We start from the raw sequence: 127559 nt of genomic DNA on the forward strand, positions 1-127559 counted from the left end.
TTGCACGAAGCCGACCCGTGTTCAATTTCCAGCATCCAATATAGTCCCCCGAGCATCGCCAGGGGGTAATTCCTAAGTGCATGAGCCAGGAGTAATCTTTGTGCACCACTGCGTGTAACCCAAAAAGAAAAAAAAAAGGAGAAAAACTTAAGAATGAAATATTAGTAACCATTTTCAAAACATTTCAAGAACTGAAAGTCAGGCACTTGCTGACTGTCCGGGTGTATCACGGCTCCTTACACACTCAAGGAGAAACTGAGAACAGGGGTAATTTTCCATCCAACGATCCTCTGGCTGCATGAGTCCCCCCATCAAATATTCCGCAGGGGCTGAAGAGTGTAGCGGGTGGTGTGCTTGTCCTGCATGCAGCTGACCCGGGTTCGATCCCGGCACTACATATTGGGTGCCCGCCCCCGCCCCCCCACCAGGAGTGAACCCTGAGCACAGCGGGGTGTGGCTCTCCTCGCGCACACCCTCCGGAAGACACACATGCGGGGGGGGCACCCCCAATCTCACCAGTGCTGGCTGGCAGCGCCACTCCCGCCGACGACACTCGGGAAGCGCAGGCAGAGCCGGGCGTCGGGTGGGGGGGCAGGAAGGGCGCCCCAAGTCCTGACCCGGAGCCACCCGGGCTTCTGGCGGAGGTGCGGGCGCCGCTCACCTCAGGGCTCCTCTCAGTCAGGAAGACGGTGACCCCGGTGACCCCGGCGGCCCCTAACCCCTGCCCGCTCCCGTGAACTGAGCTGCTCCTTCCCGCCGTCGCCTGAGGTGCCGCGCACGGCGGCCACTTGTTCCGGAAGGGCAGTGAAAGGCCCGAGCCGCGCCACAGAGCAGGAAGCCATGGAGGCCAGGTGCTGGGGAGAAGCCGGCTCGGTGCCCCTGACGGAGGGGAGCACCGCGGCAGACGCGAGCTGGAGGCTGCGGCGAGAAAACCCGCCTTCTGGGCCGCCCAGCATGGCGGAGCGGAAGTGCCCGACCACGGACCGGATGTCTCGGTGGCAAGGCCGGAAGTACAAGCTGGTGGCCCGCAGGGCCCTTGGGGGCGACCAGAGGTGTGGACGCTGTCAGGAACTTGCACGCAGGGTTTTACCCGTATCGGGTGGGCGAGGCTGGCAGGGTCCCCGCACAGTCTGTGCAGAGGGCCGAGGGGGCCGCGGTGGCCTGTCGGAGGCGTCGGGGGTCAGTGACGCGGGGCGCAGGAATGAGTCAGCCGTGCGGTGGCGCGGGTCGTTTCTCTCCGTGTCCGGGTAATCACGGGGTGTGCAGGGCCAGAGAGGACGAGCGGGGAGACGCTCCGCGCACAGGGCCGCGGCACCCCGCTCCTCGCAGTTCCCCGCCGAGCCGGCGCCCTCTGGTGCCCAGGGTGCCTCGCACGGTGGCCCACGGCGACTGAGAGCAAACAGGACTCTGCATTTTTGTAATGTGGACCGGTTTTTGCTTTTTGTTTTTTTATTTTCCTTTTTAGAAGAAGTGGTGCGGGGGACTGGAGTGATAGCAAAAAGCAAAAGAAAAAAAGAAGTGGTGCGAGGAGTGGGAGACGGTCTCACTCCTGCAAGGCATACGCCTGATCCTGGAGCTATAAGCCCAGCCCTGATTTTTTTTTTTTTGCTTTTTGGGTCACATCTGTCAATGCACAGGGGTCACTCCTGGCTCTGCACTCAGGAATCACCCCTGGCGGTGCTCAGGGGACCATACGGGATGCTGGGAATCGAACCCGGGTGGGCCGCGTGCAAGGCAAACGCCTTACCCGCTGTGCTACCACTCCAGCCCCTGATTTTTTTTTAAGTTTTAAAAAATTCATGCAGTGATTTACGAAGCTATTTTATAATAGGGTTTTAGGCATAAAATGTTCCCACCTTTACTCACACCGTCCTGTGACCTTATGCCTCCACCAGTGACCCTAATTCCCTCCCTCTTTAACCCCCTGGCTCCCTGTCCAATGCATTTTAATTATTGTAGTTCGGGTCCTGTGCTTTCAGTGATTTTGTTCTGGTTCTTTCTTTAGATATATACAGACACACATCCCACAGCACGGTGCGTGAGACCCCTGATCTTGGTGCCTGTGCTCCTTCCAGAACTCCTTTATCGTTTCTATCTCTAGTCATTTTTGCTTTTTTATCTAGAGGCAACGTATTTTCCATCTTTGATACCTCCCCTTCCCTAGCCATGTTCTATACGCCCAATAGTTAAAGGAAGCCCCGTTTCTAATTCCCTGCTCGGAGTATCTCTCTGATGGGCTCCTGCAGCAGGTTCTGGCCCTAGCCAGGGACACATGCTTCACTGGGACCAAAACATGATTCTCCTTTTGATTCAGATACTTAAGTTTGGAAAGTGACTGTCACTGTATCACTGTCATCCCGCTGTTCATCGATTTACTCAAGCAGGCACCAGTAACGTCTCCATTCGTCCTAGCCCTGAGATTTTAGCAGCCTCTGCTTACCTGTTTTTCCCAATGATTGGAGGCTCTTTTCGGGGTCAGGGGAATGAGACCTGTTATTGTTATTGCATTTGGCATATCGAATACGCCATGGGGAGCTTGCCAGGCTCTTCTGTGGAAGTTCAGTATAGCCATAAAAATCACCAACTCTCCTTTTCCCCTTCAAACTAACTGCAACTTAGATCCAAAGCCTTCTGGTGAGGAGAAAGAATAAAAAAGTTCAGAAAAGTGTCCTTAATCCTCTTCACTGTCCAAAGACAATGGATAGCCGCTTCACAAACTTTTATGGTTCTTCAATTTTTTTTTTTATTACACTTTTAAAAAAAACCTTAATTTCCTCCCCATTGAAATGGAAAAGAACCTCTTATGCTTCTTCATTTTTGAATTAAAAAAGAATTTCCCTTTATATACCTTGACATGTCAGCCAAAATCCCACTTCTGAATGTCTCCAGTCAAGAAGGTAACTCTAGGAAGAAACCAGCCAGGCGGAGAGACAAACACTTCCTCCCACTGCACAGGATTCCTTTGCATCCTACAGAAATGCTTACCTCATTGAGGGGAGGTCTGCTTGTAAGCATTGTACCAGTTTGATTAGTTATCTCCCTTCATTTCTACCATAGAAAACACTGGTATTTCATCATTTGAGAAGGATTTCCAAACTAACTGGTTGAAAGGAAAAGGAAAAGTAAAACAATGCAAGAAAGAATGAGACGTAGCTCAGTGGTAGAGCACCTGCCTTGAGCTCCCCAGCACAACCGAAAACAACTGCCAAACAACAGATAACATGAAGGGGACTGTTCATTTGTTCACTATCTTGGAAAATTTACCGATGTTGTATGCCACCATATATAATCTAAAATGGGAAGTGTTTGCTACCACCTGGCTCAGTCTGTACCAATAGCACAGAGAAATTATCACACATTTCTTTGTTTTGGGGCCATGCCTGGTCATTGCCAGGGTATTTCCCCAAAAGTCACTTCATTGCCAAGAACCAGAAGCACTGCTACCATTCTCAAAAATTATGAAATTCTTAGGCTTTGTACAGTACAGTGAGTCGGGACCTAGGTGAAGAGTTGGGAACTAAGTGAAGAACATACAATCTATGTCTTATAAATCACAATGTGACATAAAGGGAATAAGTAATTCTCATTCCATATAAAACTTAGTATCCACACAAAAGAAATAAAGCCCATTGTTATGATAAAGCTGGTTTATTGAACTTTTATGAAAGAAAGGGGTGAAACTATTTCACAAAAAAAAGACTTTAGCTTTTAGGAGGAAATGAATTCGTAATACCTGATCCATGAAGCATTGACATTAATAACTAACCACATTAGATATTACATACTGGATTAAGTTCCTTTGGTGTTCTCAAATAAGACTTTTCCAAAATCCGATATTTTCCATTAAAGATCACAGTTAAATCCACAGAGGTTACAAAATATGTGGTTTGTGCTTTAAAAATAAACAACTGTTTGAAAGTCACCATTTTGGAAATTATTTCTCCAGTGATGAAGTGCTTTATAAACATTTTTGAAAATATCTAAAAGTTCAATCCCCATACAACTGATAGATACGTTCTTTATAAAAATAACTTACAAAAAATCAAAACAATAAATCATTATAAATGAGATACAAATATTTTAAGATTAATAAATATTAATGTGAAAAATAAAGTCCTTTTAAAGAACTATAAAGGATACTTGCTACTAACTTCTTACAAGAGAAAATAAAGTTGTAGTACTTTTTTTTAAAAAGCCATTAATAACAGCACTAAAAGACCATAAATGTGCTAAGGTCTGTAAACTTTCTTCCCTTCCTTTAGAAAATGTTTTGAAAAGCAGTACACAGATTCCCTTCTTTAAAATATGGCTACGCCCATCACGATTATTATAGCTATCATTTTTCAATAGAAAAATATATACAAATCAAAACTGATTTGCATAGTCAGGCAATCTTTAATTCCAGCATAAGAAAGATGAATTACTCTCCCTACACATGAACATTTTCCTTACGCGGAGTACTTAAAACTAAGAAATTATTTCCTGTGATTATGACTTTCAACTAGTCCATTTGATAAAATTATCTGATTCTTAAAACTCACTCATCCAGCTGATCACCATGATGGTTCAAGAAATGGCTGTGCAGGACAGATCTAGTCAACAGCCTAGCATGATCACCTCCTGGCCTCATTTCTCCTAAAGCTCAAGCCTGTGGGGAAAGATCATGTGCGGCTGACGCCGAGTTCAAGGCGCTTCCTCCACAAGCTGGCCATCTCTGCACAAGGCACAGGTGAGCGAGGGTAAGCTACTTTTGGAAAGGTCCTTCCCCTCTCTGCTGGCTGAATGAGCTATTTTTCAATACCCACTTGGTTTCTTCCCTTGCTTCTTGTGAGTGGATTTAAGTGTGGTGCCATCACACCTAGAGCACCCGTGACTGTGGGCTGTGACCCTGTGGAAGGCGGCACCACCGCATGGGGATGCGGGAATTCGAACAGTCTGCAACACGGAAAGGCTTCTCAATGCATACCGATCACAGGTTAATCCAACAGCAGCCACACAGTGACGCCAAGGTGCTGCAGGTGTGTTCAGAACAAGCTGAAAAACCCGGCTGAGTGCAGCCAGGCCTGACTACAGGGATAGAGAGGGCCACCCTCGAAGACCTAATCCAAACGCAGGATGATTAATCCCATCCTCACTCACTAAACTGATTGATAGGGGGTCCGGGAGAACAAGGGCCTCATGAGGCCAGATAACAGCCTGAGCTTGTGGGTCAGTTACCGAGGCATTTAGGAGATACAGCCTGATCACCCCTAGTTACGACTCAACTGTTCACCACTGATTTCACACTGGGCAAAGATACCAAAATCAAATATAAAGCACCTTGTGATGTCACTTCATTTGCATTAAAATCTGACTTATTTTTGCTAGCTACAGTACAATTTAGTTTAAAAAAAAAACATGATTTAAACCATTTTAAAAACATTTTAGTAGAACTGGTATTACTTAGAAATATCAGATACCTAGAACTCTTAGAAAAGTCATTCGTCATTTTTCGAGTCTCTGAAATCATTCTACACCTTCCCTTTGCCACCAAAAGTAAAGTCCTGGCTCTAAATGTACCAGTCATAAAGCAACTGATCACATCAATACAATGAAAAAAACTCCAGCAAGGCAAATTATCGGGTTGTGTCTGGCTAAGGCCATTTCCCACTCAAAGACATGCCCAAAATATGTACTAAACACTCCCTATTTATTCCGATCCCAGGGACACAGGACTGAGTGGCCAGTGACTTCAAACTCCGTCACAGCAGCCATCTAAAACCTCCATGGCAGCCTCGGACCTTCACTTCTTTCCCAACCTCACCTGAAAACCAGATTTCTCTCTGGTGCTGTGGTAAGGACAAACCTAAGTAGCAAAAAGAGACGAAAGTGAGCGTGCCCATGTCCGCGTCAGGGTGACTTGTCACACGGCGCTCACACCCTCCATCTTATCAGATGGCAGGAGGGCTTCTGGCAAGTCGCACCATCCCCATTCACTAGCAATAGCAAGTCACCGCAGGTTTGGGTCCCGGGTTCAGGATCACGCCGTTTTCAGGGGGCTGGCTAAGCATTAACGGTTTGTGACTCTTCAGCTTATGAGCCAACGTCATAAATATGGCTTCTACATGGTCGTTGTCATTGGGGTTTTTAGCAGAGGTTTCAAACAAAGGCATACTGTGCGTGTCAGCGAATTTCTGGGCCAAGTCTGTAGGTACCTGGATGGCACTTCGCAAGTCACACTTGTTGCCCACGAGGATCCTCGGGATGTCGCTGGCCAGCAGATGCTGCTTGCACTCTTCGATCCACGACGGCAGGCTGTGGAAACTCACCATGTTGGTCATGTCGTACACGAAGACAACGGCGTGGACGTTGCGGTAGTAGTGCTGGACCATGCTCTTTCGGAAGCGCTCCTGTCCCGCCGTGTCCCACAGCTGGATCTGGAAGAGAAAAGCAAAGCTGAGCATTCCGTTCCGAGGACAGCTTCTGCGCGCCTGGTGGTCCTGCCGCGCCCTTTGCTGTTCCTTCCCTTCAATACCGGCTCCTTCAGCCTCAGCCTAGTGACTGCTTAGTCTCACGAGCTTGTGATTAATGCGAGTGCCCACAAAACATTTTTTTTTGCTTTCACATCCACATTTCAGGAAGCTGGGGCGGGGCCGGGGACTGGACCCTGTGGCAGGCACGCATCGGGTCCTGAATGAGAAAATGGACCAGAACAAAGGCGCCGGCTCCAGGAGCAGGGTGCAGGCTTTGCCTGTGTAGGAGTTTGGTGCCAGCATCACAAGGCCTGCAAGGCCGCTATGCTCCACCCATGTGGCCCCAACACCACCTGCATGAAGCTCTCAGGTCCTCAACGAACCATCATGCCAGTTCTCCAAGCACCCAGGCTCCCTGACGATACCTGGGAGGTCCCCCAATTATGGAGTAAGCCAGCACAGACATTACAAGCCACACAAGTCTCACCCCCAACCAACACCCACCCATATTCACTCTACAAAACACATTCTTCTAGAGGCTAGGAAACCACCGACTTACCACAAACATTTCCACTGAGAAAACTGTTCCACTATCTCCTGGTGGAAATTGGGGGGAAAGAAATATCTGCCGTGAGACCCAGCAGTGAATCCCGGAAGACAGCAGCGCAAGGAGATCTCTCCAGACCCCGTGCAGAGCCAATTTCACCCGGGCACCTCAGATGGAGCAGGTGTCCCCTCTCCGCCCACTCCAGATGAACCTCGGGTGGCCACAAACTTCCAGAAGAAAAACCCAGGTACGTGCAACCAGGGACTGAAGACTCAGGCCACATGGCAGCAGCGGGGTAGGGCGGTTCCCTCCCCTCTCCCTGCCCCTTCAGGGGTCCTGGCTGTCACACCCACGAACTGCCTCTGGGCGATATTTAAGTGGGTCAAGGGCCTTGATCCAGAGAATCACAAACGAATCTCAAAATGGACTAGCTCCCTACAGAGATGTGTCTGGATCCCAGTCATTTACAATTTTAGAATTCGCTAAATTTGCAACCACGTGGCTGCAAAAGTGACTGCCCAATCTCTCATGATACTCATAATAAGCATTAGAAAATAAATTATCTAGCATCTGTCTGTGGCAGGCAGGCTTGAATGGGGGTGGGACAATTCTAAATAATGGTGGTAGAGAAGGTGTAATGGTGGTGGGTTAGTGTTGAAATTCTTAGTGTAACCAATTAATGTCAACAACCTTATGAAAACAAAATTTAAAAATTAAAAAAAAAAAAAAGAAGAAATATGTTCTGTGTGAGGGGCCAGGGACAGAGCAGGAAAGGCCGCAGTGCAGGACCTGCTCGTGTGGAAGGTCTGGGCTGATCCTCACTATCACGAGCTCCCTGAGCAGACACCGTACAGTCCCCTGAGCAGAGAGCCAGGAGAAAGACCCAGCACCACTAGGTGTGGCCCCCAAATAAACCTGAGTCATTCTTTTGATTATTTCATACAAAGGCATTCATTCATATGATGGTGGGGCTGGTCACAAAACACTAGAAAGATGTTTGCTTAGGGGCTGGAGAGCGCAGGGAATGAGGTGCTTGCCTGGCACATGAACAGCCTGGATTCCATCCCTTGTCCTACACGGAGTCCCTGAGCCCTACCACGAATGACCCCAGAGTACTGGGCCAGGAGTAAGCCCTGAGCATCACTGCATATGGCCTTCCAAATTTATTTTACTTTGAATTTACTTCTGTTTTATATTATTTGATTACTTTTTAAATTTCATTTAATTGCTTTTTTTTTTTCATGTTGAGTCCCTCAAGCAGTGTTCTAGGCCCATGACATGAGGTGCGGAGCCAATGACAGGGTCTTTCAGTGTTCAGGCTCAAGACTGCTAGGGTCCTGGGGTCAGGGGCTCCAGGATGACACCCACAGTGACAGGGAGGCACCCATGCAGTGTTGGGGTTCAAACCGGAAGCAGGCATCAGCTCCAGCACTCTATACTATCTCCCTGCAGGCCAACGCAGAGATTCCTGACCCACACAGAGAGCCGGGGAGATTCCTGATCCACAGAGAGCCAGGGAGATTCCTGATTCGCACAGAGACCTGGGGAGATTCCTGATCCACAGAGAGCCAGGGAGATTCCTGACCCAGGAAAGACAAATCAGCAAATCACAGAAGAACCAGGGGGAAGGGACTGTTCCTGCAGAGCGAAGAGTGCAGGAGGTAACAGGCAGCGACATGACCTGGAAGGAATATGGAGGACCAGAGCGGTTTGAGGGACACGCGCAGAGGCGCCTGAGAAAGGCAGGCCATGGCAAGCTGATGCGAATCTCAAGCAGCCGCTCACAGCTCAAACTGCACGCGGCTGGGTCGGGGAACAGCCTTCCAGATGTGTCAGTCACTAGCAGCAGGGCACCAGACAGACTGCCACGACTTGGGGAGAGGAAACAGCAGCTGCAGCAACAGTTTAAAAGCAGGCTGCGGGGTGGAGAGACAGCACAGCCGGTTACGGTACTGCCGTGCACCCAGTGGACCTGGTCACCTGAGCACAGAGCCGGAACCAAGGCCTGAGGGCTGCTGGGTGTGGCCCCAAGTGAAAAAAACACTGGAAAACAAAAAACAAAACAAACAACAAAAAACCCTGAGTAAGGAATCTGCTGCTTTAATTTCTTTCAGGCTCGCCCCTCACGAAGCTGGGGGTGACGCTGGGGACCCACTCTGTGCTGCAGCCGGACCCGGGGGCTGCGGCGTGCATAGCCCGTGCGGGACTGCTGCTCTGTGGAGGGAGGAGAGAAACGGGGTGGGTGGGAGAGCAGAGATTAGCGGGGCACGGGGAAGGGAACCAGGATCAAGGGGTGCCCAGGGGAGCAGCGCTGGGTGAGATAAATCCTTGGTCAGGGCCAGTTCCAGAAGGAGATCATGTACCCCTGTCTTTCAGGGCTCCGTGGAGTGACAGCCAAGCCAGGTCTGGTGGATTTCAGGAGGGGCAGCTGTAGGCCAACCAGTTAACAGGAAACAGCCCCTCCATGGGGACTCGCCCTCCCAGCTGCCCGCACCTCCGTCTGACACTCAGCATTTAACCCTGCTCACAACAGGGCCCTAGGCCCTAGCTTAGCCCTCCAACCTCGTCCCAAGGTCGCCAGCACCTTCCCATCCTTCCCCACTCGGGTCCAGCTGAGTAAGGACCTAGAGGGCCGTGGGTGAGCGCCACGGTCCGGGGAGAAGGCTGGCAGCGAGGAAGGGGGCCTCGCTCCTCACTCCTGACACCCCCTCTTAAGTTTCCCATCGCAGCCGCAGCTGGTGCGCCTAACCCCCAAATCCCGGCTCCCCCCAAACTCAACCGCATAACCCAATCCCCTGCTTTTCTTCCACCTCTCCAGGCCCAATCTACCAGGATGAAACCGGAAGAGACACAGGCACCGCCATCACTTCCTCTACAAAGCGGACTCAGGTTGGAGAACACTCAGATGGCCCAATTCAGCGATTCCCCAGCCACCACGGGACACCCGGAGGTGACGCCCATCGGGCTGAAGGAGACCACGGGCAATCAGAGTGAGGCGAGAAGAAGCGGATTCCTTTTCAGCACCGGCTCCCATCTGGCCATACTCAGCAGGAGCACCCCCGGTGGTGGCGAGGATGCTGGGAATGAAGTCTTCTTGCCTCAAAAATGTGAGGGGAGCAATGATGCTCCGAGCCCCGACACCCTACTCCTGCGTGCATCGCCCACAGAGGCTCTGACGCTGGTCGCCAAGACCCTCACTGAAAGTGTGCAGGATGAGGGCGGAAGAGATTAATACAGTGAGCCATCTCCAGCAGCCCTGGGCCCACCAGGAGGGATTCCTGAGACCAGCGGCAGAAGCAAGCCCTGGCCACCACCCGGGACCGAGACACAAAGAGATGAAAAGAAAAACAAAACAAAACAAAACAAAAAGAAAAAGAAAGCAGGAAGAGGTAGGATGAGGAAATGGGGCCAACGGAGGCAGGGGGTGGGGAGCAATAGCATGAAGCCCCGTTACTGTGAGTCCTGCGGATTCTCTTTCCAACCCCTCCGAAGCCGGGGAGGCCTTGGGCCTGGCCCCCTCCCCAAGACTCCGGGTGCTCCAAAGGAGCCACCAAAGGAAGCCTGGAGAAGAATGGGAAATGGAAGCACCTCCGGCTGTGCCTGCAGCAGGAAGTCGGGAGTGGGGTGTCTGCTAGACTGGTCTACACCCCCTCGGCTCCATGCAGAAGCCGCCGAGCAGCTCCCGACGCGGGGGCCGAGCACTTCCTCAAAGGGGAGATCTGGTGTCCAGCGGCCCCAGCAGCTCGCCAAGTCCTGTTTGCCCCGTGCGTTTTCCAGGCTTGGCAAGTGCCACCATCTCTGCACGCACTCGCCCCGGCACCCTTCCCTGGGCCTCGATACAGTGGTCCTCGTCGTGCCCGCGTCCGCCTCACGCGGGACCTTTCCGAAACTCGGGCCCCGGAACAGCGCGCGCACTGAAACTCCGGGAAGCGCTGCGGGCTAAGTCTGCGCTGCGCACCCCGGGGCGCGAGCGGGGCCGGGGCCAGGGCGCGCCCGCTCCCCACCGCTCACCTTGATGCGCTCCCCATCAATCTCCACCGCTCGCTCCCGGAAATCCACGCCGATCGTCGCCTCCGTGCGGTCCGGGAAGCGGCCGGCGCAGAAGCGGTAGGTGAGGCACGTCTTGCCCACGTTGGAGTCGCCGATCACGATGATCTTGAAGATGCGGGAGCGAGCGGGCGGCAGGGTCACGGAGGCCCCGGCCACGGCGCCGCTGGCCGAGAAACTAGCCTCCAGCGACGACTCCGTCTCCGAAGCCATGCTCCCAAATCCCTCCCGAGCTGAGGCGGGGAGAGGAGTCGCAGAAGCGCTGAGTGGGGGAAGTCCACCACCCAGAGACCCCGCGCCCAGGCCCGCCAGCTGCGCCGCGCTACGTCGCGGGGCCACCGCCCCGCCGGCCCCGCAGTGCGCCTGCGCAGCACGGCTCCCGCCCCGCCCGCTGCTCAGCCGCCGCGTCCTCCAGCCCGGCCCACTGCAAACCCACGCGTCCTTCCGCCCCGCCCACTGCGCAACTGCGCGCACTCCGGCCACGCCCACTGCGAAGCCGTGCGTCCTCCAGCTCCGCCCACTGAACACCCGCGCGCCCCTCAGCCCCACCCACTGCGAAGCCGCGCGTCCTTCAGCTCCGCCCTCTGCGAGCCGCGCGTCCTTCAGCCCCGCCCACCACTCCGCCGCACGCCCTACAGCCCCGCCCACTCCGAAGCCGCGCATCCTTGTGCCCCGCCCACTGCGCACTACGCAGCCGCGCGACCTCCACCCCCGCCCGCTGCGCCGCCGACGCATCCTCCCGCCCTGCCCCTGCGCCGCTCAGTCCGCGCGCGGGTACCTGGGAAGGCGCCTGGCTAGTCTGGGCCGAGTTGGCGGCGGCAGCGGAGGGGGCTGCGGGTCGCTGTGTTCGAGCCGAGGAGCCCCGGCCTCTTTACCCCGGCCCGGTCACGCGCCGGGCTCCTGCGGCCCGGAGGAAGGGGCGCGGTCACTCCTGGTGCGGGAAGAGCCGAAATGCTGCCGAAGGGAAGCGAGTACCACAGGCGTTCCGGCGAGGCGCGCGCGGCGGCGCCGGGGTGCGGGCTGGGCGCCGGGCGCGGGCTCCGGGGAAGGCCGGAGGGCGGGCGCGTCGGGCGGAGCCCGGGGCCGGCCACGGCCCGGAGGTGCGTGCCCCGGGTGGACAGCCGCGGGGCGCCCTGTTGGCCGGCACGCCGGGCCCAAGGCCTGGGCCGCCCGCAGCGGCTCGGGGCCCTGCGGCCCGCGGGCTTGGCGGCCCCGTGCCTGGCCGGGAGCTGGCAGAGGTGGGCCGACACCCAGTGCTCCTGGGGCCGGAAGAAGTCCATAGGGAGCAGCCGCGGGCTCTCGAAGACACTCGTGATCCCCGGGCTGGCCCAGCCGGCGGCCCTGGCCCGAGAGGTTAAGGAGATCACATGGTGGCCCCGGGGGAGCATTCAGCCCAGCCCAGTTGTCACTCGGGCCACCTTTCGGGCGTGAATAAAACCCATTGTGCCCTGGCTGTACCCGGTGATGTCGCAGATGAGGTGTCTCGTACGTGAGCTTGGGAGAAGTTGGGGGCACGAAACCATGTGGCTTTTAGGAATCTCATTTGGGTGATCGGGAGCTTCACCTCAGAAACCTGTCATTCCATGAAGTTCCACAAGAAAGGCCAAAGTAGGGAGAGTTAGGGAGACTTTTCCGTAAGAAGTCGTCTTGTATCACAGTGACAGGACAAGCCCTGTTTCTTGGTCGCACCGATGGCTCAGCAGTTCAGAAAGCCAAGACCATAGAGAAGTGGACTTGGCCAGTCTTCAAGAGGAAGGGGAACAACCGTGCCCTGAACATTCTAGAAAAGGAGATCGAGGAGGCGAAGAGGTAGCTCAAGGGGCTGACCGCGCAGGCTGTTATGAGGAGCAGGGTTCAACCCCTGTCCCTGAACCACATGGCCTGCAGAGCACAGAGCTGCGAGTACTTGCCAGGACAAGACTGGAAAGAAGGAAAAGAAGATTAAACACTTCACTTGGTCGAAGAGGGAAACGGTAGTCCAGAATCTGTGAGGCTTTCCTAAAGCCTAGCGTACAATTTCTACTGTAGGAAAACTACAGTCGATACTATCAAATTATGTTAGCTTGGAAACAAAGCTTATTCTCCTGCTTGAAAGTGCATCAAGTTACTCAGTTTTCGTGGACTGGAAAACCCAATTTTTTGTCTCTGGTCTATGATCCCTCTACAGGAGAGGGGCTCAGTGGTTAGAGCACTTGTGAGAGAATTTAATCCTCATCGGCACACAAAAACACCCTAAAAAACTATTGCAGGAGACCTCGGAATGTAATCTTTAAATCAACCCATCAATTTGAATAAGAATCTGAAAGTGAGACACAACACAGTTGAAGAATCCAGTTTTGGCGTGGGTAATCAGGTCTTTTCAAAGACTGATTTAAGGGGAAAACGGTGAGACCTTGCACCCTAAGACCTTGTTCTTTCTGAATTCTGGTTTGTAGTCTTGGAGCCACACTCTGGTGCTCAGTCATTAGGCAGTGATAGAAGGGGACCTTGTGCCTTTGGAGGGCCAAGGAGGTGGAAGAGTAGCTAAAGCATTTGCCTTGCACTGCTGCCACCTGGTGGCTATAAAAGGAGTATTTTGTAATTGTTTCCTGTATCAGGAGGGTAGGTAGCCAGAGACGAGATGGGCCAGCGTGGTCAGATGTGAGCAGTGCATGCTTGAGACCTGGGTTCTAGCACCGAAGTGGCACAAGACAAAATATGCAAGTATGGTAATTTATAAAGTTGCTAAGAAATCTGTAGTATGACTTAGTTCTAGCCATCATTTTATTGTAGAGGAAGTGAAAAGGTAAAAAGTGTAGGGGTCAGGGCCAGGCTGAGTTGGCAAAACAGTGTTTGCCTTATGTGCAGTGAACCCATGTTCAATCCCTGGCATCCTATGTGGTCTACCAGGAGTAACCCCTGTGCACAGAGCCAAGAGTAAGTCCTGAGTACTGTTGGCTCCTAAACAAAAAAGCTTAGGGGGCAGAGAGAGTATTGGTGTGAAGTTCCTTGTCTCACACGTGGCCAACTTTTCTAGACTCATGCTAGTGGAGATTATGTCAGTCCTTTTGCGAAGTGCTTACTGTGGGTAGCCTGTACAGACAACTAGCTGCAATAGAAGCAGTTCCAATAGGTGTGGGCCCAGGGAGGCTGCAAACAGGGGCTTGAGTACCAGTTAGTGCAACCCCAGGCCAGCACCTGTACAAGCACCAGCACTTGTAGGATTCCTGCAGGCAGCACACCCTAGTGATCACTACCAATTCATGACAATTCTGACAAGGAAGGTGAGGGGAGAGCTTGCCTTTTTAATAAAGAACTTTTAGGCAACAGATAGCTAACACTGTAGCACTGTCCTCCCGTTCATTGATTTGCTCGAGCGGGCACCAATAACATCTCCATTGTGAGATTTGTTGTTTCTGTTTTTGGCATATCAAATACGCCACAGGTAGTTTGCAAGACTCTTCTGTGTGGTTGGGATACTCTGTAGCTTGCCAGACTCTGAGAGGGACGGAGGAATTGAACCCGGGACGGCCACATGCAAGGCAAATGCCCTACCCGCTGTGCTGTCGCTTCAGTCCACAGGCAACAGATAAGTGGCTCAAAGGGCTAGTGTACCAGATGTGTGCAGACTTCATCCCCAGCACCAAAACTAAAATGGTCAAACCTTATCAAAGGTCTGATGATCAAGTTTAACAACTAAACAAACATACCTTGGAGAACAAGGAACCCCTAGGTGTGCTGCTGAAATGGCTCATCAATGCACACTGGTCTTCCCCTAGGCCGGTGACAGCTCACAGCCCGCTACTTGAACAATCAGTGGATTTGTGAACATGACTGTGGAGCAGGGATGCATTTGGAAACATTGCACTAAGTACTAACAATCAATGTGACTTTGTGTGTAATGCTGTAAAGCATTAGGACTTTGCTTAATTTCCTAGCTCAGAAGAAAAGACTACAGCTATTCAGGTCCAAATGTTCCTATTGGACCAAATAAATTGCATTGAGCATCTTTCCCAGCCCTTTGCACTTCCTCATTCTGCCTCCCAGAATCTGATAAATGGTCTGGTCTGATACATGGTCTGACCCATATATCAGAATCTGATAGATTCTGACCTGATTCTATCAGAATCTGATAGATTATGATCAAGCCTCTGACCTGTCACTTGTATTTTCTTCAACAAGTTTTTACTTGAAAAAATTTAAAACCTGGCTCTGCACTCAGGAATCACTCCTGGTGGGCTTGGGGGATAATAGGGGATGCCATGGGTTTGAACCAGGTTGATAGTATGCAAGGCAAATGCCCACCATCTGTACTATGGCTCCATCTGACTCGTTAGAGCAGGGTGGTCAGCAAGCTGGGTCTTTGTCTTGCAAACTCTTTATCTGTCTGAAACTGATGATCTAATTTCATCATCTCTTTGTGGCACTGAGGTCCCAGAGCTTCCTCCCCAGAAGATAAGTTTGAAACTTGACTCTGGACTTAAAACTGCACACAAGATCCAACCTGTGTCCACAGCAAAATACTACACTTCAACCTGCTTGTTAGTCCCATGTACTGTCACTGTGACTGTCATCCTGTTGCTCACCGATTTGCTTAAGCGGTCACCAGTAACGTCTCCATTGTGAGACTTGTTACTGTTTTTGGCATATTGAATACGCCACGGGTAACTTGCCAGCAACATCAGATAAATGGATAAAGTCTAGGATCAAAAGCACTGACAAGGCCCTCCGCTGACATGTAACTCCAGCGGCTGCACATATGCGGCCTCTCCGCTGCTGCAGACCATGGCCCCGGAGGCCAGCTAAACTACTTTGGGCACCAGCAGCTTCTTGCAGAAATGTCTCTAGACTGTGAACTGAGCCATGGCTGCCATCTTATGATGACCACAAAAGGGAGGTACAAGCTTGCAGTGATGCAATTTCTGGCAGAAATTTCCCTGGACTTAGTTACTAAAATACAGAAATCCAAATTATCAAATGCTTCCTTTTCAACAGGTCTGACTTTGGGGGGGAAACTCCAAACAATAATAGTGAGTTTTTTGTTGAAATAGTGAATGTAATCAAGGTAAAGCGAAAAGTAAAGTGAAATGTATTACTACATAGGTGGGGGGCGGGGTGGGGGGAGGTATACTGGAGTTCCTGGTGGTGGGATATGTGCACTGGTGAAGGGATGGGTGTTTGAGCATTGTATAACTGAGACTCAAGCCCAAAAGCTTTGTAACTTTCCACATGGTGATTCAATAAAAAATTTTTAAAAAGAAGCGCTAACAATACTCAACCACAACAAAACCAATCACCCCATCAAAGCATGAGGAGAGATGAACACACATCCTGAAGACATGTATGGATGGCCAAGAGCCATGAGAAAGTGTTCACATATTATCAGGAGAATGCAATTCAAAGGACAAATAAAGCAACAGCTCACACCAGCAGGACTAGCACATGTCAAACATGAGAAAGCACCAAGTTGGTAGGGATATGGTGGATGGTGGAAAAGATCTGTCACTCATGACTGGTGGAGTTACTGAGTGAAGAGAATCCTGGAAGCACCGTGATGGAGGAGACAAGGAGCAAGATCAAGGCTCCAGGACCAATTGAGAGATTTGGGTATTAGACAACGCTTCCATTGGAGGAGACTAAATCATTTGCACCTTTGAACTGAAAAGTACAAAGGTTAGGGCACATGGTCAAGCTTGGTTTGATGCCTGGCAATGCATATGGTCTCTCCAGCCCCGCCAGGAAGAGGTCCTGAGCACAGAGCCAGGAAAAGGCCCTGGACACTGCCAGATATGGTCCAACCTCAATCCACCTACCCCCAAAAATAAGTTAAACATCCTCATTTGCAGAAATGAGAGAAAGGCATCCTGTGCATTAAAACGAAGAGCAGAACAGCATCAACACAAATAGATTTGTCTGACCTGTCAAGGGCAAATAAAGTGAAGGGTGGTCTATGAAGCTAACCCTCTTTCAGTCAAAAGAGGAGACTGGGTGTTCAGAGACCTATCCAGAATGTTACTGCAGCAGCTTGAATAGAGCAGCTTCAGTTTGGTTCAGGTTTGGCACTTCAGTCTCCTTTCCAGGCTCTACATGCACAGACCAGCCTTGAGCTCTAAGCTCCATGTGGCCTAGAATCGTGATTCCGCAGCTGAGCTCACACCAGTTCAACTTGTTTTTAGGCACACCCGGCACTGTGCAGGGGTTACTCCTGGCTCTGCACTGAGGAGTTAATGCTGGTGATGCTCCGGGGACCATAAGAGATGCTGGGGATCAAACTCGGGTAGGCCACTTCCAAGTCAAACACCCTACCTGCTTTGCTATGGCTCCAGCCCCCTACCAATGTTTTAAAAAACTGGAACGCTTTATTAACTTCTGCACCATCTTTGCCCAGGGGCCACGGTAATCTCTACATCATCCCAATTTTAGTATTTGTGCTGCCCAAGTGAACACCAACAGTTTTTGTTTTGTTTGGGGCCACACCTAGCTAGGATCAGCACTTTCTCTTGCTTCTGCACATCGGGGTCACTCCTGGCACTGCTCAGGGGGCCCTCTGTGGTGCCGGAGATGGGACCTGACTCAGCTACCTGCAGTAAAGGTGCTTTACCTGCTGTACTCTCTCCAGCCCCTCCTTCACCTTTTGTTTTTTGGGCCACCCTGGTAGTGCTCAGGGATTACCCCTAGTTGTTCTCAGCAATCATTCCTCTTGGTGCTCAGGTGACCATATGTGGTGTAAGGGGTCCAAAGATGGCACGTTCTACTTCTCTAGTCTTAATTCACTTTTTGCAGAAACCCTGGCCTCTGGGGAAAGTCGTGTGTGATAGGTTTGAGCTTTAAGGGGTAACGTTGACAGAAGACCAGTCAACTCTGGACTATCCCGATACTCATCCATTCAAAACCTTGGTGACATGGCTTCTTTTAGGACCAGGCAGTGCTTGGGGACTACTCCTAGGTCTGTGCTCCAGGTTGCTCCTGGTGGTACTCAAAGGACCATATAGGACCAGAGATGCAGCCCCAGCTGCCTGCATACAGAGCCCACTCTGCAAGCATTCAGCCTTTTGAGCTCCCTCTTGCCAGGTCACTTATTTCTACACACAGCAGTGCTCAGGGCTTCCTTCCTCCAGGCTCTGCTGAGTTCCCTCCTGGTGCTATGGGAATCATATGGGATGCTGAGGGGTGCTGAACCTGGGTCACCTAGGCATAAGGCAAGCACCTTACATGCTACACTATCTCTCTGTTCCCGGGTGATTTTTTGGTTTTGGGGGGCTTCCTCCTGGCTCTGCACTCATGGATCACACTCCTGGCACAGCTCAGGGGCCCATGTGGTGCCAGGGATCATGGACTTTGTACAAGGCAAGTGCCTTAACTGCTGTATTTTTCTGACCCCCCAAATTCACACTTTAAACCAGAAATATTTTTTTTTATGCCACTCTTGGCTGTGCTCAGGGATCATTCCTGAAGGTAATCTAAGGCCAGTAACAAGTGTAACAAGCACCTTACATCCCTTTACTATTTCTATAGTCCCCGATTTTTTTTTTTTTGGTGGGGGGGTGGACACCTAATTATGCTGAGGGACCATTCCCGGAGCTGCTTGGGGGAGCAGATATGGTGCTAGGTATTCAAATTGGAGTCATCTGTGTGCAAAAGAGTCTTAACTCCTACATCTCCTTTCTGGAATCCTTGTTTTTGGATCTCGGAAAAAAGGGGAAGAAATAACACCCTCAAGCTATATTTTCAATGTTTTCCTCAACAGAACATAGCATTGAACTGAAGGCCAGTGGCAAGAATTACTGACACTGAGTCCTGGGTTTCCCAAGTACCACTAAAAAGCACCCCCTGCCCCTCCTGCAAAAAGGGAAAATAACCCCTCCCATCATATATGTGACATCATTGGGAAGAATTGTAGATTTTGTGTGACAAAATATTATGGAAAAGCACAAGTCTGCGATGAAAACACAAGCAACATGAGCCCTGACAGATGGCTAAACAGAGCCTTGACATTTGACACAATCTATTTCTTTGGACACGGAACACTCCTGAGAGCTCTGGGGTTTCATCGGTCCAGTTTGCCAAGCTCCTAAGAAAGTCCTTTTTATTCCCAGTATTTCCTTTTTCCAGACTAATCCTGAGACGAAGCCGCTGGATCAGGTCTGGCAGTGGACTGGCAAAGCCTAGGTGGCAGCAGAGCGGCCCAGGGGCGCCTGGCCGAGATGAGCAGCAAGACACGTCCCGCCATGCCCGTCCCGTCCTCGGGGCCGGCCTGCCTCCCACCATGAGCATTTCCCACCGGAAGGCTAAGGAAAATAAACAGGTGTCTTGAGAACCCCAACACCTCCCTTTTCTTTCTTCGAAAAGCAAAGGTGGGACTGTGGCTCATCTAAGCCCTGCCAAGTCCTGTGGTCTTGCCCTGGTACACGGCTGGGCTCACAGGATTCCGTGGGTTGCCTGTCCAAGACAGTCCGTACAAACACGCAAAAAGAAATGGCCGAAACGGACGTTCCCTACCTTGCTCTAAAATGATGCCCACCTGTAGCAACAGAACCTAGAAATCTCCAGAAATAATGCAGGAGATGTAGTCACAACGGCCATTTTCACCTTACAGGGTCCACTTTCAAGCAGCAGCTGCAGTGGCCGGACAGCATGAGGGACACACAGTGGCGGGGATGTGGGCTTGCTCGGCGCTGCTCAGAGGAAGCTGCGCCCGAGAAATGGACCAGCTGTCCGACCAAAGCCGAGAAAACTAACCTAGTCAGATTTGAATCCTTGAACGAGAAATGACAAGAGTAGTAAATATAAAGAAAAACAAAACAAACTTTACTTTCCTATGTTAATACAGGCCAAAGGACCCTTTCTTCTCAAAAGGGTTGGTAACATCAGTTCTTAGCAATCGACATAAGGCACTTGTTTAGATTACAACATCACTGCATTGCCCCCACTCCTTCTCCTCACCCTGCTGCCCCCCACAGCATCATCTGGGATTAATAGGGTGAGTGAGGCAAATGGGAGATGATCCAAGCGATACTAAGAGCAAAACAGTACAATGTTTTAGGAGTGACGCCTGGCCAGAAAGTGAATTTGTCAAGGCCCTCGGACACCAGACAATGTATCCACTAGTGATTAAACCTGGAAGAAAATAAAGTATTTATTCAATAGTTCCAGTAAAGTCGGGATGGGATACAATATACATGTCAGGAAATGAGCTCCTCACGGCTGGCATCCGCGCTGAGTTCTGAGACTTAAGGAAATTCGTTCTAAGACAATCTACATCATGTGAACATTGTCAAGACAGATAGATGAGTTCCATTTCCATATACAGTAGAGTTTAAACAATTCACACACACACACACCCCATCTTATGGCGGGTGCCCCCTGCGCCCCCTCGGCGGCAAGAGGTAGCACTAGTGTTCTTTCCCGGCAATGAGCACGGCAGTCGCCACTCATAGGAGAAGTTGGAAAAAGTTTGTGTTTGCCATCCGTGAGATGTTCCTGAGACAGGGCCAGTTACTACCACAGAACAAAGCTCTGAGGTTCGACTTTTCCTTCTCTGTTCGTCACTAGGTGGCCTGGGCTGAGACTGCAGGTCGTATGCTCGGACAGGCTGCCCTGAGCCCACCGGGTCAATCAGTAAAGGATCGGGGCTGCTGAAACTGCCCTTTAGAATCTACTTCCTATAAATGAAAAAGTACCACAAAAAGGTCAATTATATACACAACTGATTCATTTTACTTAAATCTGATTTGCTGAGAGCTTGCAAATACGAGAAAACTGAGCCTGAGGCTAGTTCTCGGTATACACAATTAGCATTTGGAAGTTCATTTTCTTGATCAAAAGAGCAGACTGCGGTTTTCTATTCTCATCAGGAATTACATTCATGGTACCTGCTGCCTTCCTGTCTCCTTGCATGGCGTCCCGAAGCAGGCGCGGCCCTACACTGGCATCCTGGCATCCCCGGCCCAGCACTACCTGCCAGCCTCTGGCTTCACCTCTGTTTCCACCTGTGTATTTTCACACAGAAGCCCAACACAGAGTAGTTGAAAATTCACACCACTGTTTTTCAAAACAATTTATTGCATCATATTTGGTACCTTATGTTTGACAACAAAAAGGAAATTACATCTGTAACTGCAGGAAAAAGAAGCTGGTCTGTTATTGAAAAAAAAAAAATCTTGGGCCCTTTAAAAATTACAAAGTCTTGGGCTTGCCTGAAATAACTGAGCAAGAAATATATTCTTAGAAATGTAGGGCTTCAAGTATTACAAACCTGTGACACTGTGGAAAAATTCCAGAGGTATCTAAACTGCAGCACTTTTTTTCTGCATATCGTGAACAAGGCCTGCCGAGGTTTGAAACTATGAGTCTCTTGATCAGTCAGAGAATGGTAGGAGTTCTGCTCTTGAACTTCAAGCCATGGTTGAGTTTCTTTTTCACGCTTGGGTGAAAAAAATTCATGCTTGCTAATTAAGTTGGTGCCACATCACAGTGCATTTGGTTCTTGCATTACAGTTTTAACAAGTTTGGCCAAACAACGCTGAAGGTTTGCATTGTTATTTTAGTTCTTCAAGTTTGAGTTAAAATTGAGATTGTTCCAACTGGTTCCTTCAGTTAAAAACTGTGGTACAAGAACACCAAACTGATCATGTACAGTGAATTTGGGAAATACAACAAGCGTTACTGAACACCCTCTAGGTTTCTTCTAATTCTGTTGACATCGCTATGTCCCAGCCTCTACAACAGCAAGATCTGCTGTAGGCATCTCTGTAATAGTGATTCACATTGCATCCTTACGGTCAGAATCAATCCCGTAACAAAATCAGTCAGATGCTAAAGCCCCAACAACTGTTTGTGCTCAGTGAAAGAATCCAGTGCTAAAACAGCGCTCACGCTGTCTGAGATATAGTCAAATCTCACAAGACAAATTTAAAGAAATATTTCTGCCACACACCTGCTTTGTTAGCTGTAACAGCCTCCAGATTTTATATAAATTAGTTTAAAAACATGGGTGGGTAGGTAGGAATAGGACAAGGTATCTTTTTGTAATCCCTCAATTTTAGCAGCTTTTAATTGTTTAAGAAACTGAACCTAGATCCTGTAATATGTTAGATATTTTATATATACTTTTCAGCAGGATAAAAAACGTAAAACACTATTTGAAGGCATGAACATTTACTCTTCTCATTCTGTGTAAGTTAGAGCAATGCAGCAGGTGCGTGACAAAAATATTATACACTAGATATGGTCCAAAGTCATTCCGTTTGCTTGTTTCGTGATGTTCAGATTTCATTGGCCAGTTCTTCGGGTTCGGCAGAACTATCTCCATTGACTGTGATCTTCATATCCTCTTCATAGCCAGGAGGCAGGAAAGCCAAAGCGTAAGGGAAAAGCTTATGACAATTTGCTCGGTAAGCGTCAGCAGCTTCTTTACAGTCTCCTAGGCTCCCGTCACACAATGCTTCTAAAACCTCCATACATGTCTGGAGAAAAAGACAGGCCCAAAAGGTCAGGTTATAACTTGAAAGAAAGACAAAAGAACACAAAGCAACCCACGTAAACCTTTAGGGTGAGTATATATTAGACATGTCATTACCAGTAGCAAGGCAACCATACAAACTTATGATGAACTGGCACAAATATATTCCATTAGACTGAGTCTGGGGCCAGGGATGTGGCTCAGTAGCACTGCAAGCTCCTCGCATGCAGGAAATCTCAGTTTAATCCCCAAGACCACAAAAATGACCAAGTGCAAAGTAAGTTCTTAGAAACATGGTGTTTGTGCAAAAGGCAGCCAGCGGGAGCACCTGCGGCTGCCAGGACCCACTCCAGCCCTCAGCCCGAGGAAGCCAGCCTGGCTGGAGCACCGATGCCAGATGCTCCGAGTAAGCACTGAACTTCTTTGGAGCCTTGATGGAGTTGGCACAAGTACACGTGGTTTTCAATCTTGTATTCAATAAAAGGAAACCTTAAGGACTGGTCAGTAAGAGGGTCTCAGACACAAAGTACAAATATGCCCTCAAAATCTGGTTCACAAAAACAGTGACTCTCTCAACCAAATGCACAGGACTGGCTTCTATGTTTAATATAGTCTGATATGAGTTGCTCAGGGTTTTCTTCAGATTGCCCTAGGAAAAAGCCAAGTACCACATGAATTAGAAAAAACTTTCAAATGCCGAGTCTAGGAAAATTCTAATCTAAACAAGGCTTTAATGAGTAAGCAATCAAATGTTTCTCTAAAAGGTATTTCCTAGGCTGAAGATATTGTTGAGCAGGCAAGGTGCTACTTGCTCTGCACATAAGACAACCCAGATTCAATCCCCAGCACCTCATGGACACCACCGAAGTGATTACTGACCGGAAAGCCAGGAGTAAGGCTTCAGCACAGCCAGGTGTAGGATGGAGAGACAGAAAGTAACGGAGCGGTAGGGGACGGGACAAGAGTAACAGGTGGAAGAAGGTGAGATATTTCCTTTCTTTGCTATTACAGGATACACACAGAGCTGATTCCATCTTTATAGTGTGGTCAGGAGGCACGTGACACAGCTGTCCTTGGATTTTGGCCTGACCTACACTCAATACTGCAAAAGAATCGTATAAAATCTTTGTTGTATTGGGCCACACCAGCAGTGCTCTAGGCTTACTCCTGGCTCTAGAAACAGGGATCATTAATGGTATGGCTTTAGGGACCATCTGGGGTGCCAGGGATCAAAGCTGGGTTGGCTACATATAATGCCAATGCTCTATCCACTGTACTATCAATCCAGCCCCTTATAAAATCTTCTTCTCCCACTGCAAGCTATAAAGTGGGTCTTCTCACATAACCCTGGTATAAAATGTGCCAGGATATCTTCACTGAGAATCCGTTCTGAAATGTAGCTATGAATCAAAGTCCAAGTGTACTGTAATTATAGAATGTATAGACGATTTGATTAAAATGAGTTCCTAAAAAAGCTATTCCAAGTCACAGGCAGGAAAATAGTTACTGAATGCCAAGCAGCTATGCAGTTGAACACAAAGAGCCCTACAGAGATTTACTTTTCAGACAGACTTCAGTGGTCTAGAGAATGTGTGCATGAATAACCCCAAAAGTTGTCTGTGAAAGAGAAACAAAAGTCAGATGCTCTTAGAAATTCTAGAAGGCTCTTTACCTGAAGGTTTCTGTTAGTGAGGGATTCATCAAGCGTTGTTGCCAATTCTATAGCTCGCTTCTGACTAGAAGAATCTAAATAAAATACCATTTTGGCAGCTACATGAAAAGAAAAAATAAATGTTTTACATGAAAGGAAAATCAGCATCTTCTATTCATTTCAACGTAAAGCTTGACATATATGTGAACTGTTTTAAACTTTAGTAGAAAAATCATGACCATTAAAAAATAATTTTATGGGATGTAAACTTATCCATCTGGCCAGCTCTCAGATTCATGACTAAATCTTGGAAGAAATACAAGCCAAGCTGCAATAATTCATGGTACACTGGTCTCTGGGCTGAAAATGAAACTCTAGAGTACCCTCAGACAGGGGGACAGAGTTCCCGTCCTGCCAAGTCCCAGCAGACATACACACCCCACAGCTGCCACCACGCTAACAGCCCCACTCCACTTCTTCACAATTAATCTGCAGAGAAACCAAAATGACAAAATTCCAGGGGTACACGAGATGTCAGCCAGAGAACTCGGGGGTCTTCTCGGAGTGGGCTGCGCAGACAGCACTCCTCTAACCCGCACACTTCTGGGAGCCCCAGCAAATACATCCAATCCCACAGACGCCACCGTGAAAATTCATGGGTCCAGCTCTACATATCCTGGGGCTCGGAACACCTCTGAATTCCACAATACTGACAGCCCAGGAAGAGTACACCACATTAGATGGGAAAGTAACACAGAAGCCATTTAAGCTCAATAACCACAGTAACGAGAAAAGCTCAACGAGCAAACAGCTTAGTAAACCCTCGGACGAGGACTTAATGAGCCCATGCAGAGATAAAGCAATTTTTAAATTTATTCATGTTTTTTTTTATGATTCCGTTAGCTGTTTAGTTGTGATTAACAATATAAATTATTTTGTGCCTACTAAGGGGTCAGGCATGGGGGAAGAGTAGTTGGGAAAATGGGGACGACAGTAGAAAGAAGGTCACTCTGGTTTGTTGGAACATCTGAACAGTCGTAACAACTATGTTATGAAAAATTTTTGAACCACGGTGTTTAAATAAAGTCAAATAATAATAATCTTGTCAGCCTGAGACCTAATCCAGCAGAGATGGCGCTTGTTGCAAGCGGCTGACCTCAGTTTGATCCTCCAGACCACGTATAGTCCCCTAAGACCCTCCAGGAGCGAAACAGTAGAGCCATGAAAGACCTTTGAGCACAGTCAATGGACCCCAAAAACTCAGTATTAAAAACAATCCTGAGGGGCTGGAGTGATATAGCACAGCGGGTAGGGTGTTTGCCTTGCACGCGGCCGACCCAGGTTCGATTCCCAGCATCCCATATGGTCCCCTGAGCACCTCCAGGAGTAATTCCTGTGCATTGCCAGGTGTGACCCAAGAAGCAAAAAAAAAAATCCTGAAAATGACAACCAGAAATAAATCTAGTCTAAACTAAAAAAATGATTAAGTCACTATGAATACTGAGAACTTTTGTCTAATATTCCTTGCCTTTGCTGCTTAATACATAAATAGCTGTTTTCTTTCTAAAACAAGCCTAATGTATGAAGGATAATATACCATATTACTCTTCATATTACTGACAGAGGGGAGACGAGACAGGAGGCAGAGGGTGGTCATCTGCCCAACAGCTAGCTTCACGGAAGCGTGCACAGCTATAGGGCTTCTCAGCAGGTGTTTCCAAGAATAATGGCAAAGTCTGACACAGGACCAGCAAGTGCCAACTTGCACTCACTGTCATGGACACTTAGAAAGTTAGCCTTGGGGCTGGAGCGATAGCACAGCGGGTAGGGCGTTTGCCTTGCACGCGGCCGACCCGGGTTCAATTCCCAGCATCCCATATGGTTTCCTGAGCACTGCCAGGGGTAATTCCTGAGTGCAGAGCCAGAAGTGACTCCCATGCATTGCCGGGTATGATCCAAAAAGGTTAAAAAAAAAAAAAAAAGTAAGTTAGCCCTTCTGGGCCAGAGCAGTAGTACAGCAGGAAGGGCCCTGGCTTTGCATATGGCTCACCTGGGTTCAACCCCTGGCATCCCATAATGTCCAAAGCACCGTCAGGAGTAATTCCTGAGTGCAGAGCCAGGAATAACCCCTGAGCATCACCAGGTATGGTCCAAAAACCACCCCCCCCCCCAAAAAAAAAGAAAGAGAGATCACTTTCAACTCTGGTATGTTATGTAAACATGAGAAATAGAAGCTGGTGGAGACATCTAAGTAGAATTCAAGAATACACTGAAAGTGGCACTGAAAGTACCTCAAGAGGCTCATGCTGGGTAAGTGGAAGACCTGAGTTCAATCTCTGGCACTAGTCTCCAAACAGCACGAGGATACGCACCTTCCCCACCCAGAGAGCTATTACAGTGATGGGGACAAGTGAACCTGACGGGAATCCCGCCATTCACCAAATAACACAGAGCCAAACTCGGTTATGCTTGTAAAGCCTATGGGGCTCAGGTAAACCAACTTAATTCCCAACGATCCTATCTAAGAAAAGCGAATGATTACAAATGTTTCTTTACACTGACTCTTTTCACTGAACTAAAATGTGACACAGGCCAAGGGAGATGGCTCCGAGGGACAAAGCACTGCTCTCTGCCTGCTGGAGTCTGGGATTTGAGCCAACGCACCCTGTGCTCTCCCCAGCACTACAGGAGCAACCCAGAAGCAGCGCTCTCTGTGGCCAAGGGACTTCAGATGCCAGAGCTACGGCTCCAGTCTATGCTTGACGCACCGTGAGTCCTGCATGCAAGCTGGCACCAGGCAGCCCAGGCCTGTGCACAGCTGGGTACCCTGCAACCACAAGCCAACAAAGTGCATATGCACAAGGGACCCTGTTCTGCTCGAAATCAATAAAGTTTTTCAGAAGACTACAAAATAAAACGGTTACCTGATAATCTGTGTGGCAATGAATCAGAATTTCTTTTCAGAAACGTTTCATTAAAATTCTTTGGATTTGTTGCTCCAAAAAGACGATTCATTTCTTGTTTTAATACTGTTCTAACTGCATCAGGTAAATCTTTACTTTCACACACTGTTGAACAAATGAAAAACTTATTAGCAGTTACTCTGATAAAAATTTTACCTACTTGTAACACTAGTGAAATAAAGCAATTATACACAATGAGATAAAAACCCACTAAAAAACAAGTGATTTTTCCAAAGGCACACCACTGATAGACAATATCCAGAAAGAAGAAAAAGCAGATGACCAAAGATGAGGCGCCACTTCTAAGCCCTGGGCAGTGCCCCTTCACACTGAAGGCAGCCTGGCAGGCAAGAGACTTACCTGGTAAATAACTTCACTATATACTTGAACAGCTGGGCCAAGAGAAATTCCTTCACCTAAACCATCTTTAAGTATGCATTACAAACTAAAATATTTTCCAAGAAAACCTGCTGGCCCTGATAATCTTCACTCCCGGGAACTTGAAGGGGCACCTCTCCCAATGAACATGCAGTCAGGCCTTTGGCATTCGGAAATGCCAGTCACCCAGACCCTCCCTGGATAGACCTCTAGAAGTGCTTCCTTCTAGTAAATAGAACCATCTGGAACTTTGGCAAATAAACCTGCATAAAAACCTATACTTAGACAAATCATAACATGTCTAAAACCTCTTGACCTTTTTTATCTCTAAAATTAAGCGATATCTAACCAAGAAGAATCACAATAAGGCAAGGCTGTATGTAAAAGACATGCCAAGAATAAGTTAACACCAATGAAAATTTGAAAAGTGCCAAATGGTTCTTGTAAATTAAAAACAAAATAAGGAAGAGATGCCATATAGTATATGATTCTATACAGCTGATACTAAATTACTTCAACATTAAATCTTTTATGGTTTTTGAATTTTTGGACCATACTCGTTAGTGCTTACTCCTGGCTCTGAGCTCAGGGATCACTTCCTAGTGATGCCTGGAATCATATGTGGTGCCAGGGATGAAACCCAGGTTGGTCATGTGCAAGGCAGAACCCTACCAGCTGTGCTATCATTCTGGGCCCCAGAGTGAGCCCTTGAGTTCAGAGTCAGGAATATTCCTTAAGCACAGAATGTACTCCCACACTACACCGAAAAAACCTTAAAATAATCCTGCTTTACACTCATCCAATGTGATACCTGAGAGCTTTAAAATGATTGAATTTATAATAAACTTCTACCAATTGCTTATACAGTCTCTATCAACAACTGTAATAAAAACTTTAAAGTAATGGGTACTAAACGCATACCAGTACTAAAGAGTCGAATCATACACTCATGAAGCCAGGGATGACTAGAATCAATCGCAAATGCCCTCTTTACTGATTGTAGCATCAAAAGAAATTTCTCTGTAAAAGAAAAAAACAAACTCTGATCACTGACTGAAAAAAAGATACCCGCTACTTTCCTCTGGAGGGCTAAGACCTTCCCAACAGAAAGCCTAATTTTGAGTCAATCACACCTGAGCTGCAGTACCTGAGAAGCAATTACTTTTTAACTAGGAAGTAAGAAATATTGGGAAATGTTTTCCATACAACACTTAAGAAAAAATTAAAACCAGGCTACATTGTATCCTACTTATTAATAAAGTATATAGAAACCTTTCCCCAATACTTTAAGTATTATATTATCTTTAAATCTTTTCGTTAGGTGGCTCATCCATCTGTGTTTAGTGCTTACTCCTGGCTCTGTGATAAGGGACCACTCTTAACAGTGCTGGGGGGGAAGGGACCACATGTAATGCTGGGAACCAAATCCAAGCTGGCTATGTGCAAGGCAAGTGTCTTACCTGCTGTACTAGTTCCTTCAATAACTTTCCATCAACAAAATTTCCCAGTGGATACTCTATAGAGGTGTCTCTTTTAGTAGAAGAGCTACACTGTCATCTCTTTAATTCCATTATTAATTCCATTTTATTTCAAAAGAAATGTCATTTTATTTAATGGAAGAGCCATCAGTCAGATCTTAGTGACCAATTTCCTTTCCACATGTGTCACCTTCATTAATTTCCCCTGCTTGATCAATTCTGTATGGAAATATCTCCTAGAGACCGTTTATTGTTCACCCGGTGCAGGCAATATAGACTACCTCCTAACACTCAGAACCACATGTGATTTCTGTTCAGAAGATCTTTGAGCTCTGCATCTTTTCAGAATACAATCCATTTGCGGCTGGAGAGAGAGCACACAGCAGGTAGGGTGCTTGCTTGCCTTGTACAGCTTTACCCAATCTGGTCCCCTGACCACCGCTAGGAGTGATCCTTGAGCACAGAGACAGGAGTAAGCCATGAGCAATGCTAGATGTAGGGCCCCACCCATCATAAAAAAATAATAAAGTAAAATATGCTCCATCAAGAAGCGTACCCCCACCATCGCCACCATCATCTCACGTTCAACTCTCAGAGCTAAAACGGAGTGTTTGTTCTCTCAGCAGTGTTTCCCAAACGGGCGGGGAGCGCTGCAGGGACTTGTCCTGCCTCACCCACTCAGGGAGGGTACTGAGACAAGGCGGGTGGAGGAAGCCTCGGTGCACTGGGGATCACTCTGTATTTGCTCACGTAAAGAAGGCAGATTTCCAGGGAGACCCCGAACATACATTTCTGTTCTCAAAGAGACTCAAGCCCAAGGCAGCTCTGGAAGCGTCTGGTCTCAGGGAACTGCTCTCAGCGGAGGGCTGTCGACTTCCCCCCACATGTAGTAGTAGCATGGCAACTACCACATCTGAACTTGGTCCTGATTCTAACATCAGCCGAGAGACCACTGCACCTCTACATGGGCAACTAATTAACTAGAAACTACACAAAGCTAACTCTAGTATGATTTTCATTTTTATTAAAAAATTTAGACAATGTAGACAACTGTGTCAATTTAGAAAGAGGTAGGAAGACAGGGGTCTACAGGGAAGGGAGCTGATCTCTGGTTAGGTGCCTGTGAGGACGCTGCACTGCCATGGCCGAGACAGCAGGCAACTCTGGCTAAGAAGCGGTGGCTGAGTGCAGCCAGGGCGTCAGCCCAGAGAGCCTACCTTTCCGAAAGTAAATCTCAAAGGCAAAAAGATGAGTTTCTATTTTGTTCTTCACCAAGTTCTTCAACGGTGTTAAAAATTTAATGGCTTCTTCCAACGGAGTTTCAACCTAACCGAAAAAAGAAGAAATTATTATTGGTGAGGGAAAGGGAGAAGGGATGTAATTTTACTATTTCAATGGGAAAAACGCATTTTTTGTTAAAAAAAAATCACTCAGCAGGCAACTCAAAGTATGATTTTTTTTTTTTGCTTTTGCTTTTTTGGGTCACACCTGACAATGCATAGGGGTTTATTTCTAGCTTTGCACTCAGGAATTACTCCTAGCGGTGCTCAGGGGACCATATGGGATGCTGGGAATCGAACCCGGGTCAGCTGCATGCAAAGCAAATGCCCTACCTGCTGTGCTATCGCTCCAGCCCCTCAAAGTATGTACTCATATTTTAACCTCCCAATTACTATCTAAAAAGGCGATCTGTGACCCTTCAACTCTTCTTGCTTTCACCCACAGAGATTTCATTTTCTTTTTTCTTGTTTTGGTTTTTTGGCCACACCTGGCGATGCTCAAGGGTTTACTCCTAGCTCATGCTTAGGGGACCATATGGGATGCTGGGAATCAAACCCGGGTCAGCTGCGTGCAAGGCAAACGCCCTCCCCGCTGTGCTATCGCTCCAGCCCCAGAGATTTCATTTTCAATGGATAGAAATGACCCCACAAGTAAGGAAGAAGAGAAAAATACAATTACAAGACAGTAAGAGAACTAGGCAAGAGAGGCAAGAAGGAACAGGAGACAGTGCATGAGACATATATAGAATACAGAGGGGGAGAAAGAAGCCCCAGTTATCACAGAAAAGAATACTTTTCAACCCAAAAGAGAAATATAGCAAGCAACTTTAGACAGTTGCCATGTCCACTCTGTACTGCTCAGCTCATCACTGAGAAGGCCTGGAATGCCTTCAGGGAAAGGGGTGGGGAACAGGAGCGAGTCAGGCCCAGGGCAGCTGAGGAGTCCACAAAGCACTGCCCCGCGGCCAGCGGCAGACAGTAAGGCAGCCTCTTCCATCAGGACACCAGACACACACGCTGCACAATTCCTGTCGTTCCAATCTAAGCTGTTATTGCAGCTGCTGAAAAACATCTTTATTTTACGCTGAGATCCTGAACTGGTGAAACAAACCTAAACAACACGATCTTTTTCTCTTTCATTCAGGAAAGAGAAGGATTTTGAAATGCAGGATCCCAAGAGACAAATACAGACACAGGCCAAGACTTGGTGGGCAGCTTTAGAAATAGCCTCCGGCACCACTCGCGACTGTAAGAGCTCGGTGTGACCGACACTGCTTTATGCTGAAGTCAGAGGTAAGCGTGGGGACCTCGGACACGTAGCGTCTGGAGGGCCGCGAGCCAAGAAGTAGGGTTCTGTGTCTAACAGGTAAGAATACTGCGTACTAAAGAACTGCTGATTAAACTGAGGCCTCCACTGGCGTCCTTCTAAATAAAGAAGTCATCAGAAGCACTTCCCTTTTTTTCTTTTGGTTTTTGGGTCACACCCAACAATGCACAGGGGTTACTCCTGGCTCTTCACTCAGGAATTACCCCTGGCGGTGCTCAGGGGACCATATGGGATGCTGGGATTAGAACCCGGGTCAGCCGCGTGCAAGGCAAACGCCCTACCCGCTGTGCTATCGCTCCAGCCCCTCACTTCCCTTTTTTTATTTTGGCTCTAGGGTCACAAGCAGTGATGCCCCACGGCTCCTGCTTCTGGCTCACACGTCAGGGTCGCTCCCACTGGTGCTGGGAACCAAGTCTCAGCTACCAGAATGCAAGGCATGTGCTCTGGTTTGCTGAGCCATCATCTCCCTGGCCCCGGGCCCCAGAAAGACTTTCCTTATCCATTTGTAGTGATTAAACTGCACATAACGACAATTCAGTGTCTGACCATGCGGGCCGGGCCGGACACAGGAATACCTGAAAGTCTCTACAAAGTCCCGGGAATGAGAATTCTGCTCGGAATACCTGGTAGTCAGCAGTGGCTGAGCAATTCACACAGACGCTTTTAAGATCACAAAGCAACGAGATCAATAGTAACAAGGAAAACAGTTGTGCAACTAAAAGAGGAAGAATAAGGGCAGCAGGCCATCACTAGCAGGTAGCTGTGGTAGAGACACGAGACTGCCACTCTTCAAGAAGCCGCAAGGTTAACTTCCTTCACTTCCTCAATTCCCTGTACTTCCAACAAACTACCGACCACAAGCAGGCAGGCTCTTTCTACCTAGAAGGTGTGTTACTAGAGAAACGACAGCACTACGTTCTTGTTACATCCAAGCCAGGTTCCTCTTACAATGCGTAACTGCAGAGATACTGATGTTCATTAGCTCTGTTTAATAAAACATTTTTTCAATTCTACTTATCATATGTAAATTTACCTTATTAATAAAGTCATTTAAAGTTTTCAGGTATTTATGAGTCCATTAGAATTGAACAGCGAAGTCCAATAAATACTGTAAACTGACAATATGGTGAAAGAGATCGATACAGTACTCGCTTTTCAACAAGTTCAATTCAGCCTAGATATAAAAACTTGCCTGCTACCACGTGTAACAGAAACTGTATTCTTGCTTTTCTCTTGGGGCCACAAACAGAAATGCTTAGGGGTTACTTCTAGCTATAGACTCAGGAATTCCTCCTGGAGAACTTGGGTAGCCGTATGGGATGCTGGGGATCAAATCACAGTCAGTCATGTGCAAGGCAAGTGCCCCCTTGCTGTACTAATTGCTCAAACCCTCAACACTGCATTCTTAAACACGTATTTTCTCCAATTCCAACGTCTCTGTTGTAGTCACTACAGAGCTAGGAAAAAGAGGAGAGGCTAGATAGAGTCCAGCAAATAAGATGAAGTATGAGAAATGACACGGATCCAGATACGAATGACCCCAAAGGCACCGCTCCCAACTACCCAAGACAAGATGACTCTGGGTCAAGATCATTACTTCGGAGTGTTGTTGGGCAACCATCTGTGGTTGGCACAATGCATGACAAGCACTTTAACTCCTGCACTTTCTCTCTGGCTCCTCAAAAATATTGAAGGGACCCTCTGCTCCTAAAGACTTTGATTCCAGAGGTCTTCAAACCCATTTTGGCACCCAGAGCGGCTTCTTACAGCAATGCACTGGGACTGTGAGTTGGGCTACAATTCCGCGCTGCCCGGGGATGGATCTTTCCTCTCCACCCTGTTTTTCTGTATGGAAAATGGCGGCGGCAATATCCACGTGGCGAGAGCCACCTTCTAAGACTCCTAACCCAGAGGTATGGTTGTTGCAGGTTTGTGGCTCATAGGCAATCATGGGAAGCGGGCGTTACCGGCACGCCCTCGGCCCAGATAAATCCAGAGCTGCTGAGTGCAAAACTGACCCTCTGCTCCTAAAGACTTTGATTCCAGAGGTCTTCTAACCCATTTTGGCACCCAGAGCGGCTTCTTACAGCAATGGACTGGGACTGTGAGCTGGGCTATGCAATTTCTGGCAGAATTTTCCCTGGATTTTACACAGAAATCCAAAACCGACTTAACATCTCTTAATTGTCAGCAATGTGAAACGGTTCCCTTTTAACAGGTCTGATTTTGGGGGGAAACTCCAAACAATAACAGTGAGTTTTTTGTTGAAATACTGAAGGTAATCAAAGTAGCAGCCATTTCTCTAGACTGTGAACTAAGCCATAGCCCCACGCCGGCCGAGAAGAGGAAATATCCCTCTTTCCCGGTTGTTTCCTATTTTCAGGGAGAAACGCGGCGTGGCATCCACCATATTATGAGGCGCGGGAAGGGGGGAAAGAGGAAAAATAAAAAAGGAAAAGGAAAAAAAAAAGAGTTATGTACTTGGAACAGTGGGACTACATATCTCTTCATTCTAAGCAATGGAAAACTAATTGTCAAATGCTTCCTTGGTAGTAGGGCTGTCTTTCTTGGGGGAAACTCCAACAATAATAGTGAGTTTTGTGCTGAAATATGGAATGTAATCAAGGCAAAGAGAAAATGAAGTGAAATTCATCAGTTACACAGTTGGTGGTCGGGGGCAGGGGCCAGAGGTATACTGGGGTTTTTGGTGGTGGAATATGGGCACTGGTGAAGGGATGGATGTTTGAATATTGTATAACTGAGACATAAGACCCAGAACTTTGTAACTTTCCACATGGTGATTCAATAAAATAAAAAATAATAATAATAATAATAATAATAATAATAAATAAATAAATATTGAAGGGCTGGAGTGATAGCACAGCAGGTAGGGCATTTGCCTTGCACACGGTTGACCCGGGTTTGTTTCCCAGAGTCCCATATGGTTCCCTGAGCACCACCAGGGGTAATTCCTGAGTGCAGAGACAGGAATGATCCCTGTGCATCGCCGGGTATGACCAAAAGGCAAAATAAATAAATAAACAAATATTGAAGGATTTTTCTATCACAAAAAAAAAAAAAAGATCATTACTTCAAGTTTTAAATGAGAAATACGTATTATCAGAGGGAAATAGTCCCATTAACAGAAATGAATCTTCTGCCCTAGAAACTGTCAATTTGTTGAATAAAACAATAGAAAATGTTGGTGACTAGCTCTGGAATGTTGCCCCATTGCTCTGAACACTGATTAAGTACCTTGGCCAGTTTCTCGGGGATGAGTTCTTCTTTAGGGCCTCCAATTTCCTCATCATCATCATCTTTCTTCTTTTTCTGATTTCTCTGCTGCTTTTCTTTTTCAGCATTTTTTTTCTCCTCTTCTATCTGGGCTTTCTTTTGAGCTCTTCTTTGTTTATTACGTAGCTTCTTTAGCTCTTTGTCAGACATGTTTGCTGTTGGCATTATTAACAAACAAAATTATTATCATAAGAATGGCAAAGAAGAACTACTTTGGTATTTTCATACACATGCCCAGGAAGATACTGCACAGTAGTCAGAGTAGATTCTGGGCCAGACTCACTTAAGTGCTTCTGGATTTCTGACCTATAGAAACAATTTACTTGCAAGTTTGTGGCAAATTTTATGTAATAAATACCTGCTTTTTTTTTTTCCTTTTCAAATACAAGACAAAAACTTCCAGAAGATAAATCAATTCTAGGGCTAATCCTCCCACAAAGGATTTAATCAAAAGTACAGGAAAAATTTAATGAGAAGTTTGTAAAAATGAAAATTTATTATACAAAGACACACACTCTCTCACATGATCGCAAACAATACCAGTCTGTGGGTACTAGCCTGTGTCAGCTTCATGCTCTTTGTTCTCATCTGTAAGGGGGTTGTCGTGAAGCTTTAAATAGATCTCGATAGCAATTCTTGCTGCCTTGAAGTAAAACGGATGCTGTCGAAGTACATCTTCTAGTTTTAATAAGTCCACATATGATCTAAGGGTAATCTTCCTCATACAGTATGTATGAAAGTCAAACTGGTCATCAGTAATTTCTATAAAATGCTGACAAAATTATCTTTATTATTATACTGAAGTATATAGCAATTTCAAAAAGTACAAAAATGAAAACCTTTGAATTACTTTTTCCTTGGCATGAAAAAAGACTTAAAAAACTACAGACGTACTAAATGATAAGCAATGTAAGTACTATTTGCACAGCAACAAATACAACTAATCATCATCTAGCATAGTACATAACTATATTCACATAGTCAATAAATTGTTTAAATAAAAAGTAATCAAGATGGCCTTTAAAATACATGAATATATTCCTCCTGTAATCACAGCTAAATAAAGCTATGACAAATATATATAATTTGTTATACAATAGTTCAGTACAATGAATCGCATATTAAACAGTTTTTATAGTAAAATGATTTGCAAAGAATTATAATTTGTAGTATTTGGTAATTTTTACGAAGATATAAATTTGAGTTGTATATATTGAAATAACTAAAGTGATGGTTTCTAGAAAGATATCAATTAGCAAGGACAACAAGCAATAAGAAATTAACATTTATGATGTAAGCTCTGGGTTCTCTATTTGATAAAATGACAACGATGAAATTTATAAATATTTTATCTATGACACAAAAAAGAAAAGTCCACTACTAGTGATACAAATGAATTAAAGTGAAGACCATGAGGAGCCTGAAAGATAGTACAGCAGGCAAGCCAACCTGGGTTTGATCCCTAACATCTCATATGATCCCCCAAGCACTACCAGGAGTGACTTCTGAGTATGAAGCCAGGAGTAACCGCTGGGCATTGCCAGGTGTGGCCCCAAACCAAAAATAATTTAATAATGAAATGAAGACTATAAGAAGAAATGCACCCCAAAAAAAGTGAATACACAGGGTTTAGCAATATTTAAGAGCCGCCTTTAAATATAAATATGTGGACCCTAAAATAAATAATCAGCTGTGTAACTAAGATAGCAGCAGCATGAATTTGAAACAGTTTAATCAATGCAAACAGAAAACAAGGTGAAAAGTTTGTACTGGGGCCAGAGTGACAGAATGGCAGGGAGGCAATCTGCTTTGCATGCAGCCAACCGGGATTCAATCCCTGGAATCCCATATGATTCCCTGATCACTTCCAGGAGTAAATCCTGAGCACTGCCAAGTATGGCCCATAAACAAAACAAAAATTTATACTAACAAAGTTTAGTATTTCCATTATAAAATAAAAAATCATATATGTTGATTTGGAAAATCATATGCAATGAATTCTAAAAATGAAGACGGGCTGGAGCAATAGTACAGTGTGTAGGGCGTTTGCCTTGCACGTGGCCAACCTGGGTTCAATTCCCAGCATCCCATATGGTCCCCTGAGCACTGCCAGGAGTAATTCCCGAGTGTATGAGCCAGGAGTGACTTCTGTGCATCGCCGGGTGTCACCCAAAAATCAAAAAAAATAAAAAAACTTAAAAAAAAAAAAAAAGAATAACAAAAGACAGAATACTCTGTATTTGGCCTTTGAACTCTAACAGAATGAAAGGAGGACGGCTGCTTAGGGTACTTACTCTCTCAATTTCATGGCATTTCTTAAGTGCTTCACCAAATTTATTCATCGTCTTATACGCCTGGGCACACTCTGTCTGGAACCACATGCACTGCATTTCATTCAAGTTCTCCACCGCAGATGTTCCTTCCTATTTGAAAAATCACATACATTCAAGATATTTCTTAGCTAACACATTATATCCATATAGATTTAAGACGAATCAAATGATTAAATGATTTTAAACCATTCCCAGAGTAACAATTAATGTAAAGCAAATCAAACTGATTTTATTGATTATGAAGGCCCCCTACCTGGTCATGTTCAGGGGCTACTCCTGACTCTGCTCAGGAATGACCCACTCGTGATGTTTGGGGGACCATATGCAGTGTCAGGTGAAAGGTAAAGCCTTACCTCCCATACTACCTCTCTGATCCCAGAATGAGAGTTTTAGCCACGACTTTTTTTTATTTCAAATCATGTTTTTGGGTGACCAGAAAGATAGGATGCAGGTAAGGTGGCTGCCCTGCACATGGCCAACCCACCTTCAATACTGGGAACCTCATATGTCGCCTGGAGCTGACAGGAGTGATCCCTGATCACAAAGTCAGGAGTAAGCCCTGAGCACTGCCAGGTGTGGTCCAAACTCCCCAAAATCAATTCTGAGAAATGATTTTTAAATAACTTTGCAGGGGCCGGAGCGACAGTACAGCAGGAAGAGCATTTGCCTTGCACACGGCTGACCCGGGATCGATTCCCAGCATCCCATATGGCCCCCTGAGCACCGCCAGGAGTATTTCCTGAGTGCAGAGCCAGGAGTAACCCTTGTGCACCACCGGGTGTGACCCAAAAAGAAAAAAAAAAAAAAAAAAGAATTCTATTCTGAAGAGCCAGATAGTACAGCAGGTAAGGACACTGCCTTATAAGCAGCCAACCCCCGGGTTCAATCCTGGCACTACATATGGTCCCCTGAGTACCACCAGGAGTTATCTCTGAGCACAGACTCAGGAGTAAGTTCTTTTGGGTCACACAGTTGGGTGTGGCACCAAAACTAAACAAAACAAGCAAAAAAATCTATTTTGAGGTTAAAACTATTAAAAGCAAACCTTGAGAAAATAAAGGTCTGTCCCTGTTAATTTGTAAGAACACTCTCGGTACAAACCCTTGTAAACTTGGAGCACATTTCTTCAGCTTCCTTGATCAGACTGGCTTTCAGCATGTACTTTGCACACTTGGAGTTGATGAATCTGTCTGCTGTGTCCAAGGCCTGGGCCTCATCCATCCACCTTGCAGCTTCCTTAATATTTCCAGCATGCTTAGAGGGCACAAAAACAGAATAAATCAGTAAACATGCTAACTTTACTAGTTACCTGATGCTTAAAAACTAAAAGACCTAAATAAAGGTCTTCTAGTTCTTGAGACTCCAAACAACTGTAGGTGCCTATACTCTGCCAAAATTTAAGTTCTGACTCCTTTCTAGATGTGTGAAAAGTAGGCGTCTGAAAATAAAGACCTACAGAATACATACTGTTGTAGTAGGCTTCAACAATCCTGCCTACTATTCTAACCTCATCACCAACATAATGAAAACTCAAAGCAGTAGAAGGGTTTGGAGAGTGTACAGTGGGAAGGATAAGTAGCACGAAAGAACAATCTGGGTTTAATTCCTGGAACCCCATTTGGTCCCTGGAGTCTAACCGGAACTGTTCCCTATGCAGAGGCCAAAGTAAATCTGAGCACCATTGGGTGTGGTCCAAAGTAATAAAGAAAATGAGAAGTAAAATAAAATTAAGCTGTTCTATTAAAAAAAGAACCACAGAAACACTGCTAATCAGGAGATTAGTAGAGGATCCACAATGACTGTCATTCAGCTAACTACTGCATGATCTAAAGCCAGAGGCTAATGAGTCAAACAAGTTTGGAAAAATAAATGTAAAATGGTCTGGAAAATAAGTATCAGTTAGTTCAGTATCTCTGCATTAAGAACGTTTTATCGGGGGCCGGAGCGATAGCACAGCGGGTAGGGCGTTTACCTTGCACGCGGCCGACCCGGGTTCGATCCCCGGCATCCCATATGGTCCCCCAAGCACCGCCAGGAGTAATTCCTGAGTGCAAAGCCAGGAGTAACCCCTGAGCATTGCTGGGTGTGACCCAAAAAGGGAAAAAAAAAAAAAAAAAAGGAACGTTTTATCATTAAAGTTTCTGTGTGTTTAGAGAAAAGCAAACTTCTTTTCTATTTTTTTTCCCCGTTTTGGACCACACCCAGCTATGTACAAGGGGTTACTCCTGGCTCTGCACTAAGGAATTACCCCTAGCGGTACTCAGGGGAACCATATGGTATGATGGGAATCGAACCCGGTTCGGCTGCACGCAGGGCAAACGCCCTTGTCACTATGCTATTGCTCCAGCCCCTCTTTCTATGCACATGGAGGGAAATGTGGTTCAACAGGGACTGACGATACTCAGGCCCGTGGTTTCTGGGGGCAAGAGAGCAAGGATCGAACTCTGTGCTTCACACCTACTAGGCAGCAGTGCTACCACTGGGGCCAACTCTCCGGCTGAGATAACTGGACTTGAAATCGGTATTAGAATCTAAGGCTGGAATTCTCCAGTAGGACCCAGGAGTTGAGAAGGTAGAAGACATTAAAGCCAGAGATATAGTAGAGTGGGTAAGGTGCTTCCCTTGCACGTAGGCGACCCAGGTTCACTCCCTGGCACCCAATATAGTCCCCAGAATCCCTCCAGGATTATTCCTAGTTCTGCATTCAGGAATTACTCCTGGCAGTGCTTGAAGGACCATGTGGAATGCCAGAGATGGAACCCAGGTCAGCCATTGCAAAAGAAGCCCCCAACCTGCTGTACGACCACTCTAGCACCCTCCACGCCCTCCCCCACCCACATTAAATGTAGAATACAGTCTTCAATTTGTTAAGGGTCTCAGAAACTAATTATGATCATATTCAAATATCTAGATGAACAATAATTTCACAGCAAATACAGTAATTTATTCTTAAAACTGAAACCCAACACATCAGATATATGCATGTATGAATATATTGGTTATGAATAAATAACCTGCAAACCATATGTTCACAGTTTAGAGAAATGAAACCATCAAATCAGCACGATTGTAACAAGTTTAAAGGAATCAAACTGGAACTTCTCTACTCATTTTTCCATGTTTTATGAGTCATCAAGTGTTACCTTTTCATACTGCTCTAGAAGATATAAAATACTGAAAAATGTAGATATGTCTCTTGCCTTATAAGAAAAGAGCATGGAGGACCCCTGGGTTCAACGCCCAGACTACCTGCTCCCCCCACCCTGCAAAGGGAAAGACTTTCTTTACCTTATAGATTTTCGCTTTCACAAGGAAGAGTTCGATGAGAGTCGGTGTGCTTTCAATGGCGGTATTGATGTAGTCCAGAGCAATCGATGGCTGACCAATCTTATCGTAATGTTGTGCCAGGTAGTACTGGACCCAAAGCAGTGTGGTGGGCGGTTCCTCTTTTCCGTCATCTTCACAGGGGGGTTGGAGAAGAAGAGGAAAAAGACCATGATCAGTGATTATATTCAGAGAGAATCTTTATCAAAATGACTGTAGGTTCATTATTAAGCAAAGTATTTTGAAGAATGCTGTTTTTGTCTAGTTTAAAATTACCTCCAGGTGCCAAAGATATGAGGAAAAGACCATGTTTTCTGTTCTGTACTGATCTAACCTTTATTGCTTTGTATTAAGTAAGACACATATATGAGTAAGATACATACAAAAGGGAAAAGGGAAACTGCAGGGCCTGGGGAGGAACACTGATATAAGAACTGCGAGGATATTGTTTATAAGAGGAAGAGAGAAAAACCCTAAAATATTTTTCCATAATGTTAAATTAAAAACGGAAAAACCGGAGCCGGAGCGATAGCACAGCGGGCAGGGCGTTTGCCTTGCACGCGGCCGACCCGGGTTCGATCCCCGGCATCCCATATGGTCCCCCAAGCACCGCCAGGAGTAATTCCTGAGTGCAAAGCCAGGAGTAACCCCTGAACATCGCTGAGTGTGACCCAAAAAGCAAAAAAAAAGAACGGAAAAACCTGCAAATGCTTGAGATTATAGCTAGTATACTACACTATGCATAAATTTATTTGTGGTATGGTTTATATGAACTTCAATGATTACAATACTCTATATATTTAATATTATGCTGACCAGAAAAGGTAAGTAACTTAGGTTGAATAAAAACTGTAATAAAAAAGTTTTAAAAGAATGATATAGACCGCTGCCCAGATGTGACCCCGGGGGCCGCACGCGTGTGCGGCTCCTCCACAGCTGCACCCGCGTGAATCCAGACCCAGCTGAACCAACTACAACATGGACTGCTCCTAGCAGATTGTTTCCTACCAGAGAACTAAGCCGCGACCCCATGCCCGCCCGGGAGGGGAAAGGTATTTCTCTCTCTCTCACCTGTCCCTTCCCGGGGGTGAAGGGCGTGGGGACCGCCATATTACGACGACCACAGATGGGGTTTACAAGCTTGCAATGATCGAATATCCGGAAGAAATCTCCCTGGACTTAGTTGTTAAAGTACAGAAATCCAAAACCTCATTTCCCTTCACAACAGGTCTGACTCTAGTGGGGTGTTCCTAATAATAATGGTGAGGTTTGTGTTGAAATACTGAATGTAACCAAAGTAAATAGAAAGTAAAGTGAAATTTATCAGTTACAAGGTGGGGGGGGGCGCGGGGGTGGGTGGGATGGGAGGTGTACTTTTTTTTTTTTTTGTCTTCGGTGGTGGGATATGGGCACTAGTGAAGGGATGGTTTTTTCAGCATTGTATGACTAAGACTTAAGCCTGAAAGCACTGTGATTTTCCACATGGTGATTCAGTAAAATAAAATTAAAAAAAAAAAAAAGAATGATATATGCAGGTCTGAGAGATGGCATAGCGGGTAAGGCATTGCCTTGCACAGAGCCAACCTGGGTTGGATCCTGGCATCCCATATGTTGTGCTGAGCCTGCCAGGAGTGATTCCTGAGTGCAGAACCAGAAGTAATCCCTAAGCACCACCAAGTGTGGCCCAAAAAAGCAAAACCAAAAAAGAGTAACATACAACTAATACATTAAAAACTTTTTAATGTGAATTTCTAAAATGTAAAAACTACTTGCTTTCAAAGAGAACAGCATATCACGTAGTTCAGGGTACCAAAAGTTGACAGGCTGGCAGACAAACAACAGTGTGGAAGTGACCGACACCAGCCTGGCAGAGCTGACGGATCTGCAACAGCGCTGCACTGCACAGGCTGCAGGGAGGACACCTGCTTTGCATTTGGTCCCCTGTGCCCCACCAAGCGCAATCCCTGACACAGAGCCAGGAATAAGCCTTGAACACAACAGGGAGTGGCCTCAAAACAAAAACTACAACAGACAGACATCAAGCAAACCCAAGTAGGTACTTCGTCTGCCCTTCAAAGAAACTTTAAGGCAAGGGGAAGAAATAATCTAAGGTGCCATTTAAGCATATTACCAGCTATGATCCAGAGACTCACAAATGAATCTTGGAAGCGAGCAGCTCTCTGCAGAGATGTCTCCAGACCTAGCACCAGGCTGATTTCAGACAGGAGCCGGCGCCCTTTCTCTCCTGCCCCAAATGAAGCCCGCAGCGCAAACCTTCAGAACCCAGTCGCCACCACCCTCACGGCCGATCTTCACAGGCCTGTCCTGGCACCCCCACGCAAGAGAATAAAGCCACTGAAAAACCTCAGAGTTTTGGGACCAGTGACTGAAAATGCCAGGCCCCACGGGGTAAGGATTCCGTAGCCCCTTTCCATCTCCCCGCCCTCCTGTGGTCAGGGCTGTCATGCCCACGAGCTGACTCCCAGTGCCATTTAAGTACATGAATGGCTATGATCCAGAGACTCACAATGAATCTCAGAACCGAGCAGCTTGCTGCAGAGATGTCTCCAGACACCAATTATTTAAAATTTTAAAATTCCAGGGGCAACATCTCATACATTTTTTTCTTTCATTACTTTTTTGTTGAATCACTGTGAGATAGACCCTTACAGATATCTCACACTATTCATAACAAGCAATGCAAAATAAATTATCTAGCATCTGCCTGTGGGGCAGGCTTGAGTGGTGGTGGGAAACTTCGAAATAATGGTGGTGGAAGGTGTAATGGTGGTAAACGGTGGATTGGTGCTAAAATATTGAATGTAATCAATTATTGCGAACAACTTTATGAAAATAAAATTTATTTTTTAAATAAAAAAATAATCTGGGGGCCGGAGCGATAGCACAGCGGGTAGGGCGTTTGCCTTGCATGCGGCCGACCCGGGTTCGATCCCCGGCATCCCATATGGTCCCCCAAGCACCGCCAGGAGTAATTCCTGAGTGCAGAGCCAGGAGTAACCCCTGAGCATCGCTGGGTGTGACCCAAAAAGCAAAAAATAAAAAATAAAAAAAAAAAAAGTTTCAAAAAAAAAAAAAATCTGGGGCTGGAGTGATAGCACAGCGGGTAGGGTGTTTGCCTTACACACGGCCAACCGGGGTTCGATTCCCAGCATCCCATATAGGTCCCCTGAGCACAGCCAGGGGTAATTCTTGAGTGCAGAGCCAGGAGTGACCCCTGAGCATCGCTGGGTGTGACCCAAAAAAAGCAAAAAAGCAAAATAATAATAATAATAATAATAATCTAAGGTAAATGAAAATGTAAAACAGAAATAATTGATATTTGGAGGTGGTGCTAAATAATGTGATTCTATGATGTCTAAAACATTGATACTTAGTCTGAAATAATGTGGTCTGACATCTGCTTCAGAAAAATATGGGAGTGCAGGGAGAGAAGAAAGTATTAATCGGTGTGCCTGACGACACGGTGAAATTACTGAAGCTGGGCCAGAGAGATGGTACTGGGACTTACCCTGCAGACTCCAGCAGTCTGAATCCCTGGCATCAAACATGGAACCTAAGCACCACCAGAGGGAACCCCTGAGTACAGAGCCAATAATCACCCTTAGCATTGCTAAGTGTGGGCCAAAGCTTCTACAAGCAAAAAAAAAAAAAAGAAAGCTAGGCAGTGAGATTTTAAATAGGGGATCTTTGATTTTTAGTTTTATAGATGCATTGAGTTTTATAGATGCCTTTGACTTTAAGTTAAAGTTTTTTGTAATTTTTTGCTTTTTTTTTGAGCAATGCTCAGGGATTTCTTGTGGCTCTGCACTCAGGACTTAGTCCTGGCACTGATGGGGATTGAACCGGGGTCAGCAAACGCCTTATCAGCTATAATATCACTCTGGCCCATAAATGTGATTCTTTCATCAAAAATTTTCATACAAGGTACAAATGAGTGTATCTCCACCTTAAAGAGGAAACGGTTTGTTAGCAAATTAACGAGGTAAGGTAACTCAGCTGGAGAGAGATGCGGCAGCCCGGGGTGCTTTCTTGTACGCAGTCACTCGGGTTCAATCCCTAGCACTCTATATTTTCCCCAGTCTCCTGCCAGGGGTCTCTAAACTAAACACACAGAGGCCCTGCTAGGCCCAGGCCTGAGAGCTGCCAGGTGTGCCCTGGTGCCCAACCCAGCGTGGAGCAACCCCGCCAATATCTTCTAATTGAGAACTTGAAAATTACAAGACGTTTGAAATACAAAAATTAAGCACTTACCATTGGGGTTAAATAACCGGCAACTTTTTAGAGAAGTTTCATAACCTACTACTAATTCTTCTATGATCACCACCTGCAGTTCAAAGATAGAAGCAGGCATTAATTACAAAAATGTTTAAGTATATACAGATAGGGATTTATTCAGTAACAATTCTTGATAAAATTGATCATTTACTACTCAAGGGCTAAATAAACATTTCCATACATATAGTCCTTATGGACCTTTTAACTTATGGCTAAAACCTTCCAAGAGCCTTGCTCTTCCAGCCCGAGTCCCAGCCCCCTCCTCACCCCCCCCAACACTGTATCTCATTTGCATTTTTCTTTGCTCACCTATTGCCTATTTCCACTCCGAGGAAGCCTGTGTTCTCTCTCTCTCTCTTTTTTTTTTTTTTTTTGCTTTCTGGGTCACACCCGGCAATGCTCTGGGGTTACTCCTGGCTCTGCACTCAGGATTAACGAGTAAGGTAACTCCTGGCAGTGCTCATGGGACCATATGGGATGCTGGGAATTGAACCCGGGTCGACCATATGCAAGGCAAACACCCTATCTGCTATTGCTCCAGCCCCGCCTGTGTTCTCTCTTGAATACACACTTAATCCTCTCTCCCTTCACACCTTTCTAAATAAGTCTCAATAAAAACCATCTTGCTTCACACACACACAAAATAAATGAATAAATAAATAAAAAGAAACCAAACCATACAGTTTTGTAGGTGTGTATTAAAGCAACTAAAATATAATGGCAACTTCTATTCCTGCTAGAAAATAGACAGTACCAGGCTAAACTAGCAATCAGGAAAAGAATGTTAGGGGTGGTTCTTATCTTGTTTCTCTTGATCTCAATTCACAAAAATAACATCCACAGATAACATTCATCAGGAATGCTAGGTAGAAAGAAGCCTGAGAACATGAGTGAATCTAAAATGTGGGTCGGCAGGAGCTGCCGAGGCCCAGGAGAATGGCACTTGGGGTCTGGAACCACTGAGCCATTATTACAGAGACTCCCGGCTTCCCAAAACATCTAGGACTACTTTAATGTTATTCCCTTTGTGGCTTAATCCATCATAAATAACATAAATTGGTTACTGCAGAAACTCTCCTATGAGTTTCTTAACTAACTCAGGGGAACCACACCAGTTCTCTCCTTTACGTCAGAGAGCTGTGAGGACCGAGTGGTCACATCTAGTCCACTCTGGTGTGCTCAGGTCCCCTGCTCCCACAAGCCAAGCTACATGCTTACTAAGAATTCTGTTTTTCCCAAACCTGTTTGAATCAGTTGTATTTATTACCATCACTGCAGAATTTAGTGACTTTGTAAACTTAACACATGAGTGAATAAAACTGTTTCTGTTAAACTGAATATTGTGAACAGACTAAAGGACAAATTTAAGGTTGTGTAAGACCAAAATGGGAGGAAGTCATAAATATGTAAGAATTCTGTATCTAAGACTGGTTCACAAGAATCAATCAAGCTGTCATACTACCAAAACTGGAAAAAATGGGCCACATTTTATTAATGGGAACTAGGGAAGAAGTGAACAACTGCCAGTAGGTGGGCCCCATCAATGGGGCCAGAGATGATGCAAGGGAGGGTGCGCATCCCTCGTACTCGGCCCAGTGTACACGCATCCCTTGTATGGGGCCCAATCCCCGGCAGCCCTTCAGGGCCCTAAGCCTGCCAGGAGTCATTCCTGAGTGCAAAGTGAAAAGGAACCTCTGAGCATTGCCAGAAATCTCAAAAACCCAACCATGGCTTCATGCTACTGTACTTGTAGGCAAAATAATCCAAGTTGAAGATTCAAATACCTCCTTCACAAGTATTTGGAATATTGTAATACATAGCTGAAAGAGTAAGCTAACATACTAGGACAGCAAACAAACTCTTCTGACAGAATTTTTTTTCTACCAATAAAAAAGGAGAAGTGGGGCCGGAACGATAGTATTGCGGGTAGGGCGTTTGCCTTGCATGTGGCTGACCCAGGTTCAATCCCTGGCATCCCATATGGTCTCCCAAGCACCGCCAGGAGTAATTCCTGAGTGCAGAGCCAGGAGTAACCCCTGAGCATCGCTGGGTGTGACCCAAAAAAAATAAATAAACGAAGAAGAATTACTAAGCTAAAACTTCGTTGAAAATTTTTTTTTAAAAAAATCACTTCTGACTTTCACCATTAAAGATGGTGAAAATTACTTTTCAGATCGACACTAACTTGTTAAAGTCAACAGCAGAAATACACGACAGAGAACAAGCAAGCATTAAGTCATGTAGCTAAAAAGAAAAGAGGATGAGAAAGTAGCGCGCACATTAGCACCACAGACTGCAAGAGAGGCAGTCTGACAGCGGGGACGCTGTGTGCTGTCGGCAGAAATTACATATCCCAAAATACTGAGCAAGGAAAGAGTGGTCAAACCAACACCAAAAATCATGCTTTACTTTACCTTTTCTTTATCTTTGTATAATGACCTCAAAGTATTGAAGACGGGTGGACAACCTTTGCTGAAGTTCATCCTGAGGAACTTATCCAAACACTCTTTAAACTTCTCACCTTGAAATAACAAAAATCGTGTTGGCTTACGGTCAACTCTGACACTGCCCAGCCAGCACCAATGCGCACTCAGCTTTCAAACCAAGCCAGAGAAGGCACAGGCGAGCACACCACTCCTCTGCGGCGCCTAGCGCTTACCCGACAGGAAGTTCAAGGGCAGTCTTCTTGGCACCAGGCCCCTGGGATACTTCATCCAGGCCTCTTCATAAATTTTTAGTCTTTCTAACATATTGGCTGCAGATAAAGAAAAATTTTCACCCTAATTATAAGTCCATATTTTTTAAGGAAATTACAATTTTCTCGAAGTATTTGTATCAAGTGGGAGATGAATAGGCAGAATTAAGTTGTAATCTAAACACCTAAATGAGTTTTGAGAATATTTCTTCCAATGTTCTCATATCCAAATACCTGTCCTCATCTGAAATCATTTCTGATGGAATTAAACTGGGAGGCAGAGCGCTGGCGCTGAGTGCTCAGCCCTGACACAGAGACGAGTGTGAACTCAGAGCAAAGAAACAAAGCCCAGAGCGGAGAGGGAATCTAAAGAACAAGTGCTTTTAAACAGAAAGGAGTACTACCTGGCTTCAGTGCTTTTTCCAAGCCTTTATAATAGGCCCAGTTTTCAGGATTTCTCTCTTGCAATCCTCGATAAACATCAGCTGCGTCTTCTAAACGACTTAATTGCAACAGAAGTTCCCCTGAGAAAAAACAAATGAAAGTATCTCCTTAATTTCATTGGTACTAGAATGTTTTATGAAACTCTACAAATAACAGTATAAAACCCTACCAGTCACAGTTTCATAAGCCATAGTGCCTATAATGGAAAAACAAAATTTTTTTTCTTAATTATTTTTGGGCCAAAGTATTAGTACAGTGGGCAGGGCACTTGCCTTACACATGGCAGTCGGAGTTCGATCCCATATGATCCTCTGAGTCTACCAGCAGTGAAACCCGAGCAGAGCCAGGAGTTACTCCTGAGCACCACTGGGTATGATACCAAAACGAAACGAAACAAAAAACAAAAAGTATCACCTAATTATAATCTCTAATTTTTATTTTTTTCTTGTCCTTTTTGTGCCAAACTCAGTGGTGCTCAGGCTTACTCTGGCTCTGTGTTCAGGGATCACTCCTGGGGATATGGGCTCAGGGGACCATATGGGATGCTGGGGATCAAACCAAGGCCTGCCACGTACAGTGCAAACGACCTACCTGTTGCACTATCACTCCAGTCTCTTTTCTTCCTCTTTTGTTAAAGTGTCTGGGCGAGCAAAATTAGCCACAACTCAGATAAAGGTGGTGGCATATATAGAACCAGGACTTCTGCCATTTGAACCACATCACCAGCCCCCATAACTTTAGATAAAGGATTTGGTACTTAACAAGGCTCCAGTCTCCCTCAACGAGACTATCCTGTATCTTACTGTCCTCCTTCCTTTTCTGAAGTTGAAGTGACTCAGGACAGCTTCACAACCTCAGTGTAGTCAGGTAGGTTCTGAACTCCGGACCACTTTGCATGATCTGCTCAACATTACTATCACCAAGACACCAGCCATGACTCACTTATTCCTGACACATGAACAATGTCCACATGGAAATGAATGGCTACATCTAATATACTAGCCTATGAGTGCTTGTTCAACTAGAAATCGATCTTGCTGTCCATTCTCAAGATCACACTACTACCAAACAGGAACCATGCTTTAAAGCTTAACTGCCTTGGCTTTCTCGTCTCACTAACCTACCCTTCAACCATACAGAAGAAAACTCTTTCCCAGTTGGTGTGGAAAGTGAGAGGTTCGCTGTCCATCTCTCTGAGCTGTGTGACCAATTCAACCCTGAAAGACTGCAGCAGCCCCAAACAGCGAAACCCAGGGCCCAAGCTCTGTGCTTATCGCTACTAATATTAAGTCCCAGATCACCCCACCCATTTGCTTCATTTTTTTTTTTCACCAAAGAAAGCAAGTCACCAGTGAGAAGAATGGTTTCCCAGGGACTGTGTGTGCCCCAAAACATGAAGCCAGCACTGCCTGGGAATCCTTTTCCCTACCCTAGCCAGCTCTCATGACGCCACGGGATTATTTTCAAAGTGCAGCTCCACTTTGTGCTCTTCCAGTCAATGGCTCAGTCTTCTCTGTGTGAGGGGACTGCCACTCAGCTGGCAGGGCTCAGGGGCTATTCTTCACCCTCTGCTCAGGGGTCACTCCCAACAACGGTCAGGTGATCACACCTGGCACCAAGGGTCAAAACAGGGTCCACCACATGCAAGTCAAGAAATTTAACCCCTGTATTAGCCCCTGTAATGTTTCATTCAAAGTGAATCATCCAGTTTATCCACTAGGTCACGACCCCTGGAATCTAACAAATATTCCATCTGTATGGGTTCATTCTGAGCCTTAGAAGAAAGTGCAGGAAAATACCGTTACTTGATTTTCTATACCTCTTCGACTGCCCTCACCTGATTCCCTTCCAGGAAAATACTATGTGCAGTTGTTTATGCACACGATCTTCAATTCCTCTACTTCTAAGTTCATTTAAATCTACATCATTTGTTTGGGTTTTCTATCACCCTCTTTCCAAATGTTCACAGTGTTTTTGATCAAAGTAACCTGAGAGTACAAACTACTAAAATACCCTGGTCAGGTGAGTCCTCATCCGACATGACCCACCACAGTCTGATATCTTCACTGATAAAGTTATCAGAGGAATAACACGAAATTATGTACTAGGAGCACTTTGAAAGCTTCTGCATATTTCCATAAAGTAAAACAAGGCCGAGCCCTTTTCCTGACCATACAGCTAGTCAGTAGAAAATGCAGTCAGCTACTTTTTCCCAATTTTGTGAACCCCTCCACCTTATTTAGTCAGAAATCACTTGACAGGAGCTGGAGCGATAGCACAACGGGTAGGGTGTTCACCTTGCATGTGGCCGACCCGGGTTCAATTCCCAGTATCCCATATGGTCCCCTGAGCGCAGAGCCAGGAGTAACACCTGTGCATTGCCGGGTGTGACCCAAAAAAGCAAAAAAGAAAAAAAAAAAAAAAAAGAAAGAAACCACTTGACAACTGACTACTTAGGGATAATCAAAGCTAAATCATATAAATCATAGAGGGCCAGCCTAGATTTACTATTTATGATTGAGCTCCAGGAACTATAAAATTCCAGTTTATCATGCCAGCAGCACTAACTTCTGTTGAAAATTCATCTGGCAAATAATGGGTTTCTCTATACACATCAGCACATCTTTCTAGTACTGAACTTCAGGGGAACCAAAAAAATCCAAAACCAGCCTTCTTCAGTTCCATATACCAGCAAGGGCAAAAAAGCATTTTGAATGAAAGTTCTTAGGAAGAACTTGTATTTTCAATGATCTTTCTTCTTTCATTTTCTAATATCACTTCCCTATTTGTAAAAAAAAAATCAGATTCTTGGGGCTGAAGAGTGTGTCCAGCAGGTCAGGCACTCGTCTCGCACACACCCACCCAGAGTTCAGTTCCTGGCTTCCCATGTGGCTCCCCGAGCACTACCGGGAGATATCCTGAGTGCAGAGCCAGGAGTGACCCCTGAGCATCACCAAGTATGACCCAAAAACTTAAAAAACAATAAAAATATAAAAAGTAAATAAAACAAAATATTAAGACTCCTTTTGCTCGGACTTCTAATAAATAGCTGCATTAGTAACCTTTATTAGGGAAATAAGTCTAACATAATTCACATATATAAAGCTAAATATCTGCTTATAAAATCACGGAATAAAATTCACGCAAAAGAAAGTCAGATAAACACAAAGACTAACAATGTAATGAAACAGTCCCATGCTTAGTTTAGTATGTGCTGATTCATCATATGCATTAATACTAAGCAATCTGAAGTACATATTCAATTTCAGTAAAAAGTTATTTCTAAACTTTAATACTGTCATAAAATCAAACAACTCGTGTTCTAATCAAATTTCACATTTTTAAAGACACTTTAAGTATAAAGTATTTTATCAAGTCACTTCATTCAATGCTTTTTTTATTGTTCATAATTATTTTTATGTTGGCAATATCCATTAAAGTTTCCATATCTGAAATTGTTCAAAGTACATAAATTAGAAATAAAATACCTTTGGTTTCTTCTACAGCAAGTTTATCACAAATCTGTTTTTCATAGGTACAAAGATGTTCCAGGGCTTCTCTATAGAGACCTGCTTCCCGAAGAACTTGATTCTGATATAAAAGTAGTTCACTATATTCATAATCCACTTTATCAGGGGATGTCTAAATATGAATATAAGAAATTAACAGGAATTGTTTTCATATTAGAAAAATTTTACAAATGCAAACATACAAGAAGTGCATTGTATCCGATTGACAAACTTGCTTTTTAATCCTTCACATATCTTTTATAGAAAACAGGAGACCAGTGAGATGGCACAGCGATTAAGGCTCTTGCCGAGCAGTCTCAGATTCAATCTCGGCATCTTATATGAGCACCGCCAGGAGAGATTTCTGAGCACAGAGCCAGGAGTAACCCCTCAGCATTGCTGGGTGTGGCCCAGAAACCAAAATTTAAAAAAAAAATTTCAAAATATAGTAACACTAACTTATAGTCCACTAAATAGAAGAATCCCTAAGATTCCCTAAATAAGGAAAGAGAGAAAGGCTCCCAGAAACAGTTCAAGTGAAATAAAGCAGGAGGAAGAGAATTAGATAATCAGCATTTTGCAACTATCACAAGAATAGTAGATTTGGGCAAGAATCCTAATGAACTCAAGTGGCTCCAATTTGATGAAGAGCAGGCAACTCATAAAGTTTCAATTCTTGTCCTCGCTTTGGCAGCACATATACTAAACTGGAAGAAAGTTCGAAACTCTTAAATAAATACAATGAGAATATTTTGGGAATTCCTGCCAAACACACATCACATATAATAAAGTGGAAATTACCAAACAATTTCAAATAACTGGCCATCCCCCAAGAATGCTACCTAAGCACCCCAAACGATCAATGTAATAACCAAAAGAATCTATGATACTGGTCTAAATTCAAAGAGACTGAAGGGAAATGATAACCATTTATTTAGGCGAGATACAGTTCTAAAGCGGATCTTAATAGTGGTGGTGGTGGTGACAGGGATCACTGAAAAAATATAAAGAGAATGATGAGCAAATCTGGGTGTCAGAGAGACGAAAGGGGTCCACACCTACTGTAAGCACTGTCGTCCCTTGAAGTCGTCTCCTTGGCCCAGAATAAGGAACTTACTCAAATGAGTGGTACTGCTATACTTGATATATTCCTCAAATAGCTTGGCTTCTTAAATCTTCCATTCATAAGCCCTTTTCACCCAAAAAATCTTTACGATCCAAGTGTATATATATATTTTAAAAAACAAGTATACTAGTCAAACATCTATTAAAGATAAATTATAAACTTAAGACAAAATTTTTTTAAAGTTGCCTCTACCGGGTTCCTGAGCCACAGCTGAAGAAGCTAAGGCTTTGATAACAGCCGATGAACATCAAAGAGTCTAATGTCTGATAACTGACAGAGGACTATCCAGAGATGAAAACGATACGTAATTTTTAGCAATTAATGGGAAACATTCTAGGAGTTCAAGAGTATGAAATCTCTAATTACTCTCAAACACTTCAGGGAGAAAGGATAAGTAGTAAGTAGATATAAACTGACCTGTTAATGTACACCTTCTCCTTGTGTAAACTAGTTCAGAGTTCCTAGAGAACTCTGCACTTTCCTTGCAACTATATTAAAGAAAAAAAATTTCCGCCACCGAGATGTGATCCTGGGGACCGCACGTGTGCGACCTCTCCGCAGCTGCACAGGCATGACTCCAGAGGCCAGCTAAACTACTTTTGGTACCGGCAGCTCCTTGCAGAATGTCTCCAGACTGAGAACTAAGCCGCGGCCCCATGCCCGCCCAGGAGGGGAAAGGTATTTCTCTCTCGCGCCTCTTCCTTGGCGGGGATGAAGGGTGTGGTGACCAGCATATTATGACGACCACAGATGAGAGTTACAAGCTTGCAATGATCCAATATCTGGAAGAAATCTCCCTGGACTTAGTTGCTAAAGTACAGAAATCCAAAACCATATCTCTTTATATGATTTGAGCGACCTCATATCTCTTCACAACAGGTCTGACTCTAGTGGGGAACTCCTAACAATAATAGTGAGGTTTTTGTTGAAATATTGAATGTAACCAAAGTAAAGAGAAAGTAAAGTGAAATTTATCAGTTGGGGGGGGGCGGGGCGGGATGGGAGGTGTACTGGGTTTTGTTTTTGTTTTTTTTTTTTGGTGGTGGAATATGGGCACTGATGAAGGGATGGTTGTTTCAGCATTGTATAACTGAGACTTAAGCCTGAAAGCATTGTAATTTTCCACATGGTGATTCAATAAAATAAAATTTTTATTTAAAAAAAAATTTCCTTTAAAATTATTTTTGTTGTTGTTCTTTTGCTTTGGGGCCATACCCAGCAGTGCTAGGGACTTCATTCTGGCTCTGCACTCAGGGATAATTCCTGGTGGGGCTCACAGGACTATATGGGATGCCAGGGATCAAAACCAGGTCGGCACGCGCAAGGCAAGCACACTACTCACAGTTTATTTCTCCAGCCCCCAAACTATTCCTATTTAATGGGCTTCTATTGGGTCACACCCAGCAATGCTCAGGAGCTATTCCTGGCTCTGGACTCAGGAATAACTACTGGCAATGCTCAGGGGACCTTATGGGATGCCGGGGATGGAACCCAGGTAGGCCATGTACAAGGCAAACAAACTACACAGATAGTACTATCATTATAGCCCCCAAAATAATTTCCTTTTAAAGTAGCCAAGTCCACTCACTTTTTTAAATATACTTAAAGCAGGATGTACTGTATTACTGTGAGGCTTCTGATTATTACCTGTTGTGTTTTCCTAAATTCTTCTAAAATCTTTGCTGCCATTTCATAATCTTCTAATAAATGATAAGCAATAGCATAACCAATCCACGATGCTCGCTGTGCAGGTCGAAGCTGAAGTAACTGATATCTCGTTTCCTTTAAAGGAAAAAAAAAAACTTTCACTTAGGTTTACAGTTAAAGCCAATAGTCCTTTAAAGAGCAACACAGTGAGCCAACACTGAGTGATCTGGAACAAAGGCTGGAAATAATAACAGAAACATGCACACTGTGGACAATTCAGAAGAAGTGCAATGAAGGTGGCAGAGAAATAGGCCAGGGGAAGGATAGGGGACAAGCAGCTGACCTGGGGTCAATCCCCAGCATCACACATGGTCCCCCACTATCGGGAGTGATCCTTGCGCACAAAGCCAGGAGTAAGCCCTGAGCACCATGATGTGTGGTGCAAGCTGCCCCCCACCCCAGCCAAGAGGCATAATGAAATAACAAAAGCTTCACGGTCATGCTGCCTTTTCTTTTCAGTTTTGAGAACTTAGGATCACTAACATTTGCATGGGGGGTGGGGGCGGTCTGGGGGAGATGGAACTGGTTCACGCCTAGCTGTGCTCAGGAGCCCCACTGGGAGGTGCTCAGACAAGCACATAAAGTGCTAAGATTTAACTGATCAGAGGTCAGCTGCCTGGTCACATGCAGACAAAGGCAAATGCCTTAAACTCTGTACTCACTCTGGTTCCAGAACCCTTTTTGCTTTATGTCTACATCTACTTACTAAGAAGATGGAAAAGGAAAGCAAAGGAAAACAACATTCAGTCCTTTTTTGGTTGGTTTGTTTTGGGACATATGATGGGGGATACTGGTGATGGGAAATGTACGCTGGTGGAAGGATGGGTGTTGGAACAACATTGTACAAACTGAAGCTCAATTATGAAAGCTGTAGGGCCGCAGTGACAGTACAACTGGTAGGGCGTCCGCCTGTTATCGCATGGTGATTAAGAGTGAAAATTAAAACTGAAGGGGCTGGAGCGATAGCACAGCGGGTAGGGCGTTTGCCTTGCACACGGCCAACCCGGGTTCGATTTCCAGCATCCCATATGGTCCCCTGAGCACCACCAGGAGTAATTCCTGAGTGCAGAGCCAGGAGTGACCCCTGTGTGATTTCCCCACACACACACAAAAAAATTAAAACTGAAAAAACAAACAACATGTCCAATGTCCAATATATGCAAGGCAAGAGCCCTACTTGTTCTATGACTCTGGTCCCAATAGAAAACTGTAGTGCCCCAGTAGTAAGACTCATAGAAATACCTCCGCAGGTACCATTTAAAAAAAAAAAAGAAAGAGAGGATATACAACTAAACAGAAAGATTAAAGACTGATTAAAGAGCTAAAAATGTACCTAAAGAGAGGTTATTCTCAATGGAAGCAGAAAGAAACAAAAACTGATTTCCTAATGAATGTTGAAAGAAACTGTACTTACATGGCAGTACTACACAAAGTCACAGCCTACTTGATGAGCATTAATGTTGTTTCCCTGAAATGAGTAAATCTATATATAAAGTGTTCAATTCTGCCTCACAGAATCTCCTGGTTTTGTTTTCTTTGTTTTGCGGGGGGGAGGCACTCAGCAGTGATCAGGGGACTGTATGTGGCACTACAGGTCTACCAGATAAAAGGCAAGCACCGTGCCCACAGTTCTATTGCTAAAGCCCACAATAACCATTTTACATAATTAATTCAGTCATAAATATAATTACCGCTGGTAGAAATAAAAGTTATTTACGTAGTGCTTTAAAATATAGTTTGGGATCAGAGATAGTACAGCAGGTAGAGTGCTTGCCTTGCACAAGGATGACCCGTGTTTGAGTCCCGTATGTTCCCCCGAGGCTGCCAGGAGTGATTTCTGAGCGCAGACCTAAGAGTAATCCCAAAACACTGCTGGGTGTAGATCAAAAACCAAAATAATAATAATATTTTGTTATAAAGTTGTAGTCAATGAAGTTTCAGGTAACTTAACATTTTTTTCTGCTTAAAAGTTAAAAAGAAAAAAAAATTCTTTACTTACCCTGTATCCCTCTAGATCCCGCATCTGAATCTGTAGTAAAGAAAGGTCCCTTAAGATTTGAAGATTGTCTTTATCCCATTTTAGCGCATTTCTGTAACACTTAATGGCTTCATCATATTTCTTGTCTGACCTCTGGAGAAGGCCATAAACATGCCAACCTAAAGGATTTAGTTAAGGATACACCTACAAGTCAAAAAATAAATATCCCAATATCCACCGCCCTCCCCCCAGGAGTAACCCCTGAGCATCGCCAGGTGTGACCAAAAATTTTTTTAAAAAGGTATTAAAGGAAAGGCAAGAATTAGCTTTATCTCTATTACTAAAAGAGAAAAATAATTAAGGCATGTACATTTTCTTTTCTTTAGCTAGACAGAAGCCTTAATGCAGTATAAAGCTCCCAAAAGTCAACTACATATAAAGAACATTCATTTGCTTCACAAATACTGACTTAACTCTCTTAATAATCAGTGTGTATATGTGAAAAATTGCATTCAAATTCAAACATGCATTCTCCTCAATTCAAACACAGCCTGAAGTCTAGCAAGGGAAAATAAGCAAAAGTACAGGTTCTATAGAATCCTGAACTGTGCAATGAAGGAGGAAAAACTATTGAATTCAGAGCCCAAAGAAAGAAAGGGTCCCTGCCCCTGAGCCGTGCGCTCACCTCCCAGCGATCAGCTCTGTTTACATTCCCACCTGCAACATACATGATCTAAGCAACAAACTCGACTTCTTCAACATACATGATCTAAGCAACAAACTCGACTTCCACATCAAAAACTTGGTTGTAAGAAGACATTTTTAAAAAAGCAACCCCCAATTTTTTTTCCTAATTTCCCTTAGACTTTGTGCTTACTGGTAACCTTTTATTTCACTCCCCCAGTTTTAGGGCCACACCCAGCATGCTCAGGGCTTAAGCCTAGCTGATTCTACACTCAGGGATCACTCCTGGCAGGGCTGGAATAGGGTACTGGGGGTCAAATTCGAGTCAGCCACGTGCAAGGCAAGCGCCTTACCCACTGTACTATCACCCTGGCTCCTCACAATGTTCTTAATAAATGTGTCTGAACCAGAGAGAAAGAACAGGAGGTAGAGCACCTGCACCGCATGTGGCTGACCCAGGTCCGGCCCCTGGTATTACATATGGTGCTCTGAGCACAGCCAGGTGTCCCTTCCCACAACATACTGTGTGTGAGTGTGTTTAGTGCAGCAGTACTTAGCATTACAGGGCATGCATAAAAACAGCTTATATTAAATATTATGGCATCACACCAACGTGGAAATGATTGTTCTTGTTTTACAAATTAAACGACTCCCTGAGATTTCTTATTGCACAGCCCTCTCTAAGGATGAAATATGTGTAACAAACAGTCAGAGCTTTCACAGATAGTATCTATGCCGAGATGTTTTGACTGTGAAAAATATGTATCAGAATATGGTTTTTTACATTGCAATGTCCCCTGAATAAAGACAGGTACCATTATTTAAATTAAGAAAGAATTGCTCCAGAGCTACTGGTAAGAGGTAATTACAACTTCTGACACCCAAACTACACCCTTACGACATACCAATCCCCAAATATATCTCAAAAAGGATACATACATGACTCTTCAAGTCATTTCTCAAACCTCTACGAACCAATTCATAAGCTTCTTCCTTTTTCCCCAAACAGTTCAACGTTAATCCTTTCATAGCCAGGGTCTCTAAAAAATTATTTTTAAGATGAATTAAATATTAGCAACAATTAGTAACAGAGAGTCTCTTGCCCACACACCTGGCTGTCTTCCCCGGGGCCCCTCGGAGGGGATGGGCTCCAGCTTCCCTCCCCACCCCCAGCAGAGCTCCCGGCGGCCGAAGATCACCAGAACCTAGCTACAGCCATGCTTGAGGCCCCTCTCCACACGTTCGGATGGGCAACCCAGTTGTGTATAATCCCATCAACGGCCAACATCCAGAGACTTAAAAGCAAGCTCCCAGAAGTGCAGCGATATCTTGTAGCCTACTTCTCCCTCTGGAAGAAACTGGCAAGCTTCTCAGCGTTTCCTACCCACAAGGGACAGCCTTGCAAGCTTCCCATGGTGTATTCATATGCTAAATCCAGTAACAAGCTGGATCCCATTCCCCTAACCCTGAAAGAGCCTCCAGTGCAACATCATTGGGAGGGCCGAGTCGAGAGAGACTTCTAAGATCTCAGGGAAAGGACGAATGGAGAGGTTACTGAGCCCGCTCGAGAAATTGATGATTAACGGGATTTCGTGATCGTGATCGTGAACAATTTACAGTAGCTAGAAAGACAATAAAGCGAGTAGAGCCTCAAAGTGCCACCAGAGTCTGCATCATTACATCCTTGGGTCCTCACGCTGACCTGCCAACCAGGCTGGCTGAGAATTAGCAGGAGTGTCTCAAGTCCCCAGAAACTGCCTGAAAGGCCCAATCAACCAACCAGCCAACTGTAAAATATGTTGTGCTGGTTGAAGCATCACCAGTGGCTCACACCTGAATGAGGGTTTAATTAACACAAACTGCCGTATCCCTGTCATCATATTAACTTCAAAATACAGTATTAAACATCTTCCCACAGGAGTCAAGAATAAGATGACCTGTTCTCTCTGGAAAACCAGTTGACAATAATACAACCCACACAACCAGAAGGAAAAATGTAAAGAACGTCTTATCCACTTACATTTACAAGTACACAGGTACATACTTACCTCCATGCTCTGCAAATTTGGGGTTAGAGAGGATTTGTTTGCAGAATTTCAGCCCATTTCTATACTGTTTATGTTCATAACATCTCTGCCAAAGCAAAAAGAAAACTTTGAGTTAGGAAAAAATGCAATTTAAAATACAAAACCTGGGGCTGGAGTGATAGCACAGCGGGGAGGGCGTTTGCCTTGCATGCGGCTGACCCGAGTTCAAATCCCAGCATCCCATATGGTCCCCTGAGCACCGCCAGGGTAATTCCTGAGTGCATGAGCCAGGAATGACCCCTGTGCATTGCCGGGTGTGACCCAAAAAAGCAAAAATAAATAGATAGATAGATAGATAGATAGATAGATAGATAGATAGATAGATAGATAGATAGAGTACAAAACCTTTTATTGGGTGTTTTCTTTTTTGGGGGAGGTCACACCCAGCGATGACCAGGGGTTACTACTTGCTCGGCAATCAGAAATTACGCCTGGCAGTGCTCAAGGAACAAATGGGATGCCGGGTATCAAACCAAGGCCAGCTGCATGCAGGGCAAACATCCTACCCGCTGTCCTATCACTTCAGTCCCCTAAAAATACTAAATACTAAAAATACTAAACCTTTATTGGTTAAATACATCCATTCAATTTAAATCCCAGTTTTCTTTTAAAAAGCACAGAAAGCCAAAGAGGAAAATATATAAATGAGGAAAAATAAGATCATTAAATTTAAAAAGGTCAAACAAATGGTTTAAAAGTAAAAACTGGGGGCTGGAGTGATAGCACAGCAGGTAGGGCGTTTGCCTTGCATGCGGCCGACCCGGGTTCGATTCCCAGCATCTCATATGGTCCCCTGAGCACAGCCAGGGGTAATTCCTGAGTGTAGAGCCAGGAGTGACCCCTGAGAATCGCTGGGTGTGACCCAAAAAGCCAAAAAAAAAAAAAAAAAGTAAAAACTGACATAAAGCCTAGAAATTAATTTGGTTTGGGGACACCTTGGAGGTGCTGGTCGTGGCTTGCTGCCCACTATTGCCCAGGGATTACCCTGGGTGGGGACCATATGCAATTCCAGGGCCAAACTAGGTTGGCTCTGCATAAGGCAAGTGCCTGACCTGCCATACTGTATCTCTCCAAGACCCAGAAATTAATTTTTTAGGTAACATTTTCTTTTGCTGAAGGAAATTCTCTCTAACCAAAAGGCTCAACCAAGGAGCATGCAGAAGAAGGAAGGAGGGTGTGTTTTCTTCACCAAGCACCTTACAGTGAATTTTCAAATCCTGAAAATAAGGGCTTTCTAATTTTCCAGAGAGGAGAACATATTGTTTCAAAATAATTGAATACGGGTATTTTGACGGGTATTTAACAAAATACCCGTCAAAATAATGAGGGGTACTAATTTTTCTTTCAGGGTAGCAATGGAGGGGCTGGGGGAGAAGTCAGAAGTCAGTGTGCATGCAGCGCCCATCAACCAGCCTGAGCACTGAATGGTGAGCCAGGTGCTGGGAGAGACCAGGGGGAGCACCCCTGCCCCCAGAGCACCACTTGGGAAGCCCCTCTCCGGAAAGAAAGAGCAGGTAGTAGTGGGATAGTGCTGAAAGCTAGAAAGCATAGTTTTCAGAAGTCCAAGTGAAGGTCAGGGATGTCACTCAGCAGTACAGGACACGCTGGCACAAGTGAGGCCACTGCGGGGAGGGGAGGCAAACTTACGCTGAAGCTGAGATTCAATACCCAACCAAAGCACAGATCAAGCATATGATGAAAGTGACATTTAAAGTCTTCTCACAAAGCTAAAATTGTATCTTTATACATGCTTCCCTGGGAAGCTACTTGAAAAGAGAGAATAGGGCTAGGGAGACCAGATCTATGACCGAGAGCTTCATACATGTGAGGCCCCAAGTTCAAAACCACCCCCCACACACTGGTGTTTCTAGTGGGCCCGGAACACCTCTCCGCTCAGCCCGCTCCCACAAGGCAGCACCACCCAGTTGGCCGTCTAAAAGGTCCCAAGAAATCCACTGCTTCAGCTCAATGGGGGAGCCGAACACAAGGGCGCCCCAGCAATGTAAGGCACCCAGGTCATCCTGTTTCTGCATCTCGAACCTAACATCCTATCCACTTCCCCCAGAGAACCCACTGCTCGCCTCTTCCTCATCTCCGTAGACACTATCCCCTCCAACTGCTCAGGTGATGAAGCAAAGGCTCTACTACCCTTGACATTTCCTGTCATACTACCAGCCTTAGGAGGCCCCATCACCCCTGTTTGTTTCTCTGCTCCCCATACAATCAACTCATCAGGCAGTGATGGGGGATGGGGGCATGGAGGGGAGGATGAAGAAAGCAGAAAGGATCACTTGGAAGTTATCCTTAACCCTGTGTAGTCCAAGAAACACAAAATCAAGCAACTTAATTTACTACCCGAGGGGCCGGAGCGATAGCACAGCGGGTAGGGCGTTTGCCTTACACGCGGCCGATCCGGGTTCGATCCCCGGCATCCCATATGGTCCCCCAAGCACCGCCAGGAGTAATTCCTGAGTGCAAAGCCAGGAGTAACCCCTGAGCATCGCTGGGTGTGACCCAAAAAGAAAAAAAAAAATTAGCTACCCGAGTTACTTAGCAGAAAACTTTAAAATAATCTCTCTCGTATTATAAGTTCTTACACTTTACAACTATTTAATATGGCTATACTTTGTAAGACTCTCCACGGCCTGATATTACATGATCCTACAGAATATAAAATGATATGCATCAAGATGATATAGCTGATCTCTATTATTTTGTCTGGGGGGCCAACTCTGCAGTCGGGGGCCCCTCCCCAGCAGGTACACCTGCATGCTGGGCTACCTTTCCATCCCAAGAACTGACCTTTGCCCAACTGATAGGTTAGAAATGCAGACTTGCACAGTCAAAATTTCACATGCAGCTTGGCACAGAGCTCTTGCATTCCACGTGTGAGCCATGAGTTCAAGACCCTGGACTACAAACATCCCGAACATTTTCATGTGTTAACTTTTGATTCCCTACAGACTTAACCACTAACAGTCTGCTGTTTAAACGGAAACCCTCCTCAAAATGTCAACACTAAAATAATACAGGGCCAGAGTGACAGTATAGCAGATACATTTGCTTTGCACATGGGCCATCCCAGGTTCGATCCCCAGCATCCCACATTGGCTCCCCATGCACGGCCAGAAGTGATTCCTGTGTAGAGTCAGAATTAAGCCCTGAACATCACCAGGTGTGGCCCAAAACAAAAACAAAAAGAATACATATTTTATATTTCCTAGTTATTACGTGGAAGCAGGTCAGTATCTCTGACTCTCTTTAGGGTCAGAGAGATAGTACAGCGGGTAGGGTGTCTGCCTTGCACGTGGGCAGCCTAGGTAAAATACCCAGGAGTACCTGGGTGCAGAGTCAGGAGTAAAGCCTGAGCACACACAGACACAGACACACACACACAACTAAATCTTTATTCTCATAATCTGAGATGAAAATGAAAGAGAAAGGTACACTCTAAAACTTAACAGAAATACACGAATCTCTGCTTTTTTGAAGGGTGGAGGTTGGAGGCCACACCAGGCAGTGCTCAGGGACTATTTCTGGCTCTGTGCTCAGAAGCGACCCCTGGTGCCCAGGGAACCATGTAAGTATCAGGGATTTGAATCTCCATCACGACCACAGGCAAGGCAAGCATCTCACCTCTTATACACTCCAGCCCCACTGTAAATTCTGACTTCTCCTTTTTCTTGTTTCTCTAAAACTGCTCCTGTATAGTCCCCAGCCCCCTCCCCAGCATGTGCTGCTGTTCAGAGTAAATCATAAGAGTGTCCACGTTGGAACGAAATCCAAAGCAGTCTTAGGACTGCTTCAGCCAACGGCTTAAATCAAAATTAAAAACAACAAGGGCCGAGAAATAGTACCGCAGGTGGGGTGCCTGCTTACACATGGGGCCAACATGGGCTGGAACCCCGGCATCCCAGATGGCCCCGAGCCTGCGAGGAATAATCCCTGAGCAGGGCCGGAATAAGCTCTGGGCAATGGCAGGTGTAGTCCCCCCGCCCCTCAAAAATAACGAAATAATCATAACAAAAATAACAACCAATGTCAACTGTACCATGAGAGCATGTGCTGGTGCACAGCTGCCTCACCCCCAGCACTGTCCCTGAAGCACTCTTCTCCACTGAGTCTGCTCTTAGGCCAGCAGGAACTGAGTCTCTCCGGCACACAGCGAAAACCCTTTCACATACCCACTGTTTTGCCCCATAGTTTAAATCTCTCACAGTTTTCCTTGATTGGGTTCTGTGCAGTCTTTCTCTAGTACGAACGTACTGTTTGAAGTGTGAGGGTTTTGTTACTCTTTAGAGAACAATGGCATCTTCAGTGGTATCCTCCCAAACGCTCGAGTCCTCTCAGCACTGTTCTCTTGGCAGGTGTTGACAACTCTTCCCCAAACGCCCAGTGTCACGAAGCTTAAAGGACGGGCTTAAGTGGTGAGGCACCAGGCACACATGTGCAAAGCCCTGGTTTGGAGCCTGAAACCACATGCCCTTCCTCCGCCCCGGCACCACCAAACACCACTTACTCTTGCCCCCACAACAACTAAATTAAGAAAGAATCTTCAGAGGCCCTGATCCAGAGGCTGACTTCAGAGATGGGGTGCCTTGAGGCTAAACTCCTGGGGTTCTGGGTGGCCCACGTCCAGTACTGAAAGAACACTCAAACATCACTCCTTGTTGGCAAGGTTACTTCCTGACTTCAATAACAAAGCATGAGTGGAAACCTGCCAGAGAAACCGCTCTCTCAGTCCAGACCTTCAGCTGTACGACCAAAAGACTGGCAGCTGATGTTGATTTTTCTCTTCAAGGCTCAGGAGTTAGCGTTCAAGATAAGGGTAATCCTGATCATCAGCACAACTGCATTTGCTTCAACTAGAGGTGAACCTTTCCCTTCCTCCCTTAACTCCTGGTGCTTGCAAAAATATTCTTTACAGCATACTGCTTTCCCCAGAACATTAAAAGCCTGTTTAGGGGACCAGAGAGAGAATACATTGCGTAAGTGCTTTCCTTGCACACAGCCCCCCAGGTTCGATCCCCAGCCCTACCAGGAGTAACCTGAGCAGGTGGATGTGGCCCCCAAATAAAATACCGCCCCCAAATTCCCACCGAGAGGAACCAAGAGAGCCCATGGGTTTGGCAGAGTCTGATCCCTGGCAGCACAGAGGAGCATCACCGGGGTCAGGTCCAGAGCAGAGGGGGCTGTGACCTAAAAATACAAACAACAAAGCAAACAAAAACTGTTTGGGCAGATAGCCTTTCTTCCTCAATGAATTTCTTCTTTATTCGTGGTTGTCTCTTAGACCACACCCAGCTGTGCTCAGGATGGAACGAGTGTTGGCCACGTGCAAACCAAGCATCTTAACCCACTGTATTATTTCTTCCAGCCTATACTTTTTAAAAAAATGGTCCTGAGGCTGGAGAGATATAGTACATACAGTGGGCAGGGCACTTGCTTTGCAGATTCAGATTCAATCCTCAGCATCCCATATGCTCTCCCAAGCACTGCCAGGAGTAACCCTAACACTGTCAAGAGTACCAAAAAAAAAAAAAAAAAAAAAGTATCTATCCCCTTAAGTAGGAACAGGGTCTGGAGCGATAGTACAGCGGATAGGGCCTTTGCCTTGGACATGGATGACCGGGTTCGATTCCCAACATCCCACCAGGTTTTGATGCAAAACCTGATGCATTCCTGATGCAAAACCAGGAGTAACCCCTGTTCATCACGGGTGTGACCCAAAAAGCAAAAGAAAAAAAAAATTTTGAAGGTACCAGCAGAGGAACCCAGGTGTGTGGGACCCGGGCCTGAGAGCTCCAAGCCTGCTCGATTGGAACTGGACCTCTTCCGCCCAGATTTCCCATTTTCCAGTAGTGAGGCAGTCACACCCAGGGACTGTCCCCGGCGCCGTGTAATCCCACCAACGGCCAAAATCCAGAGACAAAACCAAGCTCCTGGAAGCACGCTTTGCAGCCCCGAGACATCTTATAGCCTACTTCTCCCTTGGGAGAACCTGGCAAGCTGCGAGGAGTTTCCTGCCCACATAGGAGAGCCTTGAAAACTCCCCATGGTATATTCCTATGCTAAAACCAGTAACAAGCTGGGTCTCATTCCCCTAACCCTGAAAGAGCCTCCAATGCAGCATCATTGGGAAGGACGAGTAGAGAGAGGCTTCTGAAATCTCAGGGCAAGGACAAATGGAGATGTTACTGAGACCGCTCGATAAATTCGACGATCAATGGGATGATGATGATGATGATGATGATGATGATGATTTAAAGTCAGGAACATTTGGGGCTGGAGCAATAGCACAGCAGCGGGTAGGGCACTTGCCTTGCACACGGCGGACCCAGGTTCGATTCCCAGCATCCCATATGGTCCCCCGAGCACCACCAGGAGTGATTTCTGGGTGCAGAGTCAGAAGTAACCCCTGAGAGTGCAGAGTCAGAAGTAACCCCTGAGCATTGCTGGGTGTGACCCAAAAAGCAAAGAAAAGAAAGAAAGAAAGAAAGAAAGAAAGAAAGAAAGAAAGAAAGAAAGAAAGAAAGAAAGAAAGAAAGAAAGAAAGAAAGAAAGAAAGAAAGAAAGAAAGAAAGAAAGAAAGAAAGAAAGAAAGAAAATCAGGAACATTTCAGAAAGAGAACAGCAGGGGCTGGAGTGATAGCACAGCGGATAGGGCATTTGCCTTACACGCAGCTGACCAGGGTTCGATTTCCAGCATCCCATATGGTCCCCTGAGCACCGCCAGGAGTGATTCCTGAATGCAGAGCCAGGACTAACCTCTGTGCATCGCCGGGTGAGACCCAAAATGAAAAAAAAAAAAAAAAAGAGAGAGAACAGCACATAAACTCTCAACATGCTTTTGAAAACAAATCAAATTTGGGGATAATTACAAACTGACTTATCAATTTATAATGCACCAAAAAGGGATTTTTCTAATGGCAAAAAAAAAAAACCAAAAAACAGACATAGGGGCTGGAGTGATAGCACAGTGGGTAGGGCATTTGCCTTGCATGCTGCTGACCCGGGTTCGAATCCCAGCATCCCATATGGTCCCCCGAGCACCGCCATGAGTAATTCCTGAGTGCATGAGCCAGGAATGACCCCTGAGCATGGTCGGGTGTGACCCAAAAAGAAAAAAAAAAAAAACAGACATAAAAGGTGCTAACTAAATCAAAACCACATGCTTTGCCACCAAAATAAACAAACTAAACTAAACCAAACCAAACCAACTGGCAATGTTACGGAGAGCCACTGAAGTTCAACTGCCAGTAGGAGAGGGAAAATGCAAAAAGGGCTTCCCGACACACAAGAGCTGGCCCCAGGTTTAGTCCCTAACACCACGTGGCCATGTGTGACCAAGAGTCTCTGCATGCAGCCCCTAGAGCACGGCTGGGGAGCCCCACTTCGCCGAAACAAAACGAAGTTTCAGTTCCTTTCTTCTTGAACTTACTTGAAATACTTTGCTTTGTTTATAGTACCACATTTTGGCTTCCTTATTTTCAGCACAATCCTGTTAACTAAGGTTTCAAGCATAGCACATTCCAGTACCAGACACGCCACAAAAGTATCAGCGCCTCCATCACTGTCCCAGTGTCCCGTGTCATCGCTCCCCTCCCCTGTAAGTTTCCTACTACAGACCATTTTCTGGTGCTCTTGAACATGTTATAACCCTATTTTCGCTTCTTTATGTCCCACTTTCTAGAGCTGCTGTGTCTGTCTCTATACTCCCCTTTCGTTTTTCTTTATATCCCACTTATGAGAGGCGGTTCTGAGTCTGTCTCTCTCGCTCATAACTTCACTCAGAATGATACTCTCCAGATCCAACCACTTAGCAGAAAACTGCACAATTTCATCTTTTCCTAGGGCCGAGTAGCGTTCCGTGTGGACAGTCCTCGGACCTTCTTTATCCAGTCATCTGTTCTGGAACACTTAGGCTGTTTCCAGATTTTGGCTACTGTGAATAGTGCTGCCATGAAAATATTTTTTTAATTAAGTTATTTTTTAATTAGTGAATCACCGTGAGGGTACAGTTAACAGATTTATACATTTTCGTGCTCATGTTTCCCTCATACAATGTTTGAGAACCCATCCCTCCACCAGTGCCCATTCTCCACCACCAATAAACCCAGCATCCCTCCCACCCCCCAATCCCATCTCCCCCCACCCCACCCTGCCTCTGTGGCAGGGTATTCCCTTTTGTTCTCTCTCTCCAATTGGGTGTTGTGGTTTGCAATAGGGGTGTTGAGTGGCCATTGTGTTAAGTCTCTAGGCTACTTTCTGAACGCATCACCCTTCCCCCATGTGGTCTCCAACCACATTTTACTTGGTGTTCCGTTCTCTATCTGAGCTGCCTTTTCCCCAGTATGTGAGGCCGGCTTCCAAGCCATGGAGTCAACCATCTGGTACTTATTTCTACTATTCTTGGGTGTTAGTCTCCTACTCTGTTATTTTATATTCCACAGATGAGTGCAATCTTTCTATGTCTGTCCCTCTCTTTCTGACTCATTTCACTTAGCATGATACTTTCCATGTTGATCCACTTATATGCAAAGTTCATGACTTCATTTTTTCTAACAGCTGCATAGTATTCCATTGTGTAAATGTACCAAAGTTTCTTTAACCAATCATCTGTTCTAGGGCACTCGGGTTTTTTTTTTTTCAGATTCTGGCTATTGTAAACAGTGCTGCAATGAACATGTAAGTGCAGATATCATTTCGACTATAATTTTTTGCTTCTCCAGGATATATTCCCAGCAGTGGTATTGCTGGGTCAAATGGGAACTCAATTTCTAATTTTTTAAGAAGCGTCCACATTGTTTTCCAAAAGGGCTGAACCAGTCGGCATTCCCACCAGCAGTGTAGAAGGGTCCCTTTCTCCCCACATCCTCTCCAACAGCTTTTGTTTTTTTGGATGTGTGCCAGTCTCTGTGGTGTGAGGTGGTATCTCATGGTTGTTTTGATCTGCATCTCCTGATGATTAGTGATGTAGAGCACTTTTTCATGTGCCTTTTGGCCATTCGTATCTCTTCCTTGGGAAAGTTTCTGTTCATTTCTTCGCCCCATTTTCTGATGGGGTTGGATGTTTTCTTCTTGTAGAGTTCAACCAGTGCCTTGTATACCCTTGATATCAACCTCTGATCGGATGGGTATTGGGTGAATATCCTTTCCCATTCTGTAGATTGTCTTTGTATTCTGGTCACTGTATCTTTTGCGGTGCAGAAACTTTTTTGTTTAATGTAGTCCCATTTGTAAATTTATCTCTGCTTCCACTTGGTTGGCCAGTTGCATGTCATCTTTGAAGATACCTTTATCTTCAATATCGTGGAGGGTTTTGCCGACCTTTTCCTCAATGTACCTTAGGGTTTGTGGTCTGACGTTGAGGTCTTTAATCCATTTTGATCTGACTTTTGTGCATGGTGTCAGGTCGAGGTCTAAGCCCATTCTTTTGCATGTGATTGTCCAGTTGTGCCAGCACCATTTGTTTAAGAGGCTTTCCTTGCTCCAGTTCACATTTCTTGCGCCCCCCCGTCAAATATTAGATGATCATACATTTGGGATTGTGTATAAGGAAATTCCACCCTGTTCCATTGGTCTGCGGCTCTGCCTTTGTTCCAGTACCATGCTGTTTTAATTGTTACCGCTTTAGTAAAATTTAAGAGTGGGATGGGTGATGCCTCCCATCATCTTTCTCCCAAGAATTGTTCTAGCTATCCGCGGGCATTTGTTGTTCCATATAAATTTTAGGATTCCTTGATCCATTTCCTTGAAGAATGTCATGGGTATCCTTATAGGGATCGAGTTGAATCTGTATAATGCTTTGGGGAGTATTGCCATTTTGACAATGTTGATTCTCCCTATCCATGAGCAGGGGATATGTTTCCATTTCCTTATGTCCTCTTTTATTTCATGGAGTAGCATTTTATAGTTTTCTTTGTAGAGGTCTTTTACTTCCTTGGTTAAGCTGATTCCGAGGTACTTGGTTTTCTGGAGCACGATTGTGAATGGGACTGCTTTTTTTCATGCCATGAAAATATTTTTCAAATGGATTTTACGCTACCATTTCGAATCATCTTCATGATACTCCTATAACATAAGCACTGCTACGTATTCCATCCTTCTTGTGTATGTGTATGTAAGATTTAGAAAATAAGGGGTGGGAGCAATAGCAGGCATCGAGTTTGTCATGCACACGGCTGACATGGGTTCAATCCCCAGAAACCCATATGAACCCAACAGCCCCACAAGGAGTGACCCCTGAGCACAGAGACAGGAATCAGGCCTGAGCAACACAGTGTGGCTATGAAAAAACAAAAATTAGAAAGCAAACATTTGCCAGAAATTACAGTGTCAAGGACTGGATCGATAGCAAAGTGGGTAGGGCATTTGCCCTGGACATGGCTGACCAGGGTTCAATTTCTCCATCCCTCTCGGGGAGCCCAGCAAGATACTGAGAGTATCCCGCCCACACAGCAGAGCCTGGCAAGCTACCTGTGACGTATCTGATATGTCAAAAACAGTAACAAGTCTCACAATGGAGATGTTACTGGTGCCCGCTCGAGCAAATCGATGAACAACGGGACGACAGTGCCAAAATATAGGGTGCACCTAGGTCCTGAGACCCAGTTGAGAGCACTTATTTATTGCATAAATATTATTAAAAAATCAAGTATTTAAATATTTTAGCAAATCACCCTTTTCCTTAGGTTACTTATTTTTGTGTCAGAAAAGTAAAAAAGAAAAAAAAAACAGTAAAAAATGACTACACAAATATTCAGAATAATTAACCAACTGGATTATACCCCCAATAATTGAGAAATGAAAAATGAAAAACCACGGAGCTGGAACAGTAGTATGTTTGCTTTGCCATGCAGCCAACACAGGTTCCATCCCAGGTAGCCCATAGGACACGGTGACGCTCGCCAGGAGTGACCTCTGAGCACAGTCAGGATCAAGCAAAGAGCACTGCCAGTTAAGGCCCCAAAACAAAACAAACAGCAAAATACAACCAAAGGCTGAGAGACAGTGCAGGGATTAACAGTTTGCCATGCAATGCAGATGACAATAGACGATCCCCAGTTCCAAGTATGGTCCCACAGAGCACTGCCAAGGGTGACTCCTAGGCACAGAGCCAGGAATGGCCCGTTGAGTACCACTGAATGTGGCTCCCAAACCCAAAATAATCATAAAAATAATAGTCAGGGGCTGGAGCAATAGCACAGCGGGTAGGGCGTTTGCCTTGCATGCGGCCAACCCGGGTTCGATTCCCAGCATCCCATATGGTCCCCTGAGCACCGCCAGGGGTAATTCCTGAGTGCGGAGCCAGGAGTGACCCCTGAGCATCATCGGGTGTGACCCAAAAAGCAAAAAAAAAAAAAAAAAAGTCAAACTCTACTTTCCTTTGAATAAGATATAATTCTTTAATTATTTTTGGAAGGGGGGGTCGAAGAAGTGAGGAGTAGAGGGGCCGGAGCGATAGCACAGTGGGTAGGGCGTTTGCCTTGCACTTGGCCGACCTGGGTTCAATCCCCGGCATCCCATATGGTCCCCCAAGCACCGCCAGGAGTAATTTCTGAGTGCAAAGCCAGGAGTAACCCCTGAGCATTGCTGGGTGTGACCCAAAAAGAAAAAAAAAAAAGTGAGGGGTAGAGACAGACACCCAGCTTTGCTCAGGACTTACTCATAGCTCTGCACTCAGAGATCACACCTGGCTGGCTAGGGCAAACCATATGGAGTGCCAGGGACCAAACCTGGTCATCCAAGAGCAAGGCAAGCATCCTACCTACTGTACTATTATTGCTCCAGCCCCCTGTATCTTATCACACTTTATCACACTTCAGGCCTGTAATTAAGTTTCAGTTCCCAATTAATGAAATCTGGCAGTCTTCCAAACTGAAGTTACATTTAATCCCATTAACCCAATTATCTCTTGTCAACTCGTTCCATAAAAATCATCAGAATGGCACAATTCTTCCAATTACTGGGAAGACTTCACTTCTGCCCCCATGAAGAGTCCCCATGCACTTATGGAGCCAAGTCTCACTTTTTTTCCTTCTAGAAGCACTTCTCCGGGGCCAGAGAGACCACAGAGGGATTAAGACCCACACTCTGCATGTGGCAGACCCCTGCTGAAGCCCCAGCCCAGCCACAGCAGAGGGCCAGGATGGCTGCCAACCACCAGGGGGGCCCTGAACACTCCTCCAGCGGCCCTTCCAAAAGAAACTGCTTGGCAAGAGGCCACTCAGCAGTTTCTTCAGTTTAATCGATGAAGTACATTATTTGTTAAAATACTCAACTTACTTCATCCTGGAATTTTTCCTCAGAAACTCGGCTCCTGGGCCAGAGAGATAAGAGGACAGGAGTGAGGAAGGCGCCTGTCCTGAACGCAGGCATGCAGGCGAGCTGGGCTCCAGACCCCGGCACTACTACAGTCCTCAGAGAACTGCCAGGAGTGACTCGAGCACAGAATCAGGAGAAGTTCTGCATACCCCTGGGTATAGCCCAAAATAAACAAAATCGATCAGTTCTTGTTCAGGATAAACTCTAGTAGCAAATAATACTTTACAAGAAAAACTAGAGACACTGCATTGTTCAACAATTTCTCTTTTTCCCAAACATGTTGCAGGGCCAGATCTTGGTAACTCAGTTCAACAATGAGTTTTGTCTAATTAAAATTGAAATCTTATAAAAGAAATCTTAAAAATAGTGTAAGGGGCTGGAGCAATAGTACAGCGGGTAGGGCATTTGCCTTGCACGTGGCCAACCCGGATTCGATTCCCAACATCCCATATAGTCCCCTGAGCACTGCCAGGAGTAATTCCTGAGTGCAGAACCAGGAGTAACCCTTGAGCATCACCGGGTGTGACCCAAAAAGAAAAAAAAAGTGGTAAATATAAAAAGTGGAAAATCAGACTTAGATGCTTGTTTTTTAAAATCCCACATAGGGACCAAAGAGCTAGTCCTGTGGATACGACACAAGGTAAACATCTACCACAGACCTACATCTCTGGCCCCATTAACAAATTCTGAATGCTACTTTAACCAAACCAGCAGGCTCTAAAATTTTTAGGAACTTACTAGAATTTAGGGAAAGAGAAACAAAATACTATACACAAAATCGTCTGAACAAAAGTTTCCTATTTCATTAATATAAAGATTTCATAAAACAATGCTGTAGACAGACCTATTGTTCTTATACGACATTATTTTATATATCTCCACAGCAGATGCACTAAATTGAATGAAAATGCAAGTCTATAGTCCCCCCTCCCTATAACTAAACTCATGCACTTGACGTGTTCTTAATTCCATCACTTAGTAAAGGTTTCCCTTACTAGGGACTAATATGCCACAGAGTGCTGGCTCTTACTACATCATGAGCATTAACTCAGAATTAAATACAGTAATAAGAGAAGACAAGCATTTGGATCAGCAGTTACAGTTTAAAATATGAGCACTGTGCTACAGAGAAAGTAAAGCAGGCAGAGTCAGTACAGGATAAGGCCCTCGCCTTTGCCTTGCATCTGGCTAATCTGGTTCCAAACCCTGGTTCAACAGATGGTCCCAAGCACCACTGGCAGTCAGCCCTGAGCCCACTGTGCCTGGCCAAAAACAAAGACAAAGCAAAAACAGAGCTGGATCTTCAAGCCCATGTTCTCCCTCGAGTAAGCATCTCCCGTGTTTGCCTGTAAGTTTCTCTGCTTCCCTATTTCCACTCTGGAGAAGCCTGTGTCCTCTTAACATGTACTTCTCCCTTTCTCTGCCCTCATATCTTTCTAAATAAGCTTCAATAAAAAAAAATTTTTCACAAAAAAAGAAAAGCACAGCAAAACAGGATATAACAGAAACAGAATAAATTGTTCTTTCCAATGGATTAAAAGTTCATGTGCTAAATATTGGTACCATATACTCTGACTCCTGCTCCCAAATACAGGAGTATGACAAGCATAAAATGGTTGAATTAATATGAAGAAACTATTTTAGCCATTATATAAAACCAACATATGGCTGTGATCACAGAAGGACACAACATAATTTTTTTTAAGTCTCTCTCTTGGGGTGGGGGATAGATCACACCCAGCAAGGTTCAGGGGTTACTCCTAGCCATGCACTTAAACAAAAATTACTCCTAAAGGTTCTCGGAGGACCATACGGGATGCCGGGAACTGAGCCTAGGTTGGCTGCATGCAAGGCGAACACCCTATCCCGCTATACTTGGCTCTAGCCCCCTAGAAGCATTTTTTCAAACACAAGTAGGAAAGGGAAGCCTGCTGTGGTATCTCCTACACATTGCTTAGACAGCTGAAACTTAGGGGAGCAAGAGCCAGAGAGAACCACACAGAGATGGGGCTATCAATATGACAGGAACCTGAGTCAGTCAGGTGGGAGATCCTACTGAAACTGGGGGCTCTGCTGGAGCTGACGGAATGATGCTCACACACAGCTGGGGACATCTGTGCACATTCCAAACACAAGAGCTTTGTCAAACACTCCAGAATAAAATAAAAAAGACTCAGAATGTCCGCTCACCCCACCTTCTGTTACTTAGAAACAAGTCCTCAAGGGGATAATACGTACCTGCTTGCAAGGCACAAGATTAAGACCGAATTCCACCCAGGAAACTGCATCTGACACAGAGAATGTGGTCACAGCAAATGTGTGCTAACACTGAGACTCGGGTAGGGAGCCCCATCAAGTGATGTAGAGAACAATTAAAGTGCATCAAGGACAACTAAAATGTAGTCAGTCCCAGGTGGGGAGAGGGCTCCAACAGTGGGAGCACACGCGGCATGCTCAGGCCTCTGGTTCCAACCCCTGGCACCATGTTGCCTCCTGGAGAGGCCCAAAAAGGTAAAAGAAAAAAAAAAAGTAGGTCACTGCAGAGACCAGAGAGTAAAGACTTTAAAAAAGAAGAAAAAAAAAAGTCCTACAACCTGACAACAAAAGAAACGAGAAAAAGAACTAAAAAAAAGAAAAGAATAAAAAAGAGAGTAGGTCAATTACTTGAGCAGTAATTGACAAAGTAAAAAAAAATTGTTTCACTGCAGTTCAGGTAACAGTGGAACATACTGTCTGCACCTTCACAGCTGCCAGCACCGTCCTTGTGTCACTTCCGTCCTTGTGTCACTTCCGGGCAGCCTCTTCCTCCCCCACTACTTGGTAACCTCAGTTTTGGAGTCCAAGGCAAAAAAGGCTTGTCCTTACTCTGAACCATCTATTCCCTTGTTTGGTTTCTCCATATTCCAGATGAGTGAGTTCATCTGGTGTTCAACCTCCTCTGGCTGACTTTGTTTACATTACACCCTTCAGTTCCATTAAAGCTGTAAACTGGTTGTAAACTGCTGGATTTTGTCTTTTGTTACAGTTGAGTAGTATTCCTTTATACACAGACCACAACTTCTTTATCCATTTATCTCTCACTAACATTTGGGTTTTCCCCATATCTTGGCTGTGAAACACTGCAATGAACCTGCAACAAACATGTGTGTGCGCATGCACACGCCACTTCCAAACTGTCTATGTATATGGGGTGAAGATGCCAAGAAGTGGGGCTGGAGTAATAGCACAGCGGGTAGGGCGTTTGCCTTGCACGCGACCGACCCAGGTTCGATTCCCAGCATTCCATATGGTCCCCCGAGCACTGCCAGGAGTGATTCCTGAGTGCAGAGCCAGGAGTAACCCCCAAGCATCGCTGGGTGTGACCCAAAAAGCAAAAAAAAAAAAAAAAAAAGAAGAAGAAGATGCCAAGAAGTTAGACTAATGAAACAGAACAGATTTATTCTCTATTCATCCTTTTTGGGGTCACACCCAGCAATGCTCAGGAATTTCCCTTGATTCTGCACTCAGGAATTACTCTGGTTTTTATTTGAGGGGGCATACCCAGCTGTTTAGGACTTACTCCTGGTGAGCCTTGGGGCAGGAAGCAGGGGTCTATCTGGGGTGCCAGGGATCAAACACAGGTAGGGCACATGCAAGGTGTGTACCTGCTATACTAACCCTCCAGCTATCGCTTCCAGTCTTTAGGATAAGCTACGTGACAAAACAAATCTTTAAACGAAGACAACAGAAGCCAAGCATTCAATACTGTCTTGCCATATTACGTACTACACTGTGATCATCACACATTCAACAAACTCCTGAGCACAGATCCAGAAACAGACCCTGAGTCTGACTCCAATCCTTCCCCAAAATTAGTGGGGGGAACTGGAGCAATAATACAGCAGGAAAAGGTCACTTCCTTGTACTCGGCCAACCTGGGTTCAATCCCCAGCATCACCTAAGATCCCCTGAGCCCAGCCAGGAGTAATTCCTGGGCGCAGAACCAGGAGTAAGCCCTAAGCACTGCTGGGTATGGCAAAAGTAATAATAATAATAATTTTTGGGTGGTGGTGGGGAGAACGGCATGGGCCATGACGACCTGTATGGACTTAATATCCAAATGGAAACAACATGAATAATAGTATACTGGGAAACAGCATGGTAAAAAGCATCCACTCTGAAGAGGCAACATAAACAATATGAGACAGAATGGATAAGCAGAGTTTTTTAGTTTTTGTTTTGTTTTGTTTAACAAAATAAACTATCTCAGGCTCTTGTGCCAGAGGAAGCCCTCTAGGAGGCCAAGCCCAGGCCCAGAGCATGTGAATGACAGCCACATTGCTAAGAAACAGAACATTTGTCACCATATGGGAAAGCGCTCCACAGATGCTCCCAGAAAAATTCTCTCTTATTTCAGTGGTAAGAACATTATGAAACAAACAGGTTAAGCTCCCTCCAAAATGGTTGGTTGCTTATATAAACAAGAACAGTTGGCAAAGCTTAAAGTATCTCCCAAAACCTACATAAGGTCATCAGATACAAAAAAACTATCTCGGGGCAGGATCAACAGCACAGAGTGTTGGACCCTTGCCTTGCACACAGCCAACCAGTTTCGATTCCCAGCATCCCATATGGTCCCAGAGTACCACCAGAGATGACCCCTAAGTGCAAAGTTGGGAGCAAGCTCTGAGCACACACTGGTGTGGCCCAAAACCAAGGAAAAAAGCGGGGAGGGGAGGTCAAGAGGAGTATCTTTTAAGGGCTAGAGGTAACAGAGGTAAAATGCACAGGTGGACCCAAGTTCAATTCCTTGTACCCCCATATAATCCCTTGAACAACAGGAGCGATCCCCGAGTGCAGAGCCAGGAGTAAGCCCTGAGCACCGATGAGAGTGGCACCCAAAACAGAACAAACAAACAAGCCAAAAAACCTTTTTATATTGTTCTTGTTACAGGGATGGAAAAAAAATCCTGAGAAGAGGGAACTGTGATGTGATTTTAAACTTTTTTTTTCTTTTTTGGTCACACCCAGAGATGCTCAGGAATTACTCCTGGCGGTGCTCAGGGGACCATATGGGATGCTGGAAGTCGAACTCGGGTCGACTGCGTGCAAGGCAAACGCCCTACCCACTGTGCTACTGCTCCAGTCCCATGATTTAAAAAAAAAACAAAACAGGCTATTACATAAAGTAACACAGGAGTGGAGGATGGCTCAAAGAGCTGGAATGCATAATTCTCAGGACGGAGTCCCATGTCCACCCCCAGCACATGGTCCAAACTTCACCAGGTATGCCTTACCTGAAAAAAGTCACAAAACGTATTTAAGTAGAGATTAGAGAGATAATAAAGGAAAGGTGCTTGCCTTGCATACAGCTGACCCACGTTCTATCCTTGTCAACACATATGGTTCCGTAAGACCACCAGGATTTATTCTTGAGCAAAGCTGGGTTTGGCCAAAAGGGGGGGGGGGGTGGGTAAGCAGCTGGGATTTCTACAAAATAATGCAGGGGCTAAGAGTCACCCCCCCTCAAAAAAAAAAGCCAAAAGTTAACAACTGCCAAATCTAGGAGTAGCTTGCTCATGATACCATTTATTTCTGGGTGCTTGTAATGTTTTATAATTAAGAAGCTAAAGAAAGTCTGAGGTTCATGCGCTTGAATGACGCTAGCAGAAGAGGAAGGAACGGAGAATGGGCAGTCTTCAGAGACAGGCCAGAGCTGTTGTTATTTACCACTTTCATTTACACCACATCTAACTCGCAGTGAAACTTCAGCATTACCCACATGTGGCTCGTGGCTAACACATCAGACAACATAAATACCTCCCCAAACTGCTGCCGGGAGACCAGGAGAGCTAGCAGGGCAGGTGAGGAGCATGCACATGCTGGAGCCGGCTTTGACCTGGCTTTATGATTCCCCAGGCCCTGTCAAGAGTGACCCTGAGGACAAAGTCAGGAGTTGGCTGAAGACAGAGCAGGTGTGGCCCAGCCCATCCCACCAAAATTCTACTCAACATTGGTCTAGAGTTCAAATCTGGGATTTCGATAAAACAGCTTTGTGTCATAGGTCCCAGTACAGCCTCAATTATATCACCTGCAAAAGGTGGGCATAACGACCTTTCGAGATTTCAGTGAGAAGGAAATGCAAAAGTATACAAGAACTCCAGGAAGCAATCAGTAACAGAGTTTCACGTAAGCACAAAATTTTCAGTTACAGCTTCTGATATTTAGACCCATTCCTGCTTAAAACAGAGAAATCTGAAAGCAAAAGCTCAATTAAAGTGAAAAAATCAACTGGAATGAGATGACAGAAATGTCCCACACCTTGAAATTGGCAATGGCTGCAGGGCTCAAAACTACTAGAAAGCATCTGTCGAAACTGTTGTTATCAAGGCCAAAGCGACAAAACAGCAGGCAGGGCACCTGCCTTGCACAAGGCCAGCACCCCATATTGTCCCCCAAGTCTGCCAGGATTGATCCCTGAGTGTAGAATTAGGAGCAAGCCCTGAGCACCGTCAAAGTGTGCGCCAACCACCCCCTCAAAAAAAAAAAATTACTACCAGGCCTGAGATAGTAAAGGGGTAACAGGGGTAAGGCACTTGTCTTCCATGCAGCCAACCCTGGTCTGGGCACCTGCACCCTCTATGGGTCCCTGAGCACCACCAAGAGTGACCCCTGACCACTGACAGATGAGCCCAAATCACAAAAGGGGAAAAGGGGGGGGTGAGGAGGGAAGGGGAAAAGGAGAGGAGAGACACAATTCGTAGATAAACTGTTCCACTGCTAAAATACTAAAATGAAAACAGGATCTCCAGGAAACTACTACTACCCTCCCTTTCCCAAAGTTCTTTTAGTTGAAGATTCCATTTGCAGATAATTGTTACCTTTTTCCTATCATACTATTTCAAGCAAACTACCAAGAAAAATCCTCAAACTGGCTTTTTCCTTCCAGTATTAAGAAGCTTGTACCATTTCAGCGAGAGACAAAATAAGGCCCTTGGAGTGAAGTAACAAGTGAGGCTGTTTGAGTCTGGAGTGCAAGAGAACTGAGTGGCTATGGCAGAGCCAGGACTCCGCTCTGGGAGCAGGACATTCATTTTTCTCTGGAGCACTTTTAGACAGTCTTAACTCTAACTCCCTCTTACTTCCGTCTAATCTTAGAGCTCTTTTTCTTATCCAAGTAAAACATTTCTATATTTTTAGCTGTTCCTTATTTGAATGTAGCAAGTCCTTTGACACTCTGGGCCACCCTCTTGAAGTATGTGTGTACATATATATGATTTAGAGGCTCTATTTAATAGAACCTCATAATGATTTCAATTACTACTCTCAGAAGACTTCAGAACAATGGGACTGACCCTAGGGACATAGAAGCAAAGGATAACCAATTATTCAACTATATAAAATCTAAATTATAAGTAATTTTAAAACAGGACTATTACTTCAAGAATACCACATAAAAACAAAATTGAACTCTACATGATAATGGCTGCCTGCTAGTTTTAAACACTTCACCAATCCCCATAAAAACCATATGATGGTGCTGGAGGGGATGGGAGAGTGGGGGAAGGCTTTTTCCTTGCATGCAGCCAACCTAGGTTTGACCCCTAGCAGCCCACAGGGTCCCCTGAGCCCCACAAGTGACTTCTGACTGAAGAGCCGAGGTAAGCCCTGGGCACAGCTACGTGTGTCCTCTTCCCTAGTAAGCCCCACCCCCCCAAAAAACATAAAGGGGGCTGGAGAGAGTATAGCAGGTAGGACACTTGACTTGCATGTAATTGGCCTGTTTGATCTTGGGCACTGCATATGGTCCCCCAAACGTTCCAGGAGTAATCTCTGAGCATAGCTAGGTGTGGTCCAGAGACAAAAAGTAGGGGTTGGAGCAACAGCACAGCACATAGGGCGTTTGTCTTGCACGCGGCCGACCCGGGTTTGATTCCCAGTATCCCATCCCCATATGTTCTCCCGAGCACCGCCAGGAGTAATTCCTAAGTGCATGAGCCAGGAGTAATCACTAAACATCACCAGGTGTGACCCAAAAAGGGGGGGAAAAAAAAGTAAAAAGGAACAGGCTGAATTTTGGAGGGAGGGGTTTGTTTTGGGGTCACATCAGGTGGTTTTCTGGGCCTACTCCTGGCTCTGCACTTAAGGATCACTCCTAGTGGTGCTCAGGGAACCACATGGGGTGCCAAGGTTAGAACCCCGGTTGGCTACAGGCAAGAAAAGCACCTTACCCACTGGACCCACAGCTCTGGCCTGGAACGGGCCAAATTTAACCAACAAACCCAAAAAACTCACAAAATTATCTCAGCTATAAAGACTTACTTTTAAGAGGCTTTCTGTGGTTGTTTTTTTAAATTCGGGCTAGAGACTCACATTCCACAGCCGCCATGCACACTCAGGCCCAGCTTTCCAGAATCACAGCTATTCCCAGAAGAGCCAAACCAGCCACAGAGTCACTGGGACTGAAACCCAATCATGAACTTTGTTAACTGTGTATCTCTAGAAGGTGGGGGGAAATTCCTGAATATTTAGGATGAAAACCCTGGGGCAGCCTCAAGAAAGGGCGGGGGGCTCAGTCTCTGCCTCTCCGCAGCCCGCCACACCCCAGAGCTGCCGCCATACCCACAGCCCAACTCTACTGCTTGACAAATAATCCGCCCAAATGCCCAAAAGAAGGAAATCTCAGGCCCCACGGGTGTCAGACTAAGAAGCCTGGGGTCTGCACAGAATGGGCTGCACCCTTCTGCCCCCCGCACTTCTGGAAGCCCTAGCAGATATCCCCACACCCCACAGCAGCCGCCTGGAAATCTGGCCCAGCTCTACATATCCTGGGGCTCCTCCACACCTTCAAATTCCACAAAACAGACCTAGAAGAAACAGACCAAAAAAGTAACACAGAAACCGACTAAGCTCAATAAACAAAAACAGTAGCACAGAAATCTCAAACACCTTAGTAAACCCTCAAACAGGGACTTAATGACCCCATGGTGAGATATAACAATTTTCAGAAATTTTCTTTTACTGAAATTTTTTTATAATTTCATAAGCCATTTAGTTATAACAAGCAAAATGTTATTTTGTGTCCGCAAAGAGCTTGGGAGAGGGCTGGAAGGGAGGTCACACAGTGATGGTGGGGTTGGTGTTCGAACACTAAACACCTGTAACAACTGTATTACCAACAACTTTGTAAACCAGTTTTTACATTAAAAAAAAAAATGGGTGGGGCTGGAGCATAGCATAGCGGGTAGGGCGTTTGCCTTGCACGCTGCTGACCCGGGTTCGAGTCCCAGTATCCCATATGGTCCCCCAAGCACCGCCAGGAGTAATTCCTGAATGAATGAGCCGAGTAATCCTCTGTGCAATGTCGGGTGTGACCCAAAAAAGACAAAAAAAAAAAAAAAAAAAAAAATTAGAGCATGAGGGGCTCCTCCCGGAAACTTGATATGAGAGCCCTGTGCTTTTTTGTTTTTTGTTCTTGGGTCACACTCAATGGTGCTCAGGGCTCTGGGATGCCAGTCATTGAGCTCCCAAGGCCCGGCGTGGTCATGTGCAAAGTGCCATACCCGTTGTACCATCTCTTGGGGGAATTCCTATGTGGTACTACTGGGGGTTGCTGCGGCAGTGGTGGGGTTCGTGTGGTGCCAGAGGTTAAACCTGGGCTCCTCCATCCGAAGCCTGTGGAACATGAGCCTGCTGCTCGGGCCCTGAAATGTCAGGGCTTACCCAGGCCACCCTGATAGTTCTAGGGGCTTCCAGGGCTGCGCCCAAAGGAACTCAGCCAGCACTGTAGGGGAAATCATACGGTGGCAGGATTGGAACCGGGTCAGCTGCATGCAATCACGAGCCTTAACCCCTGTACTGTTTTTCTGGCCCTAAGATATCTGACAATAAAAAAAAGAAAAAAAGAAAAAAAAACAGGAATACTTCTCAAATGCAGTATTTAAAAAAAAAAAAGGCAAAGAGGCAAAGAGACTGGAAGGAAAGGAACAGATATAAAAGAGGCAAAGACGGGCTGGAGTGATAGCACAGCGGGTAGGGCATTTGCCTTGCATGCGGCCAACCGGGGTTCGATTCCCAGCATCCCATATGGTCCACTGAGCACCGCCAGGGGTAATTCCTGAGTGCAGAGCCAGGAGTAACCCCCGTGCACTGCCAGGTGTGACCCAAAAAGCAAAAAATAAATAAATAAATAAATTTTTAAAAAATAAAATAAAAAAATAAAAGAAGCAAAGATTCCATGGGCAAAGATTACTGAAAACTGAAATAAATAGGACACTCAAAACAGCGATTCTTGGGGCTGGAGTGAGAGCGCAGTGGGTAGGGCACTTGCCTTGCACGCAATCCAGGGTTCAATCCCTGGCACCCCGTATGTCCCCCCAGCACCGCCAGGCGTAATCCTTGAGTGCAGAGCCAGGGTTGCAAAGTGCAACCCCTGAGCATCTGATCGTGGCCCAAAAACAAACAAAAAAAGCCTTCAACTTACAATCTGGTTTTGTTTTGCTTTGTTTTGATTTTTTTTTTTTGTACTTTTGGCCACACCCGGCTGTCCTCAAGGCTTAGTTCTGTACACACGGATCACATGTGGTGCGGGGGACCGAGATCAAACCTGGGTCAGCGAGCACTCACCTCTCTCAACCATATGAAACCAGAGCAGAGAAATGCATCCAGAATGGTGAAAGCCAGCACGAAGCAATGGTTGGGAGGGCAGGAGGGAGAGTGCAAGCCTAGTGAAACAATTCTAGTCCACAGGAAGAGGCAGCCGCTCAACACCCGGAGCACAGGCTTCGGATGAAGGAACCCCAGGCTTGATCTCTGGCACCACATGAACCCCACCACTGCCGGCAGCAACCCCCAGTACCACATAGGAATAGCCCCCGAGAGATGGTATAATGGGTATGGCACTTTGCTCGTCCCAAGCCAGGCATCCCTGAGCTCAGAGCCAGGAATGGTCCCTGAGCACCATTGGGTGTGACCCAAGAACAAAAAAACGAAACAAAAAGAAAAAAAATTGAGATTTTAGATCCAGCCAAAGTGTGTTCCAAACACCGAGACTCCAGGAGTGGTTGAGACAGGCAGGGTGCTCACACTGCAAACAGCCAGCCCACGTTTGACCCCTAATACACATGGTCTCCTGTGAACCAGCAGGTGTGATGCCTGAGCAGAGACAGGAGTAAGTCCAGGAAACTGTGCCAATGCCCCCTCAACTGCCCGCCCCCAAAATATATTACAGGTAAAGTGTCAGCCCTCAAGTACTTAGAAGATTCTACCCAGAGAGCAGGAACAGCTGCAGCCCCTGGAGGCCCTCAAGCATCCTGAGCTGTGACCCTGAAGGCTTTCAAGCACCAAAGTATCCTTGTACCAAAGCACGGAGCTGCCTTCCAGTTGGCCAGGAATTGAAGATGGGGTTCCTGAGCCCCCTGACCACTTCCTGGTAGCCCTGCAAGTGTGAGGCTGAGGACCCAGTCCCCAGCACTGCACCCTACTGGCACTTCTGTGTAAGCTTGGCAAATCCACAAGCCCGGCGCACGGAATTCCACGAAACCAGACACCAGATGCAGCCAGATGTCAGCAAGCACAATGAAAGATACGTCCCACCAACACACACACACACACACACACACACACACACACACACACACACGGTTCCATCCCTTAAGCATCTCAAGGACAAAACAGGTACATTAGCACCTCAGGAAGGAGTGCAAAGCCCCCAAAGGGCCAAACACCCAAAACACGTAGAAGCACTACCACAAGAAATGGGACGCCAAAGCGCACAGGCACAAGAACTGCAGCCCCTGCTGAGCACAGTGCCAGTGTTCAAGCAGTACCTACCAGGCGTGTGACCCAGCAACAGTGGATGGGAAAGCAGGACGGGAGAGCCAGTCACCCCAAGAGTGACGGCAAGTCCACACTGACTCCAGTGTGATGCCATAATCAGGAACACTGCACCCTGCATGACAAACTCTTCAACTTCTGTGGGTTTTGTCCGCCTCAAACACCAGGTGGACAGGAAACTGTACCACCCCGATTGAGCGCACAGACACACATCACACCCCTCAAACATGGAACCAAGGAGCTGTCTGTGTTACCAGTGACACCCACCCCCACCTGAGTGCTCCACTCCCTCGTCCTCAGGTCACCTTCCTCCCTCCCTCCCCTTCTCAAGTCCTCCCACTAACGTGCTGCAGGCCTTCACCAAGGTCAGCGGCACTCTTTACCTTACAGCACTAAGGTGTTTGCTAAGCAGTTAAAAGGTGCTATTGTTTTTGTTAGGTTCTTATCTTTTTTTGGCTTTTTGTTGTTGGAGTAGGTCACACCAACTATGCTCAGGAATGAGTCCTGGCAGGGCTCAGGGGCCCATGAGGTGGGATCAACCCAGTTGGGCCTCATGCAAGGCAAAGGCCCGATCCACTATTTTTGAATCTGTCACTGATAAAAGCTGAGTGCTGTGCTAAGCCCTTTTTCCGATCAGCCCCATGGGGTTTTAACCACTTGCTTCTGCACAGTGCAGTGGCTGAGGAAGCCAGCTCCTGGCTGGCACTGCTGACTATATATAAAGCAATCAGGAATCACAACAGGAGCAAAGGAATGATGCAGTTTCTGCCAGCTCATCTGTCAAAAGGAGCCTAGTTTGTGGGCCAGAGAAATGAGAGAGAGTACGGCAGGTAAGGTGACTTACCAGTAGCCAACCCAGGTTCATCCCCAACACTATACATGATCCGCACCAGGAGTGGTTCCTGGAGAACCTCTAGTGTGGCCCAAAATACAAAGAAAAAAGCCTATCAAATTGAGTTTAAGAGAAAGATTCAATAAAGGCTAATTTTTATTTTCTCCCAATCTTACAGATTCTAACTGTTCTCAAAGTTATTCTAACTGATATTCAAAGGTAATCTCATTCCCAACGAGATCTCTGAAAAATGAGTACTATAGGGGCTGGAGAGATAGCACAGTGGGTAGGGCGTTTGCCTTGCATGCGGCCGACCCGGGTTCAAATCCCAGCATCCCATATGGTCCCCTGAGCACCGCGAGGGGTGATTCCTGAGTGCAGAGCCAGGAGTAACCCCTGTGCATCGCCAGGTGTGACCCAAAAAGCAAAAAAAAAAAAAAAAAAAAGAGTACTATATTATATGCTTGCTATTTTCAGGAGAAAAGAAAGTAATTTTTTAATTTGAATAACCATGTGAGGAAGTGGACAACCAACCCTAAAGATTTTTTTTCCAACCCTAAAGATTTTTAAGTATCTCTTAAAAATGAGTATCGTATTATATGCTTGCTGTTTTCAGAAGAAAAAAAATTTTTTTAATTTGAATAACCATATGAGGAAGTGGACCATCAATGCTAAAGACTTTTTTTTTGGGGGGGGGGTCACACCCGGAAATGCACAGGGGTTACTCCTGGCTCTGCACTCAGGAATTACCCCTGGTGGTGCTCAGGGAACCATATGGGATACTGGGAATCGAACCAGGGTTGGCCACATGCAAGGCAAACGCCCTACCCACTGTGCTATCGCTCCAGCCCCAAGATTTTTAAATCCATTGGAGGAGGGGCCACTCTTCAGCAGAGTTGGGGAACATGCCCAGGGATATTCAGCCTAGCAATGCAGTGCCCTTCATTCAGTGTTGCAGAGAGTGCGGTGGGGGAGGTCACCAGAGCCACATCCAGAGAGTACTTAGGGATCATTGGGGCTACCCTCAACAGTGCAGAAGGGGGATGGAGATGAGGTGCCAAGGACCAAACTCAGAGCCGTGAGCAGGAAACTTCTTTGAGCTGTCTCCTGTTCCCTCATCTATACCTCAAAAGCTTCAGAGGCCTAGGCAATAGTGCCGGTGGGTAAGGACAGCTGCTTTTCACGCAGTAGACCTTGGCTCAATCCCTAGGTCCCCTCAGCACAGCCAGGAGTGAATCCTGAGTGTGGAGCCAGGAGCATCACCCTGAAGCATCACTGGTGTGGCCCAAAAAAACAAAACTAAAGGGAGTTGGAGCAATAGCACAGCGAGTAGGGTATTTGCCTTGCACGCCAACAACCCAGATTCGATACCCAGCATCCCATATGGTCCCCTGAGCACCTCAAGGGCTGATTCCTGAGTGCAGAGCCAGGAATGACCCCTGTGCATCGCCAGGTGTGACCCAAAGGGAAAAAAAATAAACCCTAAAATAAAAGTATGCTTTAATTCTCTATGGACACTCAGGTAAGACGGCTTTACAGACATTATCCAATAATGTCTAAGATCTTCAATGTAATAAAATCATATAGAAAAAAAGAAAAAAATATCATTGAATGTGGAGAGATATACGGTACGGTGGTTTCCTTGGGACTGCAGTGATAGTAGGGCAGTAGGTGTTTGCCTTGCGTGTGGCTGACCCAGGTTCAATCCTTGGGTTCGATCCCCAGCATCCCATTTGGGATGTCTCCTGAGCACCTTCAGGAGTAATTCCTGAGTGCAGAGCCAGAAATAAGCACTGAGCACTGCGTGTGGCCAAAAACAAGGAAAAAAAGATGCTACTTTGCTTGCATATGGCCAACCCCAGTCCAAATCCCCCATACCCATATGGTTTCTTGGACTACCACCAGGGGTCACTCCTGAGCACAGAGTGAAGACTAGCTCCTGGGCACTGCCAAGGGTGGCCTAAACTCCCCCCACACAATATATATCTCACTTGCTTAAAACAAGATTACAACTTCCAGGCCAGGAAATGGCTCCAAGAGATGGAGTACTATGTTTTGGGAGCTGAAGCCCACCCTGCATCTGACCTTCAAACCACATACCCCAGGCACTATGCCTCTGAGTCAGGAGTGAGGGCCCTGCTCCTTTCAACTAAAAATGGATTGTAGGGGCTGGAGCAATAGCACAGCGAGTAGGGCGTTTGCCTTGCACGTGGCCGACCCGGGTTCGATTCCCAGCATCCCATATGGTCCCCTGAGCACTGCCAGGAGTAACTCCTGAGTGCAAAGCCAGGAGGTAACCCTTGTGCACTGCCAGGTGTGACCCAAAAAGCAAAAATAAAATAAAATAAAATAAAAATGGATTGTAATTTCCCCTACCAGTAGGTGTCAGGATAAATTTCAAGAGATTTTAATTTAATGGAAATCTCAGTAAACTAGACAAAATCAAGGTGACAAAAATGTTCATTTCAATCACTTATTTTCATATTGTACTCAATGGGGTGGGGCAGTAGGGGAAGGAGGACCTCCCAGCAGTGCTCAGGGGCCACTCCCTGGCAACACTTGACCAACTGGTTTAAGACCAGAGCCCAAGGATTAGTATAGCTTAGGTTTAGTAATGCTGTAGTGCACGGAAAGACAGGTCAGACTGGAGATCAAACCATGCTCACCTGACCCTAAGCTTTTACCCTGGTCCTTTATTTTACTTTTACATACACACACACACACACACACACACACACACACACACACACACAGGGGGTGGGGGGGAGAAGGGAGCATGGTATGGGGCATTATATTTAAATTTTAATAAATTACCGTAGGGCATTTGCCTTGCATGCGGCCGACCCGGGTTCGATCCCCGGCATCCCATATGGTCCCCCAAGCACCGCCAGGAGTAATTCCTGAGTGCAAAGCCAGGAGTAACCCCTGAGCATCGCTGGGTGTGACCCAAAAAGCAAATAAATAAATAAATTGCCGTAGTTCCAAAGTAAGCATCGAAAAACAAAATTAAGAAATTAAGAGATAGTATACAGCTAAGCCAGGTTCAATCTCTGGGACCTCATATGGTCAAGAGCAAAGAGCCAGGAGTAAGCCCTGAGCACCACCCTGTATAGCCCAAAAAAAAAAAAAAAGAACCCACATACAATAAATTAAACTAGCTTTTTATTGTTTAGTCACAAGCCCAATACAAGGTTGTACCGCATGCATTAACACAAAGCAGCTCAGCTGAAGTCCAGAGCTGACACTGCAAGAAAACGTCCCCAGTCAAGACACAGACACAGCATACAACTCCCTCTGTGCCCTAGTATTTATCCTGAGAAGGATCACTCTTTTATTTTTATTTATTTGCTTTTTGGGGTCACACCTGGTGATGCCTAGGAGTTATTCCTGGCTTTGCACTCAGGAATTCCTCCTGGCGGTACTCAGGAGACCATATGGAATTCTGGGGATCGAACCCAGGCCAGCCACAACCACGTGCAAGGCAAACGCCCTACCCGCTGTACTATGGCTCCAGCCCCCGGTCACTCTTTTAAACCTCTTCAATCGCCCTTCTTATCATCAGTACTGGCAACAGACATTCTTCAAAAATCGTTTTCCACTAGTAATCTTAAGTTTTCCTCTTCAGCAGGGTTAGTGCTCAGAATCAAAGAGGTAAGTGGCATTCTGAAGTGAACACTGGTGACCAGGCACTGATCAGACTCCGGAGCTGGGCTCCAGGGGCTGGAGCAATAGCACAGCGGGTAGGGCGTTTGCCTTGCACTCGGGTGACCCAGGTTCGATTTCCAGCATCCCATATGGTCCCCCAAGCACCGACAGGATTGTAATTCCTGAGTGCATGAACCAGGAGTAAACCACTGTGCATCGCCAAGTGTGACCCCCTCCAAAAACAAAAACTGGGCTCTGGTATGTGCTTCCCAGCATCACCTTCCTGAATTCCAAATTCAATTTGATGTTGAAATTTTCTGAGACAATTGTGAAGAAACTCTAAACAACAAATTGTTTCTCTTCAATCTCATACTCTGGTTTCATAACATACACAGTGTTTCTCACTCCTGACTTTGAATCTGAACCAGTTATAATGCTTTAGGAAACTAGGGATGACTCTTACTCTGATCCAGCAAGCTCCACCCCCCGAAAAACATCCTCATTTAATCCAGATGCCATTAAAACCACCAAATAAGAAACAATCAACTTTTCCTCTCTCCATGCTTTTGTGATGAAAGAAGGCATAAACAAACCAAACCATGATTCATTCCAAATGGAGCTTCCAAGGTGTTCCTGAGTAATTCAGGTTCTGCCTGATACCCTACAATTACCTCATATGCTAATACAGTCTACAATGCTGAGACCCAGCTCTACCCTTCTGTAAAACCCTGATGCAAACACAAAATCACAAGAGCTCTCTTACTTGACTATAGTTACTGTTTCAGCATTCATTTTATTCAACAAGTATTTGTTAAGTATCTACTGGTACATTATTCTGACCAATGGAGATACAGCAATTAACAGTACAAGTAGCTTTCTTCACAGAAGTTTTTCTGGGGGACCACACATGGCGGAGCTCAGGGATCATTCCTGGTGGGCTCAAGAGACCGTATGATACGCTGGGGATCAAAACTGGGTCTGCTGCATGCAAAACTTATACTTTAATTAAGACATGATAAATTAAACACATTCATGTCAGGTAGTGATACTGAAAGCAAGGAAGAAAACAAAATTAAACTGAGTATTTATCAGTCCAGGAAGACCTCTTTAGAGCATTGGAGAAAACGAAACAAGCCCTGCAGGTACCTGCAGTAGAAAATTCTGAATGCAGTCATACAATGATCCCGTACAAGACCTAGCTTTTTATATCCAAAACCACTTTCATGGACGATGACTCTGAATGAGTACTGTGAGAACTGCATTGTCAAGAGAAATACTACAGGGACCAAGAACACACTTCAGAGGCCGGTGCTTTCCAGCAGGCCACCACTCTGTCACCTCCACAGAACAATTCTTTAACCAGGTGTCAAAGACTAGGAATGGCAACTCGCTCATCATCAAATAACTAAATCTGTGCAATAGTGACACAGGATTGCAAGAATGAAATACCTGCAGAATCTAACATTAAATTGCATGCTTTTCTAAAAATGTACTGTTTTGATACCTATTTGTACTGAAAACTGAAATGTGGCCATTCCTTTTTTAAAAAAAACAAAGTACTCATTCAAAAAAATTTTTGTACACACAAGCATATTAACCTATTCTCTTAACTCAAAAATTTTTTTCTGGGGCTGGAGCGATAGCACAGCGGGTAGGGCGTTTGCCTTGCACTCGACCAACCCAGGTTCGATTCCCAGCATCCCATATGGTCCCCTGAGCACTGCCAGGGATAATTCCTGAGTGCAGAGCCAGGAGTAATCCCTGTGCAGAGCCAGGTGTGACCCAAAAAGATAAAAAAAAAAAATCTTTTCTGAAATATTTCTGATTTCTACCATAATAAAGAAGTTTTTAATTTGTGATTGTTTGGGGGCTACACCTAGTGATGCTCAGGTGTCAGGGATCACTCCTAAAGGGCTCAGAGGTCTTTATGGGATGCCAGGGACAGAATCCAAATGAGCTCCATACCAAGGAAACACCCAACCCATTGTACTATCTATCTGGCTCTGGAATTTTTTTAAATATGCTTTGCCGGGGCAGGTGAACGCAGCTCAGCAGCAGATGAGTATGCATGAGACCCTGGTTCAAGCCCCAGTAGTACAGGGGGAACTATATGCGTTACATACATTTGCACATGTAAGTTTTGCACATTATGCAAATTTATGGGGGTCAACAATTTAAGGAGCTGAGCATGTAGCTCGGGAGAACAACTGTAACTCCATGTGGAACCTTGGGTTTAACACCCAGCAATGCAAAAAAAAAAGGGGGGGGGTTTACTCATACTACATTGCATTTCAAAAAGATTTTAAGGCAGAAACTTAAGAAGAAAAAAACCAATCAGTGGGGTGAGAGATGCAGCTAGAGCAGTAAAAAATACAAATGCCTTTTGTGCCTGAATCCTTGGGTTTGATCCCCAGCACCGCATGCTGACTCCACACACATGCCCACACCCCCACCTGCAGCAGCACCTGGTGTGGCCCTCACAATGGAAGAAAAATTAAAACAAAATTTGGTACACCATCAGTTTTTCTGCACAAACATTTCAGTTTTTTAGAAAAGCATTTTGTGAATTTTACCAGGCTGGAGGCTATGTACATTAGCATAAAAAGATTTCTCTTTGGGGCCAGAGCTGTAGGGTTCGATCCTCAGCATCCTATATGGTCCACCAAGCACCACCAGGAGTAAGTAGTAACCCTAAATATTTGAGTCACCAATCCTGAAATTCTTTGGGAATAAGGGATTCTTACACTACTAGAACCAAAACACTAACATTCACCATCACATGGAACTATTTGAATCTGAACTCACTGCAGCTAGAGGTGGCGTACCGCACGCACACTAGCCAATCCTTCCAGTGCACACTACTGCAGATGGCTAACAGCCAGAGCAAGTGAAGAATACTTCCAGGGCACAGGGGACAGTACAGGAGTATGGTGCTCGCCTTGCATACGGCCAGCCCTGACTCAATGCCCGCCACCGCCCATGGTTCCCCAAATCCCATCAGGAGTGAGCTCTGGGTACCTCTAGGTGTGGCTTACCTCCCAAATGCTCCCCCAAGAGAGAAATGTTAAGAAGAACCTTTCCATTATCCCAGAAAGCTCTACTGTGCAGTCCAAATGAGTTTTCGGTAGATGATATATTCTTTCTCACTGTGCTAGCGCCTCTTACCACTTTTCTAGGAAAATTCTACCTTTAACATAAGTCATCCAGGCAAAAATCCAAGAACAGATTAATGAAACAGTATTTTCAGTACTTCCAGCTCAGTCTCTTTTTTGTATAGCCCCCACTGACTGCTAAAGAGAGAGGGAAGGGAAGGAAGCTGTGGCACCTCACCACCCGACTGCACAGTTCTGGGTAGGGCCACAGGAGGAAAACCAGTTACAAGGGGCTGCATCGACAGTACAGCAGGTAGGGCGCTTGCCGTGCACACATCCAATCCTAGCTCAAACCTTGGCATCGCATATAGTCCCCCGAGCACCTCCAGGAGTAACCCCTGAGCACAGAGTCAGGAGTAACCCCTGAGCACTGTTGGGTGTGACACCTCCGAGAAATAATAATAAAATAAAAAGAAAACCACCTGAAAGGGAAGACGTGGATTTGCACCTGCCAGACAACCACACTTCTCTCACTACCCTTGAACTAGAAAGTGAAATAAAGACTTAGTGGTGCCCCTCAAGTTACTGAGGCGAACAGAAGGAGTAGGCAGAGCCAGTTTTCTAAAGACTTCATTTTCCAAATTGTTCAAACTGGTCATTACAGCAACACATAAAAGGCTGCTGCTGGGAAACAAATAACTTCTTTAAACTTCTAACAACATCACATTCAGTTTATTCCCATACTTTCCCTAAGACAAATTATAGACACAATACATTCTATGACATTTGACCAACTTGTGACAATGCTTTAATCAAAAACAAAATAAATATACTGAGTGGGGATAAAAACGGGTCAAATATGAAAAAAACTGAATTTGAGATACCAAGTAGACTAAAAGAAGACCAGCCTATCAACTACAGAATCTGAGGTCATTTCACAAACTGATGAGTAAGCCAGGTTTCTTTTGAAAAGTTAAAGCAAAAGCATACTTCACTGGGGCGGGAACTACAGTACAGCAAATAGGATGCTTGGCTTTCACACTCCCGTTTAGATCCCCAGCATCCCATAAGGTCCCCGGAGGCCCACCAGGAGCGCAGAGCCAGAAGTCCTCAGCACCAAGCAGTGTGGCCCCAAAACCAAAAAAAAGAAAAGGGATGAGGGAAGGACCAAAGATACAGTACAGGGGTTAAGAAAGGCATCTGCCTTGCCAGCCACTGACCCCGGCTGCAATCCCTGGCACCATGTATGGTCCCTCAAGGAAGGTCAGGAGTCACTTCTGAGCAGACAGGAACAGCCCCTGAGCATCACTGGATATGGCCCCCAAACCAAAAACTTCACAGTGCAAATAATAAAGTGCAACACGGGACCTTTGCAGGAACTGTTGGGCATCTTACTGCAGAGGTGAGGTTGTCCAGTGAGGGAGTTTACCCCACACACAGCAATCACATAAGACCAGAACAGGAACTAGAGTGAAGGCTAGCAAAGGCCAGTAATACATGGCCAGTTGAGCATGATACTCAACTGCAGTTCTGCAAGGCATTGTCTATACTGGAGGGAAACTCAGGAAAGAAAACGAGAGGGTAAAGCAAGATCTCCATATTGCTTTGTAAAATTGCATGTGAAGGGCCCAGAGTGAAAGCACAGTGGGTAGTGTTTGCCTTGCCCGTGGCTGGCCCAGGTTCGATCCCCAGCATCCCATATGGTCCACTCATGTACCGCCAGGAGTGATTCCTGAGTGCAGAACCAGGAGTAACCCCTGAGCATCACCAGGTGTGACTCCAAAAGTAAAGTAAAAAAATACAACCTATGAAACAATTAGCTTCATGCATGGAGAGGGGAATATTTGGTGAGCCAGGCCCAGCAATCTTCATGGGTTTCTTTTAACTATGCACTCAGTAAATACTCCTGGTGAAGCCTGAGACCATATGGGACGCCGGGGCCTTGAACCCAGGTAAGCCACGTGCAATGTAGCACGCTACCCTCTATACTGTCTCTCCAGCCCCTAGCTGAAAATTCATTCTTTTCCAAAGCACACTAACAAATTAACAGGGCGAATTTAAATATAAACATGGGACACTATGGGAGTGATGTCCAGGTACAGCGCCAGGAGAGATTAGGCACTTGCCTTGCAAGTGGCCAACCCAGGTTCGATCCTCAGCACTGCACAGGGTGCCTTGAGCACTGCTAGGAGTGATCCCCAAGGAGAGATGGGTGTGGCCCAAAGTCCAATAAGTAAAAACTGGATCAGACAAACTAGGGAATTACTGCTAACCGCATTGTGGCTATACAGGAGAACTTCAGTGTATGTGCTGTGTCAACTTTTGGTTCTCCTCTGTATCAGAAGAGAAAGCCAATGTGGAAGAATGTTATAGATTAAATTTAGGTATAGGTTTATGTCTGTCAATCACAGCTGGAAATGATCACTCTGGACAAGGACTGAGTGCTGAAAGGAGGGAAAGTGACTTACATGATAAACTTTCATTACCTGTACTGCAAGCCACAATGCCTAAAAAGAAAGGGGGGAGGGAGGAAAAGTGCCTGCCATGGGGGGAGGGGGTGACTAAGGGGAGGGAGACTGGGGACACGGGTGGTGGGAAATGTATGCTGGTGAAAGGATGGGTGTTGGAACATCCTGAGACTGAAACCCAATCAGGAACAACTTTTTTTAACTGTGTATCTTACGGTGATTTAATGTAAAAAAAAAAAAAGTTTATGTCTGTTCCTTTCCTTGTACTTTTGTTATTTTTTCAGCTGAAATTTTTCAACGGGGCCAAAGAGGTAGCTCAACGGGCTCAGCTCATCCTTTACAAGCTGGAGGCAGGGTTCAACCTGACACACCGTGTGGTCTCCCAAGCACCACCAGCAGTGACGCCCAAGGAAGAGCTAGAAATAGCCCCAGAGCACAATCAGCACCGAGCCCAAACCAAAAGAAAATAAACAGATAGAGACCACGCTTTCCAGTGAGAGCTAGGGAGTGCAGTTACAGATCAACTGCCATCCTAGAGCAATAGCAGCCAACCCCGGAGACCAGGAAGTAGATCGTTCAACAAAACTATCCTAGAGCTGCACCTACACTCCAAATTTCCTTAAAATAAAAAGAAAACCTGATAATAAGGATTTCAAAACCACCGAGTTCAACTAACACTTAGCATGAATTACACTTCAAGAAAAACTGGATCCCCAAAGTTGTTTCCCCTTTGCAAACCAAACAAAGTGACTTAAAACTGCAGGAGCTCTTTTAAAAGGCGACTATTTTTATACCCGCCTTCCGAATTCTGCACATCGGAAGTTTGACAAACACCGTTCATTTTTCCACAAAGAAATGTGGGCCACGAAGGGGGCACCCCCCCCCACCCTCGAAATGCCACACCAAAAAAAAAAAAAAAAGTGTTCCAACACATTCAAGAGAAGGTTCCAGGACCTCCAGGCGCCTTGCAAGTCAACGATGCCCCCCACCCACCCCAGAGAAGGCTCAGTTAGGACAGCGCTTTCTTTTCTCTTTCTCTTTTCCAGCAGAGCCAACCGCCGACGCGGAAGCTCGGGGCAGGCGTGTCCCCTGCCTTCCAGAATCGCCCTCCCCGAAGTTCTCACTCTCCCCTGCCGGAGTTTGCGCCCCGCGCTGGAAACGCTGGGGTCCCCCCGGCGCCGGGGACGGCACCCTTCCTCCCGGCCCGCCCCTGGCCGCCGGCCCCACCCCCGAAAGGGGGCGGCGGGTGGGGCCGTTTCCCGCTCGATCCCGGGGCCAGCAAGGTCTCTCCTCCCCCCCACCGAGAGGAGCGAGGGGGGCCGGGCCGCCCCCACCCCGCCCGCCCCGCGGCCCCCCGCGCCGAGGCCGGCGGAGGCCCCCGGGCGCCCGGCGGGGCAATGAATGAGCCGCGCGGCCGCCGCACCACCTGTTCCCTCCCGGGGCGCCCGCACCCCCCGCCCCGCCCCGGCCCGGCTCTGCCCCCCGCGCGCCCGGCCCGGGGACGCGGCGGGGCGCGGGCCGCGCGCGCGGGGCCTAGCCCGGAACCGCGGCCTCCGGGGACAGCCCGGGCCCGGGCAGGCGCGCTCGGCCCGCCGCGGCCGCCGACAGCGGGGTCCCGCGCGGGGGCGGCCCGCGGCCCGGCGCGCCGCGGCGAGCGGCTGACAGGCCCGGGGACCCGCGCGCCCCGACCCCCGGCCGGCCCGGAGCCTCCCACCTACCAAGATCCGCTTGAAGAGCGCGTTCTCCTTGGGCGGGAGGCTCACGGCCGGCATCGTTCCGGCTCCTCCCGCGGCTCCCGCCACCGCCCGGCTCGGTCAGTCCGTTTGTCCGACCGCCGCCGCCGCCGCCGCCGCCGTTCCCCGGCCGCCTCAGCCTTGATTGCCCCGATCCCCCGTCGCCGCCGGGCCTCGCGTGTCACCCGCGTCGCCCAGCCTGGGCGTCCCCCCGGCCCCTCGTTGTCTTCTCTCCTTTCTCACTTAGCGCCGCCGCCGCCTCACCCCTTCCGCGGGTCTCCGTCGGCGGTTCACGTGGTAACTGAACAGACCGACAGAGGCAGCCAAAATGGCGGACGCAGAGGGCTTTCCCACCCGGGTCACACCTCGCAGCGCGCAGGCGCGGTGACCTCCTATCCCCACCTCCTCTGCCCTGGAGCATGCCGGGAAGGCCGGCGCGGGCGGCCGCGAGGGTCGCCGCAGGCCCCTCCCCCCAGCTACGTCCGCGGCCGCCCGGAGCCCCGGGAGTCGAGCGGCGCGCCCTGCCAGGGTTCGACCCGCTTGCACCCCGCAAGCCTGCCCGCCCGCCCAGCCCTCGCCTCTTCCCCGGCTGGTCGGCGTCGCAGGAGCTGCCAGTGCTCGCTCGGTTGCAGGGGCTCGAGCCGCGCCCGGTGGAGGGCAGGAGAGCGCATCCTTTTCCCTCCTCCGCCCCGGCTGGGACTTGGGCAGGGGCGCGAGGGAGAAGGGGCTTCACCGCCTCTGAAAAGCACGCCAGGGCTTCATCAGTGAAATGGGTCCCGGCTGGGGGTCGGGCGGGGTCGCGGGGGGGGGGGGTCTGGCCGGGGATCGGCGATCTGGAGGATGCGGCTAGAGATGAGTGTGGGAAGGGGAGGATGAGGGCGACGCCGAGTGCGTTGGCACCGCCCGAGGAGGAGCTGAAGGTTAAGGTGAAAGTTCTGCTGCGCGGACGGGTCGCTCCAGCGCTGAGTCGCCCGAAGATCGCATGAGTCACCTGGGGTAGGGGAGAGTCCAGGGGCGCCGGCTCCCCCGGAGCTGGCCTCCCGCCAGCGCCAACGATTGTGACTTGAAACCACCTTGCCAGAGGTCTTCTAATCTCAGGAGCCGGGCACTGCCAAGGATGCTGGAGGGAACTGCTGCAGTGGCAAGGTCAGCCCGCTCGCCACTGCGGCGGGTCGTTTCCTTCACGGTCCACAGCAGAACTTCTGGAAAGTGGCATTCCCGTGGTGTGCCACGATCTTCCTGGCCTCCTGGCTCATTTTTATCTACTTTCCAATTTGTTTTCTTAAGAGTTGCCGCATCCCCTCTGTTCGTAGACGCAGCGTTACTCCAGGCCGGGCTCAGCGCTGGCGGGTCCGACTCCGAGCCTCGCCGGCGCTGGGCACGTGCGCAGGGGCCGCCGTCTTCTCTGCCTACCCGACATCACCCTTCTCCGGTCCCATCTGCAATAGCCCTTGCACCCCGGCTCACTAATGTGCAGTCGTGTTTCTTCTTTTAAATGTATACAGCGACGGGCACAGCGGGGAGGGCGTTTGCCTTGCACGCTGCCGACCCGGGTTCGATCCCCAGCATCCCATATGGTCCCCTGAGCACCGTCAGGAGTGGTTTCTGAGTGCAGAGGCAGGAGTAACCCCTGTGCATCGCCAGGTGTGACCCAAAAAGCAATAAAATAAAATAAAACAAATAAATATATACAGCGAGGGGCCAGAGAGATAGCTCAAAGGGCCACCCCACACACACACCTTCAGCTTCGACCGCCCCCACCCCCAGCGGTGATGGGTGTGGCCCCCAAACTAGAAAAATTAACTCAGAGGCAGTTTGCCATTTTAATTTGCACTTCCTTAGCCCTCCTTGGTAGGAGTGATTCGAGTAAGGTGTTTCCCAGTGGAAAAATCTGGAACCAAAACAGATTTTCTAGGTGCTATCTGTATGCTATCTCTATTGCCTTCACTTTTTTGCCTGGGTCAATAAATGAGGTTTTATCAGTCAACTCCCAGGATTTCCTCAAATTCTGTGATCGCCAAATGTTTCGTTCAGAAAATTTTATCTAAAGGAACCCATGTTTGACTTTTGGAATACAGCCAGTTTTTTGTGTGTTTTTTTTTAACTTTAGCTTTGTAGATTTTTTTTCTGATTTTGTTCGTTGGTTGGTTGGCTTTTGGGTCATACCTGGGCTGGGCTGGGGAGCTACTCCCAGCTCTGTGGGCTGGGGTCTCTTCTGGCAACTTTGGGGATCCAACCCAGACCTCCTGCATACAAAGCTTATTGCTCCAGCCAATTGAGCTATTACTCTAGCCCTTAATCGGTTTAAAACTAAAACTCAGAATTTTTTTTTTTTAAAAAAAGGACAACAGAGGGGCTAGAGCGATAGCACAGCAGATAGGGTGGTTGCCTTGCACTCGGCCTACCAAGGTTCGATTCCCAGCATCCCATATGGTCCCCCGAGCACTGCCAGGCGTAATTCCTGAGTGCATGAGCCAGGAGTAACCCCTGAGCATCGCCGGGTGTGACCCAAAAAGAAAAATTAAAAAGGACAACAAAAATGTAAACCAGGTGTGGGACAAGAAGATAGCCAGACAGAGCACGTTCCGGGCGTGCTCCAGGCCTGGCTCATCCCCTAATCTCTGCCCACACCCCTGCGGCCAGCACAGCTGAGAACAGCCCTGGTGGCCCCCAGCACGTCTGGAAAAGCCTACACTGAAAAACCCTACACGGTTGTTATTTAGTGATAACCTTTGCCCTTCATTGTCCCCCAGAGCTCTTTCAACCACTAAGGCTGCCAGAACATTGAACTCTACTACAGGTACTAATGTTACCTTGGCTTTCTTTGATGTCATAGCCAAGAATCCCTACAGCAACATTATTTTCTATAATTTTTTAAATGCCTCCCATAATATTTTATTGATGGGGTTAAAACAATAGTAATTTCCACCAAAATCAGCATAGATGAGCCATTAACATAGTTTGGCAGATAAATGACTTTGGGAGCTGGCAACAAATAGCAGTTTGTAAGACTCCGAAAATTTCAGACTGATTCAATGCTTATCTGAATTTAAATGCACACAGCAAGGGCTGGAGCCCTAGTACAGCTAGTACAGCGGGCCAGGCACTTGCTGGTCAGGGTTCCATCCCCGACGTCCCATATGGTCCCTCAAGTACTGCCAAGAGTAACCCCTGAGCATCACCAGATATGGCCCCCCAAAATAAAATGATAAAAATTTTTAATGTACCAAAAATCATCAAAGTGAGACCTGAAAGAGCTAAGCAGATTGGAACACATGCTTTGCAAACCTGAGTTTTGATCCCCAACACCCCCAAGCACCAATGGATGTGGCCAAATTAATTCAAACAGAAAAACCAAAAATGAACCAATCAGTGGCTTAATAGCTTAAATGCAACAATAAAATATTCTGATAGATGACCATTTTTATCATATGGCCCATAAAAATACCATGTGAGTCATACTATTAAAGATACATAGGCAAAGTTATTAAATCCAAGGAATAATGATCATGATATCTTATTTCATCCATACCTATCATTTTTCAAAATGTTCTTTTCCTATAAAACCAAAAATATATCATTTACCTTATAAGCATTCTACAAAAGTGATATGAAGGGTTGGGGCTGGAGTGATAGCACAGCAGGTAGGGCGTTTGCCTTGCACGCGGCCGACCCGGGCTCGAATCCCAGCATCCCATACGGTCCCCTGAGCACCGCCAGGGGTAATTCCTGAGTTCATGAGCCAGGAATGACCCCTGTGCATTGCCGGGTGTGACCCAAAAAGCAAAAAAAAAAAAAAAGTGATATGAAGGGTAAAGTCTTTGCACCTTCATATATATATAAAATGTTTTCTAATGACAGACTTACAGCTTCATTACCAAATACTTAAAATTTATATGAATTCTATGATTGGGGCTAGAACAAATGCAGGGGCCCACATAGCAGAGCCATGAGGACAGTGCTCCGTGCATGTGGGCAGAGACAGGGATCAAACTTCCGGCCTCATGCTTGGAAAGCAGGTGCTTTCAGGGGCCAGAGAACTTGCCTTGCCACCACGGCTGCCCTGGGTTCAAGCTTCAGCACCATATATGGTGCCCTGAGGCCTGCCAGGAGTGATCCCTGGGCACATAGCCAGGAATAAGCCCTGAGCATTGCCAAATGTCGCCAAAAAAAAAAAAAAAAAGAAATGAAGGCACATGAATTTAACCATCGTGCCGTTTCCTCGGCCCTGTGGTTCTACATTTTATAGTGATCCCAACACTTTTCGGGGGGCCACAACTGGCACTGATCAGAGGCTACCCCAGATGTGGTCTCAGGAGTCACTCCTGGCTACACCCTCAACCCTTGCAGGCAAAGCATGCTCTCAGCCATCTCTACTGCCACATGTCTTCAAGTCTTTAGCCCTCCCTGGAAGACGTCAGCTGAAGAAGATGCTTCCCACCCAGCGGAAACATCTGGGACTACTTTCCAGATGTTCCAGGGAGGAGAGATACTACAAAGAGTACGGTGCTTACTCTGCACGTGGCCAACCCAGGTCCCACCCCTGGCACCCTAGGTGGTTCCCTGAGCCCTGCCAGGAGTGATATCTGAGCACAGAGCAGGGAGTAAACTATAAGAAATTCCAGATGTGGCAAAAAAAAAAAACACCCTCAAAAAACAAATAATGAGATAAAAAATAAAACAGGGGTCAGAGAGAGATAGTACAGCAGGTAAGGTTCTTGCCTTGCATGCAGCCAACCCAGGTTCGATTCCCAGCATCCCATATGGTCCCCTGAGCACTGACAAGAGTCATTCCTGAGTGCAGAACCAGGAGTAACCCCTGAGCAGAGCCTTGTGTGGCCCAAAAACAAAACAACTGCCCCCCCCAAAAAAGTAAAGAAAAAATATAGAAAGTAAAACTTTGCTTTATCCACCTGCTAATTCAATCCCCCTCTTCTTTGCCTAATCACATATAAGATTTCATCATTCAAGTTCTGGAGATGTGTGAAGTGATTGTCACGAGGCGACTTGTCTGAAACTGCCTAGCTCTTGGCTCCTGCTGGCATTCTGTCAGAACCCTTTCAAGATGGAGCTGCCTCTTCCAAGTACAAGACTCTGTCAGCTCTAACTAATGCTGGGAGAAATGGACTTCGACTTCATCACTTTCCCAAAATATATATCTGAGTAAAAGGATATGCGGTGAGGGGGGGCGCTGGGGGAATGAAAATCCTTTTCCAGCTGCTGAAGTGCAATCAGCAATCTGGCTCCTGCCTAATCATGGTTTCTGTTCTAACTTGTTGGGGACTAGCAAAAGCTGTGTCAGGACAAGTTCCGAGGGCTGGTGTAGAAGATACACAACTGACAGGTTGCTGAGTGGACAAGAAGCCAAGAAGCTAAGAACCAACGACTGAGCCAGCACATTCGCTGGGTGGTTTGCTTGCTTGAGCATGATAGTGCAGCCAGCTCAAAGTCAGTGCCAGTCACAAGGGACACCGGTGAGACGCCCACTGGTCACGGATAAGGAGAACTGGGAAGCACAGAACACGTCTCAATCTTTGGTCAATCATTTTTGGTTTAAAAAATTGTGTGTGGGGCTAGAGTGATAGTACAGCAGATAAAGCGTTTGCCTTGCATGCAGCCGACCCAGGTTCAATTCCCAGCATCCTATATGGTCCCACAAGCACCACCAGGAGTAATTCTTGAGTGCAGAGCCAGGAGTAACCTCTGTGCATCGCCGGGTGTGACCCAAAAAGTAAAATATAAAATAATAAAATAAAAAAAATTGTGTGAGGTGGGAGGGAGTCAGAGAGTGATAGTACAGCTGATGAGGTGTTTGTTTGGCATGTGGCCGACCAGGGTTTGATACCCCTGAACACCACCAGGAGTACTTTTTGAGTGTAGAGACAGGAGTAACCCCTGAGCATCACTGAGTATGACCCAAAAAACAAACCGCCACCATAACAAAAAGAAAATACATTGACTTTAATTTTATTTTTTCCTTTTTGGGGGCTGGAGCAATAGCACAGAGGGTAGGGCGTTTGCCTTTCACGCGGTCGACCCGGGTTCGATTCCCAGCATCCCATATGGTCCCCTGAGCACTGCCAGGCATAATTCCTGAGTGCATGACCCAGGAGTAACCCCTGTGCAATGCCGGGTGTGACCCAAAAAGCAAATATATATATATATATTTTTTTCCTTTTTGGGCCACAAAAAGGTTGTGCTCCGGGCTTACTCCTGTCTCTGAGGTCAGGGAACACTCCTGAGGCCACTCAGGAGACCACATAGGGTGTCAGGAATCGAACCTAGGTGGACCACGTGCAAAAAATAATGTTGGGGGGGTGCTACACCTGGTGATGCTCATTGGTTATTCCTGGCTCTGCTCTCAGGAATTATTCCTGGTGGTGCTCAGGGAACCATATGGAATGCTGGGGAATGAAACACAAATTGGCGGCATGCAAGGCAAGTGCCCTACCTACTGTTCTATCTCTCCGGTCCGTAGGCTTTACATTTTTTTTAAAAAAAGGAATACTGGTGCTGAAAAGATAGGACAATGGATAGGGCACTTGCCTTGCACATGGCCCACCTGTGTTCAATTCCTGGCACCACATATAGTTTCCTGAGCCCTGCCAGGAGTGATCCCTGAGCACTGAGTCAGGAATAAGCCCTGAGCACAGTTAGGTGTGGCTGAAAACAAAACAAAACAAAACAAAACAAAAAAAGAGATAGAAAAGAAAAAATAACTATTACTTTCTAAATTTCCCACAGGCTAAGAGAGGCTTTAAGTTACACACGTAAAACTGAGGCATGGCTTTTTAAAGAGGCTAAGTAATTAGCGGAAAAATCCTAAGAGCCACACATATGCTGTGCGAGCACATGTGTTGTTACTGAGCACACGTGGTGATGAGCACATGTGTTGCCAGTATCTCCCCTCGATATTTTTTTTCCCAGCTTTTGGGCCACACCGAGCAATGCTCAAGGATTACTCCTGACTGCACTCAGCGGTCACTCCAGGTGGGTTCAGGGGACCTTCTGCGGTGCCCAGGATCCACTGGGTTCTGCTGCGTGCAAGGCAAATGCCCTACTGTTGGGAACCAGAATGCAGAATGCTGTAACCTAGGTATGGAATGATGCCCTGGAATGCTGGCCAGGCAGGCTCCTTTCTGCTCTAGCTCTTCCCGCTCCTGGAAGAATTTCTCCTTAAGAAATCCCATTAAACTAACGTCCTCAGATATGTAATAATCTAACCTGGATAGATTGTTAGGCAACTAACCAAGGAATGGTGTTCTCCTTTGAATGATTACTGGTTCTAAACAATAGTGGTCATGTAGGACAGTGGGGCTGAGTCCCCTGACTCCATGCCTTTTCTCTCTCATTTCAGACTCTTTCCTTTTCTTTTCTTTTTGGGTCACACCCGGTGATGCACAGGGGTTACTCCTGGCTCTGCACTCAGGAATTACCCCTGGCGGTGCTCAGGGGGCCATATAGGATGCTGGGAATTGAATGCAGGTCAGCAGCATGCAAGGCAAACGCCCTACCTGCTGTGTTATTGCTCCAGCCCTCTGGCTCTTTTCTTAATTCTCATGGCGCCCTGCTTCAGGCCTGTTCATCTACCTGCTGTACTCTGGCTCTGGCCCCCATCTTCCCTCTTGAGATATGTACTTTCATACACTCATACTAGGAGGCTGGGGTGGGTATTCTCTCACCTTTGGAGAAGCGCTCTCTCTCCCCCCTGGCCTTTTGGCGATGCTCAGGGGTCAGGGGTTACTCCTGGTTTTGCACTGAGTTACCCCTGGCGGTGCTCAGGGGACCATATGGGATGTGGGGGATTGAACCCAAGTCCGTAGGTTTGCCTAAGCGCTGTACTATCACTCCACTCTCCTGTATTCTCTTTTGAGCACGTTACTCTCTTTCTCTCCCTCTGTCCCCTTCCTCAAAACTTCCAAATCAAACCTGTTTTACTTTAAAAATAGAATCCTAGGGCTGGAGCAATAGCACAGCGGGTAAGGTGTTTGCCTTGCACGCGGCCAAACCAGGTTCGATTCCCAGCATCCCATATGGTCCCCTGAGCACCGCCAGGGGTAATTCCTGAGAGCAGAGCCAGGAGTAACCCCTGTGCATCGCTGGGTGTGACCCAAAAGAAAAAAAAAATCCTAAGAGCTAGGGTCCGGAGAGTAACAGTACAAGATATACGGCGTTTGTAGACTCAAATTAGAATTCCCAGCATACATATGGCACCCCCATAGTCAGGAATAACAGCTGATAGTGTTATTTGCCCCCCCAAAATCTTTCAATACCCCCCACCGGGCCCATGTCAACTGAAAATGACCTTTGAATTTGGCACTTGGAATTCTGCTCTACCCTGCCTGGTCTCGGGGATGACCCCAGCTCATTAGGTCAACAGAGAAACACTAGATTCGAGGTTGGGCGAGGGAACCCCCCTGAAAAGACTCAGTCCTGCCGCCTACGGTCGCGTGTTCCTGAAATGCTCAGGGCACTGCGTGTTTCTGAAATGCTCAGGGCACTGCGTGTTCCTGAAATGCTCAGGGCACTGCTAATCCTCTTTTCTGCACGGGGTCGCGAAGCTCCACAACAGGTGCACGCAGCCTCCTTCTCAAACACCAGGTGTGCCACGGGGAGGACGGCTTGTCTCCGGGGCGCGCCAACTGTCACTGGCGGGCAGTCATCCCGGCACGTCAGGTGCTCACGGAAGATGAAATGAGACAGAAATGAGACAGTGCGTGTAAACCAGACGACGCCCGGACGCGCGGGGGCTGGAACCCGGGGCCGGGCAAACGCCAGTGATAATCCGACCTTTCAGGCTCACTCCCCAGCTCGCTCATGCAAAGGCGGGCAGTAACTATGATGCCAGAAAATTCTCGCCAAGGGGAAGGCCTGGAATAGAACCGGAGGGCAGAGACGTGGGAAAGAACTCCCGGCCCGCTCCGGACCCTTCCCCTCCCCATCTCCCAGACCAGAGCGGGCAGCGCGCGCGCTCCCGCCCCACGCGGAGCAGCACTTCCGGCCTCCAGGGGGCGCTCTGCCGCCGCCGCCGCCGCCGCCGCGGGGCGGGGCGGGGGCTCTAGGGGCGGGGCCTCGAGGGGGCGGATCCCGGCCTGCAAGATGGCGCCGTCCTGCCTGCTGCGCCCCCTGTCCAGGCTGCTGACCCCCGCCCGGTTCCCGCGCGCCTGTGAGTGCCCCTCTTCGCGCGGGCCGCCCCCAGCTCCCAGGCGGGGGTCCTGCCTGGCTACAGCCGGCTCGTGGGGACGCGGGGCGGCTGCGGCAGTGCCCGTCCTGCGGTGACCTTCGCGGCCTTGCAGCCCGGAGCCCACGCTGGTCTCTCCCGGGCCCTCAGCCCCGCCGCCCACCGTCCTCGGGGTGGTGCCCAGTGCACTCGGGTGGTCTCGGGCCCGGGCTGATGGGGGGCTGGGGGGACGCCTCCCGCGCGGCGCCACCGCCCTCGCCGGCGAGCTCTCCCCCCGGGGCCCTTGGGTTTACAGGCTCTGTCCCTTCGCAGCGCCGGCGCGGTCCAAGTTCTACGTCCGGGAGCCGCCGAACGACAAGCCCGACTGGCTCAAAGTGGGGCTGACCTTGGGCACCACCGCCGTCCTGTGGGGCCTCGTAAGTCGCGGCGGGCTCGGGGTGCGGGCAGCGCCGAGCTCGGCCGCCCCCGCGGGGTCCGGGGCGCGGGTCTACGTCCACGGCGGGCGCCGAAACGCCCCGCGGGCCGCGGCCCCCAGACGCCGCCGGAGGCCCAGCTGCCCCCCGCGATGTCCAGGGCGCGAGTCCAGGTCCAAGGCGGGAGCCCAAACGCTCCGCCGGCCGCTAGCGTGCAGTCGCCACGCGTGGGCTTGTGAGAAATGGCAGCTTTACGGAGTGCTCAGGTGTTCTTGGGTTTCTGGAGCAGGATTGATGGAGCGTGGCTGGGGTCTTAGAAAGCGGTGGGGCCACAGCATCCGGGAGCAAAGTCAGACAAGTGGTATCCCGTTGGACCGCCGAAGTATTGGACCTGAATCCGTGCGCCGTTGTTGCTGGGAGCTGTATTTAGCGTGCAGCTGCCCCCAGCCCGTGTCTGTCTTTACAGTGGTGCTCATCCCGTAGCTTCCCAGCTGCCCTATCGCTCACCTCTTCCAAAGGAGAAACCGTTTTTTTCTTTTTAATTGCTTTGGGGTCACATCCAGCGATGCTCAGGGTTTTTCTCCTGGCTCTGCACTCGGGAATCACTCCTGACGGTGGTGAGGGACCACACGGTATGCCGGGATTGAACCCGATTGGCGGGTGCAAGGCGAAGGCCCCCAGGTGAAAAAACTCCCCAGGAAATTCACCAGTTTTCCTTTTCAGAGCTACTTTATTACAGCTACTTTTTACAGGCCCTATGAAGTCCTCTTTAAATATTCTTAATTGACTTAATGTTGTTACTCCTTGGAATTTGTTTTGTGATTTTGTTTGTCCCTAATGAATTTGGGACTTTCTGTCAGCCCCCCACCTCCAGCTCTTAGATCTCCTATTTTGCATTTTCTCTTCCCAGTTGACACGAATTTGTGTTAATTGACCACATTCTTTTTTGTTTTGTTTTGTTTTGTTTTTGGGTCACACCCGGCGATGCACAGGGGTCACTCCTGGCTCATGCACTCAGGAATTACTCCTGGCGGTGCTCGGGGGACCATATGGGGTGCTGGGAATCGAACCCGGGTCGGCCGTGTGCAAGGCAAACGCCCTGCCCGCTGTACTATCACTCCAGCCCCCAACCACAATCAATTTGAGCCACTGGTGATACACACAGCATCAGTGTGTAAGAGAGGTTCAGTTCTTGCCAGGGAAGGCAAGAGAGGTGGAAAGGCAGAACAGTGATCCTTTGTAATGGAGTTTGTTGGGAAGTTTTGTATGTTCTTTGTTTAAATGTGTCCTGAAAAGGGTTGGAGCAAAGACCTGGGCTGAGCGCTCTTTGCCTGCAGGAGGCCCTGGTGTGGGTTCATCCTGGCCCTGCCTGGGCCCTGAGACTGCAGGGAGTGGCTCCAAGCTGGGAGTACCTCCAGCACTACTGGTAGTAGTTACGCTGATGTAAAAATACAGTCAGTGCACTCAGGTGCTTGGGGGCAGTTGCACTGTAGGGCCCTATAGTGGTTGTGGACCAGGTCCTGACCTCCTGAGTGCCCAGCATGTGCCCAGCCCGTGGCACCATTTTTCTAACCCCACTGCGAGGTATTTTGAGGCAGGCTCCCTTCCAGTAACTTATTACAGTCTGTTGTTTTAACTTTACCTGATTTTGTTAGGGAGACCCGTCACACGCAGGATGCCGGGGCTACCAGGCCACACAGTTCCATGCTAAACCCATTGCCAGGGCCAGGGAGCTTGGGGACAATGGCTTCCCAGCCCCCGCGTGTCTTAACTTTGAATTTCTAACAAGAAAACCTGGGTTTTTGGTTTTTTGTTTTTGTTTTTTAGGTCTAGCCTTCTTCCTCTTGTATATGTATGAAATAGAATTGTCTTTAGTTTGCCTCCTTAATTTGCCGGGAAGATTGCATTTCTCATTTTAACTTGTGCCTGCTTCTAGCTCATCACACAGCATAACGAAGATGTTGCAGAGTATAAAAGAAGAAATGGACTGGAATAAACTTTTGAAATAGTAAGTATGGAAATTTCATGAGATGGAAATGATTGTATAGGTTGATGTAACCTCTTAAAATTTTTTTTTTCCTGTTTTTGGCCCATATCCAGACATGTCTCAGGGTTTGCTCCTGGCTCTGCACTCAGCAATTATTCCTGTCAGTACTTGGGGGACCATGTGGGATTCCGGAGATTGAACCTAGATTGGCCTCATGGAAAGCAAGCACCCTACCCACTGGAGTATCTCTCCAGCCCCTTACTTACTTGTTTTGGGACCACACCTGGCATGCACAGGGCTTACTTCTGGCTCTGTGTTCAGAGAATCACTCCTGGTGGGCTTGGGCACCATCAGGGGTGCCAAGGATCAAACCCAGGTCAGACGTGTGCAAGGAAAATGCCCTATCCACTATACTGTTGCTCTAGCCCCACATGTATGAATTCATAATGCTGGACTCAAGCATCTTTTACCAAAATTGTTTGTAATCATTACTCTGTTCAAAGAAGGTCTTAAGAATGAAGCTGAGGGGGTTGCTGGAGAGATAGCACAGCGGGTAGGGCGTTTGCCTTGCACACGGGCGACCCGGGTTCAAATCCCAGCATCTCATATGGTCCCCTGAGCATGGCCAGGGGTAATTCCTGAGTGCAGAGCCAGGAGTAACCCCTGTGCATCACCAGGTGTGACCCAAAAAGCCAAAAAAAAAAAAAAGAATGAAGCTGAGGGGCTGCAGAAGTAGTACAGCAGGTAGGGTGCCTGTCTTACGTGCATCTGACCCAGGTCCCACCCTTGGCCTCCCATATGGTCCCCTGGGCATCACCAGAGTGCAGAGCCAGGAATAATCCCCGAGCAGCACCAGGTATGACCCCCCCTAAAAAACAAGAAAAGGATGAAGCCAAGGGCATAGTCTAATAATGCTTTGCACCATACCTTCTTGACGCTTGTGAAGCAATGCATATCTGTTTGCCATATAGACCATCGCACAGGGTCAATTTTTTTTCCTTCACCTTGTACTCAGCAATTTGCCCAATTCCTGTCCCCTGGGGAGTTGACTGCAGGATGGACAGATGTCATAGGGCAGTAAAGTGTTCAGTTTTGTTCTGCGTGACCATTTCATTATTATTCTCACCACAGCTGGTACTCAGTCACAGGGTTCTTGTTCAGCCCCAGCTGTGCACTGTCAGTGATTGGGGCGGGGAAGGGGGGGAGGGGGGCAGCACGTCTAAGGCTCTGGGTCCATGAATTCAGTTCCTGGCAGTGCATGCCCCCCCCCCCGCCACACCCCCTGTTGGCTCTGACCCCTTCAATAATTATGGAGAGAGTTTTATTTGACTTTGACTTTTTTCCCCTAAAACTTGTTTTAAGGAGACTCTAATTACTTTAGCAGAGTTAAAAAATATTACTATAGGGGCTGGGGCGATAGCATAGCGGGTAGGATGCTTACCTTGCATGCAGTCAACCCAGGTTCAATCCCCGGCATCCCTTATGGTCCCCTGAGCACTGCCAGGAATAATTTCTGAGTGCAGAACCAGGAGGAACCCCTGAGCAGCTGGGTGTTACCTAAAAAGAAAAGTGTTACTGATTTTCACGGAATAGATTTATTAAAGTACATCACTTGTATTTGCTGGAAAATATAATGGTAACAAACTTACTTTTCTCCTGTAGTTACTACTTTTTTGTTGTTGTTCTGGGCTTTTTTTGGGGGGGGGTGGGGGCCACATCCAGCAGTGTTCAGGGCTTACTCCTGGCTCTGCACTCAGGGGAAATCATATAGTATGCCTGGGATTGAACCCAGGTCGTCTGCATGCAGAGTAAATACACTACGCGCTGTATTATCTCTCCAGCCCCATCCAAATCAAACTCTTTAGGGATGATTAATCAAAATACTAGCTTTTTTCCTATTAATACTTTCTCATTCTATTCATTAGTTGCCAATCAAAAGGTAAAATTTAGGAGGGCCAGAGAGATAGTCCAGTGGTAAGGTGCTTGCATTGCACACAGTTAACTTGGGCATGGACCCTTGGGACCATATATGATCCTCCCAGCCCGGAGATATCCCTGAGCACAGAACCAGGAGTAAGCCTGGAGCACTGACAGGTGAGGACCAAAAGCAAAAGAAGAAAATGGGCCAGAGAGATAACTTAGCAGGGAAGGTACCTGTCTTACATGTAGCCCACTGGTGTTCAATCCCTGGTACCACCTGGTCCCTGAGCCCTGTCAGGAATGGCCAAAAAAACAAAAGTAAAAGAAAAAGTGTTGTCGGGGATATAGCTGAGTGCTGCATAGTTGCCTTCTGTGGAAGTGCAGGCCTGAGCTTCCTGGGTGCTCCTGTTCTGTTGTTTTGTTGCCTTTTGGCCACACCTGGTGAGTCTCGGGGCTCACCTCAGGCTCTACACGCAGCAACCAGTCCTTAGAGGCTTGGGGGATCAAACCCAGATGGCCAAGTGTGAGGCAGGTTCCTTAATTTGTACTGTCCCCAAGCTTGCACTGCTTTTGTAATTTCCATAAAATGTTTCTTGCCTGACCAGAAAGATAGTACAGGGGTTAAACAAGAAAAAAAAATTGGGGGCTGGAGTGATAGCACAGTGAGTAGTGCACTTGCCTTGCACGTGGCCGACCCAGGTTCGATTCCCAGCATCCCATATGGTCCCCTGAGCACGGCCAGGGGTAATTCCTGAGTGCAGAGCCAGGAGTGATCCCTGAGCATCGCTGGATGTGACCCAAAAAGAAAAAAAAAATTGTTATAAGTACCATACCAGGAGGTTGGTTCCATGGCTTGGAAGCCGGCCTCACATGCTGGGGGAAAAGGCAGTTCAGATAGAGAAGGGAACACCAAGGAAGCTGTGGTTGGAGGACCTGCTCGGGAGGGGAGATGCGGGCTGAAAGTAGACTATAGATTGAACACGATGGCCACTCTATACCCCTATTGTAGACCACAACACCCAAAAGGAGAGAGAGAACAAAAGGGAATGCCCTGCCACAGAGGCAGGGGGGATACTGGATTCACTGGTGGTGGAGAATGGACACTGGTGGAGGGATGGGTGCTCAAACATTGTATGAGAGAAACACAAGTACGAAAATGTGTAAATCTGTTACTTTAACCTTATGGTGATTCACTAATTAAAAAAGAAAAAAGTTGTAAAAATGAAGGGATTGATACTCTTCCTGGATGTGTTTTTTGATTCTTGCTAAGATGCTATAAGCTGAATTTTTAATTCTTTTTCTTGTAGGTTTGCTCTTGGTAGACTGAACAGCAAGTCTTCAGTATCCACCAATTTATTGATTGTAAATATGAAAGAAAAAGTTTTGTTACATGCCAAGTCAGCATTTATTTTGCATCATCAAAATTAAAAATTATATCTGTGTTGACCATTTGGACAAATGAGCCTTTTCATAATTCAGAGTAAAGCTGGGTCCTATTACTTGAGTGTGCTGTGTATTTGGCGCCAGCGTTCAAACCGAGGGCCTCGTGTCTTCAAGGCCCATCTCTGTCTCGGCAGATCCCTAGTATGTCTGAAGGATTGGTTGATCCCAGCAACACTCAGGGCTTACTCCAAACTCTGTGCTCAGGAATCACTCCTGGGATGCACAGAGGACCGTAGGGATGCAGGGTTCGACCCCGGATTGGCTGTGTGCAGGTGAGCTACCTGCCCCTAGGACTATGTTTCCAACTCGCAGTAGTTCTTTTTCACTCCATTTTCTTGGATTTGAAGTCTCCTCATTTGGGGGTCCTTTTAGTCACCTTATGAAAATAATGAAGTTTGTTGTACCTTTGGCTAGTAGTACTTTCTAAGGAGTTGAAGGGCGCTTAGAGACAAATTGCAGTACAGGGTATGGTGGATTATGTGCATGAGAAACATCATTAACAGTATTGTACATCTCAGGATCTTGGTTGATAAAAAGGTTGGGGGTCGGGGTGAAATAGTACAGTCAGAAAGACACTTGGCCTTGCAGCTGGGCCTAGTTCCACCCGCAGCACACTAAATGGTCCCCCAGTCTGCCAGGAGTGACCCTGAGCACTGCTGGATGTGGCCCCAAAACAAGCAAAGAGGGGCTGGAGCATTAGTATCAGGTCAGGTGCTTGACTTGTACGTGGCCAACCTGGATTCCATCCCTGGCACCGCACATGGTCCCCGACACTGCTGTGTGTGGCCCACAAATCAGAGCGATAAAAATAAACTACTGGTAATTGATCCCTTACCTAAACCATATGAATCAGTTAAAACTTAGTTGAGGGCCTAAAGGGTTAAGGCCAGGAGTAAGCACTGAGCACCCCCCAGAAAAACACTCGCACTTCTTGTTATTCCAGTATTGTATGTCACACATTTACAAAATTGGGGGCTGGAGAGAGTATGTTCAGGACATACGGAGTTGCTTTCCGTACAGATCCCTGTTGCTGTGTAGTCCCAGAGCGTAGTCAGGAGTAAGCCCTGAGTGTCACCCCCTAAAAACCAAAATCTTCAGAGCCAGAGAGGTTGAGGTCATACAGGGGTTAAAGTTCTTTTCACATCTCTGATCCTGGTTCTATCCCCTGCACCACACTTGGCCCCTAAGCACTGCCAGGAGCCTTCCCTGAGCCCCACTGGGTGCAGTCTGGTAAACCCCAACTTCTACTCTGAAAAGAATTTAGTGTTAAGAAAACAAATATTTCTATGGAATCTAGGAAATCAGTCTTTGAAAGTTGCTTGTTGCACCACACTTAAACCAGAATCAGTCTGTGAGGTGCCAACTGCGGAGTCTTGGACTGTTCTCCAGACATCTTTGTCCACACGTAAATAAGTGGAAGTCATTGGAACGCAGCCATCTTAGCTCTGACCCTAGAATCATGTTTCCCCAAGTCCACGAAAAATGCCAAGGACGTGCCCAAGGGCAGTGGGGAAAGGGATCTGGCCTTCCAGAGCTAAGACCCTCCCCGGGGTGGGGCTATGCAGAGAACTTACAAGATCACAGCTTGAGTCTGGCCAGCACAGGTCCCTAGCTTGATCTCCCCAGCCCTGCAGTGGACAGAGCTGGGCACCCCCAGGAAGCACGCTCTCCCCCAAAATCAGGATACCAAAGCTGCTCAGACTTGGGAGAAGCAACTTGCCAGAGCGACCAGTCCACCGTAGGCAGCTCTCAATGGAAAGTAACATCTCCCCCCCGGCAAGGGACTAGAACATTCCCTTTGATCCTGAGCACTGAGCTCCTACAGGAAATGAAAAGGCAGCTGGGGAGGTTGGGGATTAGTCTCTCAAGGCCGGGTGCTCCAGCTGGAAGGGCCACATGCAACCTGGAGGGACTTCCTGGGGCCCCTCCCCTGGGGCTGGAGCACACTGAAATGCACAGGCCAGACGGGGGCCTTGGCACTGCCTTGTCCAGCAGGCTCAGAGCTTCCCACCTAATGTGCTTCAGAGCCCACCTCAGACCCTGAGTAAAAGCCTTCCCTCAGACCCCAAACTCACACTCAGGCTGGAGAGAGTGCAGGGGTGAAGGCACTTGCTAAGCTCGCTGCCAACTAGGCTTCACTCTGTCACCATATATAGCCCCCGCCAGCCCTTCCAGGAGTGATTCCTGAGCACAGCCGAGCAAGCCCTGAGCATTGCCTGGTGTGGGGCTCCCTGCCCAAAAGTGTGAGTTGTTTTGGGGTGTCCACACCCAGTGATGCTCAGGGCTTACCCCTGGCAGGGCAGGGGGCCATAAGGAGTACTGGGGATTGAGCTGGGATCAGTCGCATGGCAGCAAGGTGTCCTACCCACTATGCTATGGCTCCGGGCCCACAATTACTTTTACTTTGTTTTTTTTGGGGGGGTGGGGGGTGGGCTGGCCAGACAGTGCTCGGGGACGGTGCCCGGCTCAGAGGAATCATCGCGGGGTTGCTGGGTGCTGCAGCCACGGCCAAGTGTAAGGCAAGCGCCTGACTCCAGCCCCACATCAATTTCTCACGGCCCCCACGAGACGCGGAACTGAGACCTCGGAGGAGCCCCTGGCAGTCCCGCGAGCCCGTGGTGGCGATCCGAACCCTTACCCACGCGGGAACACGCCGCCCCTCGGGAGAGCAAACCTGAAACCCCCGGCCCGGGGTCCGCCCGCACTCGGCCCTCGTCCGGGCATTGCTCGGGAGGTGACACGGCCGCCGGCGGGCACCGAGGGCTGGCACCTGAGACCCCTCTGCGAACCTCCCTCCAGAAACTTCCAGCCGCGCATCCCACTCCGCAGCCGCGTCGCAGTGGGAGGGGGTGGGCGCAGGGCCCGCGCGGGCCCCCTGGGTAAGCTGGACCTCTCCTGCACGCGCTGAGCAGGTGCGCCAGCCTGTGGAGACGCGGGTCCGGTGCCCAGCTAGCCACGCGGGGCTGGGGCGGGGCCTCCTGGTAGCCCCCTCCCCGGGGCGTGGTCTCCTCCGGCCCCTCCCCGGGGCGGGGCCAGCAGGTCCGGGTCGCGGGCGCGGGCGGCGCGGGCTGCAGAGTCCCGGTACCCGTCGGGGCGCGATGTCTCTCCGCAGGGCCGCCTCCAAGACCCTGGCGCTGGCGCAGCCGCTGAGGGCGCCCCCCGGCCCCGCGCCGCTCCGGAAGGACGGTGAGAGCCCGGCGTCCAGGCTCCCCCAAAGCCGCAGGAGCCCGGGGGGCGCGGGCGGAGGATGGAGGAGGGCCAGGGCCGGGCGCACCGAGGTTTCTGCAAACTTGGGAATCGGGGAAACTTCCCCGCACGCTTTCCGCATCCGGCCCGCCCGGGTTCTCGCCCCTTGATCTGGAGCGAGGGACCTGGCCTCAGTTTCCTCATCAGTAAAAAGGGGGCAGCACGTTCGTGCAGAGCTGAGAGCGCGGCGAAAAGTGCCCCGCGCACTCCCGGGACCACCGGGCGCTCCCACCGCGCGGCCCAGCTGGGGGAGGGCATGGAGACCTGGGTGGGGAGCCGGCCCGGACCCGCGCCAGGGAGGAGAGGAGCTGGCGGGCATGTCTCCTGGCCGCGACGCGTCCCTGCCAGGCGGCCGCACGGCTGGAGCTGTCCAGCGGCGCGTCTCGGTGCTGGCCCTCAGCGCGCACAGGTACAGGGCGGGCGGGAGCGCGGGAAACGGAGACCCGGACCCGAGAGGTAGTGCAGGGACAGGCCCGGTGCCCTGCACGCAGCCGACTCCGGCCTTCCCTGGCCCCCATGTGGCCCCGACCCCCCACCTCCTTCGTAACCTTGGCCCGGAACTCCCTGGAGAGGCTGGGAGGTGGAGATCCCGTGGCCCCTAGTCCACGACTGTCCACCTCGCTTCCCTTTTCTCCTTTAAGGCTGATGGGAAGTTCTGTTCCAGGGACAAGAAAGATGCCTGCGTTTGCCTTGATCTTTATGCTAAGGAAGATAGAGCGCTTTGCCTTGAACCCGGGAGAAGCCTTCCTCGGGAACTTCTGAAAAGCAGAGCTGTCGCGGTGGCGGTGGGCGGGACCACAGCTGAATGACAGCACTCCAAGCCCCCCACGGCCACACCCATGTCTTCTCTGCACACACACACACACACACACACACACACACGCACACGCACACACACACGCACACGCACACGCACACGCACACGCACACGCGCACACACACGGAGGTGGGGTGTGGCCCAGCGCTGCTCTGGACTTACTCCTGGTTCTGCCCTGGGTTGCCCGGCCGTGTAGTGCAAGGAACGCACCCCTGCGGCTGTGCTCTCTCTCCAATCACAGAGGATACACTTTTAACTGCCTCACCACTGTTTGCTCTCTCCTATTTTGCTTTTAAAATGCATAACTTTTGTGCTTAGTTCGGCAATTCATATGCTGAAATTGGAACAATACAGAGATTAGTAGGGCCCTGTCCAAGTTTGATGCACAAATTTGTGAAATGTTCCATATATTTTTTAATATATATGAAAAATATATTTACCTTTTTTATAGGGCCCGAGCGATAGTGCAGCAGGCAGGGTGTTTGCTTTGCACGCATCTGACCCTGATTCAGTCGTTGGCACCCCATATAGTCCCCCAAGCCGGCCAGAAGTGAACCTTGAGAGCAGAGCCAGGAGTAAGTCCTGAGCACCACCAGGTGTGGTCCAAAAACAAAACATATAGCTTTCAAACGTTTTTGTTTGTTTTGGGGCCATGCCTGGTGGAGTAAGTCAGGGCTTACTCCTGACTCTGCATTCAGGGGTCACTCTGGGAGGGGCTCCGGGGCCATATGAGGTTCCAGGGATCAAACCTTGGTCAGCTGTGTGCAAGGTAAGCAATCTACCCTCTGTACTGTCTCTCCAGCCCCCGAAATAGAACTTTTGAAGACAAAAATTGGAAGGGCTGGAGAGCCAGCCAGAAAGGAGGGCAGTGACTTGAAGGTGGCAGCTCCGGCTGACCCTGCGTCCATCCCAGGCTCTTCAGAGGGGTGCCTCGACTTCGTCAGGAGTCGCTCCTGAGCACAGAGCATGGAATAGCTCCCAGCCCCAAACAAAACCACACACACACACAAAAAAAAACCTAAAAACAAATCACCTTCCCAACTTTCTATACACAGATTTGCAATCAGGGGCCGAGGAAATAAGACAGTGGGCAGGACACTCGTCCTGCACACAGCTTTGGTCCCTGGACTCGTTTAGGGTCTCATGAACATTGCCTGGAGTGACCCCTGAGCAGAGAGTCAGGAGAAAGCCCTGCGCACTGCTGAGTGTGACCCAAAATCCAAACAACTAGATGTCCAGTGGGTGCCTTTGAACTTTGCCCTCTGCCCGGGACACATGTTCTGGCTGCCCAGCCCGCCCTCCACTCGTGTTCCTTTTTCCTACCACCAAACTCATGATCTTTTGCTTCTAGTGGCCTGTTCTCTTCCCTTTCTACCCAGCCAACACCTAATTTTCTTCAGAATTCCAGCCCTGTCTTCTCAATCATGCCCATCACCTTGGGCAGCTAGCCTGAGCTTGTTCATGCATCTTCATGCATGACTGCAGCTTCTGCCCCCGTGAGCTGCAGCATCTGTCATGCCACACGGATGTGTCAGTGAGGATTCGCTCAGCTGGTCTCCCGTCGAGCGCCCGAGCCTGGGGCTCTATCCCGTCTTCTTCAGCTAGCCTCAGTGCTTCTCACCCTGTCAGCGGCGTGCAGCTGTACTTCCTCTCTCTACCTGTCTATCTACCTGTTCCTCTCTCTATCTTCAAAGTTAAAATTAAAAATATCTTCACCGAGTTCTAGGAGCGTTCTTTAAATGCTGTCCTGGGAAAGCGTGCTGCTCCTGGTGTCAAAAGTCGCCGGGTCTCAGCGGCGCATGCCCCTGGCGTGGGGCTGCGAGGAGACCAGGTGTCCCTTCTGCGCTGCCTGCTGCTCTCCGTTCTCTGAGCTTGATGTCAGTAGGTCCTAGACTCACAGAGGGGAAACCTTTTTCTCAAATGTAGCTTGGGATTTTGCTTGGAGGTCACACCCAGTAGAGCTCAGGTCTTACTCCTGCCCTGCACTCAGGGATCACTCTGGGCACGCTACCTGGCTCAGGGACCATCCGGGTGCCAGGGATTGAACCCAAGTGAGCCAGTCTGGGTGAGCCACTTGCAATGCAAGCACCCTACATCCTGTCCTATTGCATTGGTCCACATATGTAATTCCTTTGCTTGTTTTTTCATTTTGGGGCCACACATGGCAATGCTCAGGGGTTACACCTGGCACGGTGCTCAGGGGACCGTATGGATGCCAAGGATTGAACCTGGGATGCTGCATGCAAGGCAGATGCCCTCCCTGCTGTGCCGTCGCTCCAGCCCCTGTCAGATGCAATTCTTCACACTGGCTTTGTGCAAGTGGCGGAACTAACAGGTTCGTCTTGCTCTCTAGCGACCCGTCGCTGGATGTCGTCTAACAAATTCCCGGGATCCTGGGGATCAAATACGATCTATTACCTGGTTGTAGGAGTCACCATCAGTGCTGGCGGATATTATGTAAGTATTTCAGTGATCCCCGGGGGCTGGGGAGGGGCTCCAAGGGCTGGGACGGGACACAGGCTATGCATGAAGGACCTCTGGGTTCAACCCCTGACACCACTTGGTCCCCCAAGCATCATCAGGAGTGATTCCTGAGCACTGTTCTGGGAGTGACCCTGAGCATTGCCACCTGGAGCTTAAAAGAAAAGAAGCTCAGCCTGCCCAAGAGGTTGTTTTAAAGTGTAGGAGGAAGCCTTTGTAAGCAGGAATCCCGAGCTTGGTCCTGGTACCACACAATCTGTGAGCACTGCTCGGTGTGGCCCAAAATACCGAAAAGAAAGAGGGAAAAAGAGGGAGAAGACAAAAGAGGAGGGGACAGGGGAAAGAGAGGAAGAAAAAGGAATAAAAGTGCAGGGGGGAAAAAGGGAGCAGCTACCGCAGCCACACGCCCTGACAGTCCGCTCTCTCTCTCCCTCCCTCTCTTCAGCTCTCTTTCCCTCTCTCTGCTCTCTCTGTCTCTGTCTCTCTTGCTCTCTCTCCCTCTCTCTCTTGCTCTCTTTGTCCCTCTTTCTCTCTCATTCTCCCTCTCTTGTTCCCTCCCTTGATCTCTCCCTCTCTTTCCCCCTCCCCTCCCTTCCCCTTCCTTCTTTCTCCCTCTTTCTCTTGCTGTCTCTGTCCCTCTTTCCCTCACTCTCTCCCTCTCTCTTGCTCCCTCCCTTGCTCTCTCCCTCTCTCTTCCTTTCCCTTCCCCTTCCTTCTCTCTCCCTCTCCCTCTTGCTGTCTCTTTGTCCCTCTTTCCCTCTCTCTCTCCCTCTCTTGCTCCCTCCCTTGCTCTCTCCCTCTCTCTTCCTTTCCCTTCCCCTTCCTTCTCTCTCCCTCTCTCTCTTGCTGTCTCTTTGTCCCTCTTTCCCTCTCTCTCTCCCTCTCTTGCTCCCTCCCTTGCGCTCTCCCTCTCTCTTCCTCTCCCTTCCCCTCCTTCTCTCTCGCCTCCCCTCTCCTCTCCCTCTGCCACTCCCTCTCTACCCCCTCTCTCTTCTCTCTCTCTCTCCCTCTCCCTCTCTCTCTGCCTGGACAGTCTCTTTCTCCTCACCTTGGCCTTTAGCTCTGGAGCACAGAGACGTCCCTGAGTGGCCCGCACAGAGCTCAGCTGTCTGTGCCAGAGCCCAGGACCCCCGCCAGTACCCCCACCTGTAAGCTGCCACCAGCTCCCCTTCAGGGAAATGCCATGGGCCTTCGTGTCGGTGCCAGTTGTCATGATGGTCACACCACTCATCCTGTCCGAATAAAGTGTGGGTTCCCCACCCAGGGGGTGAGGGGCTCCCCCGGCATCTTCGCTGCCTCGGGGTAGTAGTAGACTTTTCATTCTGGGGGTCTAATTTAGCTATGGAAGATTTCCCCTTTGCATAGCCTGTTTTTACAAGGTGCTTGGCTTACGAGTATCAGGAAGGTAGGGGCTAGAGAGATGGGCCTGCGGGCAGGGTGCCGTGGTGGGGTCACGCGGGTTGGAGGACCCTTGCTCAGAAGCCGCCTGGGTCTGTCTCCAGCACCGCGTGGTCCCAGCAGTGCTGGGAGCAGCCCTGAGCATCACCAGATGTGATTCCCCCCATCAAAAAAAAAAAAAAGAGTAGGGGGGCTGGAGCGATAGCACAGCAGGTAGGGTGTTTGCCTTGCACGCGGCCGACCCGGGTTCGAATCCCAGCATCCCATATGGTCCCTGAGCACTGCCAAGAGTGATTCCTGAGTGCAGAGCCAGGAGTAACCCCTGTGCATCGCCGGGTGTGACCCAAAAAGAGAAAAAAAAAGCAGGGTGTGGGGGCTCTGAGGCTGGAGAGAGAGCACAGCACACAGGGCACTTTCCTTGCATGAGGCCAACCTGGGTTCGATCCCTGACATCCCATATGGTCCCTGAGCCCACCAGCAGTGATCCCTGAGCTCAGAGGCAGAAGTAAGCCCCGAGTACCACTGGGTGTGGCCAAAAGTAAAACAAATGGGGGTGGGGGGTTAGAGTGATAGCACAGGCAGGCGCTTGCCCCGCACACAGCTGACCCAGGTTTGATCCTCGGTGTCCCACAGAGCCCTCTGTGGGACCCGGAGTTTGTTCTGCGTACTGCTGGGTGGCACCACCCCCAACATAGTTGGGGTGATTTGATTTGAAAATGGCATATGAAAATAGACAGGGCTGACGAGACGGGGCGGGAGGGAAGGCCGCTTACTTGCGCACGGCTGACCCAGATTGAGTCCTTGGCACCAGGAGGAAGCCCTGAGCACTGCCAGGTCAGAGCTGAAAACAGAACGAAACAGAAATCCATATTGTCTAAATGAAAAGACGAACTGTTGGGGAAGGGGCGGCCACACCAGCGGCGCTCAGAGGACCGCCCAGGGCACGGGGCTGCACATGATGAATCGCCTGAGCCCAGGGACAGTTTCCTCCAGCCCCCCGAGACTTACATTTTTAATTAAGTCATTCATTTGGGGAGGGTGCGGGGAGGAATTCCAGCAATGCTCAGGCCTTGCTCCTGGCTCTGCCCTCAGAGATCACTCCTGGCGGGCCCCGGGGACTGTATGGGGTGCTGGGGATCAAACCTGACCAAGGCAAGCACCCCAGCTGCTGTACTCTCTGGCCCCTGGAGACTTTTTTGTTTGTTTCTTTTTGGGTCACACCTGGAAATACACAGGGGTTACTCCTGGCTCAGGCACTCAGACTCAGGAATTACTCCTGCTGGAGCTCAGGGGACCATATGGGATGCTGGGAATTAAACCCGGGTTAGCCTCGTGCAAGGCAAACACCCTACCCGCTGTGCTATCACTCCAGCCCCAGGAGACATGTTTGTTGTTGTTGGTTTTTTTTTTTTTTTTGCTTTTTTTTTTGGGTCACACCCAGCACTGCACAGGGGTCACTCCTGGCTCATGCACCCAGGAATCACCCCTGGCGGTGCTCAGGGGACCATATGGGATGCTGGGAATCGAACCCGGGTCGGCCGTGTGCAAGGCAAACACCCTACCCACTGTGCTATCACTCCAGCCCCTGTTGTTGGTTTTTTTGAGTGGGGTGGGGGCCACAACCCGGCAGTGCTCAGGGCTCACTCCTGACTCCTGGCCGTGCACAGGGGACCATATGGGATGCCGGGATCAAGCCTGGTCGGCCGCGTGGAAGGCAAATGCACCCCCCCCTCCGCTCTTGTAGCTTTCTCTTTTCAGCAAGTTACATGATGACCAGGTTTCCAGATAGCAGGTACATGGGTTGTAGTGGCTTCTCCCCTTGGAACTGCATCCACCTCGAAACGTGGCCTGATGACCACAAGCCCTTGCACTGACTTTCAGACGTACAAGGCCAGACAGGCTGAACACGCGGCTGTTTGGAAGGAGGAAGCCGGAGCAGAGCTGCGGCCGCCTCAAGGTACGGTGACTCCATGACTGTTTCCTCCAGGCCGTTTCCATCCTAGCCTTGCGTGGGCGCTGCCGCTTGCCAGGGGCTTCTTTGCTAACTTGAGTGAAGTGGCTCTGGGTCGAGCCCGCACAGAAGGGGGTGTGGTTGGTGAGGGATGGGGGCTTGCAAGCGGGACGTTTGCTTTACACGCTCACTGGCCATGTGGACTTTTTTTTTTTTTGCTTTTTGGGTCACACCCGAGGCAATGCACAGGGGTTACTCCTGGTTCTACACTCAGGAATTACTCCTGAGTGCTCAGGGGGACCATATGGGATGCTGGGATTCGAGCCCGGGTCGGCCGCGTGCAAGGCAAACGCCCTCCCCGCTGTGCTATCGCTCCAGCCCCTCCATGTGGACTTTTGTGTCCTCAGGTTTCCTTACCCCTAAAACTAATATTTCTCTCAACAGGTTGAAGGTTTATCTCCCTCATTTTTCGTTTGTTATTTGGTTGGATTTGGGGGCCACACCCCGCGGTGCTCAGGGCTCACTCCCTGGTGGGGCTCAGGGCTCTCTCCGGGCTCCGTGCTCAGGGATCTTTCCTGCAAACTCAGAGGTGCCGGGTCGGCCACATGTAATACAAGCACCTCACCAGCTGTGCCATCTCTCTGGCCCCCCTTATCTTTTGTCTCGGGGGTGGGGTGTACCACACCTGTTAGTGCTTGGGAGTTGCTCCCAACAGTGCTCATGGTACTGGGGATTGAACATGCAAAGCATGTGCTCAGCCCGTTGAACTCTTGTATCAGCCCTAATTTTTTTGGGGGGTTTTTTTGGGTCACACCCGGTGATGCTCAGGGGTCACTCCTGGCTCATGCACTCAGGAATTACCCCTAGTGGTGCTCAGGGAACCATATGGGATGCTGGGAATCGAACCCAGGTTGGCCATGTGCAAGGCAAATGCCCTACCTGCTGTGCTATTGCTACAGCCCCTCAGCCCTAATTTTATTGGTTGTAAGCCCCTTTTTTATTATGTGTTGTATCACTGTATCACTGTCATACCGTCGCTCATTGATTTGCTCGAGCGGGCACCAGTAATGTCTCCATTGTGAGACTTGTCACTGTTTTTGGCATATCCAGTTCACCACGGGTATCTTGCCAGGCTTTGCCGTGCAGGCGGGATACTCTCAGTAGCTTGCTGGGCTCTCCGAGAGGGACAGAGTTACATGTTACTTAATTTAATTTATTTATTGTTTTTTGGGCCACACCAGCTTTGTTCAGGGCTAACTTCTGGCTCTGTACTCAAGGATTACTCCTTGTGGTTTCAGGGGATCATATGGGATGCCAGGGTTCGAACCTGGGTCAGCCGCATGCAAGGCAAATACTCTACCAACGGTACTATTGCTCCAGCCCCCACTTACATATTATTTTAATCAATCCTTACAATAGCCCCGTGGGACATACTATTATCAATATCCCCGTTTTACAGGTGACAAAGCCGAGGTTGCCGGGATCTGATTTCATATCACTAATCAGCTAGGCAGCTGACTGCTTTCCAGGGTACCCCAGATTTTCCAGTTGTTCATGTTCTTTGTATCTGATTTTGGGATTTTTGTTTTGGGGGGCCTCACTTCGGGGTGTGCCTACGGAACCATCTGGGGTGCTGGGGATCAGCTCCAGGTTGGCCTCATGCCAGGAAACCACCTGTCCTAGCTCCAGCCCAAAGTGATTTTGTTTTTAAGTTCAGCAGATTTATTTTCTTTTTTGGGTCACACCCGGTGATGCTCAGGGGTTACTCCTGGCTCTGCACTCAGGAATTACTCCAGGCAGTACTTGGGGGACCCTATGGGATGCCCGGGATCCAACCCAGGTCGACTGCATGCAAGGCAAACGCCCTCCCCACTGTACTATCACTCCGGCCCAAGTTCAGCAGATTTAACAGTTTTACCCAAAGAAGCAGGTCTTCATTCTCCGTCTCAGAAGCGCCAGTAACACCGTGTCCTTGGCTCCTTCTGGAGGCTTTGGGGAGTGGTCGCTTGGTCCGCATGGTGACTCCTTTCATGACATGGCTCAGGGCTTAGGGCACCTGCCTTGCATCCTGCCCACCCCAGTTCCAATCCCTGGTCCCAGAGGCGGTTGCTGGAGCCCCACCAGGGGTTACTCCTGAGCACACCACCTTCTGACCGCACGAACAGTGCGGTCCTGTCCACGCAGCCCTTGGGGCCCCTTGCGCCCCGCAGTCCGCCCGCAAGACGTCGCCCAGCGGAGCGTCGGCCCGCGGCTTGTCTGTGCGCTCAGTGCGCGTGCGTTACCCCTGTGCTTCCTCCTCGGTGCAGACGGGCCCGCCGAGGGGCTAGGGGAGACCCCAGCGGAGACCCCGGCAGAGACCCTGGCGGAGACCCGGGTGGAGACCCCAGAGACCCCGGCGGAGACCCTGGTGGAATCAGTGGTGGAAACCCAAGCAGAGTCGGTGGTGGAGAACCCAGTGGAGACCCCGGCGGAGACCCCACCAGAGACCCTAGTGGAGTCGGTGGTGGAGACCCCTGCAGAGACTCCGGCAGAGACCCCCGTGGAGTCGGTGGTGGAGACCCCGGCAGAGACCCCGGCAGAGTTGGTGGTGGAGACCCGGGCAGGGTCAGTGGTGCAAACCCCAGCGGAGACCCCTGCGGAGTCGGTGGTGGAGACCCCGGCAGAGACCCTGGCGGAGTCGGTGGGGGAGACCCCGGCAGGGTCAGTGGTGCAGACCCCAGCGGAGACCCCAGCGGAGACCCCGGCAGAGTCGGTGGGGGAGACCCCGGCAGGGTCAGTGGTGCAGACCCCAGCGGAGACCCCGGCAGAGTCGGTGGGGGAGACCCCGGCAGGGTCAGTGGTGCAGACCCCAGCGGAGACCCCGGCAGAGTCGGTGGGGGAGACCCCGGCAGGGTCAGTGGTGCAGACCCCAGCGGAGACCCCGGCGGAGTCGGTGGTCGAGCCAGTGTCTGAGTCAGTGACCGAGCCCGTAGCTGAGCCCATGGCCCAGACGGCGGTGGCCCAGTGGGAGGTGCAGACCGCGGCAAGGTCCCTTGCAGACGGTCCTGCACCCAGAGCCCTCGCAGAGGAGGGCAGCGCCCCCGTCAGCAGCACCGAGCCCACCACCCAAGCTGCTGAGGTCGGCGCCCAGAGCCCCCCTGAGCAGCAGCTCGCAGCCCCCGGAGTCTGAGCGGCCGGGCCTGTGCCCGACCGAGCCCGCGGCGGGGGGGTGCTGGGCTGCTCGCTGTCTGGTTTGAGGCCACACCCAGTGATGATGCTCGGTGATGCTCGGGAGCCATTGCTGGGAGCCACAGAGGGTGCTGGGATGGCACCCCCAGCAGCGGGCAAGGCGAGCACCCTACCCGCTGTACCCCTCTGCTTGGTTTTCCTTTTTCTTTCTTTCTTTCTTTCTTTCTTTCTTTCTTTCTTTCTTTCTTTCTTTCTTTCTTTCTTTCTTTCTTTCTTTCTTTCTTTCTTTCTTTCTTTCTTTCTTTCTTTCTTTCTTTCTTTCTTTTTTTTTTTTGGTTTTTGGGTCACACCCAGCGATGCACAGGGGTTACTCCTGGCTCATGCACTCAGGAATTACTCCTGGTGGTGCTCGGGGGCCACATGGGATGCTGGGAATTGAACCCCGGGCGGCTGTGTGCAAGACAAACGACCTACCCGCTGTGCTATCGCTCCAGCCCCTGGTTGGTTTTCCTTTCAAGTTTCTTTCTTTCTTTCTTTCTTTCTTTCTTTCTTTCTTTCTTTCTTTCTTTCTTTCTTTCTTTCTTTCTTTCTTTCTTTCTTTCTTTCTTTCTTTCTTTCTTTCTCTCTTTCTCTCTTTCTTTCTTTGTTTCTTTCTTTCTTTCTTTCTTCCTTGCTTTTTGGGTCACACCTGGCGTTGCACAGGGGTTACTCCTGGCTCTGCACTCAGGAATTACTCCTGGTGGTGCTCAGGGGACCATATGGGATGCTGGGACTCGAACCTGGGTAAAGCCGCATGCGAGGCAAAAGCCCTACCCACTGTACTATTGCTCCAGCCCCTCAAGTTTCTTTCTTTATGCTAGAATTAAGGCGCCCTGGAGAGGAAGGTCCCTACTAGGGGGGAGTTCCCACAGAGATCTGAGACTTGCCTGTGAACGGTCCTGCTCGGGAGACCTCACCGCCTTCACCTTTGGATTTAAGTTTATCAGAGGGGTGCATACCTTCCCCTTTCTCGTGACAGACGTTTAGAAGGGGAAATCTTGAGTTTTGATCTTGATTCATTTCAAACTAATTGTCGGGGCTTGGGGCAGGAAGAGGCAGATGAGACGTGGCCCGAGGTCGGCCGAGGAGGGGGCGGGGTGTTCCCGGGTGGGTGGGTGGTGGTGAAGGTGAAGGGTCAGTAACTTTGTTCAGCAAAACCCTCAATATTAACGCTATTGTAAGCAGGTTTCCTAAATGGCAATAAAAATGAATAAAATGGGAACATCTTTATCCTGTTTCTGTTCACTAACTGGCATACGAATAGTCTGTATTCAGTGCACGCATATAGCATCACGGGAACATCGTGATATTATCCGTGAAACCTGGGCGGGAGCAGCAGATGGAACCTCAGCACCACAGACTGGAGAGCGCAGTGGAGCGCCGGCAGGCTCAGGCACTGCGGGGGGTTGGCCAAGCACCACCGGGAATGGCTTCGGGTCCCCCCAAAAACAAACATGCATCGATGGAGAACTCTGTGGGTTCGGGGCCCTTGTTCGTCCCCAGGGGGGCCAGTATTTCCCGGTGCGCTTCAGTTCCGCTCTGCGCTGTTTGTTCTCAGGCTTTGCACCAGGAATCATTCGTTCGTCCATGGGTCCAGCCGGTACTGTCAGAGCAACTCCCGGGCACTGTCCGGGTGCTGGGGGGTCGCGCGGGGGGCAGGGAGGCGACTCGAGATGGTTCCAGGAGAGCAGGTGCTTCTGCAGGGCCCAGCCGCGTGGCACAGGGCAGGAAGACTGAGTGGTGACAGGGTGGCGGTGGGGTGAGTTGGGACACCTGAGGGGGTGCCTCACAGAGCCGCAGCTACCGCAGCCAAGAGCACCCCAGGCCGCTCACAAGTCACGACTGGCCTCCCGGGGCCACGAAAGGCGGAGCTGTTTGTAGGGGACAGTCCCCTCTCCAGGGCGCCCCAGGACGGCCAGGGTCAGCTGCTTCCCGTGAGAGATTTTGTTCTTAGTTGGCTTGGGGTTTTCCTGGGAGGCACATACCAGGGGATCCTCGGGGCTGACTCCTGGCCCTGTGCTCCGGGCACACTCCTGGCGGGACTCGGGACCACAGGGACCAGGATGGAGGCTGGGCGGCTGCACGCGCAGCCAGCACCCGCCTTGCTGTGCTGTCACTCCCGCCCCTGCGTTCTTTGTCTCTTCCTCCCTGTGCCCTGTTTCTAAGTTGAATGGGGGGGGCACACACTTTGCGACTCTCACACAGTTGGTTTCTATTCGGGGAGGGTCACACCCCGAATCACTGGGGGTCCACCCCCAGGAGTGCCTGGCGGGCAGGGTGACCCGGGACCCAGTCTCGCTCCTGCTTGCAGCGCAGAGGCGAGGCTCCAGCCCGCGAGTCATCTCCTCAGCGCCCCTGCAGCGGGTTTGGAGGCTGTGGGGATCCCCAAGAGCTGAGCCGCTGAGAGCACAGGACGATATGGGGGGCCGAGGAGTCAAACTAGCAGCCTCACTGGGCTCCCTTGCGAGGCAGGAGGCTTCACCCCAGGGCTTGCCTGCCTTCCATTCTCCTGAGCACCGCAGCGAGCAGCACGCCCCACCCAGGGGCCCTGTCCCGGCAGGGGACACAGAACCCGACTCTGCAGACCCCAAGGATCCTGGGATTGGACCATTCCAGTTAGTGGGCCACAGGACATCCCCCCCTCCGGCCCCGACACACACCCCTCCTGACCTCTGAGAGCAGAGGGACTGCCAGAATTTTTATCCCTGGAGGACCGGGGTGTGTGAGCGAAAGATGGAAAGTTGATTGGTTAGAATTTGAGACCCAGAGAGAGCAGAGGCCATAAGGACTTCATCCTTACAGAGCATGAATGCCTCTGAGAGTCAGGAAGGAAACGGAGGGCCAGAGAGATGGCTCAGTGGGCTGCGCGTCGATTGGGGGGCGGGGCAGCTCTCATCCCCCAGCACTGTGTGGTGTGCTGAGGACCTCTGGGAGCAATCCCTCTGCGGAGAGCTGGGAGTCATCCCTTAAGATCCCCAGCACTGGGGCTGGAGCAATAGCACAGCGGGGAAGGCGTTTGCCTTGCACGCGGCCAACCCAGGTTCGATTCCCAGCATCCCATAGGGTCCCCTGAGCACCGCCAGGAGTGATTCTTGAGTGCAGAGCCTGGAGCGACCCCTGTGCATCACCGGGTGTGACCCAGAAAAAGCAAAAAATAAAAATAAAATCCCCAGCACTGCCAAAGCAGACTGGAACCTTAGATTTATTTTGTATTTGTCGCTGCATCAACAGCATTGGTCTCATAATTCTTGGCTCCCACAATAACTAACAGGTACTATTTGAGGAAACATTCTGAAATATAGGGGCTACACAGTGCTGCTCTTGGGGCCTTTTCATTCTAGGTTTATTTAGTGCAACCACATGTATTTGTATTTTTGTTGTTGCTGTGTTGTAACACCTTCTTCTCACTCTGTGTTTTCCAGTGCTGGGGATCAAACTCAGACCTCCTGCGTGGAGGCATGATAGGCTTTGCCACTGAGCTGCTCCCCTGGGCCCCGCTGTGACGGCATCTAAGCTGTGCCCGAGCTGCTGAGTGCTGGTTTCACTGGTCACTGCTTCCCCCGGGTGCTTCTTAGCGTTGTTGAGCCGGCAGCGGGGCTCCCAGCTCAGTGCCTGGGCCGGAGTTGTCAATGATGGTTTTACATTGCGGTTTGGCGGGGAGGGAGGGGGCAGGAGGTTGGGGCCGCACAGGGCAATGCTCAGTGGTTTCTGCTCTGTGCTCAGAAGCGACTCTTGGCAGTGCGGAGGGGCCTGTGTGGTGCCGGGAATCCAAGCAGGGTGATGCCTGAGGCAGCCACACGAGGGCAAGTGTCTTCCCGACCGCCCTGTCTCTCCGGGCTCCTGAGTGACTTCTCTCTTCCTTCCTCAGGAGCTGGGGAGGATTCACTCCCAGCCCAGCACTCACCGGCGGAGTGTCCAGACTGGCAACCAGGAAGGGCCACTGAGGCTAATGTGGTGTGGGCAGTGGCCAGCCGGGGGTGAAGTCCTAGTGTGGGGTAGTGTCGGGGGTTGAGCAGTCATCCACAGCTGACTCGCGAATGGACCTTGACTCTGAACCTAGGACGGATGAAGGTTTCGGGCGGGTGGACTTCACCTTCTTGACAGATACAGGCTGTCAGCCTTTCCTTGTCTTTTCTGAATTTTTTATTTTTTTTTTTATTTATTTTTTTTTTGCTTTTTGGGTCACACTGGCGATGCTCAGGGGCTATTCCTGGCTCATGCACTCAGGAGTCACTCCTGGCGGTGCTCGGGGGACCATATGGGATACTGGGGCGCGAAGCCGGGTGGGCCATGTGCAAGGCAAACACCCTACCTGCTGTACTATCGCTCCCGCCCCTTCTAAAATTTTCTTAAAACTCTAAAGGGCCACTGTCGGACTGCCTGAAGGATATATTTTTGGGGAGGGGGAGGGGGAGCTGGGGGAATGTTGACACCTGGTCATGCTCAGGAGTTACTCCTGGTTCTGCCTGCACTCAAGAATTACTCCTGCGGTGCCCAGGGAAGCATATGGAATGCTGAGGATCGAACCCAGGTCAGCCACATGCAAGGCAAACACCTTCCCTGC

The 127559-nt window shown here is 48.1% G+C and overlaps 3 protein-coding genes and 2 non-coding genes across 5 annotated transcripts; 2 read left to right on the plus strand and 3 right to left on the minus strand.

Moving 5' to 3' along the window:
* Nucleotides 1-3637: 3637 nt before the first annotated feature.
* Nucleotides 3638-11418, minus strand: RAB33B (RAB33B, member RAS oncogene family). Its single transcript, XM_004606208.2, has 2 exons — nt 11011-11418; nt 3638-6416 (listed from the first exon to the last, which is right to left on the minus strand). Exons 1-2 carry the CDS (start codon nt 11257-11259, stop codon nt 5976-5978), a joined length of 690 nt encoding a protein of 229 aa, XP_004606265.1. The 5' UTR covers nt 11260-11418; the 3' UTR covers nt 3638-5975.
* Nucleotides 11419-17368: 5950 nt separating this feature from the next.
* Nucleotides 17369-17472, minus strand: LOC129406637 (U6 spliceosomal RNA). The gene has a single exon (XR_008631123.1). It is a non-coding gene; the product is annotated as a U6 spliceosomal RNA (small nuclear RNA).
* A 2340-nt stretch (nt 17473-19812) lies between these two features.
* NAA15 (N-alpha-acetyltransferase 15, NatA auxiliary subunit) lies at nt 19813-95270 on the minus strand. The gene is made up of 20 exons (XM_055144649.1): nt 94937-95270; nt 59002-59086; nt 57889-57993; nt 56291-56448; nt 54232-54366; nt 51438-51591; nt 47910-48029; nt 47470-47565; nt 47225-47331; nt 44787-44859; nt 40479-40648; nt 38292-38444; nt 37152-37280; nt 35416-35629; nt 34819-35012; nt 30174-30282; nt 28400-28498; nt 27062-27205; nt 24159-24256; nt 19813-22490 (listed from the first exon to the last, which is right to left on the minus strand). Exons 1-20 carry the CDS (start codon nt 94988-94990, stop codon nt 22290-22292), a joined length of 2598 nt encoding a protein of 865 aa, XP_055000624.1. The 5' UTR covers nt 94991-95270; the 3' UTR covers nt 19813-22289.
* Nucleotides 95271-103990: 8720 nt separating this feature from the next.
* NDUFC1 (NADH:ubiquinone oxidoreductase subunit C1) lies at nt 103991-109951 on the plus strand. The gene is made up of 4 exons (XM_004606210.2): nt 103991-104117; nt 104445-104548; nt 106482-106553; nt 109760-109951. The coding sequence occupies exons 1-3, from the start codon at nt 104051-104053 to the stop codon at nt 106539-106541; spliced, it is 231 nt and encodes a 76-aa protein (XP_004606267.2). The 5' UTR covers nt 103991-104050; the 3' UTR covers nt 106542-106553; nt 109760-109951.
* A 4317-nt stretch (nt 109952-114268) lies between these two features.
* Nucleotides 114269-114371, plus strand: LOC129406632 (U6 spliceosomal RNA). The gene has a single exon (XR_008631120.1). It is a non-coding gene; the product is annotated as a U6 spliceosomal RNA (small nuclear RNA).
* Nucleotides 114372-127559: the final 13188 nt, after the last annotated feature.

Source organism: Sorex araneus, chromosome 7, assembly GCF_027595985.1.
Source record: "Sorex araneus isolate mSorAra2 chromosome 7, mSorAra2.pri, whole genome shotgun sequence".
Taxonomy (NCBI): Eukaryota; Metazoa; Chordata; class Mammalia; order Eulipotyphla; family Soricidae; genus Sorex; species Sorex araneus.

Coding starts and splice junctions, on each gene's coding strand:
- NDUFC1 (XM_004606210.2), top strand. CDS start 104,051: ATGGCGCCGTCCTGCCTGCTGCGCCCCCTGTCCAGGCTGCTGACCCCC. Junction 104,118..104,444: donor CGCCCGGTTCCCGCGCGCCT/GTGAGTGCCCCT, acceptor GTCCCTTCGCAG/CGCCGGCGCGGTCCAAGTTC. Junction 104,549..106,481: donor CCGCCGTCCTGTGGGGCCTC/GTAAGTCGCGGC, acceptor GCCTGCTTCTAG/CTCATCACACAGCATAACGA.
- NAA15 (XM_055144649.1), bottom strand. CDS start 94,990: ATGCCGGCCGTGAGCCTCCCGCCCAAGGAGAACGCGCTCTTCAAGCGG. Junction 59,087..94,936: donor CGCTCTTCAAGCGGATCTTG/GTAGGTGGGAGG, acceptor TTGCTTTGGCAG/AGATGTTATGAACATAAACA. Junction 40,649..44,786: donor CCGGTTATTTAACCCCAATG/GTAAGTGCTTAA, acceptor CCCCCTGTGAAG/ATGACGGAAAAGAGGAACCG.
- RAB33B (XM_004606208.2), bottom strand. CDS start 11,259: ATGGCTTCGGAGACGGAGTCGTCGCTGGAGGCTAGTTTCTCGGCCAGC. Junction 6,417..11,010: donor TTGATGGGGAGCGCATCAAG/GTGAGCGGTGGG, acceptor TTTCTCTTCCAG/ATCCAGCTGTGGGACACGGC.